At 35.6% G+C, this 144179-nt stretch overlaps 1 protein-coding gene across 2 annotated transcripts; it reads right to left on the bottom strand.

Annotated features, from left to right (window-relative positions):
* Positions 1-55870: 55870 nt before the first annotated feature.
* On the bottom strand, positions 55871-125057 carry LOC120624085 (LIM domain only protein 3-like). Of its 2 annotated transcripts, none has more exons than XM_039890423.1 (7): positions 124701-125057; positions 82613-82700; positions 66471-66702; positions 63543-63668; positions 62811-62952; positions 58684-58875; positions 55871-57440 (listed from the first exon to the last, which is right to left on the bottom strand). In XM_039890423.1, exons 2-6 carry the CDS (start codon positions 82656-82658, stop codon positions 58714-58716), a joined length of 708 nt encoding a protein of 235 aa, XP_039746357.1. In that variant the 5' UTR covers positions 82659-82700; positions 124701-125057; the 3' UTR covers positions 55871-57440; positions 58684-58713. The 2 variants fall into 2 exon arrangements, with proteins under 2 accessions (XP_039746357.1, XP_039746358.1); XM_039890424.1 differs by having other exon boundaries at positions 62826-62952.
* Between the last annotated feature and the right edge of the window lie 19122 nt (positions 125058-144179).

The following is a 144179-nucleotide window of genomic DNA, read 5'->3' as shown; positions in this document are numbered from 1 at the left end:
GTAAACGATACGTTGTGATACACCGAAGTATATTGTAACTAGGTGATGCCGTGCTTCATGTCTGTTTATTAACAGGTTTTAAGAATCCCACAGGAACTCTTTACTTTCCCTATAAAATATTCAAACCCAAAATTAATTTCTACTTACGCAATAAAAAACAAAGATAAGTTAAATGAGTTATCAAAGCAAATACACTTTATTGTACACCGTATACGTACAAAGCAATAAAAACAACACAATTGAAAGAAATAAAATAAAGGTACAATAGGCGGCCTTATCGCTATCATTATCCTTATCCATCCATGCATAGGTAGCAAATCCTATGTTTTTAATCATGCAGATAATTTTTCCCAGCAGTTTTTTCCGAGATGAATATTAATCTATTTCCATCTTCAGCAGCGTATGTAGGAATCACTTATTTATTTTATTTGATAATGAGTAGGCGGTATCTTTTCATTGTCCTAATACGATACGAATGTATTATATGGGAAAAGTTAGTTAAAAAAGGGTCCTTATGAAGTATCACTATCGGTTCGGTTTACAGATTTATTTTTTAATAAGGTACTCGAATTTTTCTGTGTTCATAGAAAAGTAAATTGTTTATAAATAATTTGGACCCTTACTGACTTTAAATCGCATTACATGGATGTGTGTGCGTATGAACGTGTATATGAATTATTGTTGTAATTAACAATAATAATGAAGTTTTTGAATTAGTAATTATTGTAGTTTTTCTAGGAGTTACCTTGGGTTGTAAGCTACAGTGGGGAGCCCATATCGAGAGTCGACACACTAGCGGGTAAGCTCAGCTCAGCTGCTTATCTCATAGCAATCTGCTGAGTTTCTTGCCGGCTCTCTCGGTGGAATCTGCCTTCCGAACCGGTGGTAGAGTCACCACAAACAGACTGACGTGACGTTTCAAGAGTGCTTATAAACTAGGCCTAGGTGCTTAAAATAAATTAATTATGATTTTTTTTTTGAATATTGTTTTAATATATTTTTGCTGTTACTATAGTAATCGGTGACCCCAAATAAAATATACTAATGTAAACAGTGGATTTTACACAGTTATTTCTCTAAAAGTAATAATCTCAGGATTCTAAGGAAGATGTGGCAAAAAAAGTTTTACTTATAATACACCTTGCCTCTATGCAGATATATATTAATTATAATGAGTCATATGAATAGGCATATGACTCATTATCCATATCCCTACTAATATTATAAATGTCAATGTAAGTTTGTTTGTTACGCTTTCACGCAAAAACTACTTAACCGATCCTCATGAAACTTTGTACACATATTCTTGGAAGTGTTAGAAGTAATATAGGATACTCTTTATCCCGACATTAAGCTCGGTTCCGTTGGAGGACGATTTTACACCATAACTCCGACAAATTTAAACCTATTTAAATATTTTATTTTGTACTATAGAGGTTTTTATATGTGTTTAATTTTGTCCAAACTGAAGTTGGAGATAGAGGAAAGAACTCCTCAGCGGACAGCAGCAAACCCCTCATTTATGGGTTAGCCACACTGAATACATCAATTTTTTTTAGATCAACAACTTAATTTAATGCCACATCAAAAAACAAAATCAAACGCAGGCGTAGTCGCGGGCAACAGCTAGTAATTAATAAAATAAACATTCTTCTGAACTGTTATACAACTAATATATAATTATAACAAACCGGCTAAGTGTAAGATCCGCTTGCGCATTAAGGATTCCGTACCAAGTGCAATATGAAACACCACCTAGTTATAACATAATTAAGATCGAACAAAAAACACCGTGTGGACTTTCTTTTAATTTCAACTTTTTTTTATTTTTGGATATTACTTTTGGTAATAGCGGCAACATAGTTTTGTGTATCTAATAACAATAAACAATACAAGTTAAGTAATATGGTCCTTTTAGCACCTTTTGGTTACGGAACCCTAAAAACCGTAAAACTGTTACTGGTAAGTGGTTACTATAAGCTGACCCAAGTGTTTCTAATGTGTTATTTGCTCAAGTTTATGTGGATGAGAAGACATGTAATTATCTTAAGAATTTATATTACAGCGTGCACATACAAAGATATAATGAAAATAGGCTTGAACTAGCGCCTTAATAACATAAGTTTGTCGTGTGGCTCCTGTGTTTAAATTCCAGCGGACGTTGAGACACCATCTTCAAGTAATTACACCAAATAACTACCCCTACTAGCATAATGCACGCCCCCACATTGTTCAGGGCATGGGTAGTAACAGCTTATTTTTGGAATGTGAGTAAACAAAAATGCGCTTCAAATTAATTCTTTTTGCTCATAGATTTATCACTAAGTAGGTGTTTGCTTCTTTTTGATTTTTTTAAATAATAATAATCTCTTTATATCAGGTTAAGCCCATAGTAATACATTTAAAATAACAATATTAGAGAAAAGAAAAATAAATAATTAACAATATACAATGTCTAATTAAAATTAAAATTACAGTATTAATATTTTTAAATCCCTCAGGAACTCTTTGTTTCACGGGATGAATAAAATATATAAATATATAATTAATACATTTATTACGACAATACACACACCGCCATCTAGCCTCAAAGTAAGCGTAGCTTGGGTAACTAAACGATAGTAACATATTAAATCTATGTGTACTAAAATGACTGATTTTTTTTTTAATGAATAAAATACACAGATACTTATTATATACAAAAAAAGTTATCCTATAGCCGTCTCCAGGAAGCTACTATATCTTTGCAAAATTTTACAAAGTAGGTATGTTTAAACGGACCACCATGCATAGGTTATAAAAAATTTAAATACCGAAGGTAAGTTTTAACAGCTGTTCCGGTTCGGTTTATATACTATCCGATGTTCATCTCCAGGATGCAAGCTACAAGTGTGCCAATTTTCATCATGATCGGTTCAGTGTTTTACTCGAGCATAGGTAAAAAACTAATAAAGTTCGGGGGGGGTGTAGCCTCTTCAAAACAAGTTTCCCGAAATTTAGGGGGACAAAATCAGTTTGTTGGAATGTGGGATTCCTACGCACTAAAACTTACTCGGTGACCACCTTCAGCGCAAGTTTGTAGGCTTCGGGATCTCCTAGGAACCACCCTTTGAGCACGCAACAGAAAAACGCTGCCCAGAACTCGTTTGCTTCGCTGTTAGGCCCAGTAGTTTGTGTCACAAAAAACTGCCGTCTTCCCGGGGCCACATGCAATATGAAAAAGTGAACGGTCAAAGCCCCCCCACTCTGACCGCTCGCGACCCCAAAGTCCTTTCGCCTGGGACTCTTATCACCTGCCCAACGCATGTTTTACTGATATGCCTCCACTCTTGTAGGGGAGAGGGTTAAAAAGCTTACACTGAACACAACAGCCTTAAGTCTGTGTTTTTTCCCCCTTTCCTTTGCCTAGGTTGCCTAGCAGAGATCGCTTTTTAGCGATAAGGCCTGCCCATTGTACCTGTGTTTTATTGTGTTGTTTTTGTATATAATTTAATTTCTGTTAGGTGTACAACAAAGTGTTTTTTCATTTTTTTTTCATTTCATATTCATTTCATTTTATTTTCATTTTCATTTCATTCATCTCATTTCATTTCACAGCAAAAAATTCTAAATCTTAGGTTAATAGGCTATTTTAAACTTTAATATAGGTACTGATAACTAGCTGTATTTTCGCTACCTACATCTCTTAGGTTTTAGCGAATCCTACCACGTGGGTTTTGGTTTTTAAAAACTTATCGTTTTCATTTTCAGGGGTATAAAGTATGCTTCAGTGGTCTCCAGGACTATTTCAACATACTTTTAACCCCTCTTTAGTGGAAGATCCCAATCGAGTGATATTACAACAAAATAGTCTTTTCTTTTCATTCGACTTTAAGTTACCCCTTGACGTTCTTACCTAGTGGTGGGGATGAAGTCTAAGCAGGTAGCGGGCCAGGGCCGAAGCCTCCTACCAGACAGACAAATAGACTAACGTACTTATATATTTTTTTTTAATTTACCATATCTCAAGTAATTAGTATCTACTGGTACGGGAGCTAGCAACGTTTGAAAAGTAAGAATTTTAGGTCAGCTGATTTTGTGATAGAGTTTGGGCTATCTGGCTGGCGGTAGCGTTTGCGTTCATTAGTGCGCATCCTACCTGTTCAGGTAAAATCCTGGATTTTAAAAAAACATTTTAGAAGGCGTAATTTTTAATTTTTGTTTTTAAATAAATCTACCTGACATACTTTTTTTATTGCCAGACATTTTTGACAATGCTAACATAAGTTAAAAATGGTTCCAATGTTCGATTCATTTATTTTCAAGTCTAAAAAAGTAAGATGACAATGTCTGGCAAATTTATTTTAAGTTTTTCTTATCTTTAAATAACATAATAAATATTAAAATTACAGACATTATAAAATACTTTGAAATTTTTATAAAAAAAAATAAAAAATCACGTATGGCACATAGTTAGCGTTGTCAAAAATGTCTGATGCGCCACTAATGGACGCAACCGCTACCGCCAGCTAGATAGCTCGGACTCTAACCGAGAGTGCAAGAAGGACGACAAACTCGTATCACAAAATCAGCTGACCTAAAATTTTTTCTCGAAAGCGTTAAACGGACATAGCACATAGCTCTTAAACTATAAACACAAGCTCGAAACTCAAACTCCCAAATTTTCTCCCAAGTATCCTATCAAAAGAGCTGAGTATGCATGTCTCTACTCTTGTACTGCGAGTATTTAGTTTCAAAATCAGCAGCATAAAAGATAAATTGTTCATATTATTCCAAATCAGTTTAAGAATGAGGCGTTCTTCTATCAGTGCAATCTCTTCCTATTTCTGCACTCCTGGTATAACAATTCGCAAAAACTTATAAAAATGGCGTTTCTGCGATTGTTCAAGGGTCCCACCCTTGCTAAAATAAAAAAGCTGTAGCTAATAGGGGTTATTGTATCGGCAAGCCAAAGAGGGCTGCTTACAGTAAGACTGTGCGATTTCAAGCGAGCCTGGAGACATTTATAGAAACACAAGCTCGAAACTCAAACTCCCATATTTTCTGCCAAGTATTCTATCAAAAGAGTTGAGTAGGCATGTCTCTACTATTCTACTGCGAGTATTTAATTTCAAATCAGCAGCATAAAAGATGAATTGTTCATATTATTCCAAATCAGTTTAAGAATGAGGCTTTCTTCTATCAGAGCAATCTCTTCCTATTTTTGCACTCCTGGTATAAAGATTCGCAAAAACTTATAAAAATGGCATTTCTGCGATTGTTCAAGGGGGGACCCTTGCTAAAATAAAAAAGCTGTAGCTAACAGGGGTTATTGTATCGGCAAGCCAAAGAGGGCTGCTTTCAGTAAGACTGCACGATTTCAAGTCAGCCTGCAGAAATTTTTATAAACACAAGCTCGAAACTCAAACTCCCAAATTTTCTGCCAAGTATCCTATCAAAAGAGCTGAGTAGGCATGTCTCTACTCTTCTACTGCGAGTATTTAATTTCAAATCAGCAGCATAAAAGATGAATTGATCATATTATTCCAAATCAGTTTAAGAATGAGGCTTTCTTCTATCAGAGCAATCTCTTCCTATTTCTGCACTCCTGGTATAAAGATTCGCAAAAACTTATAAAAAAGGCATTTCTGCGATTGTTCAAGGGGGGACCCTTGCTAAAATAAAAAAGCTGTAGCTAACAGGGGTTATTGTATCGGCAAGCCAAAGAGGGCTGCTTTCAGTAAGACTGCACGATTTCAAGTCAGCCTGCAGACATTTTTAGAAACACAATCTCGAAACTCAAACTCCCATATTTTCTGCCAAGTATTCTATCAAAAGAGCTGAGTAGGCATGTCTCTACTATTCTACTGCGAGTATTTAGTTTCAAAATCAGCAGCATAAAAGATAAATTGATCATATTATTCCAAATCAGTTTAAGAATGAGGCTTTCTTCTATCAGAGCAATCTCTTCCTATTTCTGCACTCCTGGTATAAAGGTTCGCAAAAACTTACAAAAATGGCATTTCTGCGATTGTTCAAGGGGGGACCCTTGCTAAAATAAAAAAGCTGTAGCTAACAGGGGTTATTGTATCGGCAAGCCAAAGAGGGCTGCTTACAGTAAGACTGCGCGATTTCAAGCGAGCCTGCAGACATTTATAGAAACACAAGCTCGAAACTCAAACTCCCAACTTTTCTGCCAAGTATCTTATCAAAAGAGCTAAATAGGCATGTCTCTACTCTTCTACTGCGAGTATTTAATTTCAACTTAGCAGCATAAAAGATGAATTGTTCATATTATTCCAAATCAGTTTAAAAATGAGGCTTTCTTCTATCAGAGCAATCTCTTCCTATTTCTGCACTCCTGGTATAAAGATTCGCAAAAACTTATAAAAATGGCATTTCTGCGATTGTTCAAGGGGGGACCCTTGCTAAAATAAAAAAGCTGTAGCTAACAGGGGTTATTGTATCGGCAAGCCAAAGAGGGCTGCTTTCAGTAAGACTGCACGATTTCAAGTCAGCCTGCAGACATTTTTAGAAACACAATCTCGAAACTCAAACTCCCATATTTTCTGCCAAGTATTCTATCAAAAGAGCTGAGTAGGCATGTCTCTACTATTCTACTGCGAGTATTTAATTTCAAATCAGCAGCATAAAAGATGAATTGTTCATATTATTCCAAATCAGTTTAAAAATGAGGCTTTCTTCTATCAGAGCAATCTCTTCCTATTTCTGCACTCCTGGTATAAAGATTCGCAAAAACTTATAAAAATGGCATTTCTGCGATTGTTCAAGGGGGGACCCTTGCTAAAATAAAAAAGCTGTAGCTAACAGGGGTTATTGTATCGGCAAGCCAAAGAGGGCTGCTTTCAGTAAGACTACACGATTTCAAGTCAGCCTGCAGAAATTTTATAAACACAAGCTCAAAACTCAAACTCCCAAATTTTCTGCCAAGTATCCTATCAAAAGAGCTGAGTAGGCATGTCTCTACTATTCTACTGCGAGTATTTAATTTCAAATCAGCAGCATAAAAGATGAATTGTTCATATTATTCCAAATCAGTTTAAAAATGAGGCTTTCTTCTATCAGAGCAATCTCTTCCTATTTCTGCACTCCTGGTATAAAGATTCGCAAAAACTTATAAAAATGGCATTTCTGCGATTGTTCAAGGGGGGACCCTTGCTAAAATAAAAATGCTGTAGCTAACAGGGGTTATTGTATCGGCAAGCCAAAGAGGGCTGCTTACAGTAAGAATGCGCGATTTCAAGCGAGCCCGCAGACATTTTTAGAAACACAAGCTCGAAACTCAAACTCCCAAATTTTCTGCCAAGTATCCTATCAAAAGAGCTGAGTAGGCATGTCTCTACTCTTCTACTGCGAGTATTTAGTTTCAAAATCAGCAGCATAAAAGATAAATTGATCATATTATTCCAAATCAGTTTAAGAATGAGGCTTTCTTCTATCAGAGCAATCTCTTCCTATTTCTGCACTCCTGGTATAAAGGTTCGCAAAAACTTACAAAAATGGCATTTCTGCGATTGTTCAAGGGGGGACCCTTGCTAAAATAAAAAAGCTGTAGCTAACAGGGGTTATTGTATCGGCAAGCCAAAGAGGGCTGCTTACAGTAAGACTGCGCGATTTCAAGCGAGCCTGCAGACATTTATAGAAACACAAGCTCGAAACTCAAACTCCCAAATTTTCTGCCAAGTATCTTATCAAAAGAGCTAAATAGGCATGTCTCTACTCTTCTACTGCGAGTATTTAATTTCAAATCAGCAGCATAAAAGATGAATTGATCATATTATTCCAAATCAGTTTAAGAATGAGGCTTTCTTCTATCAGAGCAATCTCTTCCTATTTCTGCACTCCTGGTATAAAGATTCGCAAAAACTTATAAAAATGGCATTTCTGCGATTGTTCAAGGGGGGACCCTTGCTAAAATAAAAAAGCTGTAGCTAACAGGGGTTATTGTATCGGCAAGCCAAAGAGGGCTGCTTTCAGTAAGACTGCACGATTTCAAGTCAGCCTGCAGACATTATTAGAAACACAAGCTCGAAACTCAAACTCCCATATTTTCTGCCAAGTATTCTATCAAAAGAGCTGAGTAGGCATGTCTCTACTATTCTACTGCGAGTATTTAATTTCAAATCAGCAGCATAAAAGATGAATTGTTCATATTATTCCAAATCAGTTTAAAAATGAGGCTTTCTTCTATCAGAGCAATCTCTTCCTATTTCTGCACTCCTGGTATAAAGATTCGCAAAAACTTATAAAAATGGCATTTCTGCGATTGTTCAAGGGGGACCCTTGCTAAAATAAAAAAGCTGTAGCTAACAGGGGTTATTGTATCGGCAAGCCAAAGAGGGCTGCTTTCAGTAAGACTGCACGATTTCAAGTCAGCCTGCAGACATTTTTAGAAACACAAGCTCGAAACTCAAACTCCCATATTTTCTGCCAAGTATTCTATCAAAAGAGCTGAGTAGGCATGTCTCTACTATTCTACTGCGAGTATTTAATTTCAAATCAGCAGCATAAAAGATGAATTGTTCATATTATTCCAAATCAGTTAAAAATGAGGCTTTCGTCTATCAGAGCAATCTCTTCCTATTTCTGCACTCCTGGTATAAAGGTTCGCAAAAACTTACAAAAATGGCATTTCTGCGATTGTTCAAGGGGGGACCCTTGCTAAAATAAAAAAGCTGTAGCTAACAGGGGTTATTGTATCGGCAAGCCAAAGAGGGCTGCTTTCAGTAAGACTGCACGATTTCAAGTCAGCCTGCAGAAATTTTATAAACACAAGCTCAAAACTCAAACTCCCAAATTTTCTGCCAAGTATCCTATCAAAAGAGCTGAGTAGGCATGTCTCTACTATTCTACTGCGAGTATTTAATTTCAAATCAGCAGCATAAAAGATGAATTGTTCATATTATTCCAAATCAGTTTAAAAATGAGGCTTTCTTCTATCAGAGCAATCTCTTCCTATTTCTGCACTCCTGGTATAAAGATTCGCAAAAACTTATAAAAATGGCATTTCTGCGATTGTTCAAGGGGGGACCCTTGCTAAAATAAAAAAGCTGTAGCTAACAGGGGTTATTGTATCGGCAAGCCAAAGAGGGCTGCTTTCAGTAAGACTACACGATTTCAAGTCAGCCTGCAGAAATTTTATAAACACAAGCTCAAAACTCAAACTCCCAAATTTTCTGCCAAGTATCCTATCAAAAGAGCTGAGTAGGCATGTCTCTACTATTCAACTGCGAGTATTTAATTTCAAATCAGCAGCATTAAAGATGAATTGTTCATATTATTCCAAATCAGTTTAAAAATGAGGCTTTCTTCTATCAGAGCAATCTCTTCCTATTTCTGCACTCCTGGTATAAAGATTCGCAAAAACTTATAAAAATGGCATTTCTGCGATTGTTCAAGGGGGGACCCTTGCTAAAATAAAAATGCTGTAGCTAACAGGGGTTATTGTATCGGCAAGCCAAAGAGGGCTGCTTACAGTAAGAATGCGCGATTTCAAGCGAGCCCGCAGACATTTTTAGAAACACAAGCTCGAAACTCAAACTCCCAAATTTTCTGCCAAGTATCCTATCAAAAGAGCTGAGTAGGCATGTCTCTACTCTTCTACTGCGAGTATTTAGTTTCAAAATCAGCAGCATAAAAGATGAATTGATCATATTATTCCAAATCAGTTTAAGAATGAGGCTTTCTTCTATCAGAGCAATCTCTTCCTATTTCTGCACTCCTGGTATTAAGGTTCGCAAAAACTTACAAAAATGGCATTTCTGCGATTGTTCAAGGGGGGACCCTTGCTAAAATAAAAAAGCTGTAGCTAACAGGGGTTATTGTATCGGCAAGCCAAAGAGGGCTGCTTACAGTAAGACTGCGCGATTTCAAGCGAGCCTGCAGACATTTATAGAAACACAAGCTCGAAACTCAAACTCCCAAATTTTCTGCCAAGTATCTTATCAAAAGAGCTAAATAGGCATGTCTCTACTCTTCTACTGCGAGTATTTAATTTCAAATCAGCAGCATAAAAGATGAATTGATCATATTATTCCAAATCAGTTTAAGAATGAGGCTTTCTTCTATCAGAGCAATCTCTTCCTATTTCTGCACTCCTGGTATAAAGATTCGCAAAAACTTATAAAAATGGCATTTCTGCGATTGTTCAAGGGGGGACCCTTGCTAAAATAAAAAAGCTGTAGCTAACAGGGGTTATTGTATCGGCAAGCCAAAGAGGGCTGCTTTCAGTAAGACTGCACGATTTCAAGTCAGCCTGCAGACATTTTTAGAAACACAAGTTCGAAACTCAAACTCCCATATTTTCTGACAAGTATTCTATCAAAAGAGCTGAGTAGGCATGTCTCTACTATTCTACTGCGAGTATTTAATTTCAAATCAGCAGCATAAAAGATGAATTGTTCATATTATTCCAAATCAGTTTAAAAATGAGGCTTTCTTCTATCAGAGCAATCTCTTCCTATTTCTGCACTCCTGGTATAAAGGTTCGCAAAAACTTACAAAAATGGCATTTCTGCGATTGTTCAAGGGGGGACCCTTGCTAAAATAAAAAAGCTGTAGCTAACAGGGGTTATTGTATCGGCAAGCCAAAGAGGGCTGCTTTCAGTAAGCCTGCACGATTTCAAGTCAGCCTGCAGAAATTTTATAAACACAAGCTCAAAACTCAAACTCCCAAATTTTCTGCCAAGTATCCTATCAAAAGAGCTGAGTAGGCATGTCTCTACTATTCTACTGCGAGTATTTAATTTCAAATCAGCAGCATAAAAGATGAATTGTTCATATTATTCCAAATCAGTTTAAAAATGAGGCTTTCTTCTATCAGAGCAATCTCTTCCTATTTCTGCACTCCTGGTATAAAGATTCGCAAAAACTTATAAAAATGGCATTTCTGCGATTGTTCAAGGGGGGACCCTTGCTAAAATAAAAATGCTGTAGCTAACAGGGGTTATTGTATCGGCAAGCCAAAGAGGGCTGCTTACAGTAAGAATGCGCGATTTCAAGCGAGCCCGCAGACATTTTTAGAAACACAAGCTCGAAACTCAAACTCCCAAATTTTCTGCCAAGTATCCTATCAAAAGAGCTGAGTAGGCATGTCTCTACTCTTCTACTGCGAGTATTTAGTTTCCAAATCAGCAGCATAAAAGATAAATTGTTCATATTATTCCAAATCAGTTTAAGAATGAGGCTTTCTTCTATCAGAGCAATCTCTTCCTATTTCTGCACTCCTGGTATAAAGATTCGCAAAAACTTATAAAAATGGCATTTCTGCGATTGTTCAAGGGGGGACCCTTGCTAAAATAAAAAAGCTGTAGCTAACAGGGGTTATTGTATCGGCAAGCCAAAGAGGGCTGCTTTCAGTAAGACTGCACGATTTCAAGTCAGCCTGCAGAAATTTTATAAACACAAGCTCAAAACTCAAACTCCCAAATTTTCTGCCAAGTATCCTATCAAAAGAGCTGAGTAGGCATGTCTCTACTATTCTACTGCGAGTATTTAATTTCAAATCAGCAGCATAAAAGATGAATTGTTCATATTATTCCAAATCAGTTTAAAAATGAGGCTTTCTTCTATCAGAGCAATCTCTTCCTATTTCTGCACTCCTGGTATAAAGATTCGCAAAAACTTATAAAAATGGCATTTCTGCGATTGTTCAAGGGGGGACCCTTGCTAAAATAAAAATGCTGTAGCTAACAGGGGTTATTGTATCGGCAAGCCAAAGAGGGCTGCTTACAGTAAGAATGCGCGATTTCAAGCGAGCCCGCAGACATTTTTAGAAACACAAGCTCGAAACTCAAACTCCCAAATTTTCTGCCAAGTATCCTATCAAAAGAGCTGAGTAGGCATGTCTCTACTCTTCTACTGCGAGTATTTAGTTTCCAAATCAGCAGCATAAAAGATGAATTGTTCATATTATTCCAAATCAGTTTAAAAATGAGGCTTTCTTCTATCAGAGCAATCTCTTCCTATTTCTGCACTCCTGGTATAAAGATTCGCAAAAACTTATAAAAATGGCATTTCTGCGATTGTTCAAGGGGGGACCCTTGCTAAAATAAAAATGCTGTAGCTAACAGGGGTTATTGTATCGGCAAGCCAAAGAGGGCTGCTTACAGTAAGAATGCGCGATTTCAAGCGAGCCCGCAGACATTTTTAGAAACACAAGCTCGAAACTCAAACTCCCAAATTTTCTGCCAAGTATCCTATCAAAAGAGCTGAGTAGGCATGTCTCTACTCTTCTACTGCGAGTATTTAGTTTCCAAATCAGCAGCATAAAAGATAAATTGTTCATATTATTCCAAATCAGTTTAAGAATGAGGCTTTCGTCTATCAGAGCAATCTCTTCCTATTTCTGCACTCCTGGTATAAAGATTCGCAAAAACTTATAAAAATGGCATTTCTGCGATTGTTCAAGGGGGGACCCTTGCTAAAATAAAAAAGCTGTAGCTAACAGGGGTTATTGTATCGGCAAGCCAAAGAGGGCTGCTTTCAGTAAGACTACACGATTTCAAGTCAGCCTGCAGAAATTTTATAAACACAAGCTCAAAACTCAAACTCCCAAACTTTCTGCCAAGTATCCTATCAAAAGAGCTGAGTAGGCATGTCTCTACTATTCTACTGCGAGTATTTAATTTCAAATCAGCAGCATAAAAGATGAATTGTTCATATTATTCCAAATCAGTTTAAAAATGAGGCTTTCTTCTATCAGAGCAATCTCTTCCTATTTCTGCACTCCTGGTATAAAGATTCGCAAAAACTTATAAAAATGGCATTTCTGCGATTGTTCAAGGGGGGACCCTTGCTAAAATAAAAATGCTGTAGCTAACAGGGGTTATTGTATCGGCAAGCCAAAGAGGGCTGCTTTCAGTAAGACTACACGATTTCAAGTCAGCCTGCAGAAATTTTATAAACACAAGCTCAAAACTCAAACTCCCAAACTTTCTGCCAAGTATCCTATCAAAAGAGCTGAGTAGGCATGTCTCTACTCTTCTACTGCGAGTGTTTAGTTTCAAAATCAGCAGCATAAAAGATGAATTGATCATATTATTCCAAATCAGTTTAAGAATGAGGCTTTCTTCTATCAGAGCAATCTCTTCCTATTTCTGCACTCCTGGTATAAAGGTTCGCAAAAACTTACAAAAATGGCATTTCTGCGATTGTTCAAGGGGGGACCCTTGCTAAAATAAAAAAGCTGTAGCTAACAGGGGTTATTGTATCGGCAAGCCAAAGAGGGCTGCTTTCAGTAAGACTGCACGATTTCAAGTCAGCCTGCAGACATTTTTAGAAACACAAGCTCGAAACTCAAACTCCCATATTTTCTGCCAAGTATTCTATCAAAAGAGCTGAGTAGGCATGTCTCTACTATTCTACTGCGAGTATTTAATTTCAAATCAGCAGCATAAAAGATGAATTGTTCATATTATTCCAAATCAGTTTAAGAATGAGGCTTTCTTCTATCAGAGCAATCTCTTCCTATTTCTGCACTCCTGGTATAAAGATTCGCAAAAACTTATAAAAATGGCATTTCTGCGATTGTTCAAGGGGGGACCCTTGCTAAAATAAAAAAGCTGTAGCTAACAGGGGTTATTGTATCGGCAAGCCAAAGAGGGCTGCTTTCAGTAAGACTACACGATTTCAAGTCAGCCTGCAGAAATTTTATAAACACAAGCTCAAAACTCAAACTCCCAAATTTTCTGCCAAGTATCCTATCAAAAGAGCTGAGTAGGCATGTCTCTACTATTCTACTGCGAGTATTTAATTTCAAATCAGCAGCATAAAAGATGAATTGTTCATATTATTCCAAATCAGTTTAAGAATGAGGCGTTCTTCTATCAGTGCAATCTCTTCCTATTTCTGCACTCCTGGTATAACAATTCGCAAAAACTTATAAAAATGGCGTTTCTGCGATTGTTCAAGGGTCCCACCCTTGCTAAAATAAAAAAGCTGTAGCTAATAGGGGTTATTGTATCGGCAAGCCAAAGAGGGCTGCTTACAGTAAGACTGTGCGATTTCAAGCGAGCCTGGAGACATTTATAGAAACACAAGCTCGAAACTCAAACTCCCATATTTTCTGCCAAGTATTCTATCAAAAGAGTTGAGTAGGCATGTCTCTACTATTCTACTGCGAGTATTTAATTTCAAATCAGCAGCATAAAAGATGAATTGTTCATATTATTCCAAATCAGTTTAAGAATGAGGCTTTCTTCTATCAGAGCAATCTCTTCCTATTTTTGCACTCCTGGTATAAAGATTCGCAAAAACTTATAAAAATGGCATTTCTGCGATTGTTCAAGGGGGGACCCTTGCTAAAATAAAAAAGCTGTAGCTAACAGGGGTTATTGTATCGGCAAGCCAAAGAGGGCTGCTTTCAGTAAGACTGCACGATTTCAAGTCAGCCTGCAGAAATTTTTATAAACACAAGCTCGAAACTCAAACTCCCAAATTTTCTGCCAAGTATCCTATCAAAAGAGCTGAGTAGGCATGTCTCTACTCTTCTACTGCGAGTATTTAATTTCAAATCAGCAGCATAAAAGATGAATTGATCATATTATTCCAAATCAGTTTAAGAATGAGGCTTTCTTCTATCAGAGCAATCTCTTCCTATTTCTGCACTCCTGGTATAAAGATTCGCAAAAACTTATAAAAAAGGCATTTCTGCGATTGTTCAAGGGGGGACCCTTGCTAAAATAAAAAAGCTGTAGCTAACAGGGGTTATTGTATCGGCAAGCCAAAGAGGGCTGCTTTCAGTAAGACTGCACGATTTCAAGTCAGCCTGCAGACATTTTTAGAAACACAATCTCGAAACTCAAACTCCCATATTTTCTGCCAAGTATTCTATCAAAAGAGCTGAGTAGGCATGTCTCTACTATTCTACTGCGAGTATTTAGTTTCAAAATCAGCAGCATAAAAGATAAATTGATCATATTATTCCAAATCAGTTTAAGAATGAGGCTTTCTTCTATCAGAGCAATCTCTTCCTATTTCTGCACTCCTGGTATAAAGGTTCGCAAAAACTTACAAAAATGGCATTTCTGCGATTGTTCAAGGGGGGACCCTTGCTAAAATAAAAAAGCTGTAGCTAACAGGGGTTATTGTATCGGCAAGCCAAAGAGGGCTGCTTACAGTAAGACTGCGCGATTTCAAGCGAGCCTGCAGACATTTATAGAAACACAAGCTCGAAACTCAAACTCCCAACTTTTCTGCCAAGTATCTTATCAAAAGAGCTAAATAGGCATGTCTCTACTCTTCTACTGCGAGTATTTAATTTCAACTTAGCAGCATAAAAGATGAATTGTTCATATTATTCCAAATCAGTTTAAAAATGAGGCTTTCTTCTATCAGAGCAATCTCTTCCTATTTCTGCACTCCTGGTATAAAGATTCGCAAAAACTTATAAAAATGGCATTTCTGCGATTGTTCAAGGGGGGACCCTTGCTAAAATAAAAAAGCTGTAGCTAACAGGGGTTATTGTATCGGCAAGCCAAAGAGGGCTGCTTTCAGTAAGACTGCACGATTTCAAGTCAGCCTGCAGACATTTTTAGAAACACAATCTCGAAACTCAAACTCCCATATTTTCTGCCAAGTATTCTATCAAAAGAGCTGAGTAGGCATGTCTCTACTATTCTACTGCGAGTATTTAATTTCAAATCAGCAGCATAAAAGATGAATTGTTCATATTATTCCAAATCAGTTTAAAAATGAGGCTTTCTTCTATCAGAGCAATCTCTTCCTATTTCTGCACTCCTGGTATAAAGATTCGCAAAAACTTATAAAAATGGCATTTCTGCGATTGTTCAAGGGGGGACCCTTGCTAAAATAAAAAAGCTGTAGCTAACAGGGGTTATTGTATCGGCAAGCCAAAGAGGGCTGCTTTCAGTAAGACTACACGATTTCAAGTCAGCCTGCAGAAATTTTATAAACACAAGCTCAAAACTCAAACTCCCAAATTTTCTGCCAAGTATCCTATCAAAAGAGCTGAGTAGGCATGTCTCTACTATTCTACTGCGAGTATTTAATTTCAAATCAGCAGCATAAAAGATGAATTGTTCATATTATTCCAAATCAGTTTAAAAATGAGGCTTTCTTCTATCAGAGCAATCTCTTCCTATTTCTGCACTCCTGGTATAAAGATTCGCAAAAACTTATAAAAATGGCATTTCTGCGATTGTTCAAGGGGGGACCCTTGCTAAAATAAAAATGCTGTAGCTAACAGGGGTTATTGTATCGGCAAGCCAAAGAGGGCTGCTTACAGTAAGAATGCGCGATTTCAAGCGAGCCCGCAGACATTTTTAGAAACACAAGCTCGAAACTCAAACTCCCAAATTTTCTGCCAAGTATCCTATCAAAAGAGCTGAGTAGGCATGTCTCTACTCTTCTACTGCGAGTATTTAGTTTCAAAATCAGCAGCATAAAAGATAAATTGATCATATTATTCCAAATCAGTTTAAGAATGAGGCTTTCTTCTATCAGAGCAATCTCTTCCTATTTCTGCACTCCTGGTATAAAGGTTCGCAAAAACTTACAAAAATGGCATTTCTGCGATTGTTCAAGGGGGGACCCTTGCTAAAATAAAAAAGCTGTAGCTAACAGGGGTTATTGTATCGGCAAGCCAAAGAGGGCTGCTTACAGTAAGACTGCGCGATTTCAAGCGAGCCTGCAGACATTTATAGAAACACAAGCTCGAAACTCAAACTCCCAAATTTTCTGCCAAGTATCTTATCAAAAGAGCTAAATAGGCATGTCTCTACTCTTCTACTGCGAGTATTTAATTTCAAATCAGCAGCATAAAAGATGAATTGATCATATTATTCCAAATCAGTTTAAGAATGAGGCTTTCTTCTATCAGAGCAATCTCTTCCTATTTCTGCACTCCTGGTATAAAGATTCGCAAAAACTTATAAAAATGGCATTTCTGCGATTGTTCAAGGGGGGACCCTTGCTAAAATAAAAAAGCTGTAGCTAACAGGGGTTATTGTATCGGCAAGCCAAAGAGGGCTGCTTTCAGTAAGACTGCACGATTTCAAGTCAGCCTGCAGACATTATTAGAAACACAAGCTCGAAACTCAAACTCCCATATTTTCTGCCAAGTATTCTATCAAAAGAGCTGAGTAGGCATGTCTCTACTATTCTACTGCGAGTATTTAATTTCAAATCAGCAGCATAAAAGATGAATTGTTCATATTATTCCAAATCAGTTTAAAAATGAGGCTTTCTTCTATCAGAGCAATCTCTTCCTATTTCTGCACTCCTGGTATAAAGATTCGCAAAAACTTATAAAAATGGCATTTCTGCGATTGTTCAAGGGGGACCCTTGCTAAAATAAAAAAGCTGTAGCTAACAGGGGTTATTGTATCGGCAAGCCAAAGAGGGCTGCTTTCAGTAAGACTGCACGATTTCAAGTCAGCCTGCAGACATTTTTAGAAACACAAGCTCGAAACTCAAACTCCCATATTTTCTGCCAAGTATTCTATCAAAAGAGCTGAGTAGGCATGTCTCTACTATTCTACTGCGAGTATTTAATTTCAAATCAGCAGCATAAAAGATGAATTGTTCATATTATTCCAAATCAGTTAAAAATGAGGCTTTCGTCTATCAGAGCAATCTCTTCCTATTTCTGCACTCCTGGTATAAAGGTTCGCAAAAACTTACAAAAATGGCATTTCTGCGATTGTTCAAGGGGGGACCCTTGCTAAAATAAAAAAGCTGTAGCTAACAGGGGTTATTGTATCGGCAAGCCAAAGAGGGCTGCTTTCAGTAAGACTGCACGATTTCAAGTCAGCCTGCAGAAATTTTATAAACACAAGCTCAAAACTCAAACTCCCAAATTTTCTGCCAAGTATCCTATCAAAAGAGCTGAGTAGGCATGTCTCTACTATTCTACTGCGAGTATTTAATTTCAAATCAGCAGCATAAAAGATGAATTGTTCATATTATTCCAAATCAGTTTAAAAATGAGGCTTTCTTCTATCAGAGCAATCTCTTCCTATTTCTGCACTCCTGGTATAAAGATTCGCAAAAACTTATAAAAATGGCATTTCTGCGATTGTTCAAGGGGGGACCCTTGCTAAAATAAAAAAGCTGTAGCTAACAGGGGTTATTGTATCGGCAAGCCAAAGAGGGCTGCTTTCAGTAAGACTACACGATTTCAAGTCAGCCTGCAGAAATTTTATAAACACAAGCTCAAAACTCAAACTCCCAAATTTTCTGCCAAGTATCCTATCAAAAGAGCTGAGTAGGCATGTCTCTACTATTCAACTGCGAGTATTTAATTTCAAATCAGCAGCATTAAAGATGAATTGTTCATATTATTCCAAATCAGTTTAAAAATGAGGCTTTCTTCTATCAGAGCAATCTCTTCCTATTTCTGCACTCCTGGTATAAAGATTCGCAAAAACTTATAAAAATGGCATTTCTGCGATTGTTCAAGGGGGGACCCTTGCTAAAATAAAAATGCTGTAGCTAACAGGGGTTATTGTATCGGCAAGCCAAAGAGGGCTGCTTACAGTAAGAATGCGCGATTTCAAGCGAGCCCGCAGACATTTTTAGAAACACAAGCTCGAAACTCAAACTCCCAAATTTTCTGCCAAGTATCCTATCAAAAGAGCTGAGTAGGCATGTCTCTACTCTTCTACTGCGAGTATTTAGTTTCAAAATCAGCAGCATAAAAGATAAATTGATCATATTATTCCAAATCAGTTTAAGAATGAGGCTTTCTTCTATCAGAGCAATCTCTTCCTATTTCTGCACTCCTGGTATTAAGGTTCGCAAAAACTTACAAAAATGGCATTTCTGCGATTGTTCAAGGGGGGACCCTTGCTAAAATAAAAAAGCTGTAGCTAACAGGGGTTATTGTATCGGCAAGCCAAAGAGGGCTGCTTACAGTAAGACTGCGCGATTTCAAGCGAGCCTGCAGACATTTATAGAAACACAAGCTCGAAACTCAAACTCCCAAATTTTCTGCCAAGTATCTTATCAAAAGAGCTAAATAGGCATGTCTCTACTCTTCTACTGCGAGTATTTAATTTCAAATCAGCAGCATAAAAGATGAATTGATCATATTATTCCAAATCAGTTTAAGAATGAGGCTTTCTTCTATCAGAGCAATCTCTTCCTATTTCTGCACTCCTGGTATAAAGATTCGCAAAAACTTATAAAAATGGCATTTCTGCGATTGTTCAAGGGGGGACCCTTGCTAAAATAAAAAAGCTGTAGCTAACAGGGGTTATTGTATCGGCAAGCCAAAGAGGGCTGCTTTCAGTAAGACTGCACGATTTCAAGTCAGCCTGCAGACATTTTTAGAAACACAAGTTCGAAACTCAAACTCCCATATTTTCTGACAAGTATTCTATCAAAAGAGCTGAGTAGGCATGTCTCTACTATTCTACTGCGAGTATTTAATTTCAAATCAGCAGCATAAAAGATGAATTGTTCATATTATTCCAAATCAGTTTAAAAATGAGGCTTTCTTCTATCAGAGCAATCTCTTCCTATTTCTGCACTCCTGGTATAAAGGTTCGCAAAAACTTACAAAAATGGCATTTCTGCGATTGTTCAAGGGGGGACCCTTGCTAAAATAAAAAAGCTGTAGCTAACAGGGGTTATTGTATCGGCAAGCCAAAGAGGGCTGCTTTCAGTAAGCCTGCACGATTTCAAGTCAGCCTGCAGAAATTTTATAAACACAAGCTCAAAACTCAAACTCCCAAATTTTCTGCCAAGTATCCTATCAAAAGAGCTGAGTAGGCATGTCTCTACTATTCAACTGCGAGTATTTAATTTCAAATCAGCAGCATTAAAGATGAATTGTTCATATTATTCCAAATCAGTTTAAAAATGAGGCTTTCTTCTATCAGAGCAATCTCTTCCTATTTCTGCACTCCTGGTATAAAGATTCGCAAAAACTTATAAAAATGGCATTTCTGCGATTGTTCAAGGGGGGACCCTTGCTAAAATAAAAATGCTGTAGCTAACAGGGGTTATTGTATCGGCAAGCCAAAGAGGGCTGCTTACAGTAAGAATGCGCGATTTCAAGCGAGCCCGCAGACATTTTTAGAAACACAAGCTCGAAACTCAAACTCCCAAATTTTCTGCCAAGTATCCTATCAAAAGAGCTGAGTAGGCATGTCTCTACTCTTCTACTGCGAGTATTTAGTTTCCAAATCAGCAGCATAAAAGATAAATTGTTCATATTATTCCAAATCAGTTTAAGAATGAGGCTTTCTTCTATCAGAGCAATCTCTTCCTATTTCTGCACTCCTGGTATAAAGATTCGCAAAAACTTATAAAAATGGCATTTCTGCGATTGTTCAAGGGGGGACCCTTGCTAAAATAAAAAAGCTGTAGCTAACAGGGGTTATTGTATCGGCAAGCCAAAGAGGGCTGCTTTCAGTAAGACTGCACGATTTCAAGTCAGCCTGCAGAAATTTTATAAACACAAGCTCAAAACTCAAACTCCCAAACTTTCTGCCAAGTATCCTATCAAAAGAGCTGAGTAGGCATGTCTCTACTATTCTACTGCGAGTATTTAATTTCAAATCAGCAGCATAAAAGATGAATTGTTCATATTATTCCAAATCAGTTTAAAAATGAGGCTTTCTTCTATCAGAGCAATCTCTTCCTATTTCTGCACTCCTGGTATAAAGATTCGCAAAAACTTATAAAAATGGCATTTCTGCGATTGTTCAAGGGGGGACCCTTGCTAAAATAAAAATGCTGTAGCTAACAGGGGTTATTGTATCGGCAAGCCAAAGAGGGCTGCTTACAGTAAGAATGCGCGATTTCAAGCGAGCCCGCAGACATTTTTAGAAACACAAGCTCGAAACTCAAACTCCCAAATTTTCTGCCAAGTATCCTATCAAAAGAGCTGAGTAGGCATGTCTCTACTCTTCTACTGCGAGTATTTAGTTTCCAAATCAGCAGCATAAAAGATGAATTGTTCATATTATTCCAAATCAGTTTAAGAATGAGGCTTTCTTCTATCAGAGCAATCTCTTCCTATTTCTGCACTCCTGGTATAAAGATTCGCAAAAACTTATAAAAATGGCATTTCTGCGATTGTTCAAGGGGGGACCCTTGCTAAAATAAAAATGCTGTAGCTAACAGGGGTTATTGTATCGGCAAGCCAAAGAGGGCTGCTTACAGTAAGAATGCGCGATTTCAAGCGAGCCCGCAGACATTTTTAGAAACACAAGCTCGAAACTCAAACTCCCAAATTTTCTGCCAAGTATCCTATCAAAAGAGCTGAGTAGGCATGTCTCTACTCTTCTACTGCGAGTATTTAGTTTCCAAATCAGCAGCATAAAAGATAAATTGTTCATATTATTCCAAATCAGTTTAAGAATGAGGCTTTCGTCTATCAGAGCAATCTCTTCCTATTTCTGCACTCCTGGTATAAAGATTCGCAAAAACTTATAAAAATGGCATTTCTGCGATTGTTCAAGGGGGGACCCTTGCTAAAATAAAAAAGCTGTAGCTAACAGGGGTTATTGTATCGGCAAGCCAAAGAGGGCTGCTTTCAGTAAGACTGCACGATTTCAAGTCAGCCTGCAGAAATTTTATAAACACAAGCTCAAAACTCAAACTCCCAAACTTTCTGCCAAGTATCCTATCAAAAGAGCTGAGTAGGCATGTCTCTACTATTCTACTGCGAGTATTTAATTTCAAATCAGCAGCATAAAAGATGAATTGTTCATATTATTCCAAATCAGTTTAAAAATGAGGCTTTCTTCTATCAGAGCAATCTCTTCCTATTTCTGCACTCCTGGTATAAAGATTCGCAAAAACTTATAAAAATGGCATTTCTGCGATTGTTCAAGGGGGGACCCTTGCTAAAATAAAAATGCTGTAGCTAACAGGGGTTATTGTATCGGCAAGCCAAAGAGGGCTGCTTTCAGTAAGACTACACGATTTCAAGTCAGCCTGCAGAAATTTTATAAACACAAGCTCAAAACTCAAACTCCCAAACTTTCTGCCAAGTATCCTATCAAAAGAGCTGAGTAGGCATGTCTCTACTCTTCTACTGCGAGTGTTTAGTTTCAAAATCAGCAGCATAAAAGATGAATTGATCATATTATTCCAAATCAGTTTAAGAATGAGGCTTTCTTCTATCAGAGCAATCTCTTCCTATTTCTGCACTCCTGGTATAAAGGTTCGCAAAAACTTACAAAAATGGCATTTCTGCGATTGTTCAAGGGGGGACCCTTGCTAAAATAAAAAAGCTGTAGCTAACAGGGGTTATTGTATCGGCAAGCCAAAGAGGGCTGCTTTCAGTAAGACTGCACGATTTCAAGTCAGCCTGCAGACATTTTTAGAAACACAAGCTCGAAACTCAAACTCCCATATTTTCTGCCAAGTATTCTATCAAAAGAGCTGAGTAGGCATGTCTCTACTATTCTACTGCGAGTATTTAATTTCAAATCAGCAGCATAAAAGATGAATTGTTCATATTATTCCAAATCAGTTTAAGAATGAGGCTTTCTTCTATCAGAGCAATCTCTTCCTATTTCTGCACTCCTGGTATAAAGATTCGCAAAAACTTATAAAAATGGCATTTCTGCGATTGTTCAAGGGGGGACCCTTGCTAAAATAAAAAAGCTGTAGCTAACAGGGGTTATTGTATCGGCAAGCCAAAGAGGGCTGCTTTCAGTAAGACTACACGATTTCAAGTCAGCCTGCAGAAATTTTATAAACACAAGCTCAAAACTCAAACTCCCAAATTTTCTGCCAAGTATCCTATCAAAAGAGCTGAGTAGGCATGTCTCTACTATTCAACTGCGAGTATTTAATTTCAAATCAGCAGCATTAAAGATGAATTGTTCATATTATTCCAAATCAGTTTAAAAATGAGGCTTTCTTCTATCAGAGCAATCTCTTCCTATTTCTGCACTCCTGGTATAAAGATTCGCAAAAACTTATAAAAATGGCATTTCTGCGATTGTTCAAGGGGGGACCCTTGCTAAAATAAAAAAGCTGTAGCTAACAGGGGTTATTGTATCGGCAAGCCAAAGAGGGCTGCTTACAGTAAGAATGCGCGATTTCAAGCGAGCCCGCAGACATTTTTAGAAACACAAGCTCGAAACTCAAACTCCCAAATTTTCTGCCAAGTATCCTATCAAAAGAGCTGAGTAGGCATGTCTCTACTCTTCTACTGCGAGTATTTAGTTTCAAAATCAGCAGCATAAAAGATAAATTGATCATATTATTCCAAATCAGTTTAAGAATGAGGCTTTCTTCTATCAGAGCAATCTCTTCCTATTTCTGCACTCCTGGTATTAAGGTTCGCAAAAACTTACAAAAATGGCATTTCTGCGATTGTTCAAGGGGGGACCCTTGCTAAAATAAAAAAGCTGTAGCTAACAGGGGTTATTGTATCGGCAAGCCAAAGAGGGCTGCTTACAGTAAGACTGCGCGATTTCAAGCGAGCCTGCAGACATTTATAGAAACACAAGCTCGAAACTCAAACTCCCAAATTTTCTGCCAAGTATCTTATCAAAAGAGCTAAATAGGCATGTCTCTACTCTTCTACTGCGAGTATTTAATTTCAAATCAGCAGCATAAAAGATGAATTGATCATATTATTCCAAATCAGTTTAAGAATGAGGCTTTCTTCTATCAGAGCAATCTCTTCCTATTTCTGCACTCCTGGTATAAAGATTCGCAAAAACTTATAAAAATGGCATTTCTGCGATTGTTCAAGGGGGGACCCTTGCTAAAATAAAAAAGCTGTAGCTAACAGGGGTTATTGTATCGGCAAGCCAAAGAGGGCTGCTTTCAGTAAGACTGCACGATTTCAAGTCAGCCTGCAGACATTTTTAGAAACACAAGTTCGAAACTCAAACTCCCATATTTTCTGACAAGTATTCTATCAAAAGAGCTGAGTAGGCATGTCTCTACTATTCTACTGCGAGTATTTAATTTCAAATCAGCAGCATAAAAGATGAATTGTTCATATTATTCCAAATCAGTTTAAAAATGAGGCTTTCTTCTATCAGAGCAATCTCTTCCTATTTCTGCACTCCTGGTATAAAGGTTCGCAAAAACTTACAAAAATGGCATTTCTGCGATTGTTCAAGGGGGGACCCTTGCTAAAATAAAAAAGCTGTAGCTAACAGGGGTTATTGTATCGGCAAGCCAAAGAGGGCTGCTTTCAGTAAGCCTGCACGATTTCAAGTCAGCCTGCAGAAATTTTATAAACACAAGCTCAAAACTCAAACTCCCAAATTTTCTGCCAAGTATCCTATCAAAAGAGCTGAGTAGGCATGTCTCTACTATTCTACTGCGAGTATTTAATTTCAAATCAGCAGCATAAAAGATGAATTGTTCATATTATTCCAAATCAGTTTAAAAATGAGGCTTTCTTCTATCAGAGCAATCTCTTCCTATTTCTGCACTCCTGGTATAAAGATTCGCAAAAACTTATAAAAATGGCATTTCTGCGATTGTTCAAGGGGGGACCCTTGCTAAAATAAAAATGCTGTAGCTAACAGGGGTTATTGTATCGGCAAGCCAAAGAGGGCTGCTTACAGTAAGAATGCGCGATTTCAAGCGAGCCCGCAGACATTTTTAGAAACACAAGCTCGAAACTCAAACTCCCAAATTTTCTGCCAAGTATCCTATCAAAAGAGCTGAGTAGGCATGTCTCTACTCTTCTACTGCGAGTATTTAGTTTCCAAATCAGCAGCATAAAAGATAAATTGTTCATATTATTCCAAATCAGTTTAAGAATGAGGCTTTCTTCTATCAGAGCAATCTCTTCCTATTTCTGCACTCCTGGTATAAAGATTCGCAAAAACTTATAAAAATGGCATTTCTGCGATTGTTCAAGGGGGGACCCTTGCTAAAATAAAAAAGCTGTAGCTAACAGGGGTTATTGTATCGGCAAGCCAAAGAGGGCTGCTTTCAGTAAGACTACACGATTTCAAGTCAGCCTGCAGAAATTTTATAAACACAAGCTCAAAACTCAAACTCCCAAACTTTCTGCCAAGTATCCTATCAAAAGAGCTGAGTAGGCATGTCTCTACTATTCTACTGCGAGTATTTAATTTCAAATCAGCAGCATAAAAGATGAATTGTTCATATTATTCCAAATCAGTTTAAAAATGAGGCTTTCTTCTATCAGAGCAATCTCTTCCTATTTCTGCACTCCTGGTATAAAGATTCGCAAAAACTTATAAAAATGGCATTTCTGCGATTGTTCAAGGGGGGACCCTTGCTAAAATAAAAATGCTGTAGCTAACAGGGGTTATTGTATCGGCAAGCCAAAGAGGGCTGCTTACAGTAAGAATGCGCGATTTCAAGCGAGCCCGCAGACATTTTTAGAAACACAAGCTCGAAACTCAAACTCCCAAATTTTCTGCCAAGTATCCTATCAAAAGAGCTGAGTAGGCATGTCTCTACTCTTCTACTGCGAGTATTTAGTTTCCAAATCAGCAGCATAAAAGATGAATTGTTCATATTATTCCAAATCAGTTTAAAAATGAGGCTTTCTTCTATCAGAGCAATCTCTTCCTATTTCTGCACTCCTGGTATAAAGATTCGCAAAAACTTATAAAAATGGCATTTCTGCGATTGTTCAAGGGGGGACCCTTGCTAAAATAAAAATGCTGTAGCTAACAGGGGTTATTGTATCGGCAAGCCAAAGAGGGCTGCTTACAGTAAGAATGCGCGATTTCAAGCGAGCCCGCAGACATTTTTAGAAACACAAGCTCGAAACTCAAACTCCCAAATTTTCTGCCAAGTATCCTATCAAAAGAGCTGAGTAGGCATGTCTCTACTCTTCTACTGCGAGTATTTAGTTTCCAAATCAGCAGCATAAAAGATGAATTGTTCATATTATTCCAAATCAGTTTAAAAATGAGGCTTTCTTCTATCAGAGCAATCTCTTCCTATTTCTGCACTCCTGGTATAAAGATTCGCAAAAACTTATAAAAATGGCATTTCTGCGATTGTTCAAGGGGGGACCCTTGCTAAAATAAAAATGCTGTAGCTAACAGGGGTTATTGTATCGGCAAGCCAAAGAGGGCTGCTTACAGTAAGAATGCGCGATTTCAAGCGAGCCCGCAGACATTTTTAGAAACACAAGCTCGAAACTCAAACTCCCAAATTTTCTGCCAAGTATCCTATCAAAAGAGCTGAGTAGGCATGTCTCTACTCTTCTACTGCGAGTATTTAGTTTCCAAATCAGCAGCATAAAAGATAAATTGTTCATATTATTCCAAATCAGTTTAAGAATGAGGCTTTCTTCTATCAGAGCAATCTCTTCCTATTTCTGCACTCCTGGTATAAAGATTCGCAAAAACTTATAAAAATGGCATTTCTGCGATTGTTCAAGGGGGGACCCTTGCTAAAATAAAAAAGCTGTAGCTAACAGGGGTTATTGTATCGGCAAGCCAAAGAGGGCTGCTTTCAGTAAGACTGCACGATTTCAAGTCAGCCTGCAGAAATTTTATAAACACAAGCTCAAAACTCAAACTCCCAAACTTTCTGCCAAGTATCCTATCAAAAGAGCTGAGTAGGCATGTCTCTACTATTCTACTGCGAGTATTTAATTTCAAATCAGCAGCATAAAAGATGAATTGTTCATATTATTCCAAATCAGTTTAAAAATGAGGCTTTCTTCTATCAGAGCAATCTCTTCCTATTTCTGCACTCCTGGTATAAAGATTCGCAAAAACTTATAAAAATGGCATTTCTGCGATTGTTCAAGGGGGGACCCTTGCTAAAATAAAAATGCTGTAGCTAACAGGGGTTATTGTATCGGCAAGCCAAAGAGGGCTGCTTTCAGTAAGACTACACGATTTCAAGTCAGCCTGCAGAAATTTTATAAACACAAGCTCAAAACTCAAACTCCCAAACTTTCTGCCAAGTATCCTATCAAAAGAGCTGAGTAGGCATGTCTCTACTCTTCTACTGCGAGTGTTTAGTTTCAAAATCAGCAGCATAAAAGATGAATTGATCATATTATTCCAAATCAGTTTAAGAATGAGGCTTTCTTCTATCAGAGCAATCTCTTCCTATTTCTGCACTCCTGGTATAAAGGTTCGCAAAAACTTACAAAAATGGCATTTCTGCGATTGTTCAAGGGGGGACCCTTGCTAAAATAAAAAAGCTGTAGCTAACAGGGGTTATTGTATCGGCAAGCCAAAGAGGGCTGCTTTCAGTAAGACTGCACGATTTCAAGTCAGCCTGCAGACATTTTTAGAAACACAAGCTCGAAACTCAAACTCCCATATTTTCTGCCAAGTATTCTATCAAAAGAGCTGAGTAGGCATGTCTCTACTATTCTACTGCGAGTATTTAATTTCAAATCAGCAGCATAAAAGATGAATTGTTCATATTATTCCAAATCAGTTTAAGAATGAGGCTTTCTTCTATCAGAGCAATCTCTTCCTATTTCTGCACTCCTGGTATAAAGATTCGCAAAAACTTATAAAAATGGCATTTCTGCGATTGTTCAAGGGGGGACCCTTGCTAAAATAAAAAAGCTGTAGCTAACAGGGGTTATTGTATCGGCAAGCCAAAGAGGGCTGCTTTCAGTAAGACTACACGATTTCAAGTCAGCCTGCAGAAATTTTATAAACACAAGCTCAAAACTCAAACTCCCAAATTTTCTGCCAAGTATCCTATCAAAAGAGCTGAGTAGGCATGTCTCTACTATTCAACTGCGAGTATTTAATTTCAAATCAGCAGCATTAAAGATGAATTGTTCATATTATTCCAAATCAGTTTAAAAATGAGGCTTTCTTCTATCAGAGCAATCTCTTCCTATTTCTGCACTCCTGGTATAAAGATTCGCAAAAACTTATAAAAATGGCATTTCTGCGATTGTTCAAGGGGGGACCCTTGCTAAAATAAAAATGCTGTAGCTAACAGGGGTTATTGTATCGGCAAGCCAAAGAGGGCTGCTTACAGTAAGAATGCGCGATTTCAAGCGAGCCCGCAGACATTTTTAGAAACACAAGCTCGAAACTCAAACTCCCAAATTTTCTGCCAAGTATCCTATCAAAAGAGCTGAGTAGGCATGTCTCTACTCTTCTACTGCGAGTATTTAGTTTCAAAATCAGCAGCATAAAAGATAAATTGATCATATTATTCCAAATCAGTTTAAGAATGAGGCTTTCTTCTATCAGAGCAATCTCTTCCTATTTCTGCACTCCTGGTATTAAGGTTCGCAAAAACTTACAAAAATGGCATTTCTGCGATTGTTCAAGGGGGGACCCTTGCTAAAATAAAAAAGCTGTAGCTAACAGGGGTTATTGTATCGGCAAGCCAAAGAGGGCTGCTTACAGTAAGACTGCGCGATTTCAAGCGAGCCTGCAGACATTTATAGAAACACAAGCTCGAAACTCAAACTCCCAAATTTTCTGCCAAGTATCTTATCAAAAGAGCTAAATAGGCATGTCTCTACTCTTCTACTGCGAGTATTTAATTTCAAATCAGCAGCATAAAAGATGAATTGATCATATTATTCCAAATCAGTTTAAAAATGAGGCTTTCTTCTATCAGAGCAATCTCTTCCTATTTCTGCACTCCTGGTATAAAGATTCGCAAAAACTTATAAAAATGGCATTTCTGCGATTGTTCAAGGGGGGACCCTTGCTAAAATAAAAAAGCTGTAGCTAACAGGGGTTATTGTATCGGCAAGCCAAAGAGGGCTGCTTTCAGTAAGACTGCACGATTTCAAGTCAGCCTGCAGACATTTTTAGAAACACAAGTTCGAAACTCAAACTCCCATATTTTCTGACAAGTATTCTATCAAAAGAGCTGAGTAGGCATGTCTCTACTATTCTACTGCGAGTATTTAATTTCAAATCAGCAGCATAAAAGATGAATTGTTCATATTATTCCAAATCAGTTTAAAAATGAGGCTTTCTTCTATCAGAGCAATCTCTTCCTATTTCTGCACTCCTGGTATAAAGGTTCGCAAAAACTTACAAAAATGGCATTTCTGCGATTGTTCAAGGGGGGACCCTTGCTAAAATAAAAAAGCTGTAGCTAACAGGGGTTATTGTATCGGCAAGCCAAAGAGGGCTGCTTTCAGTAAGCCTGCACGATTTCAAGTCAGCCTGCAGAAATTTTATAAACACAAGCTCAAAACTCAAACTCCCAAATTTTCTGCCAAGTATCCTATCAAAAGAGCTGAGTAGGCATGTCTCTACTATTCTACTGCGAGTATTTAATTTTAAATCAGCAGCATAAAAGATGAATTGTTCATATTATTCCAAATCAGTTTAAAAATGAGGCTTTCTTCTATCAGAGCAATCTCTTCCTATTTCTGCACTCCTGGTATAAAGATTCGCAAAAACTTATAAAAATGGCATTTCTGCGATTGTTCAAGGGGGGACCCTTGCTAAAATAAAAATGCTGTAGCTAACAGGGGTTATTGTATCGGCAAGCCAAAGAGGGCTGCTTACAGTAAGAATGCGCGATTTCAAGCGAGCCCGCAGACATTTTTAGAAACACAAGCTCGAAACTCAAACTCCCAAATTTTCTGCCAAGTATCCTATCAAAAGAGCTGAGTAGGCATGTCTCTACTCTTCTACTGCGAGTATTTAGTTTCCAAATCAGCAGCATAAAAGATAAATTGTTCATATTATTCCAAATCAGTTTAAGAATGAGGCTTTCTTCTATCAGAGCAATCTCTTCCTATTTCTGCACTCCTGGTATAAAGATTCGCAAAAACTTATAAAAATGGCATTTCTGCGATTGTTCAAGGGGGGACCCTTGCTAAAATAAAAAAGCTGTAGCTAACAGGGGTTATTGTATCGGCAAGCCAAAGAGGGCTGCTTTCAGTAAGACTGCACGATTTCAAGTCAGCCTGCAGAAATTTTATAAACACAAGCTCAAAACTCAAACTCCCAAACTTTCTGCCAAGTATCCTATCAAAAGAGCTGAGTAGGCATGTCTCTACTATTCTACTGCGAGTATTTAATTTCAAATCAGCAGCATAAAAGATGAATTGTTCATATTATTCCAAATCAGTTTAAAAATGAGGCTTTCTTCTATCAGAGCAATCTCTTCCTATTTCTGCACTCCTGGTATAAAGATTCGCAAAAACTTATAAAAATGGCATTTCTGCGATTGTTCAAGGGGGGACCCTTGCTAAAATAAAAATGCTGTAGCTAACAGGGGTTATTGTATCGGCAAGCCAAAGAGGGCTGCTTACAGTAAGAATGCGCGATTTCAAGCGAGCCCGCAGACATTTTTAGAAACACAAGCTCGAAACTCAAACTCCCAAATTTTCTGCCAAGTATCCTATCAAAAGAGCTGAGTAGGCATGTCTCTACTCTTCTACTGCGAGTATTTAGTTTCCAAATCAGCAGCATAAAAGATGAATTGTTCATATTATTCCAAATCAGTTTAAAAATGAGGCTTTCTTCTATCAGAGCAATCTCTTCCTATTTCTGCACTCCTGGTATAAAGATTCGCAAAAACTTATAAAAATGGCATTTCTGCGATTGTTCAAGGGGGGACCCTTGCTAAAATAAAAATGCTGTAGCTAACAGGGGTTATTGTATCGGCAAGCCAAAGAGGGCTGCTTACAGTAAGAATGCGCGATTTCAAGCGAGCCCGCAGACATTTTTAGAAACACAAGCTCGAAACTCAAACTCCCAAATTTTCTGCCAAGTATCCTATCAAAAGAGCTGAGTAGGCATGTCTCTACTCTTCTACTGCGAGTATTTAGTTTCCAAATCAGCAGCATAAAAGATAAATTGTTCATATTATTCCAAATCAGTTTAAGAATGAGGCTTTCGTCTATCAGAGCAATCTCTTCCTATTTCTGCACTCCTGGTATAAAGATTCGCAAAAACTTATAAAAATGGCATTTCTGCGATTGTTCAAGGGGGGACCCTTGCTAAAATAAAAAAGCTGTAGCTAACAGGGGTTATTGTATCGGCAAGCCAAAGAGGGCTGCTTTCAGTAAGACTGCACGATTTCAAGTCAGCCTGCAGAAATTTTATAAACACAAGCTCAAAACTCAAACTCCCAAACTTTCTGCCAAGTATCCTATCAAAAGAGCTGAGTAGGCATGTCTCTACTATTCTACTGCGAGTATTTAATTTCAAATCAGCAGCATAAAAGATGAATTGTTCATATTATTCCAAATCAGTTTAAAAATGAGGCTTTCTTCTATCAGAGCAATCTCTTCCTATTTCTGCACTCCTGGTATAAAGATTCGCAAAAACTTATAAAAATGGCATTTCTGCGATTGTTCAAGGGGGGACCCTTGCTAAAATAAAAATGCTGTAGCTAACAGGGGTTATTGTATCGGCAAGCCAAAGAGGGCTGCTTTCAGTAAGACTGCACGATTTCAAGTCAGCCTGCAGAAATTTTATAAACACAAGCTCAAAACTCAAACTCCCAAACTTTCTGCCAAGTATCCTATCAAAAGAGCTGAGTAGGCATGTCTCTACTCTTCTACTGCGAGTGTTTAGTTTCAAAATCAGCAGCATAAAAGATGAATTGATCATATTATTCCAAATCAGTTTAAGAATGAGGCTTTCTTCTATCAGAGCAATCTCTTCCTATTTCTGCACTCCTGGTATAAAGGTTCGCAAAAACTTACAAAAATGGCATTTCTGCGATTGTTCAAGGGGGGACCCTTGCTAAAATAAAAAAGCTGTAGCTAACAGGGGTTATTGTATCGGCAAGCCAAAGAGGGCTGCTTTCAGTAAGACTGCACGATTTCAAGTCAGCCTGCAGACATTTTTAGAAACACAAGCTCGAAACTCAAACTCCCATATTTTCTGCCAAGTATTCTATCAAAAGAGCTGAGTAGGCATGTCTCTACTATTCTACTGCGAGTATTTAATTTCAAATCAGCAGCATAAAAGATGAATTGTTCATATTATTCCAAATCAGTTTAAGAATGAGGCTTTCTTCTATCAGAGCAATCTCTTCCTATTTCTGCACTCCTGGTATAAAGATTCGCAAAAACTTATAAAAATGGCATTTCTGCGATTGTTCAAGGGGGGACCCTTGCTAAAATAAAAAAGCTGTAGCTAACAGGGGTTATTGTATCGGCAAGCCAAAGAGGGCTGCTTTCAGTAAGACTGCACGATTTCAAGTCAGCCTGCAGACATTTTTAGAAACACAAGCTCGAAACTCAAACTCCCATATTTGCTGCCAAGTATTCTATCAAAAGAGCTGAGTAGGCATGTCTCTACTATTCTACTGCGAGTATTTAATTTCAAATCAGCAGCATAAAAGATGAATTGTTCATATTATTCCAAATCAGTTTAAAAATGAGGCTTTCTTCTATCAGAGCAATCTCTTCCTATTTCTGCACTCCTGGTATAAAGATTCGCAAAAACTTATAAAAATGGCATTTCTGCGATTGTTCAAGGGGGGACCCTTGCTAAAATAAAAAAGCTGTAGCTAACAGAGGTTATTGTATCGGCAAGCCAAAGAGGGCTGCTTTCAGTAAGACTGCACGATTTCAAGCCAGCCTGCAGAAATTTTTATAAACACAAGCTCTAAACTCAAACTTCCAAATTTTCTGCCAAGTATCCTATCAAAAGAGCTGAGTAGGCATGTCTCTACTCTTCTACTGCGAGTATTTAGTTTCAAAATCAGCAGCATAAAAGATGAATTGTTCATATTATTTCAAATCAGTTTAAGAATGAGGCTTTCTTCTATCAGAGCAATCTCTTCCTATTTCTGCACTCCTGGTATAAAGATTCGCAAAAACTTATAAATATGGCATTTCTGCGATTGTTCAAAGGGGGACCTTTGCTAAAATAAAAAAGCTGTAGCTAACAGGGGTTATTGTATCGGCAAGCCAAAGAGGGCTGCTTTCAGTAAGACTGCACGATTTCAAGCCAGCCTGCAGAAATTTTTATAAACACAAGCTCTAAACTCAAACTTCCAAATTTTCTGCCAAGTATCCTATCAAAAGAGCTGAGTAGGCATGTCTCTACTCTTCTACTGCGAGTATTTAGTTTCAAAATCAGCAGCATAAAAGATGAATTGATCATATTATTCCAAATCAGTTTAAGAATGAGGCTTTCTTCTATCAGAGCAATCTCTTCCTATTTCTGCACTCCTGGTATAAAGATTCGCAAAAACTTATGAAAATGGCATTTCTGCGATTGTTCAAGGGGGACCCTTGCTAAAATAAAAAAGCTGTAGCTAACAGGGGTTATTGTATCGGCAAGCCAAAGAGGGCTGCTTTCAGTAAGACTGCACGATTTCAAGTCAGCCTGCAGACATTTTTAGAAACACAAGTTCGAAACTCAAACTCCCATATTTTCTGACAAGTATTCTATCAAAAGAGCTGAGTAGGCATGTCTCTACTATTCTACTGCGAGTATTTAATTTCAAATCAGCAGCATAAAAGATGAATTGTTCATATTATTCCAAATCAGTTTAAAAATGAGGCTTTCTTCTATCAGAGCAATCTCTTCCTATTTCTGCACTCCTGGTATAAAGGTTCGCAAAAACTTACAAAAATGGCATTTCTGCGATTGTTCAAGGGGGGACCCTTGCTAAAATAAAAAAGCTGTAGCTAACAGGGGTTATTGTATCGGCAAGCCAAAGAGGGCTGCTTTCAGTAAGCCTGCACGATTTCAAGTCAGCCTGCAGAAATTTTATAAACACAAGCTCAAAACTCAAACTCCCAAATTTTCTGCCAAGTATCCTATCAAAAGAGCTGAGTAGGCATGTCTCTACTATTCTACTGCGAGTATTTAATTTCAAATCAGCAGCATAAAAGATGAATTGTTCATATTATTCCAAATCAGTTTAAAAATGAGGCTTTCTTCTATCAGAGCAATCTCTTCCTATTTCTGCACTCCTGGTATAAAGATTCGCAAAAACTTATAAAAATGGCATTTCTGCGATTGTTCAAGGGGGGACCCTTGCTAAAATAAAAATGCTGTAGCTAACAGGGGTTATTGTATCGGCAAGCCAAAGAGGGCTGCTTACAGTAAGAATGCGCGATTTCAAGCGAGCCCGCAGACATTTTTAGAAACACAAGCTCGAAACTCAAACTCCCAAATTTTCTGCCAAGTATCCTATCAAAAGAGCTGAGTAGGCATGTCTCTACTCTTCTACTGCGAGTATTTAGTTTCCAAATCAGCAGCATAAAAGATAAATTGTTCATATTATTCCAAATCAGTTTAAGAATGAGGCTTTCTTCTATCAGAGCAATCTCTTCCTATTTCTGCACTCCTGGTATAAAGATTCGCAAAAACTTATAAAAATGGCATTTCTGCGATTGTTCAAGGGGGGACCCTTGCTAAAATAAAAAAGCTGTAGCTAACAGGGGTTATTGTATCGGCAAGCCAAAGAGGGCTGCTTTCAGTAAGACTGCACGATTTCAAGTCAGCCTGCAGAAATTTTATAAACACAAGCTCAAAACTCAAACTCCCAAACTTTCTGCCAAGTATCCTATCAAAAGAGCTGAGTAGGCATGTCTCTACTATTCTACTGCGAGTATTTAATTTCAAATCAGCAGCATAAAAGATGAATTGTTCATATTATTCCAAATCAGTTTAAAAATGAGGCTTTCTTCTATCAGAGCAATCTCTTCCTATTTCTGCACTCCTGGTATAAAGATTCGCAAAAACTTATAAAAATGGCATTTCTGCGATTGTTCAAGGGGGGACCCTTGCTAAAATAAAAATGCTGTAGCTAACAGGGGTTATTGTATCGGCAAGCCAAAGAGGGCTGCTTACAGTAAGAATGCGCGATTTCAAGCGAGCCCGCAGACATTTTTAGAAACACAAGCTCGAAACTCAAACTCCCAAATTTTCTGCCAAGTATCCTATCAAAAGAGCTGAGTAGGCATGTCTCTACTCTTCTACTGCGAGTATTTAGTTTCCAAATCAGCAGCATAAAAGATAAATTGTTCATATTATTCCAAATCAGTTTAAGAATGAGGCTTTCTTCTATCAGAGCAATCTCTTCCTATTTCTGCACTCCTGGTATAAAGATTCGCAAAAACTTATAAAAATGGCATTTCTGCGATTGTTCAAGGGGGGACCCTTGCTAAAATAAAAAAGCTGTAGCTAACAGGGGTTATTGTATCGGCAAGCCAAAGAGGGCTGCTTTCAGTAAGACTGCACGATTTCAAGTCAGCCTGCAGACATTTTTAGAAACACAAGCTCGAAACTCAAACTCCCATATTTTCTGCCAAGTATTCTATCAAAAGAGCTGAGTAGGCATGTCTCTACTATTCTACTGCGAGTATTTAATTTCAAATCAGCAGCATAAAAGATGAATTGTTCATATTATTCCAAATCAGTTTAAAAATGAGGCTTTCTTCTATCAGAGCAATCTCTTCCTATTTCTGCACTCCTGGTATAAAGATTCGCAAAAACTTATAAAAATGGCATTTCTGCGATTGTTCAAGGGGGGACCCTTGCTAAAATAAAAAAGCTGTAGCTAACAGGGGTTATTGTATCGGCAAGCCAAAGAGGGCTGCTTTCAGTAAGACTACACGATTTCAAGTCAGCCTGCAGAAATTTTATAAACACAAGCTCAAAACTCAAACACCCAAACTTTCTGCCAAGTATCCTATCAAAAGAGCTGAGTAGGCATGTCTCTACTCTTCTACTGCGAGTGTTTAGTTTCAAAATCAGCAGCATAAAAGATGAATTGATCATATTATTCCTAATCAGTTTAAGAATGAGGCTTTCTTCTATCACAGCAATCTCTTCCTATTTCTGCACTCCTGGTATAAAGATTCGCAAAAACTTACAAAAATGGCATTTCTGCGATTGTTCAAGGGGGGACCCTTGCTAAAATAAAAAAGCTGTAGCTAACAGGGGTTATTGTATCGGCAAGCCAAAGAGGGCTGCTTTCAGTAAGACTGCACGATTTCAAGTCAGCCTGCAGACATTTTTAGAAACACAAGCTCGAAACTCAAACTCCCATATTTTCTGCCAAGTATTCTATCAAAAGAGCTGAGTAGGCATGTCTCTACTATTCTACTGCGAGTATTTAATTTCAAATCAGCAGCATAAAAGATGAATTGTTCATATTATTCCAAATCAGTTTAAGAATGAGGCTTTCTTCTATCAGAGCAATCTCTTCCTATTTCTGCACTCCTGGTATAAAGATTCGCAAAAACTTATAAAAATGGCATTTCCGCGATTGTTCAAGGGGGGACCCTTGCTAAAATAAAAAAGCTGTAGCTAACAGGGGTTATTGCATCGGCAAGCCAAAGAGGGCTGCTTTCAGTAAGACTGCACGATTTCAAGCCAGCCTGCAGAAATTTTTATAAACACAAGCTCTAAACTCAAACTTCCAAATTTTCTGCCAAGTATCCTATCAAAAGAGCTGAGTAGGCATGTCTCTACTCTTCTACTGCGAGTATTTAGTTTCAAAATCAGCAGCATAAAAGATGAATTGATCATATTATTCCAAATCAGTTTAAGAATGAGGCTTTTTTCTATCAGAGCAATCTCTTCCTATTTCTGCACTCCTGGTATAAAGATTCGCAAAAACTTATAAAAATGGCATTTCCGCGATTGTTCAAGGGGGGACCCTTGCTAAAATAAAAAAGCTGTAGCTAACAGGGGTTATTGCATCGGCAAGCCAAAGAGGGCTGCTTTCAGTAAGACTGCACGATTTCAAGTCAGCCTGCAGACATTTTTAGAAACACAAGCTCGAAACTCAAACTCCTATATTTTCTGCCAAGTATTCTATCAAAAGAGCTGAGTAGGCATGTTTCTACTATTCTACTGCGAGTATTTAATTTCAAATCAGCAGCATAAAAGATGAATTGTTCATATTATTCCAAATCAGTTTAAAAATGAGGCTTTCTTCTATCAGAGCAATCTCTTCCTATTTCTGCACTCCTGGTATAAAGATTCGCAAAAACTTATAAATATGGCATTTCTGCGATTGTTCAAGGGGACCTTTGCTAAAATAAAAAAGCTGTAGCTAACAGGGCTTATTGTATCGGCAAGCCAAAGAGGGCTGCTTTCAGTAAGACTGCACGATTTCAAGCCAGCCTGCAGAAATTTTTATAAACACAAGCTCGAAACTCAAACTCCCAAATTTTCTGCCAAGTATCCTATCAAAAGAGTTGTGTAGGCATGCCTTTACTCTTCTACTGCGAGTATTTAATTTCAAATCAGCAGCATAAAAGATGAATTGTTCATATTATTCCAAATCAGTTTAAGAATGAGGCTTTCTTCTATCAGAGCAATCTCTTCCTATTTCTGCACTCCTGGTATAACGATTCGCAAAAACTTATAAAAATGGCATTTCTGCGATTGTTCAAGGGGGGACCTTGCTAAAATAAAAAAGCTGTAGCTAACAGGGGTTATTGTATCGGCAAGCCAAAGAGGGCTGCTTTCAGTAAGACTGCACGATTTCAAGCCAGCCTGCAGACATACAGGCTATATGTCATCGTGAGACTCTAATATATTCACGCTTTTTACACTCTTGTTTGAAGACAAGTCACAGTAAGAAATAAAACATTAATTAAAATGCACCGTTTCAAAATAAATTTCAATAATAATTAAGTCCTTAAATTACATTATATTAAATTCTTTCTATGTACTTAATTTATCAAAAGCAATAAAATGCTACGGATTGATACGTAAAGATAAGTAGATACTATCAAAGATATAATAATGGTTACTCATTTAAGTTAATAAAGGACGGATTGGGTCCAATTTCCCAGGAGGCAAAATGAAATAATTCCATTTTTTCCGGTGTTTCACCACAGTGAATGGTCACCAATTTCGCAATTTACCGCGTCACAAATTTAAAATTTCGTGGAAATCACCTGAATATTTGGTTAAAAGATTCGGTAAGTGTTTCCCAATTGATAGTTCAGCAAAATCTTATGCAATTTATTGCGGGATTAAACTTACTAATGCGAAGAAATGATATTAATTATGACTAGAATGATAAGAAGATATTGCTGATTTAAAAATAAACAAACATTCAGTACATGATTCTATGATATTTGAGTCTTTTTTACTTCAATTTAGTATATATATTTATTTATGTAGGTTTATTTTATTTCTTAACGTTGTGCACCATCCACTGTCCCATATACTGACAGCTTTTTCGCTTAGGTTGACTGTAAGTGATATCAAGTTATAATAAGGCCGCCTTTGCACCCTAACACTTTTGTCTTTGTTTTCCCGATTATTTCTTTGTGTTTTGTTGCAATAAAGTTATTCTGAGTACCTACAAGCGTTGGAATCTTTCATTGGTTTTTTGTTTTTCTGAAACATGTTTAGGTACAACATGAAACCATCGTCATAAAAGTTTAAAGTGTATCTCAAGTCGATCGTACCTAAAAAAACAATAATTAAGATTATGAACAACCACTAGCAATGTAAATTTAAACTTTAAAGCGCGTGTGATCAGCTGTACCTATTAATGTTAAACTAGTCATAACGCTATTACCTACAGTACCTACAAATCATATTGCTATGATTCGCTTTAGACCAGGAGGCCACTACCGAAGGCTGGCGAGCGGCATATCGCTAGGGCCAGGCGCAGAGAAATCACCTGAATATTTGGTTAAAAGATTCGGTAAGTGTTTCCCAATTGATAGTTCAGCAAAATCTTATGCAATTTATTGCGGGATTAAACTTACTAATGCGAAGAAATGATATTAATTATGACTAGAATGATAAGAAGATATTGCTGATTTAAAAATAAACAAACATTCAGTACATGATTCTATGATATTTGAGTCTTTTTTACTTCAATTTAGTATATATATTTATTTATGTAGGTTTATTTTATTTCTTAACGTTGTGCACCATCCACTGTCCCATATACTGACAGCTTTTTCGCTTAGGTTGACTGTAAGTGATATCAAGTTATAATAAGGCCGCCTTTGCACCCTAACACTTTTGTCTTTGTTTTCCCGATTATTTCTTTGTGTTTTGTTGCAATAAAGTTATTCTGAGTACCTACAAGCGTTGGAATCTTTCATTGGTTTTTTGTTTTTCTGAAACATGTTTAGGTACAACATGAAACCATCGTCATAAAAGTTTAAAGTGTATCTCAAGTCGATCGTACCTAAAAAAACAATAATTAAGATTATGAACAACCACTAGCAATGTAAATTTAAACTTTAAAGCGCGTGTGATCAGCTGTACCTATTAATGTTAAACTAGTCATAACGCTATTACCTACAGTACCTACAAATCATATTGCTATGATTCGCTTTAGACCAGGAGGCCACTACCGAAGGCTGGCGAGCGGCATATCGCTAGGGCCAGGCGCACAGAATACCAAGGTAACTCAGATTAATTTTCTGTGCCAGGCGTTGTTGCTATTTACAAATGATCCCAATTTTTTCTACAGCTTAGTTCTTTTTCGTGGCTTTGTGCTCGTCGCTCGGTTGGTGATGAATGTGAATAGTTTCCCGATTTTATGCGTATTCAGTCAGTGCAACTTATGCATCCTAGAAACAACAGCTTGTACGCCATGGAAGGGCGGTTTGGGTTATGCAATATTCATGACTTATTATATACTAGCTGACCCGCTGCACCAAATCGGTTATTAGAGGTTTAATATCTTAAACAAACCTAGAAATGAATTACAGTGCTACCTACCAGGTCCAGTTTTATATCCAAACTAGTGTTGCCCAAATGCAAGAACAAGACGAGACTTAGCCAGTCTTGGTCTTGGTCTTGCGCCAATACACCTGGTCTTGGTCTTGGTCTTGGTCTTGCGCTCCCAGTCTTGGTCTTGGTCTTGGTCTTGCAGCAAGAGTCTTGCAAGTCTTGCAATTACCTATTAGTCTATTACTATTTATTAAAGTTTACTTTAAATCTTAGAAAAACGTATTAGAATTGGAACATTGTGAGCTTGAATTAACATAGCCATAGTAAAGATCAAGCAGATTAATAAATAACTGAAGATTTGATAAGAAATTCGAAAAATCAACTGACCTATATGTCGTTTTCCATGGAAGTAACTGTTTCTTAATAAACATTTATGATTTATAAGCTTACATTTGCTAAAACATGTAAAAAAACAAATTAATTACAATAACTTGACTGTATTTTAAAGAACAATACTTATCTGTCTAGAAAGAGATTGAACCCTCAACTTATAAGAAATTTAATAAAAGAGTTTTACGATTTATCATTTATTTGAATAAAAAATAAAATACAATACAAATCAACAGCTTTATCATTAGGTTATGATACTTTATATCAATTCTTTTGACCAAGAATTAATACAAAGTAACCATCTGGCTGACTCATCACTTAACCTATTTCTATGTTTTCTAATTACTAATGATGCTTTAGAAAATAACCTCTCAGCAGGTACTGAAGTTGCAGGTATTGAGAGAAAATCACGGGCCATTTTCGATAAAATCGGATACTCTGTCTCATGCGTCCTCCACCAATCTAAAATCACCAATCTGAAACTTATTTATTCTTTGGAACACCTGTAGGTACTCTTAAAATTCGAAATTATTTTGCATGAATAGTGTCAAATGTTATGATTTCGGCGCGGCGGCAACGATTGTTTTAGATTTCAAAAGAAGCCGCCGGCGCGTGTATCATAACCATGTACTTCCGAAAAGCGGCAAATTTCTTTGAGAAGTAAGTACAAAACCTTTGATGCCGCATTATCAAAGTGCCGATGGTTAAAACATAACTATGCATGCACTCAGTTTGATTTTAATAGATATTTTTTTATTCGCTATGTTTATGGTATTAGTCGTAATGCGCATAGGTCCAGTTTTTCATATTCTTTGATATAGTTTTTTGCGTCTCATAGAATTCCTAAGCGTACCTACCTACCTATACACCGAACTGTTACACCTAACTACTCCGTGAAATAGCGCTAAGTCCTAGCTGCAAGACGCAAGAGTCTTGCAGGCTATGTCTTGTTCTTGCTCAAGTCTTGCACGGTCAGTCTTGGTCTTGGTCTTGCTAAAAATACGCGGTCTTGTTCTTGGTCTTGGTCTTGCAAAAACGCAAGAACAAGACCAAGACTGCAAGACCAAGACTGAATTTGGGCAACACTAATCCAAACCATGTTTTTCGCGGCCGGGCCGGACAGCCCGCTGTGTTTTTCTTGGTTTTCGCGTTTATACCCGTCGCAACTTCTAAAAGATAGGTTCAATATCTTTCGATTGTAAGACTCTTTAAATGACAAATTATAAAAAAGCAGTTATTGTGACTTAACCTTAACAGTTCGACATATAGCCTCGCGGATTCTTTTTAAGATAATCATGTCATAAATCATTTTCGCGCCGTACGCCAGCCATAGCCAAGTAACAAAAAACATAGTTAAACCTTCCGCATGAGTCATTTTTTTCATTAGTGAAAACGGTATGAAAATGTCGCACCCAGGCAGACAGACAGACGCGTCGGGGGACTTTGTTTTATGATATAAAGAAGATAGAAAAACTTTATTAAAATTACACAGACAGACAGACAGACAGACAGACAGACAGACGGTCGGGCTCAGGCAGGCAGGCAGGCAGGCATCTTTAGCATGCATGTAGATGCTAAATTTCATTAAAATCCGTTCCGCCGTTTTTGCGGGATTGATTAACAAACATCCACACTTACACTTATAATATCATATATATATATATATATATATATATATATATATATATATATATTATATATATTAATAATATATAATATAAATATAATAATACGATTACGCATGGATAGGTAAGTATGTTATCACTTGCGAATACGTACCTACATGAAGTTCAAGCACTTACATAGCTTCGAGTCTTATCCATCGGAAGTGAACGAGACCCAATCTGAAGACCCAGAAGTAACTCTCTGGCACATTAAACACATAGCACGGTGATTTATATTAGTAGTTTAGTTATTGAGTAGGAACGCCGATTCAGTAACGGTGCGCATGTAGATCGCGGCGCGATGTTATTGCATTTTTCGCGACACATTGCGTACTCAAATAACTTACAAAAATTTGCTAACCTATTATTTCCGCGGTAAATGATATTTATTTGTTGCTTTTGTGTGTAGCTTTTTCTTATAGTTTTCGTTAACTTACGTATGATGTTGTGATCTAGTCACACCGTTTTTAGCATCTTGTTGACGGAACCCTAAATGTGAGCAACATGATATTTTTAATTTTATTATTAAATTTAAATACCAGCTAGTTTCTCTACCTACCTTATGAATTTGGTTTCCGTCATTCTTGCGTTATTAATTTTTCACTTGATACTTTGATAGTCATCTTATGGCCACATAGCACACGTTCATCAAAATTAATGAGATGTAACTTAATATTATTCAAAAGCAAAATCACCTGCAGCAAAATATTTTAATAACGTTGACGTTCTAATAACGTTGAAAATCAATTAATAGAAATCTAACACACTTATTGAAAATGATTTATCAGAAATTTAAAAAAATGCGTTTGTAAAATGGTTAGTGAGTTTTTATTTTTTTCTATCAATGAGCAATCATTTATTAGATATTTGCTACTTTCATAAATCTATCTTATTAAACCAAATACAATTCTAGTAATTTATAACACGTTTTTTACTTTAATTAATAATAAAAACTTATATTTCATTTATTACATTAATCTTCTGAAGCTAATTAATTAAATTACCATTCTAAATATTAACCGTGTTTTTCATACCCATTTAAAGTTTATGACCTAACAGCGTTAACACGTAATCCCCGTAGTGGAGTAGCTCATGAAATCCCGCTAATGGATGAAGCGAGGCAATGCTTTAAAAATATCCATCTAATCTCGGAGTCGATTTGGCTAAAACATTCCCGATCCATGCCCGCGCAGAAACGGGAAATGGGACGTCTCGCCCACTTATGATGAGCCCAGTGCCACTATTTCACATACTGTAACTTAATCGACAATCATTTAATATTGTATTATTTCAATTTATTTCAAGTGGTTGAAACACGACTTCGTTCGTGTACACGATCTAAAAACTATTCTTTCCTTTTTAAACTTTTATAAGCTTTTCAACATAATATACCCCATGCCACCGCCTCACGTTGCCCGCCTGTTATTAATTAATATTTCTCAGCTCCTAAGGCATTGACGTTTTAGCAATGAACATGATACATTTATTAAATACGACCTAATTAACAAGGATTGTACTACTTTGAGTTAATTTTTTTTAAAAAGCATTGTAATATCAAAGTATTGGTTAAATGGAATTTGAAAATATGGATCTTTTATTGGAATAGTGAATAATCGTTTGTCAAATAAGTATAATGAACGTTAACTATCTTAAATGATTATAACGAAACAAATTATTTAATCAAAGCTAACTTAAACATCTTTTATGAAGATGTGAAATAGTTTTGCTTTGCAATAAATTATAAATATGATTTCTATACTAATTTTAGTTAAATAAGTTAGAAATATGACTTAATAAGAACTAAGAAGAAGGTGGTTATACCTTATTCTTAGTTCTTATTAGGTAATATTTCATGAGGGTTGTAATATAATAAACTAACATAATTAGTGCTCTTAAATTGATACAAAAGAAATTTTAGGATAGACATACTTAGGATTAGGCAGTATATTTTCAGAAATAACTAACCATTCATCGGTGCAACCGGCCCTGAGGAGGGAGGTAGATGGTATTTATTCAGCATTAGAAAGCAGGCACTCTCTGTTGATGCGGCACTGACATATCCGTTAATGTCTTTTCCATTTCCCGCCACTATACGCCATCCCAACCCCCCTCTAGGCTGTCGGCTTGACCGAAATGTTACTTATGAACGACTATGCTACTTTTCATATTGCCTCCATTAAACGTAACAGAGTGACAATTTATTTTGGAAATTCTGAGTTTAGGATGCACTGATATATATATATATATATATATATATATAAACATATATATATAAGTAAACAAGCCGATAAGTACTCAGCAGTTGCTTTATATATATATACATATATATATATATATATATGTATATATATATATATATATGTATATATATATATATATATGTATATATATATATATATATGTATATAAGAAAAATGATTGTAAATGTTGAAGTTGAAAAAGCAACTGCTGAGTTCTCATCGGCTTGTTCTCTGTAGAATCTGTTTCCGAACCGGTGGTAAAGTCACTAAAAACAGACATAATTGATGTTTCGAAATTGCTTATAAAGTAGGCTTAATTAAAATAAATAAATTAGGAATTTTATGCATGTATGCATGTAAGCAAAGTATTTTGTATCATTGTATAAAAAAATCGATACTGAAAACCCACTGTAAAATTAAGCATTACCGTGTGAAATAAGTTTACAATTTTAACCTATGAGTAAAAACTTGATTAATATTTTTTCCACAATTTTTGTCACTTAAATCCATCTGCACGTGAAGGTAAAATCAGATAGTTAGATTGAGATCTCTATGTGTAGTTGACTAGTCAAATTCAATACACAAAGCTTTAGTCTATAATTATACTATCCCATTAGAATGTAATATTTTTAAAACTTGTTACAAATCTATGAAACTAGTAGATACTAAAACATTTTTTTAAAAATCAACTTAAAAATAAAAGCCCAGATTGTGTGAACAGAAAGTGAAAAGTTGTGTTCAAAAAGTAATTAAAACTAATTCGTAAAAAGAGAATTGGGAGGGTGTTCCCCCCGTTGCATAGCCCTCAGTGGTTGCCCGTTGCCCTTTTGATTGCGCATTATTCGCGTGTTTATACAGTTAGATCGCTTCCTAGATTGTTGCTATTGTGATAGCGTTTTTTGTTGGCGGTTTTGAAGGGCGCTTTAATTAAAAATGCTTGTTTAGACTGAAAGGCTTTCTCTGTTTCTATTTGAACAGCGGAAAGCTATTTTTATTCTAAGTAACACCTTCAGTTGTCGGACCTTTTTCTTTTTTGATTTAGCTTATACAAATGATTATTTTATTGAGCGTCATTGTAATAAACGTTATATTTATATTACATATAAAGAATAATTGTAGTACCTAGATTTACGTTTACTTTCCGGATATGTTATATTAAATAATGTCGTATAAGCAAATCAACACTGAGAAATCAGTTCAGTAAAAATTAACACCTGCAGCGAACGGGTTACATTCAAAATTAATTCAATTATTTTCTCGAATCCCGAAGAATAAAATAAAAATTAAATATTCAAATTAAAAGTGATGACCCTCTTCTAGACATAAATAAATAAACTAAAGAGAGACACGGGCTTTTAATGATATTAAAATATGATATTACTTTAAATTACACCTAGCTGAATAATATTATCATCTCGTCTCCTACATCGTCGTTCATTTATTTCTCCTTCGTATTTATAAATTACTCATGGCTCAAGTATCCGATTATATAACACGCAAAATTTCAATTACAACTTGTAATTAGTTTTTCGAGAGTTTTTCTTTTACTCGGGGGGAGTGTGGGGGTGTCAGTGAGCGAGATAGCTTATCATGTATCCCACTCTTGCATGCAGCTGCGACGCGCTTTGAGTAATGTCCATGCCACTTATTTGATTATTTTTATGCAATCTGCGCAGGAAAATGAAGGATTTATTTACTGCATACCCACCCACTGTTAATTAATTTCGCAAAGTCGGAGCTGGTTATTATAAACGTAGCATATTAGCTTTCTGAATATCATTTCCTTTAATAAGGCGAAATGCTTTTTTAAGTCGCATAAACGACTCTCTACCCACTTACGTGATATTTTATTTATAACTGATAGGTACTTTTTAACGACCACGTGTAAAAAGATATTGATACGAAATACTCGCCTTACCTACATAGTAGGTATTCTTATTTCTGACTTCTTATACAATATCTTATTTTTCTGAAATGTGGGATGAGACGTAAGATAATAACACTCTTTGTCACGGTGTACATTAACTATTTATGTTAGTCTATTGAGTGGGGATATTGTTCGGTGACCCTTCCTTGGATTGGCAGTCGAGGTTGCCCGCTAATGCACGGAAGCCGAGCCATGCGAATTAATGGCAAGAATAATGGCGATCCCATTATGGATTGCCGCCAACATACTTTAGCCATGAAAAGAACCGAAAGTTACATTTGCGATACTCTGAATACTGAGAGCTTGGACGCCTCCACCCAGCCGGGGGCGGCACATGAAAGGCTATGGAGTCAATTTTATTCATTTTCAACGTTGAAGAGTTTTTTGGCGTTATAAATATAAGTACCTACCACATTTAATAATTAATGCAGCATGTAGGCTGAAGGTATATATTTTTTTTAACTCTTGATATAGTCTATTTTTTCTTCCCATCTTATAATCTTTTCATTAGTTTTTCGGGTAAATATTCAAAAATGATAAAAATATACATTCTACATGAAGAAATTTATTTTTGTGACTGGTTCGTGTTCCATTTTTGAAACATATTTTACACTAAAAAGTCATAAATTTTTTTTTTAAGACTCTTTAATAAAAAGGGTTTGCATATTTTATTTTTTTTGATTAATATTATGCCAAGATATTAAAAATATAAAGATGTTATTAATAAAACTTGAAATTATAATTACTTAAGAATATAAAAATATTTAATCTCTATTTGCTTGTATTTACATCTCATACAAGCGACCTTTTTTAATCTTTTATGGTTTTTTTTTAAGTAAACTGATAATAGTTGGGCACAGCTAGAAAGCAATTTATGAACAGAGCCCGAAAATTTTTCTCTTTTAAAAACGCTTATTGTTATTTGGATCTTAAATTGAACGAACTAGCATTTACGAGTTTTTTTTTTTTTATACTACGACAATTCACACATAGCCATCTAGCCCCAAAGTAAGCTCAGCTTGGGTTATAGGTACTGGGTATACTTTTAAGAATAGTATACAAAAATACCTAAAATATACAGATAAACACTCAGACACTGAAAAACATTCATGTTCATCACAGAAACCAGAACTAACTAATAACTATCTATCTTAAAATTTGGTGTGTATTAACAGAACCATTTTTCCAGTTGTGGGAATTGAACCCACGGCCTTAGACTCAGAAAGCAGGGTCGCTGCTTATTGTGCCAGTCGGCCGTCGATTAACTTTGAAATGTAGTGTACAATATTTTACTAATCTAAACTAGAATCCTGCTTCGTTGGATGCTCCATAGTTTTTGTCATTCCTTTGTCACAATTTTCTATGTAAAAGTTTGAATGAAACTCTTTAAAACTGCTTTTAAGAAAATTAAAGCATTAATAGCGACAAGTCTAACAGAGGTCTTAGGTAGTGTATGTCTTTAAGGCTGAGAAGGCGGTGGTCTCATCTTAGTAAAATTGTGATTTGTCGATCGGAATCGCAATTTTCTCAGTCTATTGTAGCCCGAGTGATTTAAACCGATTTTTATTGACGCAACATTTGGTATTTTTAGAGTTCTAAGCCTTATAATGGAAAACGGAACAGCTCTTTAACTTTGCAGTACCTATGTGTTGAAGCTCTTTATTATAGTAACGAATTAAGGTACTTTTCAATTAAACAACTTTTAGTCAACTACTACAGTAAATGGTAAACTTTTCATTTTTTGTAAAACGTAATATGGGAGTACTAAAGGCATGGACCTCTTGTTACAGAAGAAAGGGCTTTGAGAGCATAGACCAACCACGCTGCTACAAAACGGGTTGGTGGGTTTTGACGATTATTATCACGTTAGTTATAACAACCGGGATCGACAGCTACGTTGCTCTCCGACGCACGAGGGTGGATCGCCGTGTTCTTCATACCAGGCAGGTTTTAAGAATTTAAGAAAAACAAGGGATACCAAACTATTTTTCGGTCAACCAGAAAATCAAATCGAGGACTTTGAAATCCGTAGTTATGCCACAAGATCAATGGCGTAGTTCAGTTATAACTAGGAAAAGTGGGTTTTCATACTAAATGTTCCATTAACTGCAATCATAACCTATATTGGAGGTCCTACGATCTTGTGATTTTGCATGAAGGTAACTTTGGCGCATGTGAAAACAAGAAAGAATCAACGATATCAATTAATCTCGTGTTGAACGCTGCGTTTACTAATTACTTAATACTTAATTTTTATTCGATCGCGTGAAAGTAAACTACAATGTGTATGGATTCAAAAGACCGCCATCTAGTTGCAATACTGTGAAAAAAAGCCGACACTAGGCAACCTGAAATTGATTCTATAAATGAGGGGTAGAAATTTTAATGTTTCCACCCCTCTAAATCAATAAATTTTCTATGAAACTTCAATGCAATTTCAATATTTTTTTCTAATATTCTACAAATAAGGTAGGTATGGCATTTAACGCCCAATGTGGAATAACGCCCGAATGCTAAAAATTGGGGATACTGCCGCACGAGTTACGTTACACGCCACGCACACATAGAATAAAACAATAGGAACGCACAGACGCAAAGCTACGGGGCTCACGCCACCAAATGCTCAGTTGCGAACTTTACCTCATGGACGCCGGCAGTGCACGCTGTTATTATAAAAAATACTCTGACAAATTCGTAAGTTTTAGTATATTTTCTATAATTAACATTTCTAATTTTGTGATTAGCGTTTATTTTAGATACCTTTTTTTCATATTTCATTGACGATTTGATTAATTTTTTTTAATTATGTGTGAAAATATGAGTTTTAGGTAGAAGGTACTATTCGGGTAGTAACGCCCCGTAAAGTGAGGTTTGGGCGTGAATAGCCTGTATGGGCGCTATTATCCTTATGTGGGCGCATTTATACAAGGCGTAAATTTCTGTGTATCATAATGATTTGCTTTTTACAGATCGGTGAAATGAATCCATCTCATTCCACACGTAAGAGAAGAGGGGAGTCTTGGTCGGAAGATACTATGAAAGATTACTGATCTCATTCATGTTTAATGTTGTACCCAATTCAGGGCGTTAATTGACGCGCTAGTCTGGGACGTCATTAGCCATCTACGTTTAATAGCGCCCAATAAGCATTTCATAATTATCTATATTTTAATTAAAAATCCTTTAGATGTTGATGTTCTATACCTATAACACAAGTTAGAAGTGAGATATTTTTGTCAAAGATGAATATGAAGAAAGTACGTGATGTGTTGGACGTGTTACAAAATTTGAATATTGTAGTATTTGTTGTTCATATAATGATAATTATAGTGCTATCTAAAAAAGACAATATAATATACTTTTAGGTTTTGTACGGCTCTAAGTCGAAATATTTATGTTTATTAAGATAATACGTAAATTAATATATGGGCGTTACTAAAAACTGTATGTTCAATAACGTCCATGACAGGGTATTCAAAATGTCTTTGTTTGCATTATCTTAGATGACTGAAAGCACTTATGTGTTATTTTTCTGTGTTCTTTATTTGTCAATAAAACTATTTTTCAAAACAGTTTTTAAATTCAATCATTTCATTAAATAATATATCAATTTGGAATTAAGTGGGCGTTAATTGCCTAGGATACCTTAATCTTAGAATGGACCTTAGTTAAGTACGAGTACATAAGCACTTTAAAATTAAAGAGCTTTTTGAGGCGACTAATTCTGCAGCGTAAGTTGGCGCATAAACGGTCGAGTGAACGCGTTTCTTATTAGGCAAGATAGATATAAATACTTTGTGTCAAAAGTTACAGAGCTTACAAAAATCTGTAAAAAAGTTTACGACAGTCGACATCTATAAATAAAGGTTAAGCACACATATTCATAAAAAAAACAACAAGATAACTAGATTAAAAACTGATTTGAATCTGTCGGGACTAATTTAGAAAGGTAAGTAGGTACATGTTCTTAACGTAATAAAAAATTGCTTATCGTCAAGGGAATGTATGAATATACAAGTTTTCTTAAACATAAAACAATTCATTAAAAATAAATAAATAAAAATATATTTGCCTAATAGCCCGTATATTGAAGAGGGTTTTATGCAATATCTATCTTTAATATTTATTCTTAGATTCCGTTACAACCCTTCACACTGTAGGAACAGCTTGTTTAAAAAAAAAACAAGCTGTTTCTTTTTTTTAGCAGCACCTCTTATATACTCTGAAATTCACACCTTACGCACGTTTCGTAGGAGACTTTGACTGTACAATGTACACCGAACGATTGTAAAGTTTATTGTTAAATCAACGTCAAACGATTTCGATTGCGACTACAGTATCTCCACGTGGCACGCTCCCGCCTGTAGCGTCCCGTACGTTCCCGGGCCCCAGGCTCGAAGGTTAGCGCTCCACTAATTGGCACTTTGTTCGATCCTTAGATACATAATGATGCGAGTTCGTTTATTTAAATGATTCAACGTAAAGTTCTTTGCTGTTTCATCCAAAATGATGTATGGAATATAAAATGTCAACACACTCCTATTATAAAGAACCGTGTTAAGGGTAATAGCAAACACGATACTTGTAACGTAAGCGATTTGCGATTTTGCGGATTCTCTTTTTTTGATTGTTTATTTCGTTACATAGCTGTATTGATAATCGTTCGTTTTTAACAATTACTTTGATATTGCGTTTGATCACAACTAATATCAGATCTCTGAATCGCACTCATTGCTGCATTTTTTTTTATTTATTATTTTATTTCAGACAACTAATAGGCTGATATAAAAGCACATACAATACTATACAATATATGAACAGTCGCTATAAAACTGCGATGAAACGGCATCTACTTACTTCTGCATCGGCGCGGCGGTAGAAGAGCCGTAACTTAGTGGTCAAAGCGCTCGGACCGCGTTTCCTAAAGAGTAGCAGGATGTAATTTTAAACAACAATATAACCTTAACATCAACTAGAAATCAATAATAAAAATAACTTGATCTAACACGTGATTTCTTTGTCGCGACTAAAGGTATGTACATCGGTACTCAGGCCAAAATTTCGCAATTTGGTTTATATCTTTCCACCAAGCCAGAACTGTAAGCACGAAGGAACTAAAATAATCAACTGCACTTCTACCATGCGAGTGCCCTCGCACCTGTACCCACACCCAGACGTTTCTTGTACGTTCCGTTTACCAGCCTTCAATGTATCTGGATTCATTAAATTGCTTCTACTAGCGTACGAAAGTGAGTGGGATTTAGCATTCAGTCGTTTAATCCAGCGACTTATTAGTCTCGAATGGAGCTTGTATGTGTGTATGGATTTGAGTTTTCGGTCGCGTCAGCGAACTTTTAAAAAGCAACTAAATCGTCTTTGCTAAATGTACCTGGTGTGATATAGCCTTTAGTCGTTTTACTATGAACATGAAAAACTGAATGTCGTTGTTTATTTAACACTTTTATGACAATGTTGCAGCTTTTTATTATGTATGTCCTTTGCAACGAAGTCGATGTAAGCCAAAGGCAAGATGCTTGGGCCGTGTGAAAGAGGATACCGGATACGCGTATAAATTTAGTAGGTAATGAGTGGATAGCTGAGAGATATTTCTGGAGAAAGAAGACATTTTGTCGCGATTAAGGCCAACAAAAACTTTTGCCTATAATCAGATAGATATTGCAGAGTCTAGAGTAGCCAAAAAATATAGCGTGTATAGGCAAAGAATATTTATTGCCTTGTAATAATCAAATCAGAAAGATTAGTATATCAAAAATACAGTTCTATCTGAATCCAGTATCACATCTAAGCAAGGTATTATAGGTATACTTAGTAAAGTTACATTGCTATGGCAGGCATATGTATTTATGGACTCATTCATAAATAACCATCAGACAATCTGAATAAGGTGGACGCAGGGTGGTTTGAGAGACAAAGGCTCTAGAGAGATTATATTCTTTGCCCAATAATAATTATAACGTAAGTAGGTGCTATCCGTCGGTTTCGCTATCAGATGTTCATATCTTTGGAGCTTGGTACATTGCATTTACGTTACATCAGTGGTTTGAAAAGCAAGTTAATCTGTTAGAACTGGTATTTTTACATGGTTATCCTTTTCAAATAATCGTTATCTCGAGTCTGTGGCCTAAGGCACCTAACATACAATGAAACTGGGCCTAATTTTTGATGAAAAGGATGTATCAAGAGCTTCATCAAGAGCCTATAATAACCCACTGCCGTTTTAAAGGCCTCTCCTAACAGAAGGGTTTGCCCATAATCACCACGCTGGGCAGATCGCAGTAGATGGTACTATTACCGAAGAGGACGTTACTGCCAGTCTCCGTTATATTCCCTTAGTCGCCTCGTACGAAACCCGAGGGAAGAAGAGGGGTGGTTACAACTCTATTTATGTTGTCACTACACGACAAACCGCAGTATATCACAGCAGTTTTTTTTTTATTCCACTACAAGTTAGCCCTTGATTACAATCTCACCTGTTGGTAAGTGATGATGCAGTCTAAGATGGTAGCGGGCTAACCTGTTAGAGAGTATGGTAGTCATAACCCTAATTGGTTTTTGCGACATCGCACCGGAACACTAAATCGCTTAGCGGCACGTCTTTGTCGGTATTAGTCAAGCTGATGATGTTATAATAAAATGTACATAATATACCATCAAGTAGATATACACTGGCGCTCGCTCGAAAGTCGATTAGACTGCTCATTAACCAAGAAACTAATTAATATAACATTTTCAATATAACTCCAGTACAAGATTCCTCATGGCGCGGAGAAAAATCAGAAATTTAATTAAAAAAGTTTAAGTGGGTTTTCACGGACGAGCGTGCGCTTCGCGGATCTCAATAACTCAAGCAAATTCTCTTCTTTCTGTAAGTTAATTCTTTTGGGGTCAGTTTTAATTACCTGCTTAGAACAATATTCAAACGCTATCTCCACATTGCTCGGTTAATGTCACACGAAAATTACATCTAGTTCTAGCTAATAAAGTTAATTAACCAGTTTTATAAATTTAAAATGCATATAATAGAAATTTTCGGAACCGACAGGATTTGAACCTGCGCATCTCTGGCAATCGCGGCTTGAGTTTTAACCAAGTAAGCTACGGCTCTCCTACCGCCGATGCCGAAATGCCCTTTATAGGAGTCTTATAGCGACTGTAGACTGTTGTAAATTTATAAAATAGATAACTCCTACAAGTGTAGGTAAAGGCACTTATAAATAAGTTAACCAGTTTTCATAGTCTTGTACTTCTTCTTAAAGTATTGTATAAGATATTCTTGAAATGCTATATGGTTGCAGTGTTTATACGGCAGATCAGAATACAGTTGTCACCACCCCTCCTTTTCCCGCGGGTGTCGTACGAGGCGACTAAGGAAATATATCGGAGAACGGCCAGCATCCTTCTCTACTCTACTATACTACTATCTACTGCGATCACCAACCGTGCGATGCGCCATGCCTCCTTGTGCGCAAACCTTTAGTGCGCCGGCGGCGCGGTGTCGTCGCTCAAATACAGAGAAATACGCACACATTTTTGTGAGCTCATTAAAATTACATTACTGCTCTTATTTAAACAGCAAACAACTAAACGACGCTCGTTAATGCGTCTCGTCGTCGAGAATTTTATGGACATTCCCAAAGAGCGCGGTACACATAGTGTGAGAGCGGGTTTTTTATTATTTCTACAATTCGAGCATATACTCGTTAAACTCGCTGGCATCTATTTTTAAAGTAATTTAAACATCGATAAAATGTAAACTTCTCAACAAAGTAATCGTCAACACAGTGTTTTATTACAGTTATTTTGCGGGCATTTAATGCTAAATGGCTGTGCGGAAATACGGTGCTTATCATGTATTTGCAAGCTTTTATTCTGTTTTAAAATAAGAATGCCAATGTTTTATTACATTAAACATACGGCCTGAGTGCTATGACATCTAAATATCGGTGGCGGTTATTTATAACATTATCATCGTAACAACTACTGGATTTTTTCTAATTATAATATTATTGCTAGGGATTTCCAAATTTCGCGTCTATCTAATTTAATTCTTAAAAGACAGCAAATTTTTGACCCTATTCTAAAAAGACAGCATCAGAATGACATAATAAAATAATTATGTATAAGTATGCGACTATCTCTTTTACTAATAATAAACCGATGAACCAACCTTATTATAAAGAATGAAACACACATGTTTGTTTGAGTTCTGAAATGTACCTATTCAGAAAGCATCGGGTCAAACATCACATGCCTTACCTACTTTTTTTGGGTTATGGAGTATTCAGAGCGGCATTGTTAAGGTATTTTATTTTAAACAATGTTGAAAAGCAAAAACTCACGTACTAATTAGTGACCAACTAACTTCAGGGCGAATACTGAGAGCCTTTTAGAGTGCTCTCCTTTCATATTTATTTAAGGAGAATTATCGCCAAACCCAAATACAGGGTTGGTTACTCAAGTTTTTATGTACAGTTAAATTTCTAAAAAAGTATTCAAGTCAATTTGATCGCTTATCGTAGTTAAACCTTTGGTGTATCCCAATAGATATCCGCATATTAAGAAACGTTGATTATCAGCAAATTTGCAAAGAGTAGACTGATAACGAATGCTTACCTGTCAAAGGTCCACTAAAATCGATCACTTGTTCCGAATACTAGCCCAAACAAACTGTTAGATTTCGTCTGATGCATAATACACATACATACACACACATACATACATACATACAATACACAAGTTACATATTCTATATATGTTACAAATATACATATGACCTAAACTCACCTACTTTCTACCTAATCGAGAATATGTGCTTAGAATATTATTTATTGTCTGTACTAAATACTGGTTGGCTTTTGTGTTTCAACAAATATATAAGTACATAAGACACTTTAAACGACTTATTATTGAAATATTTCATTGGCATGTGATTTTCATAAAATTGTTAATTGAGTCAGGCAGGCTTATCTCCTTGTTTCTCACGATGAGCGCGCAGTGCGTTTTGTTTAACAAACTGATGTATTTTTAAGTGATTCAAAAGATTATTGTTGGGTGAGGTCTCTTGCCAATTAGCACAGCGCACAGCCCGGAGTACTTTAAAATACCCAAATATCTTAAGCGTACGTGATAATCCTTTAAGTGCTTTCCATACATAAATTGAATCGTTTGTTTGGTCGGCATTCATTTCTTTAAAAGTTAAGTAGACAGGTAGTTAGGTATGTTGAAAGAGTAAATTTTTTTTAAGAAACCGATTTTTGAACAAAGTAGTTGCTGCAGTTGGTTTTGTAAATATTAAAAATATTTTTAGTTTATCATCATCATCATCATAATTGTACGACAGAATTTATAATTTGGTAGCGGGCTAACCTGTCAGGGGTATGGCAGTTATTTAAAAGCCCATGCTCCTAATCGGTTTATATGCGGTATCCGTGTATGCACTAACCGAGCCGATGATATAAAATATATAATAAAGATAAAAAACTTAAGGAGTAAGAGTTATAAAAAGCCTACCCTTAAGTTTTTATAATTCGTTATGGAGATTTTCTTCATTTTACATTATCTGCATACCCTGTGCATACTCTCTATACACACCACTGCTGGTCATAGAAGTACAGGCAGACAGATGCACAGACATAGGAGTCTTAATAATAAAGTTCTGTTTACCCTTTTTCTGTAAGCAGGGAAAACGTAACAAAATTAGAAAGCTCTTTATCAAGAGATTATTTTTAATATTTTATTATTTAATATTTCAAAATATAAATATATTTTAAGCATCGCTTATGCAAAGACGTCGCGTCGCACCTGTAGGCGATTACTACTAACGCATCAGGTACATCCTGTAATGTGTGAGTGTGTGTGTGTACGTCCTGTGTGATTGATCATTGTGTGTGTGTACGTCCTGTGTGATTGCTGATTGGCTGCCGGAGGACACAATTTTTAACGCTGATGCGTACACAGGTATTTGTAGGCCTTGGTACGGCCTCAGCTCTATGCTTTTGCATCTAACTTAGGTGCAGTTTAAAATGAAACACAAGCTAAGTCATTAAATAAATATATTTATTTACACAATAACGGTAAAATGAAAAATAACTCTGTCGATGTTTGAGATTTTTATTTGTTGTTTCTATGATACAACGTGTTAGAAGAAAACATTCTATCCTAGAAAATAATTCTAATTAACGACAGTTCGAATTTATACATAAATACATCTTTTAATCGTAATTTATATTTTACAAAATGTTTATTTAATATTAAAAACATTAAGCATATAGCTAAACCTTTGAATTATCTCCCACATATTATTATTTAAACAACGTAGCCAAACATCAGGAACCACGTAATATTAATTTCACAAATTGGTAGGTATATGCGATCAACAATCAACATACACCGAAGCTATGGCAAAGTAAGAAAAAATACAATTTACAAAATATCTTAATATAAATTTATTAATACAGAGGTACTTAACTATCAACCATTGCACCACTTTAAAGTACCAAAAAATGGTATCACTAAATAATCTATACAAGTATCTGTGAAGACTAATAAGAAAAACCTCCGAACGAAAAGATATCTATCTTTGGTACAAAATAACATTAACATAGGTACTTATTTAACCAATTTATAAAATGGAAAAAAAATAATAAAAAATATCCACAAAGTTCATACCTTGTATGATAACAATATTTAGGTACACTAAAGTACAAACAATTTTATAACAATGAGATCGATTCTATCAAATAATATTTCCAGCTATAGACCTGACTCGTTGTATGAAATTTTTAATGTACACGTGCTATTATTACAATGTGAAAATTAACTAAATTATGAAATACTTATTTAGGTACATAATTCGAAGTTTCTAACTATTGTAGTCTATGAGTAATATTGTTTTACGTACTAGATATGAAGTGACATCGCGAAGCTCATTGTTGCGCTTTGTTGTTCACTAGGCTGCAAGTTACAAGTGTTTTTGCAAGTATCTAACGCTTCGTTTGGCTTTGCCTTAATAAATTCGAATACACGCATTTTTCTATGCAAGTGACCAAAGATTTCGTCAGTCTTGAATGATGACTGCTCTAGTGCATAAGACATTATTACTCAATGATTGCAGATTAGGTAAATATAGTCGAGGCGGCTAAACTGGCTAAGCGCGAGACGTAAGTTGTATGATACAAAGTGCCAGCGCGAGGCGAGAAGGTTAGCGTCCTTATCCAGGCGACGCGACGCGGCGCTATCTTAACATGTAGACTCAAATCGTATACATAATGGAAATATCGTGTTCTGACAACGTTATCGCGACTCATCCCGGACATTTTGTAAAGTGGCCTCATCCATGGCGCGCCTTCTAGCCTAATGTACTCCTGCGGCGCTTTTAAAGTGTCTTCGAAACACTTAGATGTAATACCTACTGCACTTAGTCGGTTTTGCATAAACTCATTTTGTAATCGCTTAACGTTTTAATAGTCTTTGAAAATTTTCACCTTTCATTTATTAAAATCGCACTGATCAAATTGTTTTTACACTTTTAGATATTAAAAAAAAATATATAAAGTGGAACTTTCTGGTGTCGTATAGAAAGGGATGTCAAACTTGAAGAATACGCAGTTATGTCTAGGTGATTTATTGATGTTGAATAATGTTCTCTTGTTGGGGGTTATCCGATACGCAAACAGCTTTAACCTTTGTACCGTTCCGCCATGGCTCAGTGAGGTTTCACCTATGTACAAACAGAAATATAATTATTGGATATCAGCAGGCATACATTTTGCACGATTTAATTATAAACAATGAACACGAAGCTTTATTTGCTATAACCCGCGAAAACCAGGCAAATCTGCACTGCAATATATTTTTTTTCTTTATTCTTACACAACAACCAAACCACACGGATCTTCCAAAAATCATTCTCTACACACGTTTTTCTCCGACACCATCTTTTAAGGATTTTGACTTTACAATAAATTATTGGTATGAAAGCCTTGCTTGTGGAATACAGCTAATTGTGTTTAATGTTCATTTTTGAAAAATTTGTGATATATAAGAAATGTATACAAATAAATTTCTCAACAGTTTATGCTGTAGAAGTAACCAAGGTTTTCAGGTGTTTCCCGTCGTCTAGCGAAGCCACCATGAGAGACATGCCGTGATGGTTTTTAGTTTTTTAGATTGGGGCTATTTTATTTAAAGGAATGATGTAAGAAGTAAACTATAGTTCAATAAACAGCAGCATTAATAACAAAATACCAGAAACATTGATGAAGGTTTATATATTGAAATACTATTTAGTATTTATTCGATAGGGTTAACCCAAGGGAAATTCTTGTTTCATTTTATTAATATTTAAGAATTATAAGGAAAGTTCGTTTGAGTCAAGTTGTTAACAACCCACCCCTCAACAAGCTCGATCACGCTATTCATTTCTTAACGCATATTTTACCGGCAATGACGTAAATAGTACCTACGTACGATGTCGTTTCCGTAACCAACTTTGTACTTTGGCTTAAGTATTTACAAATGTTTGCTACTAAATTTCTACCACCCACCAATTAGTTTATTTATTATTAAACGTTGACGTATCACTTAATCTTTGAATACTCTTATTGGTGGACTGGTGCCTATTGAGTGAGTTCGGGTGCCTTGAGTGACTGAAAATACACTTATTTAGGATTCGAAAGATGTTTTTGTCTGTCTCCATGATGCAATCTATCTCTGTACTAAATTGCGTTAAGATTGATCAGCGGTTGAGCCAAACAAAGGTACCATATACTACAAAATGACAGTAAGAATCTTAAAGGGAACCTTTTTATTTTGTACAGTATAAAGAGTATCCTATATCCGTCTCCGGGATGCGACCTAGCCGTGCCAAGTTTCATTAAGATCAGTGTAGCTATTGTGCCCAATTTAGGTAACACTTAAACAAACCAACTGAAATTTATAATATAATTGTGGATTATACCAACCGAGGCATGTAGTCGGCGAGGCATCATCGGTCATCGCGCAGCATCGCACACATCTGGGTCGGGTGGGCTGCCGTAGCCGCTAGACGCGTCGTCTGCGCCGGCGCATCCACCATTGTCTTTGTCTACTAGAGGTCCCACGGGTCCCGCGGCCACACAGCCACTCGCTCCACCCACATAACCACTGCTCGGCGACTGCAAGAAACAACCCACTTTGATCTACGTGTTCCTTTATCTTAAAGTTTGACATAATAGAATAACCGCTTCCCTATTCAGTTACTTTAAAGTAAACCAACAAGTCAGTGACGTTTTAGAAGAACTGCTGCCCGATTCAGTAACTTTAAAGTGAACCAACCGGTCAGCAACTGAACAACCCTCCATGATCTGAGTGTTCTTTATCTCTCCGTGTTCTTTAAATCATCAAGATTGACATTTTAGCAGAACCCGATTTATTTATTTAATAATAATGACCAGAGACTGCGAGAAACAACCCTGCATGTCCTTGTGTTTTTTATATCATAATGATTGATATGTTAAAAGAACTGCGTTGAGTAATTTTAAATCGAAGTCCAGCGACTTCAAGAAACAACTTTGCATGAACTCCGTGTTATTCATATAATAAAGATTGATATTGTAGAACTGCTGCCTGATTCAGCGAAGTTCACATCACGGCAACTAAACGGCCGTTCAATTGTGGGTACTGTGTTTGATCAATCACAACTCTGGTTTAAATGCGCATGCGTCCTATAGGCTATAGTATGTTAGGTCTCGCGCAAGACGCAAACTTGAACTCTAAAACGGAAAAAGGCCGGACGCCGCGATTTAGTCTTGCCTTAAGTTAATTGCCAATTCGTTGTCTTCCTCTTAGTGATTGCCAACATTGTATGAAACTAAAGACTGTCAGAGAAGCTATAAATGAAATAGGGAAGATCAGTCGTTAAAGCAAATTACCTGTTACTATTTTTGACAAATCACAAGATACTGCGATGCGAGCTTTCCTTAATAAGTTAATGAACATATTATGGTGATTTTCAGTTCAATAAAAACCATTCATTCAGACCTTTTACAATGTAACCCTCGACCTTTATAGTAGATACACATACAAAAAAAAAATTCCATTATAAGACACGGTGCTTTTAACGATTTAAACCATTTGCCAATTTGTAAAACTGGCAAGTCATTAGTAGAACAAAGGAACCTTATAATTTAAAGAGGCTTTTCAGAACTTATCCAGTTTTCTAGCAACCAATATTCATGAATGTACCTAACATTAAGAAACATCCCAAAACAATTGCGAGCGACGCGCTGCGCATAAGTTTCTATTAGTATTCATTTACTGTAGCAACAAATTATTCTAATATGTTCTGAAGCTGTTCCAAAATAGCATTTAAAATATTTCAATTCATTTTGCTACACTAGGCTAGTTTAGCGAATTACACCGCAAGAAATGACGCCTGCACTCTAATCAGCACATACATTTATGAGCATCGCCATTATTGAAAAGGAAAACTCGAACGGTAATTCGATTTCAATGTTAGCAATTCTCCTGTCAAGCGCCCAACAGTAGACCGTGAGCGCAATCAAAAAGTCGATTAGAAATGTCGTGCGGCTGAATGGGTTCCCTCCACTCGCGCGACTCATAAAATGAAATAGATTCCCCCACATTCGCATTCCGACAAGCGTTCGTACGAGAAAGATTAATGATCACAAAAGAAACATAATAAAGTGGAGATGGAATCTTCCACTAACAGTGTCCTTGTGGGAGTTATTTACTCCTCCGGAGCCTATACTTTTTCACGTGCCTTTATTTAGGGGCATGCGAAAAAAGCTCTTTACATACAAGTTATATTATCTATGGGCGAGATGGATCCTATTATGAGAACAAGGCAATTTAGTCTTGCTTGTAAAAGGCAAATATGCGTACATAATAACCGAGTCCGTAATAAATCGATAAGTGTACGTAAAATGGCGTAAACAGACGTTTTTTCCGTTCTTGGATGTAATAACAGTGCATAAGCCTTTTGAAATTGTACACGGTAACTTTTTGTTCGTTTGCGGGCCAGTTAATATAGGAACATCCAATGCCTGCTCTTCACTAACTATTAAATGTAAAATTTCAGTAAAGTAGTATTAAATAAAATAATTTTTAAATCGGTGTGATAAGATACAGCGATTGCGAGAGACGTGCAACGTATACTGTCGATATCTAATACAGTTCAGGTAATTTACAGTATCGAAAAAATATTAATATTAGGTTAGGTTATGTTCATCGTCTTTCTAATTTTATAATTGTAAAAGTTTTGATGTTTGGATATTTGTAGGGGTACCTTCACACCACAATGACACCACCCATTAGGTTGAAATTTGGAATGATTATACCGTATACCGAGTTTATAGTGAGGTTTTTTCCTCAAAAAAAAAACGGTTCCCACATGAGCATATACGACATAACTTCATAGGTACATATTCGCACTAGATCTATTGTTGCTCACTAATAATAAGCTGTTTATTTATGGGGTAAATTCCAATAATGAGATACCAAAATTTAATATTTCGGTTTACCAAAACCATAAACTTGCATGAATATCTCGCACACACGGTCAATGTAGACATAAACAGTAAAAGCCTCCAAAAGTAAGACGTCTAGAAGCTTAGTTAGATTCGCAATATCACTAATTAAATGCAATAGCACAATTGCGGTTAAAGACGTATATTTAAAACTTATTTTTATTTTGAAACGACAAACAACGGCACGTACAAAGCAATCATAAGTTGTTAAAAAAAAACTTGGCGAAAGATCCTCTACAGAATAATACTGTCGAAATGTTTAGAGTCGCCTACTCAATGGAGCAACCCACTCAAAATAAATCTAGCTTTAAAGCATATACGAACAAAGGACGTTTTTTATTCCTCTCAGGACTCAATTCCAAACTCCGAGAAGACGAAGTCGCCGTGTAGGTACACTCCAGTAAAATTAAGATTAGAGTTTGCGGTTGGTATCGCTCCACGTCACGACAAAGGCTCTAATTGATTGTACGTGGCGGTCTGTCTGCAGGCCACGTGGTGAGAACCGGCAACGTGATACCAACATTGATCAAAGATAAAATATTAACGTAATTAGAGACCGCGACATCGCCAGCCGCTCATTAGCGTAGTAAATGTTCCTTGGAAATTATATTAATAATTCTTAACTTGTAAGGAATACTAGTGTTCCTTTAATGTTTAAATTGGTAGGTCTATATGGTCTATGACTAGAACATAGATCTACTATTAACTACTACTAGACGTAATATCTGTTAGGTACACAATATTCATCCCCGAAATGCTTCTATACTTTTATAAATCATTTACATTGCACGACCAATTCACTAAGAACAGGTATGTGGTACCTGTATATTACATAAGTTACGACTCAATTTTAATACAGTAAAAATATGATGCAAAGCGTAAATTTTTAATAATGCCTCCATTCTTACGTGGTTTTGCACAATTTTCTCTGCCATTTTTGATGCAGATGACTATTAAGTCTTAGTTGATCATAGGTTAAACTAAATAAGAAGACATACAGCGTGGTGACGGCTGATCAGAATATAGTCAGCACCACTTCTCTTCCCACAGGTTTCGAACGTGGCGACTAAGGGGAAATAACAGAGAAAGGGATACTGCGATAACTAACCCGTCGGTCCAGCTGGGTGATTAGGGGGCAAATCCTCGACTTGATAGAGGTTTTAGTGCATCAGTGGACTGCTTTAGGCTATTGTTGAGTTGTACCAGTGAGACTAACTTGATTCTTAGTTAATATATTACTATTTTGTAGTGATTTGTATTTAGACATATTTGTAAACCTATTCCAAAATAAAAAGAAGAGAATAACCGATCCTTGTTTTTTTAGAGATGTTAATCGATATTTTCGTGAAATCGGAGACGATTTCGTTAAGTCATTTTTTTAAGGGTATCAATCATTTCCCATAAATGATTACTCTTCAAAACATCATAAAGATCAGAAGATGTTAGACAGGATATAAAAATGTTAACAGCGACAAACTTCCAATCAGTTGAATAGTTTCGTAATATTGTTCATATTATTTAGTCGGTTTGCTTTTGTTATGAGTCCTATTATTATAATATACCTGTAATCCACTAACTTGTCGTCTGATGTGCGCTAGGCCACTGGGGTTGGCTGCCATGCTGGCAAAAACCAGCCTCTCCTCGTAATCATACTCGCAAAGTATCTTGTTGTCGCAGAGATAGAATCTGTCGCCCACACAGAACCTGCACAGATTTATACACCGCATGTTATACAGCAGCTGGTCATTAAACTGGAATAAGATTATAGAATTATTTATTGCAACTATATTTAATATCCGATTTACATAATCTATTACGGATGATAGTTGGTATTTTCAAGGAATAGAAGCACCTACGCAACGTCCGTTATAACTGCCCGTTAACAGGGACTTTTTAGGTGGCATAAGCCGGCCGCATCTGGATACAAATGTTATCGTCAGATCAGATATATATAAATTAAGCTATATATCATCTCAGGACTATCTACACCTATGCCTAAACAGCATTAAGAGAAAACTATAACTTTCCCTAAATTTTCCGTTAAACAAAAACATTTGAATATACTTTGTAACAATCCAAAATATACATAATATTAAGTAAATTTTTTGTGTATTTGTATTAAATGCTTATAAAATATAGCTTATGAGAAAGCTATTATTTAATTTTAACTTTAACTGTCTCGAATAAAGTATGTGAAATAGTAGATTGATCTGCCTATAAATTTTATATGAAGATACGCGCGGCTAGGACCACCTTAAGTTCTAACTTCTAATTAGTTGGAAATAGGAGTTCACCTGTGATTGCACTGTTGACAAGCAAAGCATTCCAAGTGGTAAACAAAACTCTTCGCTCGCATCACCATTTCGAAGGCGGGAATGACTTTGTTGCACGCCACACAGTTGCCCGTTGCGCCAAATAACCTGTTAACGATAAAGACCTTCTGATTATAAGTATAATCAAATTCCGTTTACTTTTTATTTATTACAAGTTCAACCATATGAATTTCACAGGAGTGACATTACCGAGAGAGTAGCGTCTCTCTTGATACCGCCACGCGATGTTGGTATTGTTTATTTAAAAATTTTGCTGGAAGTACCCATATTATAATACAATTTTTTTAATAGGAAACAGGCAGTCGACGTTTATACCTATAAAATCTTTAAAACCCTGGTTTAATTATTAAGATCTTTTATTTAATAAATAGGTGTAGTCGGTGGCTATCCAATCCACTAAACTAAAACGTAAAGTCATTGTTTAATGTAACTTTAGCTATTTCTATGTAGATCAATACTTTTTTATAAAAAGGTGATGAAAGTACGTGACCGTAAACAGACAAGACTTGCACCAATTAAAAATATACAAATTCCCAAACTAAGAGCGAGCGGGAGACGAAAGCAATACCTCCCACTTAACAAGCCCTGCTCTAGAAAGGTTAAATTTGCTAATATCATGCTTACACGTTGCAATTTGACCTGGGTACAGTTACGAGTATTTTTATCACATGTAAAATAAAACGCGAAGTGACGCATGTCAAGTAATTTTAGATTCAAAACATTTATTACACTGACTATTATTGGAATTTAATGTAAACGCCACTGCTCGCTGATAAATATCCTTGTATGGATTACAAATGGCATCAGAAATTCAATACGAATCCTCGGTCCATAGAATGTGTAATCTTTTGAATACCGGAGCGGTGTCAGGTTAAGATAGATAGAACTAGTAAAAAGTTATGATCCTATGATTATAATTCTTTGTATTTTGTAAGAAAGTCATGATTATTTGGCTTAAGATCGAGACATCTGGCCGGATTATATTTCAGAATGCAATGTTGTTGCTGTTTGCAATAATTATTTTTATGCAATCTTTTTTGTTACAACATTTAATGCATTTCAGGAGTCGTTGGATTCATTATTAAATAAATGGCATACATTTATTTGTTTTTTACTTAAACTCAAAGGAAATTTCAGTACAAAGGTAATTTAGTCATTACATAAATTTAAAACAACGATAAATATACTCTTAACACTTCATTAAGTAAACACTATTTAATGAAGTGTTTATTTTGTGTGTACTTAAAATTTTGAGTAAATTTTACTAAATGGTTTTAAACCATTTATTCAGAAATATGGTTAAGGACAATGAACAACATTTTTTTTTTCACAGTGAAGAACAATTTTTCTAAACTTGCAATGCATTGCATGTAAACAATAGTTATATTACTTTTTAGTGTAAAGTGGTTTTGGAAGAGAAAAAAAAAGTTGCATAAAATTAAAATAGATGAGTGAATAAGGCCAAGTTATCGTTTTAAATTCATGTTCTTATTACTTTTTGGTATGTGTTAAAAAAAGTAATGAAAAGTACGTTCTGTAGAAAACAAGGCACAAGTAAGTTGTTTCTTGGGCGAAATTAATAAGTTAGTCAAAAAGTTGCATTATTTTTTTATTATAAACCATAGCCACCGATCCGCAACCGTTAACACAATACTAGTTTGCGTATAACGACACAATCGCTTAACGAATTATGAATGAATTTTTCTTATGTTAACAACAGCGGTATTAAAATCGAATTACAGTCAACGTCACGAACCTCTTACGAATTCCATTTAAAGTGTTTTTTTGCGATTACTACCTACCTACCTTTGATCAATGATCCAAGGGTTGGTTTTTGGTCATCTTTCGTTTTCATTTATTTTTTGTAATGAATAAAAAACGATTGGTAATTGGATAATATCTATCCCACGATCCATTTATGTCAGCCTCTGTGCAGGAAGTGCTAACTACATAATCTAAAACTGGAATCTGGCTTCATTGAAATTCATTAAGCTACTTATTTTATTTATAAATATTAGTTTGGCTTCTGGTGTAATTCTAGTTGAATTCTCACCATGTCTATCGGTTACCTCTTTCTAATTTATTTGCATACAGTTCAACCTGTTCCTTAAATGGCCAATAATATTATTATCTTGGAATTCATTTCACCTAAGTGTGTGTGACTAAGAACTATAATTTCCAAAGCATCTTTTGTTTATACATAAATATAATAGACGTATGTGTAAATAAAAACTGCCCCATTAATCTAGTGGTAACAATGTGTGAATACGGACGATAAGGCCTTCAGTTTGACTCCTGGATTGGGCCGAGAATTCTTGGCTTTTCTGTTTCAGCATAAGTTCGGAGTTACGAAATAGACCTAGATATATCCTCTTTCGTTCGTCGGTGAGCACGATATGTCCTCCGTTTCGGTTATAATCATTAGCAAGTAACTATAATAGCAACCGGGTTATAACCCGGCCGATTGGCGCAGTGGGCAACGACCCTGCTTTCTGAGTCAAAGGCCGTGGGTTCGATTCCCACAACTGGAAAATGTTTGTGTGATGAACAGGAATGTTTTTCAGTGTCTGGGTGTTTATATGTATTTTATCAGTATTAATGTATATTATTTATTGAATAAATATTCATCAGTCATAGCTTAGTACCCATAACACAAGCTACGCTTACTTTGGGGTTAGATGGCGGTGTGTGTATTGTCGTAGTATATTTATTTATTTATTAAAAAAAAAAAAACCCATATTTGAAAAGAAAGAAAGAAGAAGAAGCTCTCAATCTGAGAGGAGGCTTGTGGACCAGCAGTGGGAATTTTATAGGCAAGAATGATGAAGATGATGATAAGGAAATTGATTACGTTCAAACTTTAATACCTGTAGATATAAGAACACATACCTAAGATAGTCTCTTTTACAAAGCATTAGGTCTGCTTTGTAATACAACTTGGAGCCAACTTCTCCTAGCCGGCAGTCGCAGCATCCGCATTTAAGACAGTCTTCGTGCCAGAAGCGTTCCATCGCCTTGAGCAGGAACCGCTCCGTGATGACTTTCCCACACTGCGCGCAGAGCCGCGTGCTGCCAGGGTTGGCGACACCGCCGCTAAGCGCATATTTATCTTCTTGTTGACCTTTGAACAAAACGAGCAATAAGTATCTGATTTATTGAACAATTAACGAACGAATCGTCTTTAAACGAATGACTAATCTTTAGGCGTCGTGTTAATTGAAAAGTACTCTTTACAACAAAGCAGATGAGTCCAAACTAAAGTGTCTCCGCATTTGTCACTAGGGAGTTCCAGCGCCCACCTCTGACCCCCTTTATTAGACTTAACATCATGTGTAATCAAAGTTTATGAAAGCTATAGAACTATTGTATTACTGCGTATGGACCTGCCCATACACAGTAATATAATATTGAGTGTCCATACTTGATCAAATGAGAAATGAGGACCATAAAACAACTAGAGCTCAACGAGTCGCGAAGCTTAAGCACATATCTTGAAAAACCGAGGACGTTGGGGTCCCAAGGTGCAGTAATGGCGACCCCACACACACAATGGATAATGCGGCGTTGGTGATAACGCACGATGGGAACAGACGACATGAAAGGCCTCTGAAAGGCTCCCAGCAACTCGCATGATGTAAATAAAAAACAAGCGGCGCAGGACCGTTAATTTTGGAACACTCTCCCCAGCAATGAGCGTCCATCGGTTGAAGTGATGATGATAATGCACAAGATAATTAATGAAGCAAAATATTACCGATTCATTGGTGCTAAACGTTAAAAGAGCACCAAGCGGGATTACGAGATAACCTTGTACGGGTTACTTGACAGGAACATTAAACTGAAGACAAGTGATCCCTTATTTGTCAGTAGGTTACACTTTTGCTTAAAGTAACTTAAATTAAGCAAACTACGATGTAGTTGTATCGAGGTCCGTGATGTGGGTCAAATTAGTGTAAAGTATTGTTGGCAGAACCTATTCATTTATATCGATGTATACGTCCTTATGATGCAAACCAATTAATAAGGATAAACTAACATAAATCCAATAAAGGTCCCGCGTTCACCTCTGACCTACCACTAAGGATCCGCATCTATGAAAATATAACCCTCTATTCTGATAAATCATAAACATCTGTATTCTGAGAATAATTGAAGTCAACGAATTTTGAATATTGGTTTAATATTTTATTGGGTAACGTATCCGAAAGGTGACAGTGTGGTGGCGACAGATCAGAATACTGTTGTCACCATCGTACCTTTTGCGCACCAGCGCACTCTTTGTAACTACTACCATCAACTGCGATCACCAACCCGTCTGCCCAGCGTGCAGCGTGGAGAAAGGACGAACCCTTCTCGTGTGTAGTCCAGCAGTGGACTAAACATCTTCTTAGTTGTATTTTATTAATAATTACTAATATTTATTAATAGTTAGGAAATAGGGTATAACAGCACTATATTTAAAATAATACCGATGATTATATAATATATTTAAAACAAATAGTTTATATACCCATTAAAAATATATTAATAGTGTTTCGTAAATGTTTGTGTGACAAACATTAATGTTTTTTACTGACTGGGTGTTTATATTTATGTATATTATTCATGAAAATATTCATCAGCTATTTTAGTACGCATAACATAAGTTACTTTGGGGCTAGGTGGCGATGTGTGTATTGTCGTATTATAATTATATATAGAACTAGCGTACCCAGCCCGCTTCGGCCTATACGGAACATACCCACACACTTTCTCTTTTATATATATAGATAATGACTAATGAATGAATAAATAGGTTCCTTATCTCAAAAATATATTATCTATTGCTGGGATGTAAGTTTGACAAGTTCGATTGGAAGGAAAAGAAAGTTGCGGGTCTATTCTTAAACTCTATCTCTTCGCATTGGAGAAAGGCTACCTGTGCTCAGCATTGAGACGTGAACACGCTGAGGAAGATACAAAATGAATGAGATATTCAATATAGGAAAATAATAAGCCTTTAAAAATTTAAATATAGCTACAATAGAGTTTTAATAATTAATGCGCTTATACAAGAATTAATCCCATGCCAACGTGGGCGGCGCTCCCCGCGGCTTGCTAATTGCGCCTTGCAACGCCCGGGGCCGTACGTCATCTTTATTATTTTATTATTAACGAGCGCCCATTAATATAGTCCAATTAACTTTATTGTCACGACGTCGGCTCCAATGAGCGGGATGCGAGATGTATCGGTACGATGCGATGCGCAAGTGATCGATCGCGATGAGTTATGTCCACCTAGTTACCCCTTCAATTGGATCCTTGATTGGTTTGACGTACACCATTATTATGTGAGCGGCGTACCGTCATAATGAAACTGATTGCCTCCTAACGACCTATTTACTTTACTATGTTTTGTTACTGTAGCACGTTTTGTTAATAAAACGCATGTAGCCTACATACGAAACATTTATTGAATATTATACTGATTTCGTTTTTATCCGCTTCTTAATAATTCTTGTTCAAACTTAATAGAATCGTAAAATTATGCGATTGCATACGATTCAGCTATTTCAATGCAAGACTGCATTAATCAGTTAGCTAAAAAATTTTAATTACGAAGATACCGAGTAATTATTAGTTACACACATATCCATACATAAACAGAAAAGCGGGGACTCTGAGACACAGTTTTGCTTCAGGATTCTCAATATCTTCTATTGTAAACTGAAGAATATTTTAGCAATAATTTTTATTTTCATTTTCATCACATTCCTTGTATATTTAACAGATTACAGTATTTTTTATATGATGAGTGTGCCAACTAATTTCGTGTTTAACTACAGGATATGACGTCAACGTCCCACTACTGGGCATAGACCACATAGTAGAGAGGCGGTCATTCGACAGCTCACTTTAAACTTACTGCGAATAATTATGGAAGATCGGAAGTTAACTATTGCAAATGTGAGCAGCAATCATTTTCATCGTTTGAACTTATTGATGAAGATGAATGAAAGGAATCGCTTGATTAATTGATGCAATGTTCGTGCTCTACATTATGCGTGATATTGATTGAATACTTACCTAATTAGTTTAATTCACGGAAAAAGTAATATAATTAAACATTATAAAAACCATGAAGAATTCTAACTTCCACAACAGCATAACATAATAAATAACCTGTAAACTAGAGTTCGAATCAAATACACGATGTTGGTATTGTTTGATAATTGGCCCTGTAGTTTTCAGATTAATAGTAAAAACAATAATATATAAATTACGGCTTCCCATTTTAGCCAATATCAATATGATGATAATTCGTACGTAAAGCAAAAAACAACATTCCAATCGGTCCATCCGTTGACAGACGGAAAAAGCGTTCAAACTTAAAACATCCCATCATTTTGCGTCGGGGGTAAAAAAGAAAACTGATTTTATACTTAGAACGCATGCTCCATAAATTTAATTGCGCCATAATGAGAGCATGTTGCAAAGTAGCACTTTTTTATGTGAAATGTGCGTGCGCGCATCGTAATGACGTCATTGTCATAACTGCACGTCACGGTCACGTCAGGCGGAATTAATTGGAGCAATTACATGGGAGAAAACAATCGAGCCAGCTAGTTGATGAATGCCATAATGAATCGGGTATTACCGACCATTATCTGTCGGTGTGTAGCGAAACAGAATGTATTGTGTGCTCACGTTCCTCGGCTAGCTAAATTAATCATTGCGCTGTTGTTTTGAGCTAATTAACCATTAACAAGGTATTGCAATTAAAGTAATACGATTTTGGTGTTGCGACTCGCTATTAGGTATAGCCAATTAATTGAATGTTTTTTCGATGAAAGTTATTTCCTTGTTTGTGTCACTAATATACACAGAGTGATTCTGTGATTTGTAGGTGGGGATTTTTTCTACACTTTGATTACGATTTGTTATATAATTTTTTCTTCTTTCTATAGTTTTTCTTCAGTTCGGTCACGATGATCAATCCTCAAGTGCACATGTTATGCACAAAAACAGACCGGTGCACTCTTATAATCTGATGGAAGGGCAGCTTCGACACGACCGGAAAGTGATCAGGTCCAGGATAGACCGTTTAACGTGCAGTTTGAGGCAAAGGGATGAACCATCGTCTATTTTCAAACTCTGTGATAGTACTAAGAATTTCTGGATAGAAAAAACCAATACTATTCTTTGACCTGACCCGAAACTACAAGTATAGAGAATTGAAACAACTTTTGCATACTTTGGCGTTCATGTCGCGTTTATGATTTGTTATTGACGTTAACCATAGCACCAAATCAAACTGATATTGTACCTTATATGAAATAACAGTTATAAGAAAAAAAATATAAAAGCAATATACTAAACTTGAATAGTATTCCCGTTTTCAGTGGAACTTTTTCTGGAGCAGTGTTTGACTAAAGAAAGCAATAAGCAGGCAGAAAAACAACTTATGATCCGACTCGGGATTCTAACACAGGGTCTTGTAGTCCGTAGTCGAACTTACAAGGTGAGAGCTCATCGAGGCGTTTTGTTTTGTAAATTACGTTTAAGTGTTTTTATTTATAACGAAGTGGTTCTATACTCATAATTATTTGACACTGGAATATATTAAAAGATTTACAGTTCAATTATAATATTATTCTGGGGCGTTTTTTATAGAAATACTAGCGGACCCCAGCGCCATCTGTCGGACTGTTTTGTGAATGTAAACCATTCACGGTGCCACCCAAATGCATACCAAAAAAATCATTCAAATCGGTCCAGCCGTTTAGGAATAAAGTATAAAGATTATACTGCTGAAGTATCGGAAAGCTGATAGATGAAAAACTTTTCATAAGAAACCCAATATGCTAAACAGAAAGTTGCAAATAATTTTTATGCAAAAAAACTGATTGGTGTATTCACAGGCTTACAAGATATTCCGTATCTTACTGAGGAATGCCTCGTGGAGCGCTTGTTATGCACTTATGCCCATTTTAGGCCGAGCATCATGTTAATGTTGTAATTACGGGCGTGTTCTAGCTGGCGATTACAGGAAAAAATGGATGGATGCCCTTATTTATACAGTCCATATTTTATTTACATTGTAGACGAAAGAATGTTTATAATAGCGCAAACGCAACTTTTATTTTTAAATTTCAGTAGCTGTTCCCCGCGGTTTTACGTGCAGTAACAATGTATCGTAACCAAACGTAATAAAGCTTTGACCTAACTTAGACGAAAACTACCCTCCCGCATCGCAGACGCGATCGCGCGATATTTTTTTTAAATTATCTCCTACACTATGTAACCAAATTAGATAACATTATAAAGGGAACGGTTTATCTACATATGGATGTCTTAATAAAGAAAATATTGTTGCTAAGAATTAATATGCCTAAAATACCGGTTGAAAATCATCTTTTATAATGCTTGATTGATGATTTAAAACAGTGACTTATTTATATAAAATAATATTTAGTATTTTATTATGACGTACAATTTAGTCAGCGCATGCGGTTTTTATTCATTGCTTGCTTTACAAATATCATTATTTCAGCCTCAAATCTTATTATTACAAAAAATATATATATATAGCCTAAGACCTAAGTGTTACTCTCTAAAAATGCAGCTTTTTTGCTTTTTACCTATGTAATTCTCCGACATCTATCTGAAACAATATGTTAATACATTGCTTTGTTGCTGCGTGAAAATGGGACAAACTAATAATCATACTTTCGCATTTATAATATTATTAAAGTTAACATGAGAGCATTATTCATAAATAAATAACCAGTAACGTAACAGTTCAAACAGTTTTAATGAATGTCAAGGAACCGTATTAATATCTCCGCGCGAGACACTGACCAGTTCTATAGGTGTGGTTTGTTATGCTTATGTCTTAATAAAAACCTAATAAGCAAAGTATAAATCAAATGAAATTACCATAAATGTCTATTGGTAAATGAGTCGCTTTGCATTATTTAAATTTTGCTCTTATAGACTAAGTATAACAAAATGAAGGTACATATGCTATAATTGTCATAAATAACCAAACCACAACCAAAATACAACCAAAAAGTTGTTTCTAGTCACCTGTAGTTTAACAAAACCGACCTCTTACAAAAACCTATACTTAAATCACGGTACGAAACCTTCAATTTAATTTAATTTATATACCTTAAACTATTAAAGGTTCTGTCCTGTCTAACAACCTAAAGTCGGAGCTGCTGAACGTGGAAATATGAAATTTTGGGAGAATAGTTTCAGCATCCTGGGGTGTGCCTTTTTTGAGCAGAAAATCTTCGCCAATGGTTTAACGTGAGAAAAGTCACTGTTCGGAGCAGCTGTTTATAAAGTTCAGTTAGCTCTAATGGTTGCCAATGATAGGAGATGGGAGTAAAACAGGATTATTTCATAACGTGCACGCAGAATGACTTTTTATTTTATTTGCGAGTTTTCTCTTGACAGCAACCTCACCTGGTGATAAATATAAATATACTACGACAATACACACATCGCCACCTAGCCCCAAAGTAAGCGTAGCTTGTGTTATGGGTACTAAGATGACTGATGAATATTTTTATGAATTATATATACATAAATAATTAGAAAATACATATAAACACCCAGACACTGAAAAACATTTATACTTATCACACAAACATTTTCCAGTTGTGGGAATCGTACCCACGGCCTTAGACTCAGAAAGCAGGGTCGCTGCCCACTGCGCCAGTCGGCCGTCAAAAGTGTTGATGCAGTCTAAGATGGTAGCGGGCTAACATGTTATATTAAACTCATACTCCTAATCGGTTTCTACGCGATATCGTACCGGAAAGCTAAATCGCTTAGCGGCACGTCTTTGTCGGTAGGTTGGTAATTAGCCAGGTCAGAAGCAGAACCAGACTAGAAGAACTTAAATACACTCGCCGCTGCGCCAGGGACGTCGTCAAAACAAACACGACGCGCGAAGGTGTGAAATGTTTCGTGTAAAGAGACACTGCGTGCTTAACGCCGGAACTTGGTCAGATGCACCGCTGTGCGTCTTGATTGTCCGATTTAATAAGCGAATAGAGCCATAGAACGTGTAATAGTGCGTGTCTCCGTTTCGTACAACATTCCTTGTATTCAATTAAATACCGGGTTATTGTAATGAACCCGTATCACGACTGCATCATTCCGTGCAATTTACAATCGTTCACTGCGTTTTGCAATTAACGTAGCCTTCCTGTACGCCGCGCTGTAACGTGATGAATAGTCAACGTGTTACGTGGGTACAGTGAGATGTTATCACTCCTGTTGACCCGCCATATGGTCATAATCTCATCGATGCATAAAAGCACTGCCGGTCATAAAAAGTACCCTATTTATATTTTTTAAATTTAAAATTTAAAATAATATTAAAACTCAGAGTATATGCTGCAGACCGCACGGCAGAAGTGATAACTTTATGGACAATCGCAATCAATTTATATCGTATTAGTAGTATCTGGCTCTTATTAGTAGAAGAAAAGAGAAACAAGTGAGAAATTTAATTATTTATTTAATAAATTCTATTTTCAATTAAATTATTTATTTCCGTTATCGTATGCTACAAAGGATACAAAGTGTGTTATTTCTATGTATGCATGTATGTATATAAAACATGAAGTTAATTACCTATCCAAACGAATCTCTCTTTATAATAACAATAACGGTATTTTTTTTATATTATTTAACGTTTATAATGTTTTTTCAATATTTAATATGTAAACCAAATAACTATTAGTGCGTACCAATATATTAAATTAACAAAGACAAATATTAGGTGTAAATTGATAATAGTAAACACAGGGATACAGCAGCGAAGAGCAGTTGATCGAGCCTTCCACATCAGAGCGTGACGGTTCAGCATAATTTACTACCTAAGGAAAAATCTGTGTGCGATCCGCAGAAGTTCTCAGTTTAATAAATATATGAAATATAATAAAGTAAACGTAGCTTGTGTTATGGGTACTAAGATAACTCACGAAAATTTTGTTTTTTTTAATAATATACATAAATATTTATAATATCACACAAACATTTTACAGTTGTTGAATCGAACCTACACTCTAGGCCTCAGAAAGCAAGGTCACTGCCCACTGCATCGAAAGAGCATCGTTGACGTCTTTATTTCCTAATTACTAAATCAAAAAGACAAAGCTTTTGTTAATATCAGAAGCAATAAAGGTATTTATTTTGAAAGTAAATCATTAACATAATACTCTAAAATGTGCATGGCAAACAAAGTATCCAATTTGAATGTATTAAATTCAAATGTTTATATTATTAGCTGTATAACACCTCTGGGTAGATAACAGGCGTCACATTTTAGCACAACATAACTAACCACTTTTGCCCCCGCTTTCACCGCGGCTTTAAATTAAAAAGAAACAAAAGTCTACCTCAATGAACGGGCTATCCATAGCAAAAATATTGTTTCAAATCAGACTTGTAATACAAAAACAACTTTTCAATATTAGAAAGTTCAATGTGTATGCATAACTTTTTCAGTAAAATTTCTTCTAGGTAGGTACTTGTGTTTTTCTAATGTAAGAGTTACGTCACGATGTTTACGAAAATTATTTACCACAATTTTATAAGCTTCAGTATTCACGCATGTGGTGTGCATGATTCAAACAGTTTGGTAATCTTCGAACAGCAGTCAGGGTTAACAGGTCCTTTTTGACGGTCAGTGTTGTAATGCAAACATCTCACTGACTTGGATATTTGAATTTCAGCTGCGTTATTTTCTAATTTTTTGATTGTACGAAATTGCCTAAATCGAGTTAACAGGAGAAAACGCTAAAACAATAACAATCAAATCAAGACAAAAGGTTAACTAAAAAGACGTAGTTATGTTATTATGTAGGCTGAAATGAATATGTTATAATAAGACCAAACCAATGGGCCACCTGATGGTACGCGGAATCCCCTATAAACAGAGCAACATTTCGCAGGGCATGCAAGAAACAAGCTCCACAGATTTCAGCCCTGTGTCTGTTTATCTGAGGCGCAAGTAGGTGTTAAGCCTCATGTGTCTGCAATTACAAGTCATAATCGATACAATTTAAAATCTTCAGGTCGCAGATTGAATTTAGTAGTTCTATCCTTTTTCTTCTCTTGCCTGAAGATAAGGATAACTATTTACTTTTTTATTTGATCTGTAGGTTTTGGATTACTTTGATTTTATTAATTGACTTCTGGTATGATATCCGCCAGTAGTTGACAAGGTGTAATAGAATAAATCTTACGAAAATAAGCTTAACAATGCGATTGAAAAATTTTGTTAATTTCTTAAAGTGCATGTTTTAAAAGGTCTTTTTTATTAATAGCTAACCCTTGTCTACTTTGTGCATTTTAACCTATGTGATAGTTTCCGTATATAAATAGAAAATTAAAACATGAATTTCCTTTTTCTTCATTAGTAAAAATACAATTTCAAAAATGGTTTATCAATTTAAAAAATGTAATGCAGTAATAAAGAAAATAATTTATAGCCCCAAAAATACCGTAACCGTATATAGTGATTGATATTCACTACTGAATATTATGGCCTCCTGCCAAACAACTGTCTGATTATATCCAATATTTGAAAGAGGCTTATAATCGACGTTAGTGTTCACAGACAAAGCAGCGGACATCGACTAGCAATGCAATAAAACGGATTTACAGACACAATTAGTGCGGTTGCAGCTATTCCGAATGCTTTATGGTTTATTTAGTTTCACTTGTCGGTCAGTCATTAAACAATGGGGCTGATTGCGTTGTTGCGATATCCATTATGCGGGCGTAATTAGATTTAACCAAATGCGGGCCCGCCTCATAATGAATGTAACAAATTTGGTAAAGTGCGACTCGGATTCCTGTGAGAAAGGGTTCTTCATTCGTGAAATTCGACAAAATACTTTATTCAGCCTTTTTTATGCTACACTTACTCTACACTTTGTTAAGCCTGATGGCGATTTGTATTCATAAAGCGCGATCGCTTCGTGACCTGTCATCAAATCACCACCAGAAAGTACATGATAAGCAGTTTATAGTCAATTGAGTCTTATTACAAGACTAAAGTTAACATGTCAATTCACCCCCACTGAACAAAGACTATACAACTTACATACATATATAACTTACTAATTTATTCTTCTTCTTTCTTCTTAATTTATTAGGAGTACTAATCCCATTTAAAGCCTACCACCAAACTAGACCAGATACAGTTAATCACCATTTCATTTCGAATTCTACACTGGATGAGTTTTCATGACTACTTTTAAATGTGGCATGAAGTACAATTATTTTAGATGTCATGCGAAATTACAAATATACCTATTCACAGTGGCTTGCATAGAGGGTATGCACAGGGTATGCAGATGATATTAAATGAAGAAATTCTCCACGAAATCTTATAAAAAAACTTAAGGATAGGCATTGTAAGAGTTTTTATAACTCTTACAATGCCTACCCTTAAGTATATATAATTCGTACTGCAGATTTTCTTCGTTTTATATCATCTGCATACCCTGTGCCCTCTATGCACGCCACTGCCTATTTATAACTATCAAAAATGACAAATAGATATATCCAAATACAACCAAAACCAATATTACATAAACAATTATAAGGCAAACCGCAAAACAATAACTCATGGAATTGCTATGGAACCCTAAAAACATAACAAGCCCGCTCTGAATATCATTATTATTTTACTTTCTAAAAACAATGTTCAAATTGTATGTACATAAATTGTCCGTAATGAAGATGTAGTTTTAATTAGGTAATATTATCGTATAATTAACTCACTGCATTTCAATTTGTGCTCGCAATTTTTTTGCAAAGCAAAGCAATTTTGAAACAAGTTGCAATTAAAACTGTATATTTTCATTTGGTAAGGTAAGTAAAATTACGCAGTCGAGGCTTGATATAATTTAGCGGATACAAGTATTAAAATAATTATCCTGTCGACTGTTTTGCCTCAATGCCTGTTGCAATATGAAATCGGTAATCCAGTATGGTAAAAGCACTAACTCTCGTAAAATTTATTTAATTCGCATCGACAAATAATAACATGATGCGGAACGACACGTGACAATCGAAGCGCGCGGTACGCCAGGCCAAGTTCCGGCATAAAGCATGCTTTAATATTTACAACAAAGTAACTATCTATTAACAAGAAACATCTGCCGCTATATTTGTTTACCTTCTTACTTAGTAGATTACGACTTAAAGTCAAGGCCATGCAGAGCGAAATATATTTCTTAAACAAGACATTATTGGGAGGTGCTAAGCACGCTTTATTTTTTTATTGCGATAAAATGTTCACTTATGTGACAAATAAAAAATAAATATTAAAAAAGGCACCAGCGCAAAATTATCAAAATTGGTCTAGCCATTCAGGAGGATAATAATTACGAACACACTAGAACAGGATATTTATGTCGATTCCTTGGATTTAGGATTGAAAGTCATGTCATACTTAAAATATCATGTTTAGTGAACAGCTTTAATCTTTATTATAATTCTAACTAGGCAATAGTTCAAAAGACCGTATAAGCGTCCGTCCCTTTCCTCGCCCTTCCAAACCCAGGATCGTTAACATTTCCGTTATTAAAAAAGTACGAGACTTTGTCATCAGAGAAGTTAGTTTTTTTAATTAAAATTATGAAATTGATATTGCCTTTACGCTGGAGCTGGCTTCCCGACACAACCTTGTGAAAGTTTAAATTAATTTTTGAATTAAGCCTAATGGCAGTGGTAAGCGATTTCTAAAGAAAGAGTTTTCTGTTTGAGCAATTAAAATTCCAATTATTTTATAGCAGAAAACCGTATCTTAATTGCTTTCCATTGCTGGTATTAAAAGATAATTTATTTTTCCAAGGAAACACGGCTATTTATTTATGATGTAATTATTAAGCAGCCACTGTAACCGCAAACAATTATTTTGTTTCCTTATTTGTATGTTACTAGTTTTGTAGTTCAATTAATTTAAGTTTTTTTTCCATTAATACCAATGAAATTAATAAACAGGTTGCTTTTTTATTTTTATTATTGTTGCGTGTAAATATTATTTTCAATTTGTTCCGAGGGTGCTTATAAGTTGTACAAAGTAGACACCATTTTAATCGGAACGTATCTTTTTAGTATTCGGCTCCCGCTTCGCCCGTCCAATACCTATTTTCTTATTACAAATGTTATCTGCCGTATTTCATATAGATAGTCAACATTTTTGTAGGTAATATGTTCTTCACGAGTGTCTTCTCAAATGCAAGCATATTGTTTTTAAAGAAGATTTAAACAGGTATACTTTTTTGATTGCGACCATAGGATTATGACTGATGTAAAAATGTATTTTCAGTTTTTTTTCACATACATAGATACAGTAAGAATTTTCGTTAAAAACTTCAAAGGCATCCTCAGTAGTAGACTAAAGAAAGAAGACTAATTTTTAAACTTATGTTACTCTTAACTAAAAATAATGCAAAAAATTAATTAGGTATACACGATTCATAAGTTCTATCGATTATTTGAATAAATTGATAATGTCTTGACTGTGACATTGATGAGCTGAAATAAGACTATGAAACGTTTTAGTCAACACAATCAACGTCATACATTATTTTCTCCGGGAATAGCTACGAGGGCAAGTTAAGCCTGACATAAGTGGGCAATAAACTTCAGCCAATTTGGAGATTCGCATCTGGAGGCTCTTATTAAAGCCCGAAAGTTAGTCCTTTTCATCCATCACTCGTAATACGTATGTGAGTTATTGTATGAAAAATTGAAGAATAAATTGAGTCGCTGCAGCAGCGGCGAGACATAAATCCCAACTGAGCCCTCAATATTGTTTTAAAGGGGAAGTGGCCATAAATTTTATCAGGGCCGAGCCGCGGGCGCCGCGCTGCCTCCGTTACCCGCTTCGCCGCACCGCCGCATCGCCGCACCACCAAACTGCGCCGCACACGAACCTAGCCAACTGTCTCCGCAATTTTCCGCACTTGCTTGTGCATTCGACGCTCATGTAATTTCGTGGCGTTATTGCTACAAAAATTGAAGTCTTTCTCCCGGATAACTCGTGCGGGTAACGTTAAAGTCCATAACGCAGAGCAATTAAGCCTCACTGTAAAGTTGGCTGCTTCTATTTTAAATGTATTCTTGAAACAAATTGGAAAAAGCCCCCTTCGATGTTTCTATGAGAATATCATACATTTTTGGTCAGCTTTTAAAGAAAATTTTGTTCTATGAATCTTCGCTATAAATACCTGTTGGATGGAAGCTTGGTACATACCTACTAAATATTAAACTTGACGTTCATTATACACTGGTAAGTTGTTAAGTTTATTTATTACAATAAAAGCCTTGATGGTCTAGCGGTAAAATTGCCATGAGGTTTTCCTGTTAAGAATTAGTACCAGCCTGAAATTTGATTTTAGAAGAGTTCTGGACCCAGCGGTGTTTTTAATTTACCTACTGAGGTTAATGATGATGTTTTTATCAACTAATCTGAAAAGTCCCTTCTAATAAATGTCAGAAATTTTATTATTGGCTTCTAACCACAAGTTAGTTTTAGAAAAAAAGAGTTGTTTATTGAATTATTAAAATAACTAGCGATTTGCAAACACATAAGTTAAAAAACCAAGGTATCTAAAGCGAGATTCGATATTTTGTTATGCCCTCAACTCGCTAATACCCAATGTCAATATTCTTAAAATATTATAATACCACGTTAAGATATTCGATTTTCCATCTCGTCGATTTGCTTAATAGCTGTAATAACGCAAAACACGATTTTGATTATGATAAGGGTTCCATAAAGTACGCGTTCGAAGTGGGGTTGCCGGTTAAAAGAGAGTTATTGGAATAAGAAGATGGCGTAAAACAGATTCATTTTGAAAATAGGAAGAATGAGAAATGTAATTGGATCACATTAAAGTGTCATGAACGAAACCAAACCGCTCCGCTGAACCTATTTGATTTGAATTAAAATTTTAGTCATTCTAAGGTCGAGTCTACATAGGCAGTGATTTGCGATGCGACTGGAGGTATACAAATTCAAAACAAGTTCTGCATCCAGTCTAATAAACTGATTGTTATTATCGTTAATAAATAGCAGACTTAGACATAGCGAAACGTGGATCGGTAAAACTAAGTATTAAGTTATAACAAACAAGACTCCGCAACACAACTAACCGCAACAATATGTAACAAATACACAAATTATTAAGTAAAAATTAAATTTATTGAATACACCATCAACATGAAATTTTACTCGATCACGAGAAATCTGTAGATTCGGTGAAGCTCATAACTCTTGATATTTAATCTTAAAAAAGCCACAAATACTCTCCATACTAGGTTCTATACGCAAGCTTCGATCCGAAACTGAAGCATCCTCAGGAAATGTACAAAGAACAAACAATCTTTATATAAATCATAAATGATAGCAAATAAATGCTTATTGTGTTGTGTATTTAGATGAATTTCGTAGTAATTTTAAACCACAGGAAGCGAGGATAATTCGTTTCAATTCCGCGGTTGGATTGAATTTTGTTGCCGTTGTTGCACGTTGTCTCCATCACTATAAAATCATTTATCCCTTTTTATATTTGGCGCAGTGTCTCATAAACATGAAGTAATTGTTTCCTACTTAAGTTACAAGTCGCAGTTGTTTGTCGCAACTTACTTCGCGGCCTTTATGCAGCCTCAGCCTTAAGCCCGAGGGTTTGGACCCCTGGGGAGAAAATTGGACCATTGTCTTTAGTTTGTCGGTTTAAATGTTAATTTGAACATAATAAAAGGCCATCCTCTCCTAATAGATTTAAGTAGCTATAAGGTGATTGTTTTACTGTTTCGTTTGCTTAAACTAACAGAGTACTTACTTACCCATCATGTGAGAAAAAAAGAGTTCATTACTCATATTAAATAACATTTTTTTGTGTTACATGTATTTTTTAGTACTTTGTTGCGTAGTTTAAATGTTTGATAGACGTGAACACGAATATAATTGCTATGACATCAGATACGTCAAGTTTTTTTATAAAGAGGTATGAACATTCATGTCACAAAATTAATTTAAAACATACATACGTTCAATCCAATGCGAAACAATTTTCTTTCTTTATTATACTGAAAAATAAAGCATTTTTCTTTAATAAAAGCATTTAAATAGGTAATCTGGTCCCTCCTCACGATAAGTGGAATGACTAAACTTTCTATAATTTACGTCCATTTTCCTAAGTTAATTGAGTATAAGACAAAAAACCTGTATTTTGCGGTTATGTTTAGTAAAAATATCAGATTCCCGATAGAAACTGTCTAAGAAGAAAACGTAAAACTCATTTTGTTTATTACGAAAATATACCTATTTATGTATGTAGGGGCCGGAACACGAAAAATTTAAATTGCAGTTATTGTTAGGAGGCAGGTGTAGCGCTACAGTTGCAAAGAAAAACAGCTTTAAAATCTATAGTACCCCTCTTTCTACGTCGGTTAGTAATATTACGCTTATGTTCAGAAGATAAGGTGGTATGGTGGGCCACAATAAAAAATCGCTTATTTTTATCAATACGATCTGGATGTCGGACATTTCGCATAAATGTGATATGCAATATCGCTGGTCCCCTTTTTAATATCGCGACGGACGTTGCCGGGCGGGTTTATGGCACAACCCTTCCCGTTTTATTCACGACCTGTTTTGTCCTAATATTATAAAAAATTACGTCAGCGAAATGGGAATCACTCCAATAGTACTTTTTGTGTATTGTGTCTGTTTTAAGAAAGTTTTCACTATTGGTTATTGCTTACAGCTATAATGTGATTAAATCTCATTCGTACGGTACTAGAATATATTTATCTTACTGTAAATGTAATAAACATCAAGTTATTGATAAACTTATAATTGATAAACTTGAATAAGGTCATGATTTGGTAAAAGTGGTTGTTTTCAGCTGCCCCCTATTAATATGTACGTTATAATATCCAGCCTTTATTTATCTAGAGTAAGCTTTTAACAGTATTAAAATGAGGCTCATTTGATTACTCACTGTTGGTGTTGTCGGTTTTGTGCATGGCCGGCGGATCACGAATCATATTGAGTTCGTCACTCGGACATCACACGGTGTTAAGTATATCCTGCAACAATGGGGAAGAGGATTAGTTAATGGTTCCATCAGGCAAGCCTATTTGGATTGATTAGAAAATACGGACGTGTTTTCAAATTGATTCAAATAGGCTTTTCTGGTATGATGGCACTCAGGGCTGTTACCGTGATTTTCGAATTTGTCTATTTAATTGCCTATCTAACACTTTTCATCATTACCATGTTTAGCCTATAAATTATCCTAAGCTGGGCATGTGCCCACTTGTGGATCATTAAAGAGAAGAATGTATGAAAACACTTTTATTGTAAAGCACAGTAAATAAGGATACATAGAGCATACAATTTGGCGGCCTTATCGCTACATATCGATCTTTTCCAGGCAACCAAAGAATTTTTGTTATAGGTGCTACCTTGCACCTATAGCAAATATTCTTTGTAAATATGATGGTGCGTGATAAATATTTTAATTTTATTTAATATATTATATATAATATTATTATTATATCCAGCTGTATTAGAACCTATTGGTTTGGCGCGGAGCGATGGCAAGAGACCTGATGGTATTACGCTCATACCTTGGAGGCTTGGAAGGTCACTTCCAGCGCCGAGCAGGCCAAGAGGCGTAAATATGAAAACCTGGATAGCAGCTTCATTTTTGTGCCTTTTGGAGTAGAGACTTTGAGACCGTGGGGTCCGGATGCAAAAGCCCTTTTCAAAGAATTATCGAAAAGGGTTATCGAGTCTACCGGTGATCCTAGAGCGGGCAGATACCTTGGCCAACGAATTAGTTTGGCAATGCTGCCAGCATCTTAGGAACTGCCTCGCTGCGGTGATTTCGAGGACGTTTTAGATTTTATTTAGTTATAAATAGTTTATTTTAGGTTATATTTATACTTACAACATTAAATTTTTAATTCAAGTCTCATACAGATATATAATATATATATTTATAAATATATCATGGATTTCCGCAAAGTAACGCCTGCTTCTATCCAATATTTAAAATACCATACCTTGTGGCATGAATCATAGACTGGTACCTAAGGTTATGAGTTGCCTAGTGCAGATCGTTTGGTGTAAGGTAAGGACTTAATTAACTTAATTTTATTATAACTTACTTAACAGTGTAAAATATATACACTGGCCATATATATTATACACTGGCCATATCTAAAATATTTCTTTTGAAACAATACACTTAATTGAAGCAAATCTAACTAACATGTCAATGCCTTAAAAGATATATGCAATGCAGTTGACAATTTTAATTTTATATGTCTCCTGCAATGATTAAAAGGCCTTTTTATTTGAACGTGTTCGTCTTAAAAGGAAATACGAAAACTATATATCGCTGGGAACGTCGGACTCAAGCAGCACGCGTCTCGCAGTGAAACCTCATTAGAATAAACGATATCCTCTTCTTACGTCCACTCCGTGCGAGGCCTTATTACTCCGACAAAATGCCGTCAAACGGCAACACTCACTCTCACAAACATAAACGAATTTACACCTTTATCCAAAGCAATAGGACTTTATTTACAACGCTCTCAACCATTTATGGAACCAACAATAACTTTAGTTCCTTACGCATAAGACATAGGGTCCAATATACGATACGTGGAAAAGAACAAACGCACTATTAGAAGTAACTCCCTTAAAGGTTGAGATTGTCCGTGCAAGTTGTAAATTGAACCTCGAAGGAGGTACTAATATCTCTTGTTATATGAATATACTTTATGTTTAACATTTATATATTAAGGCCATATAAGTGATTTAATTAACAGAGTTTAACAGACAGCGTGTTAACTCACACAAAAACAATTATTTAATATGTATTTAAAACGATAAAATTAATCATTATAAATAAGAGATAAATTATTATATTTACAGTTATGATCATAGAGGAGTGGTTACATTACATATTTATAAGGTCATTTTGAATGACTCTAATATTCTTCAATATTCTTCTATTCAAGTTCATTCCATATCCATTTGCTTCTTTCATTAAGGGTTGCCTGGCGAAAGCTTAAAGCAATAAGACCACCTTTGCGCATATTTAATTTTGTTATTTTTGTAATTCCAATATTTATTATTTGTATCTCTTATCTGTGTGCAATAAATAATTTATCTATCTACCTATACTCAGATTTGCTGTGTAATATTTTATTGATTCTTGTAGCCAATTGAAATAATTTAAAAATATTTTTTTAATTTTGGAAATGAAATTAAAAAAACATGTAAATTATTTCAATTGGCTACAAGTACCTATTTTCAAAACCGTCACTTTTCATGATGATATATTTACATACGAAATTGCTGAATATGTTATACTAATCTAACGGGTGACTACCGATACCGATGAGCTCTACAAAATACATTTTTTTTAAAGCTATCAGGTTGGCGGAAAATAGTAGACAGCTGCGAATGCACTGTCAGACGAAAACATTTATTTCAGTGTCTGTTACTGGTTTAGGCCACGGACTAAACTTAGGAACCATAAGGCATACTATGGACATAACTAAATTAAGGTGCACTAAAATAAAACAGATATTAAAATTAAAACTCTAGAAAAGAAGCTAATAACTTTTGATTTAGCATTATAACTTTTAAAACAAATTGATGAATTAAAAATATGTTACCTACATTTTAATAAATTTAATCAAGTTATTTTATTCACAAATTATTTATCAAAGTACTAATGATATTGAACGACGGGAATGTGAATTTCAATAGTTCATAAATCTTAAATTTAATTAGAATGAGTATACGCACAGGAAGTACTCTCAACTTGCAGATGACGCGTGATACACGCTTTTAAGATAATACTCTTCAAACTATATAAAGTCGTGGCTCGTAGATCTTTGCGGACGGCAACAAATAAAAATGGCGACGTATCTTTAAATAATATAAAATCAATACATACAGCTAGAATCATCGAATCGGACGTGCTGTGGTCATGCAATTCTACCCACAGATTTTTACTGTTGCGTTATATGCGCACTTGTGTCCATTAAAATAGTATAACTATCTGCTTATTGGTGCCAAAACCGCGCGCTTTAGAAACACTCCTCGGGTGTTTGTAGGAAATTGGAAGTATGTGTAGACCATTTAACACTGAACGCCTTTGAGTTATCAAACTATAATATAAGGCATAAGGCAGTGATCAAGAAATAAAATTGTATCTAACATAAGGTCACGACTAGACATTTTAGTTTAGATGCTGTCTTATTACATCTTTTCAGTACTGTTTTACCAGATATTGTCATAACCAAAGCGGATTGTTCGGTTTATGAATATATATTGTCAAATAAAACACGTGCGAAATTTCGGCAAACGGGTATCAAATTTAAGCGGATTGAACAAACTTTTACAGCCGCATCGAAATTCCCATCAGCACCTGTTACAAAGGCGGCTATCAAATTACTGCGACATATCCGCGGCGGAGCGAGCGCGCCTCCATCCATAAATACGGTATTCGTTATGCATTTCTCATATTCATGAATCCGTTTTATTGGCCCCAATAAAATATGAACCTCTCAGAATGGATACGAAAGAGCGGGCAAATCTAATATGGATTGCTTGCGCCGGATTCGGTCCGATTGGGAGGGGAAAGGCAGCTGAGCCACGAGGAGACTTTCTGCTAGTCCAGCGTATAAGCGGGATGCACTTCGACACGTTCCCGGTTAAAATAACTTAGGAGTTAGGAGTAGAATGTACCTAATTATTGGTTGGATTTCCTAATCCTAAGGTTGCCTGGAGATCGCTACTAAGCGATAAGGCCGCCCTTTTAATCCTACTTTTTAAGTTTCTTCTTGTGGAGTCTATTGTTTTTTTTCTATTCGTGGTGTACAAATAAAGTATATAAATAATAAAATAAAATAATTATTACCATACATATATATATACTTGGTAGCGATTTGCACATTCCACGATATTTTGCCACTTGTTTCTTAAAACTCCCTGGGATTCGCTTCTTGTAATTCAACTAGTTGAGGCTCTATTATCACTTATTCCCATTTATTGACATAGATCTGTCTTTAAATAAAGAATTTTTGATTTGATTTATTCCTTTTGCTTGGCCATTCGTTAAACTATGTCGATTTGTCTGGTTCTGCAAATCCTTCATATCTGATTGATCGCACAGACAAACTTCAAGCGTAGTTATTTCCATTGTTAATCTTTATGTATTTTTCTACAATTTCTATAGGCTTTGTAGCATCGTGGAGACACGAAATAAATACCACGTCATCTTAGCCGTTATACAATCAGTCATAGTAAGTCCCCACAATAATCTGTCGACACCGACAAAGGAGTAATTGTCTCCCCGCGTTGCTCGTCGCATAATGCGAATTTAAAGGCCACTGTCACACTAAACCAGGCAAAAAACATCGGCAAGTGTGAATCGTACTCGCGCACTGAGATTCCGTTGCTTCAAGCGAATATATAAAAATACTCTTTGATTAAATAATATATGTTTAACCTCTTCGACAACTCCAAACCGTATAAATAACTAAATTTGTTTGAACAGATTGATTTCAGATTTTTAAAAAATGTGCTAGTTAGAGAATTTTGTTAATTTATCCTGTAGTCCATTTTATTACCCTCTTTAAACTGTAACCCCTTTACTATTAATGTTTCTAAAAAAGAACAACCTATTCAATGTGCAAATGATGTCCACTCATAGGAACTCCTGTAGGTATATGTACTTTCAGTTTAAACAACGTTATTTTAAAATAATTTGAATCTCTTTTCATTTGCAATAAAATAGTAATATCATTATTTACAACTATTCGAAATTTCTAGTTGATAGCAGTTATTAAATAAAATGAAATTAGACAGACGTAGTCGCAACATAGGGTTCGTTTCCAACATTTCGGTAACGGAACCCCAAAAAAATCGGTCCTTCGCCGACGTGTCAAAAATTCAGTAGAGTGCCGGGATAAGTGGAATGGATAGCGGCGACGGAGGCCCGAATAAAATATTCTATGTCAAATCATACGTCACCGGCTCCCGACTTGTTCTCACAGAGAGTGCTTTGCGGAAGTCTCTTATTTATTCGCTTTAGTGTCAGAGGCACCGCTCTTTTGTGCCCTTACCGATTTACAAGCGGCCATGCGGGTACTTTATAACGTACCAGTGCGTGATTCGTGTGTTGATTGTGTTATTCGTTGGGGCCCGTTTGGAGCGTGTTTTCATATTCTCGAGTGCTGGTTTTACGAGAGTTAGTAAGATTACGGAAACGTTTATGAGTTTTACGTTTCATGTAAGTTTTTGAAGGCCGGTTGGTGCTGTGGACAGCGACCCTGCTTTCTGAGTCGAAGACTGCGGGTTCGATTACCACAACTGGAAAATATATGTATGATGAACATGAATATTTTGCAGTGTCTGGGTGTATGTATGTTATAAGTGTTTATGTATATTATTCTTGAAAATATTCATCAGTTATCTCAGAACCCATAGCAGAAGCTACGCTTGCTTTGGGGATAGATAGCGATGTGCCTATTGTCGTAATAATCATAATCTTTTAATTATAATCATTTATTAGCAAAAACGAATTTTGCGTATTATATTTTTTATTCATTTATTTATTTCAACGGAGTTATCCCTATTTTAAGGAAGTTGCGAGCCCCTGGTTCAATACAGAAATTTTGTATTCCTAACATCGAATCAGATACCTCATACTTATAAGGCCACAATGCACGCAAATATGCTAGAGAGTCGTCAACAAATAATAGCCAGAGGCTTTTGGCAAAATTCGGCAGTGCGGCGGAAGTCCATTTGTGCACTAAAGCGTCGGAAGAGGAGAGCTAGTTGTGACTATTAGTGTGTATCTCCATTATGATTGCGTTATCAACGCGATCAATTAAGCGACATTATGTTAAAATTCACCCCAGCCATCAATTACGCAGCAACCGTGGGGAAACGCTACGCTAGACTATATGGACATTACCTTCGCACGAATTTTATAAACGTACTTTTATAGTTTATGTCATAGACAAAATTGATCAAACTCTATTTAGCTTGATAAACCTAGAGTACAGGACTTAAAAGAAATGTAAAATAAAAAGTGGCTAAAATCTAAGCTAGTACCTACTCTACATTTGGTACATACCTCACAATATTGGAAAAACTGTGTATAGCGCTTTTAAAAAAGTTCGTTATATATTTACGGTATATTTTAAAGTAGTTGTATTACAGGTGAAAAGACTGAGAACCGATGTTACTACTTTCTAAAAAGCGTTACAAGATATATAGACTATATAACTATAATAGCGTTGCAACTGTAACTGTTCACAACTTATAAATAAGCTAGCTCTTTTAACTTTAAACTATTCTGTCAGACGGAAACAAACCCCCAGTCCGGTAATTAAAAACACAAACAATTTGATCCATTCACGCAAAGCTAATCTGGAAACACTCCCTGACTCGGCACTGATCGAATTCATTATTCACCGGCAGAGAGCAATTAAACCTCCACTAATCAATCTCAAACTTCAGCCAGAGCTGAACTCTAATCAAGAAAACTCTTATACCGTGAAAGCTTTTCGAACAAAATTTAACTTAATTAAAAATGTAAATTAAATTCCTAGGCGCTTCCACAAGCATCACGTCGTCGGCCGCGCGGAGTGCTCGGGGCTTTTGATTGCAGCTAAAAGGTTTGGGATTAGTGCGCGAAAGAGCTTTCAGTGCATTTGTAGAGCTTTTAAGTGGGAAGCTTTCGCTTAAGACACTTACATACAATGTAAATTTTATGTACCGCCTCGGGAATGTGTGGCATCGATATAGAAATGGATTGTGCTATTTATAAGCTGGCAACGAGATTCTGTATTTTACTGACTGAACTTTTATAACACGAGTTTTATTATGATTGAGTGTTTCAAGGAACTTATTGGGCAGCTGATTTATTACAGAACACCTAATAACTAAAGCGGAAGAAGCTACTCGTACCGAAATATTTTGTTGAAAGTAAAAAGGCAATTGTGATGTGATGTTATGCTATGGGTATTTCCATAACATGGCAAAAGCTATCCATGCCACTGCCTTCACATGTATCATCAGAGTATTCATTTCGCTTTCAGCTAATGATAAGTTAGGATATAGTCTCAGATAGAAGTTCTTACTATCGGAAACCCACAATTTCTTGCTTCCTAAATTTTTACACATTACCGTACCGGAACGCTAAGTGAACTACGTACGTGATACGAGTAAGTCAGGCCAGGTTATGTGTACCTAACGGAAGACTGACGGGGAGCTCACAAACTAGTATGATCGGTTACCTAGTGTTCTATGTTATGAAACACCCTTTAGCAGTTCATTCCAACCCCTTCCCACACTTCAAGTCTATATTTTACACGCAAACAAACAACTCAACCAGTTTTATAAAACCAACCGTGTTATTGTTACGGAATCGATTTTTGAGTAAGAAGATATATGAAAATAATGAGATGTCAATTAGTGTCTGTTAGAGCAGAAAAGAGTGATGTTTGTAGCCGGGCGAAAGGGGTGTGGGCGGGAGGCTGGGTCCGACCGGGCAAGGAAGTTCGGTGTCCGGAAATAAACCACCCGTAAAATTGTCAATTCCGAGAGCTTCAGCGCTTGGACCCGACAATTTTGAATAGCCCGGTCCACGCGCCCCGCAGTCTTACTTGTTACTCTGTATTTAGGAGTCTGTTTTTTGCACGAGGATGGAGATAATAAAAAAAATTAAGCCTTTCGGTGAGAACCTACGGTATATGGACGTCCACTTTTGGGCATAAGTATAATTTGGGTTCCGTGTTTTAAAGCATAACCCCACCAAGCTGGTCTAATGAGGTGCGATTTGAGTCATTACTCAATATAACTATAGCTCTGACTTCAAAATGGGATACACATATCTTGGGCGAACTATGCCGGATCCTTGCTGTTATATTAAAATCTAAATAACGACAAAAGACGAGAAATGTATTTTTTGGCGTAAAATTATGACACCTTTATGTTTGGCATGACATAGCTCAACGTGTCGCGAAGCTGAAGTGGCGATGGGCGGGGCACATAGCTCGGAGAAACGATGGATGTTGGAATCCCAAGGTTCTGGAATGACAGCCCCACACTGGTGAGCGTAGCGTTGGTCAACCCCTGACGAGGTGGACAGACGACATCAAGCGCGTCGCATGGACCCGCTGGGAGTGAGCGGCACAAAACCGTGGAATTTGGAACTCCCTTCGATTTCCCTAACCTAACCTAACCTAACCTATATCCAGCAGTGGACGTCTATCGGTTGACATGATGATGAAGTTAAAATCATGTGTCATCCTCATCTGTCACTTTATAAGGTACGGGTCGCGTAGCGTAGGTACTACGCGCGTGTCTTCTATCTTCAAAAGGTTTGTTGGTTTTTGAGTTTGTATGGAAAAATAAATATCTTGTTTTGATTTAATATTTTTAAAGGCTGATTCTTTATGAAATTTACTTATGCATCCTTCAATATTATTTCATAATTCTGTTACACATTGTGTATAGAGTAAAACTCAAAATAACCTTTGTTCGAATAAGTGTTTTTTCCCACGAAATGAAATCGTATAAAGCTATTGAAACCTTTTTAAAAAACACATTATCCTTGTATCTAGTTAATAAACTGTTATAAAAATATGTAACGAGCTTTAGTACCGTTATAAAACAGTGTTACTTACGATATGTACTCGAGTATGATCAACACCAGAATCGCACGTCAGCAAAATACGCATGCCATCTGGGTGTGGGCCAAAACAATCACTGTTATTCACTACTTAGTCGTACTATGCTACACCGCAGTTATGGCAATATCAATACAATATTCATATTTTAGGTATATTTATTTTTCATTAATATTGATGGCATCAATTAAATAAGACAACTTAATTAAAACTAAAAAGCTCCACTTAATATAATAAGTTTATAAAAAGTGAAGTGTTTCGAGGAATTTTATCATTTTTTATTTATTTGAATATATATGAATATTCGTTTGTGAATAACTAATTACCGTACATTTACCGTTCTCAGCTGTAAAGATTTAGATGAAAGTTTTTGTGTGCGTCTCCGGATGGTTTCATATTCGTAACTGGACCCGATAGACGTTAACTTTAATAATTTATTGAGGAATTTGAAAATCATTTGCACTATGTAGGACTATGTAGCACTTTTTTCGCTAATAATCCTTAAAGATCCTAATACATTGCAGAACCTCAACGCAATCAGTAAATAATTTCGGTAGGTAAGTTTATAAAAAATATGAGTAGACGTCTGGCAAATGCTTTTTTTGGTGTAGAATTATACGTTTCTTCATTATAATTTTAATTAAAGTTTAAATACAACATATAACAACTGGCCACGTCCTCTCGCTACCGCGTTGCAGGTAGCACAGTTTCTTCATCACCGTCTCAATTTTGAAACAAATCAGTAGCCCTTAATAATGAATGAGCTTGGCTGAGCGGTTAAACTTCCTACTTTGTTAAAACATAAGATACGAGTACGTTGTAAAAGATAAATTTTAATAAATAGTAGAATTATAAGAAACGTTAATAACAAAAAGCTCATGGTGGAATTTTATGACCCGTAGCTTTAAACTGGCAAATGAAAACATAATATTTGGCTCGACGATAAAAGTCGTAGTGAGAAGTATCGGTTAGAAAATAGCAAGAATTTGATTTTGCGGTTAAACTCTTGAGTCGTTACGCTTGTTTGAAATTTGACGCGCACTTAGGATCCGATGACTTGCCAATAAATAAGTGGCACACATGTTCAGCGCCTATAAATAATGTAAGTTAAAAGATGCCTACAATCAATAACGTGAAACCAAAGAAATTAATAAGAATCTTCCGGCAAATTCAGCTAAAAATTCTTAAAGAATAGAATATGGTAGTATATTATTTTTTTAATTTATAAAGAACCATAAGTCATAAACAAACTGCGATTTCAGCACCCTAGGGAAACTGTAAAAACACTAGGTACAGTGCACCCACAATGCAAATGCTTTTTGCTGATACCACATAAAAAAAGCCAAGTGGCAATATAGAAGTTGTGGTTTTAAAATTAATCTTGCGATAAAACGATAGCGTATAGATTAATTCCTTGAATTTAATAGCAGTGCGTCCTAGCACTTAGGACAGGTAATCGATCATAAAAAGCAGCGTGCAGAAAGGTTCTTATCGTTCCGCACTCACCCGGTCATAATCAGAACAGCAAACATCTGCGGTCCGGTGCTCGGACTGCACACTTGCACCTCGGAACCCTCGCGATTTGAACTGAGATCATCGCAACACTCATCCGTGAAATTGATTCTCGAGAACGAAAAGACGAAAAGATAAATAAAAAGGAAATAGGAAAACACAAGCTAAGATTTGGCGTGAAATTGTTTTTCAGCGGCCCGCCCACCGCCGACGTCTAGGGCGCCCGGCGCGGGAATTTCCCAATTACAGAGTGTAAATGTATTTACTTGATTATGTTGGCAATGCGTTTAACTGTTACGTAAATACTTAGAATGTAGAGACTTTAATACGAAAACTCTTGATATACTTTAAGCTCTTTTATGAACTATTGTTATTGTCACTTGAATGAAGTTCTTTCAAACGTTGGCAGGTGAACCCTGTTTATTTGATCGCAAACGCTGCAAATAGAGTACAAAGTAAAAACTCTCGTATAATATAGCTACCCACCATTTTATATTTTTAATATATTTTTCATTTAGGACTCAAACTTTAAACATTCATTATTCAACTAAAAGTTAAAGCATCAAAGAAATTGAAAATACGCTGAGCCTAGTTTTAGTTTTATTGGCAACAATGGCAGCGAGATTCAGCAGTTATAGGTGAAGGAAGCACTTAGGCACTCAAGCACTCAACGCAGAGAACACGTAGCTATGTATCCACTGGATGTTATATACATTATAAACATGGTTTTTAATATTAACATGAGCAATTTTCAGAATCAGATAGTCCGAATTGGTATCTTAAAACACTGTGACATCTCATCCACTACGTGATCCATTTGGCGGAGTAAGAAGCAATCTCATTCAATACCGGCCTCCCTCTCCACCCGCAGCGCTAGTAGGGTTGGCAACGTAGTAACTTAATACGATATTTATATTTTTATTTCAAATCTTTAAATGTAACACTATGATCTTGGACCTAAGAGCGAGAAAGAAGAGGGAATCGTATGAGAGATTAACAGGCAATAATGGAATTTATAAATAAAATAAATTGAAAAATACACTTTATAGTAAACCGCATAACAAAGACTATACAGCAAAAATATAAAAAGCTACCAGGTAACCCAGCGGAGGACAAGAGGGTTAGGGTGTACACAAAGTACACTTGTGTGTAACAACAACAACTCTGTTGTGTGTGTAATGCGTGCTTTTACGTACGAATTAAGCCGCGAGCGCGGTGTGGCAGACGTGATATACTGTAGTTTTCTGTTATTGTTACTGTTATTGTTATATTCATGGACAGGTGTATGATAAATTACTATTAGATTAAAATCTTGCCGCGCCTAGTATAACGGAAGTTTAAGTTGTATTTACGTTAACTGGAACTTAAACTTAAGTTAAAAACAAATTAAACGATTGGTACTTCATACGCGATCGAGACAGCCTTTCGTTTAATTTCAAATTAGGTAACATTCTAAATCGCCCCTTATACACTCCTCCACAAGTTCCTTATCGTACCATTAACACATTTGACGAAATAAATAAATATATAAAAGCCATACTTTGTGCACGCTCGCGTATCACGATACGCAATAAAACTTTACATTTCTCTTAACGACTTCCCCGTAGTTATCGTGTGATGCGAAATGGGGCATAATATTGGATTTCTTATTGTTTAGATTAAGTTATAGCGATAGAATTCATGGGGACTATTCTTGTTAGGTACATTTTAAGCAACCAGATTTTGACCTTAAATTAAAAACTGTGTCTTCAAGTGTAATTTTTAAGCATATGTTCTATTATTAAAGAAGACGTGTTTTAGCTCCGATCTTCAACTAAACTGTCTGTGCTTTATTATGATTGTTAACTTTTTTTAAACCAGCATTCAATTATTAGGCTTTGGGTGCTACGTCCATCGACAAGTTTTTAAAACCGAAATAAAAATCGAACTCAACTTTGGTTAGGAATTAGAAAAAATACCAAGTTTTATCTATACCTGGGTCGATCTGCCAAGTTTCACCTCAAGTTATAAGATCAATTCAATAGTACCGTAATCGTGTATTCTCATCATAACCACATTTCTATAAATTTTCAGGGATTCGTTATTGTAAATATTAATTATTATAAATAAAGAACCGAAAGGTATATAAGAGCCAATCTGGCATAACAGTTTCTATAACATTACGGTGGACAACCCTTACTCAGTAGCCAGTATCGCTTTCCCCGATTGTATTAGATTCAGCTGCCCTTTTCATCTACATGTCGTTCTTACCTCCCCAGGGCTGGCTAGAGGATACACCGTGACTGATAGACTGGAAGAAACAGTCATCTCGATATGCATTAATGTCATTCTACTAAAACGAAGCTTTTGAGGCAAACTAAAACGGAGCTTATTCGAAAGAGATTTTTAATTACAGGTAGGTATGTAAGTATGTATGATTTGCCTATTGTTACGCATATAAATTTATTGGGGAAATAAAATTGATCCATTTCTAATCGATTGCTTATGCGTTCGAAGTCAGATTTGAACTTAATTTTAATTCCTTATAATCTTAATACATAAATGTTAACAATTTCCAATTTACCAAGTTAGTGAACATTATTTAATATTTGTAGAATTTTCTTATTGATTTTATATTTCTGCTAATTGATTTAACCATACCTTAAGCAATTAACGTTATTTAAATTTAAATGTTGCATAATATTTACGAGATTAATCAATGTGTAATTAAGGTTAGGTTCGTTTTCAACCAACATAGGATTATAGTAAAAGCCACTGGCAACGAGAACGGTACATAACATAACGTTATAAGTTGTCAAGTCGAAAAGCTATGAATATGATTATCCACGGCGTTCCAAAGGCCATCATCCAATAACGCTAGTAGGTACGTACCAAAGGTATCAAATCTTTTTCGTCCGTAGTGAAATTGAATATTTATCCGGGTAGTATCTCTATTCCGGAACAATTTTTATGTAGGGAGAACACAATCTTGAGATATTCGGAAGTAGGGTTTCTCAGTGTGTTATGTTCTGCGGGAAAGTCCTGGTCATTATCGTTAGTTTATATATATCCCATAGATATATAGGCCAGCTTGTTTACAGGAGAGAGGAATTAAGAAATATATCCACCTAGCAGTTCTATTACGAGCTGGCGGGCTTTATTGATTATTATGGTGGCAAACTACAATTTTCCGGCCGAATTTTTATTAAAACATGTTGACAGAATTGCCTAACATTTTGGGACCGTCCTAGTAATCGAACGCCTATAAGGACTTCGCGATACATAACCGAACATGCTGACTACTAAGGCAACGAATTTTTTAATTTTTTTAAATTTGTCGTATGCCTAAGAGTGTTTTAATTGCAGGTAATAATCATAACCTTAAAACACTATGATCTTTTTTTAAATCCTTCAACGCGAAACTCCATAGACCTATGTATGCCAGCGAGGACTTTTCCTTGCCAGCATACATAGCATACAATAATTTACACAATCTAATGGGTAAAAGCCGATCGTAAAAGAAAGAACCAAAGTTAACATTGAGGCTCAATAAGTTGCGAAGTTGAAGTGGCAATGCACGGGTGGACTTATAGTATCAAAAGAGTTGTTTGACCAAAGTAACACAAAACCTAGGTGAGTGGGAAAGCAAGTAACCTATGTCCAGCAGTGTACGTCCAACCATGATTTCTAAATCCTTGTCCTAGTATTTATATACTAGCATGTGGCAACACTATTTGAGAGGGCCACTCTACAAAGATATTGGCAAATATCTCGTCTACATTACCTTTATTGCTTCGCGAAATCGCGTGCGCGACTTGATCCTATCTTGGATTATTTACGTATTATTCAATATTCGTATATGTAATCCGAACTAATCATTTATCAATATTTTTCTAATCTTACGTTGTAATCTTGTGTACCTAATTTGATTAAATTATGTTAGGTTCTAGTAATCATAACAAGATTACTATGGGTGGAAACGGAAATAGCATAAACAAAATATATGATGATTTTCTTACTTAAATAATACATACTTTAGTAAACAATACCGCCGTTTTCATCGTCTCATGACTGCCCCTCTGCTGGAACTGGTCTATTTGTCTTATAAGACAGTCATATTCAATTCAATTTCAAATTCAAATTCAATTTTTTTTCATGTATTTTAAAGTTAGGCGGATCTTCGTATTTACCAATTTTTTTCACTCATTCGAATCACGTACATTTCGTGTGTTACCTTATTACATTAGCATTTTCCACCGATGTTAAAATATATAAGCATGGTACGCAGAAAGACATAATTTAAATACTTAAATGTAAAAGAAGCGGAAATAACAAAGCATTAAAGCCACTTATAACTAAGTTAATGGTTTATATGGCAAGCAATATACTACGGCTTGAGTGCCTAAGGAAATATTTTGCACAAATTAGCTCTACAATGCGCTGTAAATTATTTACTGCATATAACTCGTTACCGTATAAAGGCACCTTTATAATTAAGGGGCATAATGGTTTTGGCATAATGGTGATTATATTATCCACGAAGTCTCGTGACCGGCTTTAACATTAATCTTATCGATCTGCAGCTAAACTTTGCCGACCTTATAACATCTAACATGAGAATAAACGCAATTCAAATGAACTTTCCGATTATAGACACTTATTAAATGGCATTTGTTAACACATCTATGTTCTCACGCGAATTAAGCTAAGCTCGTTTACTACTACTGACACGGAGGCAATTCTGTACCACGTGGAGTCACACCAGTAGAGTCAAATAAATCTATTTTTTTGTCCACCGATAAACAATATTCCCGCCGGAGTCTAATTTAATCATTTAAATCACTATCAATTTTATCTAAGTAGACAATAATTATACAAAATCTAGCAGAATAAGTTTAGCAAAGGTAAACCAAATTTGGTTTATCGTTATCTTTTGAGTCCTTAAAATATTGAATATAACGTATAATAAATAACATGTATTCCCTTACTTAAAATGTACGATCTTCTTTTATCTTTTAAACTTTAGAAATCGGAATCACAATTCGTGAGTAAATTGTTTCACGACACTTCAAACGACTGACATCACATCTAGTAGCTATATTATCGATCTAAGTACAAGCATCGCTAATTATATACATAAGAGAGAAACATGTCATGACATATTATTATGACCAATTAAAATTTGTGGTAGAAACCCCGCATAATTTCCTGCATCGTTATTCCTTCGTCCATTTTAGAAATATGTAATTGGCGAGACGCCATGTAAGCGACTGTTCGACTCGCTTAATTGCTATGAGTTTAGCAATGAAGGAGTTTAATTAGCGAATAGAAGCAGTGCTGATTACTGTTGTTATTTTGGTATTAAGCACAATAGTCACTGTTAACGTTCGTGCGTAATTAGAGTTACTGTAACCCTTAGTACAAAATTTGCTAGTTCGCAATCGGGGAGTTGTTTTCGAGGACGGAAATACTTGTACATCGGAGTAACATAAAATTTTGAGAAGTCCAACCTTCTCATAGTTGCTGCTTTTTTTACTCAGCCAACCTTAGCGCCACTCTCAAGAGGCCTTAAAATACCCTTCACGACCCTGACGATCAGAGAACTACTGACAAATCAGGACACAAAGTCCCTGACTTCTGATGTCATCCAGACGTGGGCTTACACCACAGACTCGGAGGCGTGCGGACTACCCAACGTCACTCGTAGCCTAGCCGAGGTCCAGCCTCATATGAGGAGCCCTCAAGCTGACGATCCCTTCGCTGCTTTGAGCGCTAGGTTTCGAACTAATCGTGGCAGAGCATCATTCCGGCGCTCGCCAACAAGCCCGCGTTACGCTGTTGAAATAATTAGGGTTAATTAGCTACACACTATTCGAAAAAAAACCTTAGTTGCACTGCATAAGTAAATACGTAATCCTTTAGCTCGTGTTTTTGACTGAACGTTTGTAAAACAAAAATTAAAAGTACATAATTTGCGACTCTAAAACTAATGATATTAGGTCCATATTACTTCGACGATAACTTTGGCCAATCGAATTGAAACCAATACGGTCGACTCTTAATTACTTATATTCCATTGTGAACCGTGTGAGTTATACACAGGATGCGTGCGTGATTTTTTTTTATTCAAGCAATCGCAAGTTTTTGAGCTTTCAAGAGCTATCATGCAAAAGACTCGGTAGTGATGAGTGGTCTCTTTACATTATCAATATAACACAATGATTTTCGATCGATCGTCATTCGCTTCCACTAGACACACCATAGAAAAAGTTAGGAACGAGGCTTAAATGAACAGGTCAAAATAATATTCTACTATACACAGAGCTGCTATGTTCTCTTTTTATCATCCTTCTCATCATCCTCACCCTTTTAATATCCCACTACTGCTCTCAGGATCTCGTAGAATACAGGAATTTCAAGTTTGCACAACGCTTCACCAATGTGGGTTGGCCGGATTTAACAAAAACCAGGAAATCCAGGAATGAATGTAGTCAAAAATAATTTCCTAACTCTAGACAGGTACACAGAATTTCTTCATAAAAAATTGAATACCGAACAATTTTTAGTCGGATATGCAAACTACTAGTGGTTCATATAATTAAACAATATATATTTGCTTGCATTTATGTACAAATCCCTACGCTTACATACTTAGACTGTCTATAATCTATCTACTATAATCGAAAACATTGTCCTGTAATTCAATTTATTCAAAGTTTCATACATACATTACGGATCCTGTCAAAGGAAAATACAGATTGTGTCAAGTATATTATAAACTAAGCGATATTGAACACAATGTTCGATAGTTATCATATTAAGTTACGACTAGTAATTTGTTGTATTAAAAGGGTTGGAGCGGAAGACGCATAAATTCGACGAGCTAGCGGCTGACACCTGTGATTGCATTTACAATGCTAATTCACAGCACAATATCACGTCAACAGGCGGCGTCTCTCGTTTCACACGCGTTCGCGTGAAATACGCAAAACTCGAATACTACCACGCGTTCCAGTACACCCGGACTTGTCCCTGTTAAACGCACCTTGTCCTAGCTAAAAATAAGCTTCTTCCGTTTGCATAGTCCAAGCAAATTCATATTTTCCAGTATCACAATACATAAATTGATTCTTTTTTGATTAAGTTGATACATTGCACCGCTATGTTCATTGCACCGATCTTAATGAAATTTTGTACAGAGTAAGTTAAATGGCCGTAATAGACATAAGTAGGTACACGTGGAAACTGTTCCCGAAGGATTGTGTATTAAAATTGTGCCGTCTTGTTTCCATCAACCTGAGGCGTAGGTTTCTGTGTCTGTATGTGTCTGGCAACCACGCCGTTCAGCCCGGAACACAGCAACGCTGCTTAGCGGCATAAATAAACATTACGGTAGTACTTCCCCGGACGAGCTCTGTCACAAAGAGCTATGCTACTATTAAGACTACTTGTACTACTACTCTGCGGTACTACCATAGAAGCCGAAAAGACGGGCTTGCGTTACAATAAATATCTCTTTTTATTTTGTTCGACTATTTCGAAATGCAATTCACAACATAATTAACACTTGATAGCAATGAGAATATAAACACATTGTTTTAACTTTTGCTCAATAACGTGGTAAAAGTAATAAATAATAACGTAGACAAAGAGTGAACTCTTTGTCTACGTTACTGCAAGCACTATGTTACTCTGGCAAGTAGACTCTGTGGTAGCAACCAGCCGAACTCGATAAAATGACACTAAGCGCCACGAAAAGTCTCGCTCACACCGATAGGCTTATAAGGGCCTTTATTTTACTGCTTTCACTCATAGGAATTTCAATGTATTTACCAGAGACAATATAGATTACTTAATAATTAAGTATTGAGATAAAATACCAGATTGTGAGTTGAAGTTAGTGAAGATGACCAGCAAGCGAATTTAAACAACTTCTTAGCCACAGATTAAAAAATATTGATTAGTTACTAGTTACGAGTTAATTATTGTGTTTTTAGTTGAAAAGTGTATTTCACTGGTTCGTTTTCTTATAAATTAAATTAAATTTGTTAAATATCACCCAAATTGTGTGAAAATTGCTTCTGTGGCGAAATTCGGAAAATTCAAACATTAATGGGCGAACAAAAGGTAAACAATTTAAATTCCTTGAAATAAAAATATCTCTTTACTTCACCGAAACCTACACCAGACTTGTGTATTTCTCATCCTAAACCCATAAAAGACAGTCTAATGGATCTGTAGAACTATGTTTGATGCACCCATTCTAACAAATTGTTTGTTGGTTATTGCATTTTTTTTTTATCGTGTTATTACTACACGCACTCAAGTCTTTTAAATACACCTACAACTTTAATTGGTTTTCCTTGAATTATAACCGTGTTTAGTGTACTAGACTTTAGAAAATGTTTTAAGTTAATACAGATTTACCGTTCTCAACCTAAAAGCTGCCACTATAAATAAATAATCAGCCACAAACTACGCACAGAAGAAAACGCATTAGCGAAGTATTTATTTTAAATAGTTTTTTAATTATAACCTTACGCAAACAAGGAATCGAATAAAAAAACATGATTATTGGTTATAGTTCTAAATCAAATAAGATTAGTCAATCAGTTAATAAATATTGTATAGTTTATTCAAATTTCTTGCAATCAATTTTTATTTAGAGATGTTTGATTAATTTTGAGGTTACTAAGATATGCGTGAATGTTAATTACGTTATTTTTAATATATATACATCGTTCTTATTAATAATGTGAAATATTTGATATAATTGAAGTATTTATATTACTTTTAATAAAATAATAAAAACGGTGGAGTGCGTCGTTACATGTCCAGATAAGCTGTTGGATATAAGCGGCCGCAATCCATTATCGAGCAGTTAATTGATAATTACTTTCTTCCATTACTGAACGAAAAACGCGGTGATTAACTCAGAATCGCTTTAACGATCACAATGGGTCGGCGTTCAATTAAAAACCCTTGTCGAATGACGACTAGGGATGGGAGTTGCCGTTAAAAAAACATCGATTTTCTATACACCTTATTTGCACAGCAAATGCTTTAGAACTACTATCCAGCTAATTTAGAAAAAAATGACGTTGACGTATCACGTCATAACACGAAAATCATAAAAAAGGCATTATACATGGTACTTTGGATAATTCCCAGGGAGCCTGATCTCTGTGCTGTCTGTGTGTCTCAACTCGACGATGGAACAACCAAATATTAAAGAATCAAAAATAAAGTTAGCTAAATACTGTACTTTTACTTCGTTCAACAAATTGCAGAATATTTGAATAAAACTTTATTGAAATAACTTTCATGCACGAAAGACCGACCGATTTTTGATAAATCGATTTTAAATCACCATCCCTAATACGACTTCACAGAGAAACGGAATCGAGGCTGACTCAATCTCGTATACATGGAATAAGGAATGGCTCGCGTGCGGAAAGTTTTTAATTAAATATTCACCCGTTTTGTAATTAAGACGCGATTCAATTGAGCACAATGGAGTTCCGTGAGCTTTCCGATGAAATCGAAGCTTTACGTTTCGATAAGTTACCGCGATAAATGATGTGATTGTGTGACTTGAACTTTTGAGTATGTTAATTAAGTTGTTAAGAAAAGATAATTTTATATCTTAGAAAAGGAAGCCGTCGCCACGGTCCCAGTAATTATTACTAACTTGTAGTCGTTAAAAGCCTCCTAACCTGCATAAGAGTAGCGGGGTGGATCTATGTTCTAAATCCTCACTTCTATTAGAGGGGGCCTGTGCCAAACAGTGGGACAATAAGTTGAGCCTGACGATATTATTGTTCTCTTTATAGTGTTCAACTATGTTCATTTTTTAAAGAAAAATTTGAAAATTTGAATTAGTCAATTTAATACGGACATAGTTAGTTGACTTGTGTGTGTGTTTGTGTACACATTAATCCACTCCCATAAAATTTAGCATTTATATTACTGAGAATATGAAATGGTATATTATAGCATGATTTATGGTCATATATATTCTCTTTTATATATTTAGATGTTTTTATGCTTTGATGTTTTATCCTTGCTTGCTTTTATCTATGTTAAAGTATGAAGAAAATATTCATAACCTTTCGCCATGCTACACCTTTCCACTATTTGTCACGCAAAGATTACAATTACCACTTACACGTTTGCATCGCTTAAGAGCTTACATAATATAAAAATAACTTACCACGGTCAGAAAGGTTAAAATGGTTAATGTTCAGATTTATTACATTACATTTACATAAATCGATCCTTGATTTTTGCTGCGCAATCTCACAAGCTAAGTATACCTAGCCATTAAGTAAGAAATGTAGTTGAATCATCTGTCACTTAGCTAATGGGTTATCTTAACTCCCACAGTCATTTGCATGCGCTTGCGCATACCTAAGCTAACAATTATCGACAAACAACATGTGCTTATGATGCATCCTTGTTTACAAAAATACCATATTATCCGACTTTGCAAAAGGTATAGCATATGTTAGATACGGAAAGTTAAAAAGACTTTAAAAATATTTTTTTGACCTATCATCGGTTTTTCAGGAATATTTACAAAATATCGTTGGCTTAATATACTTCTTGGTATGTTTGTTGAAACTTCAGAAAGCAGATTCTATTGAAAAAGATCCGGTAGGCAAGCAAAGCAGTTTTTAATAATAAACAATTTTTAATATTTTGTATTTCGAATAAAGTGTCATTAGTTCATCTTGTGCAGTTTAATAAGAAATATACAGTAGTTTTTTCTATATATCTTTGCCATTAAGTTCGGTAAAAAAGAACAAAACTTGTATTAGTTTAATAAAACGTTAAAGCGGTTCAATATATGTCTTAGTTATCTCTAAGTGATCCCAAAATGGTCCCGCAGTAATCTCCTAGACATTTAATTTCGCCGTTTTAAATGAATCGCTGAGCTCATATCCCATCCCGAAATCCGCCACGATTGGCTCGTTTCGCCGTTCGTATAAATTCTGAAGGAAAATCATCTGCAGAATTCCAATAGCAGAGTGCTGATGTCCAAATTCATGATATATCGATGCGGGTCGTCTCCACGCTGTTTATTAGGTATTTCATAACGCGAATTTGACTCATTCTTTATCCGTGTTGCCGTGATAAATTGCGATGGTTTATTAATTAAATATGCAAAGTGACTTGCTTGATGCTACTATTTATACCAACAAAAAGCCCTATAGGATAGAACTAAAGAGCAATTACCTCAACGTCCTAAACTGGCCACACGAGGTTTTGATCCAAAGAGCTCATGGCGTAACTAAATCAGAGGCACAACTATATACCTACCTGCATGTATGTAATATATTTCCACTTCATATACCGTTGTATCAATAGTCGTAGTAATTTCGTTGGGCCAAATAATATGTGTTAAAAATATGTAGTTGTGCTAACAACTTGGGCACCACGATCTTGCTAATACACCCAAATACAAACTAAAAGTATAATACTTGGCTTGCTTTTAACGGACACGTGAGAATTATTTAAGTGCCACGCCACATATTTAAGACAAATATATAGGAAACTAATTTCATTTGTGTCAAGTTCGGTTGATCCTACACCGATACACTTCTCGAGGGTTTTAAATCCGAACAAAATCGATAGGTTGCTAATGAGGGTAACTTTATAGGGTTTTACATTTTCTCTTAGCATGTTTTATTTGCTGTGTGTGCGTGTGTACAATCAGTTATCTATAACCACGGCGCGGTGTCCGAGCTTTCATCGTATTATTTTAAAAGCGTGTTTTTGCGGAGAAAATATTGTTCTGAATAAACTTTGATTCAATACCCCAATACCTAAATAGCAATAGTTCAATAATTCACCAAACTGTCTAAAATAAACTTTTGTTTTTTAAATTTTGTGCAAAACCGCGTATTTTCATGTAAGACCTACATAAATATACTACATACTTGCTGCTAGTATTTTATCAAGTTATATTAATAGATTCGTTACGACCACTTAAAATATTTATCTATAATTATAATTTATGAAGATATACCTAATAACGAGGGGATCGCGCCATTCCCGATTCGGCCCGCGGATCGGACTCGAAGCTCACTTGTTCCATAAACAGGCTTCCGTATTTTTCAATCAGAGAGCTGTCAAAGCATTCTGACACCCTCATCCTATTGGCTCGCACTCGCCGAGCACCGAAATTGGTTTTCTACATTCAATCCATACAAAGTTTAATGTTATTCGTTTGCGATATCACCGGGATGCCGCCGATGTTTACCGACGCGCCAAATCATATTGGATTTGCAAACTTTTGTTTGCGGACTTTATTTCATTTCACTGTTAGTTCAGGCCGAGGGAATATAATTTTAGATATACTGAGGCTCAGCTTGAAATAAGACGTCGCTGTTTGCAGTTTATTGAAAATAAATTGTGTATCGGATTACAAGTGGCGCAAACTCCAACGTGTATAGGATTGCTGCGAGTAGGTCTAAGTTGCAAATTAACTCGTCCGGATATCAGAGCGAGCAGAACAACAGCGTCAGTAGCGAAGGCTGGAGTGTGGCTGCGAGCGTTTATAAATTGAAGGGCTGGTACCTGCGGCTTAATACACCGCTGTTTCCGGTTCATTTCCGGACGGCGCGCGCTATGCCGGATATTGCTTTTAAGGTTGCGCCGCACGCCAACGCTTCGAAATACTCGCATCATCCGCTCTTGCTTCGCAAATCGCTCGCCTCTCGCTGTGAGGTTCGATTCACATAGACGCGGCTCAAAGCGCACTGAAGCGGCAAACTAAAATTTTACAGCAAATTGATATTTATCTCCATAACGTAACGTCTATTTTCTACCGAAATGAAAAAAGAAGCATTTACAGATTATTTGTTTATATCAATAGAAGAATAATTGATTGTCATACAATACATTCCCGAAAATCGTTAGATAGAGTCAATCAGGCAGTTAAAAAGTTAGAGAGATAAATTTTAAATTATTGCTTCGAAGCGTTTCAAATCTCCGTCAATGAAAACTTCATTTCCCCTTCAGCATCACTATGAATATTTAGACGCATTGCCTTTAGCCATTTACATTCTTATTATAAACTTATTACTATGCACAAACTATGATCAAAAAAGGATTATAGTGCTAATCAGGAATTGATTGACGTAATCGATAAAAAAGCTTGGGTGTAAATTATTGCTCTAGCCAGGTTGCTCATCTAATAATCTAAAATGACATTGTGAGATGGTGATAAAAAAAAAACATACGGGTAGGTTTGTTGTGGGCTTCTTCTTAGACCAGGACGCGTTTGGAACCCTCGTAGCTTTAGTTTTAAGTTTACGAATGTGGTTATCGCCATCATCTCACTACCGTGTAATTCTTATGTACGCATCAAAAGTGCCACCTATAGGCCTACTTGAATAAAGATATTTTTGACTTTGACTTTGACTTTGAAGTTAGGACATTTTGGTACATGGCGTTGCCATACGCCAACGGGTTTTAGTTCCATATTATGATACTATTAAATCGATACACGATTACTTTCTTAGAAAGTTGAAGGTAGTCTTATGTTTTGAGTGACAAATCCAATTTTATTCTCCACTGCCCCGCCCCCGCCCGCCCCGCGGACCGATCAGGCCTTATCCAAATTGGATCTTGAATAATAAAGAATCGGGGCGATTGGATTTTATTCCTTAAATTCAATTAGCACACGAGGGTCGTGTGTGACTGCAGACGAAAGATAGAGGCGCATTATCGTATTAAAAGGGATCTGAAGGTTTTATTTTGGGGGAGGGCCTACCCCTAACATGATATTATACTAACTTATATTAATCTCGGTAGCACTGTTTGTTTTAATTTCCCGGTCTGTCGGTTATTTATTGAATTTTCGTCGTACATATAATTATGGCATGAAGGAGTGCTACCAATGGAGCATCGAAATATGGTCAGATTTGTAGGAAAACTTCTTGGATTACCGTTAAATTAATTCAATAATAAAAGATATATTTCTAATTTTTTGAAATTCGAAATTAGAAATAATTAAAAGAAAACATGATTTTAAAAATAACCTTAACTCTAGAATCAGGGATTCTAGAGTTAAGGTTATTTTTAAAATTTAATTCTACCCTTTATAAAAAATCGCCCTTTATAAAAACACAGGGTTAGCCCTGGGCCCAAGGGACCCCAAAGGCGATAAAAAGGAGTAAGTAAGTAAAGGAGTAAAAAACTTAAGACCATCACGGTCTTCATATTTGAACTCTTGACATGTACGTCGCGAGTAGTCGCATCCCTCAGTTACGGAGGAAATCCCCAGAATAATATGGTATGCCGCGAAATCTAAGATTTTGTGTTAATGCGTGAGGTAAATGTATAAATCCTTAGGTACTTAATTGAAAGTGGTTACGAGAGGACAAGTGGGTGAAAACGGAATTGAGGTCACACGACATTTATATAAAACTACCAAAACATTATTAACTATGGCCTTTAACAAAAATTCAAAGCAGTTTGACATTAAGAGCTTTCAAAATCGACTAATAACCCTAAATTATCGTTAACTGCGACCTTTAATTAAAGTTAACATTCAAAAGATTAAACGTACTACAACTGCTTCATAACATTTTAAGCGTCACGTAAAAATTATATCTTTGAAATAAAACGTATACCTACAAAGGTTACCGAGAAGTCTCGAATGTGGAAATAAGTAAAAGGTAACAAGGAAAGTATGTGAAAGGAAATCTCAGACCTTCTTTACAGGTTTCTCTGCAGAAGTAATAATTGTTGTCCTAAGCCATAATATACTTTTAAAACATTTATAATGTTCTACTTTAGAGAAGTGACAAGGGAACCTCTACCTACCCGCCAATTGTAACCAGGTGTCTATCTCATGATTCTAAGTCAAACAAATATTAAAGAGTTATACAAAAAAGCATCAATAAAATACAAAGTCTTGCAAAAGTAATCACATACTGTCAGTAATACAACTGTCTTGTTCCACGCTGATTGCAAACACTACGCATTAAAAAAACCCACTCTATTCATATGAGTGAAGAGAACACCATAATATCATCGACCTACGCCCCATTAGCGTGATATTATAATAAATTGCTGTATTATCGCTGCTGTGTTTGACATAAACATCGAAACCTACTTAATATAATGGAAACGATATAAATGCACCAGCGACCAGAATCAGCTCACGATAAGACAGGTTTCGTGTCCACGATTCGTTTTAACATAATTGTCTCTTAATTTATAAACATTTTCTAAACTATTAATATTAATATTTAGTCCGGTTATACGGTTAGTAATGTGGAAGTTGTCAAATTTATTTCCAATTAGATCTGAAATTTTTTGTGAATGTATAATAATGTAATCTGGCCGAATACCAAAAAATACTGAAGTCTGCCAAGCACGATAAAGCATTAGCCTGTAGGGCGCTAACTAACTACAGTTGCAAGTGTCCCAATAGAATATAGAGACTTGATCCAGTTTAGAAAAAGTCGTTCTCTAAATTGACACCAAGTCACTTTGGCGTTGCGGTCCGACGCCAATTACGACTGGGGTTTATACAAATGCCATTCTTGTACCAGGTTAGCTTACAACTACATCAAATGAGATACAAAACCAAGTACCTACCAAAGAAATGTTGACTTCAAAGGTAATTGGATATACTCGTACCAATGCATAAGTGTAAAAGCACATTTATTAGATCACAATTTCTATGCAATTTTTTTTTTTTTTAATAAATAAATAAATATACTACGACAATACACACATCGCCACCTAGCCCCAAAGTAAGCGTAGCTTGTGTTATGGGTACTAAGATGACTGATGAATATTTTTATGAATTATATATACATAAATACTTAGAAAATACATATTATAAACACCCAGACACTGAAAAACACTTAATGCTCATCACACAAACATTTTCCAGTTGTGGGAATCGAACCCACGGCCTTGGACTCAGAAAGCAGGTTCGCTGCCCACTGCGCCAGTCGGCCGTCAATTATGATATGTATTTCATAATGAATTTAAGCTTGCTTGCAAATTACTTGGCTCCACTTTCATATCAAACAAAAAAAAGCGAATGCTGAGTTTGTTTGTTTTATCTCGGTTGAATCTTCCTCTTTAACAGGTAGTAGAGACATAAAAAAGACAAACTTGACGGTTCAAAAGTGCTTATAAAGTTGATCAATATAGACTTAAATAAATTGTGAACGGAATTTAAATAATACTCGTAAATTCACACTTTGTATGTAACTAATGTTTAACTTTTATTCATCTTTTATCCACACCCGCTCATACTTTTTAATTAGATATCCAGGAATATTACGAAACTCCGACGCTAATTGAATCCGCACGCTATATCGCTATTGTGAGCAGTAAAAGGTTTTTTAAGCTTTACAAATCACATGGGAATCATTAAAAACAGAAACAACACATATAGCATACGTTATTACCGATGTGAAACATGTGTGAACCTATTTAGGGATGTACGAATTAACGGCAAATGTTACAACGTATGATAGGCTGCCCACACACAGTCAATAATTATTATTTATAATATTATTATAATTTTTTATATAACTAATGACAATATTTTGACCTGTTTTTGTTCTGAATTATCTGAAATACAATATAATGAAATACCAAGAACTCCAAGAATCGCAAATTTAATAATACGATTTCTAAAATCAGTTATTTAGGTAGTTGATTTTTAAAACTAGACTAGTAAATTCTGATATTTTTCTTCGCAGCCCCCATTTTAGGTATACCGACACTCTTAAAATATTATAGCCATTAATATTTAATAAGCAAACATAAAAGAGCACAAGCGACCGTATTATTTCAACTCTTTCTTCTGTCTTAATAGAACCGGAACGTGAAACAACATGTAAATACAAAATTTCATCTAAATAGAGCCGTTTCTGATATGATACACACGTATCACGCAAAAAGCAAAATAAATAGGTATGCACAATTAGCTTCAATTTGTGGGTATATTCAAAGATAACAATCGTTCTGTTTGCCTCTGTATTGACTACTATAAAACGAGTAATTTTATTTTCATTCTTTGGCAACATTTAAAGTAAATTTAGTATCAATTAAGGGTAATGAATGTGACATTCAAAAGATTGAAATTCAACTCACAAATTCTTTACCAATGCAAAGCTTTTAACGTGAGAGATATTTATGGAATTAACAACTCTTTTACAATAAAATATGCTGTTCTTTAAATTTTTATTAACTCTACAATAAGTGGATGATTAAAAATTAAAGGTATTTGATTACAGTTGCCGTGATATAACTTATATCATGCACAAACAATCATTTAAAAATACCTAAATAATAGTTATGCATAATTATTTTAAAATCGCTATTATTGATCGTTGTTGATATTTTACAAATAGTTTTGGTACAATAATAAGACTCAGGATAGAATTTGAACATCTAAAGTCACACTAAAAACTGATTTGTTTTTGCCCAATTGTGTTTGCTTACAATGATTTGGTTCTAGGAAACGTGATCCAGAACAGTTTTTAACCAAAGTAGTTTGATTATTAACCGACTCTTCTGCTAAGTTAAATTTTTTAATCATTTTAGGATTATCAAAATAATATAAAGATCGGATTATATTAAGTTTTCATTAATATATAATGTCTCTAGAAGACTCCGTATATATATTCGCAAATTCCGGGATAAGAGTAAGTTGTATTGATTTTAAAAAGTGCCAAACTTTATCAGTTCTGTGTATAGTATGGTAAACCTGCTAGGTAGATTCTTATCGCTAGAAGACAAAATGTCCCGGCGGACCCTGGGTGATGCAAAAGATTCTATTAAAGTGAATTGCTGTTGAGCAAGCTATATAGGTTACAAGCCCAAATTGATCTAACAAATAGTGTTTATAACTCGTACATGAACTCCATAATAAGCAAAATGCCTGTAGTTTTTTCAGTCAATCAACTACGAACTGATCTTATTGAATTAGTCTGTGAATAATTCGGTTTTTAAAAAAACCCGCGACTACCAAGTTTGCCGGGATGAAAATAATCCTATATCCATTCCAGGGTGCAAGCTGTGTGAAGACTTGTTTAGCTGTGAAACCTTGGGTAGTTTTTTAATTCTCCGGGAACTTTATCCTGTTGTTTTTTCGGGATACAAAGCACCCACTGCCCATCTCCAGGAAGCGAACCATATATGTGCCTTATTTAATTAGGATAAATGCAGTATCTAGTTGATAAGTAAGAAGAAAATAAACGAACATACACACGTTTAATATTGAAAGAATAATATCGAACGAATATGTATAACATGTATAATATATCTAGAATTAATAGATCAAAAAAATATTTTGTATGTAGTATAGTATGTTAATTAAATATGTAATCAAGCGAAAATAAACATTACCTACTAAGAATACAAACAGCTCATGTTTGTTTGAGGCCATTAAAGGTCAACGAAGCAATCGTGATGTTACAATGGAAATAAAATGTAGGTATGGATTTGTTATTTAAATGCGAAAGTTAATATGTTAATGGCATAGGTAGCCACTTTACATGTGACCTATAAATTATAGCACAAATAGACAAGCTATTATTATACAAAGAAATAAAATATGTACCTACCGATTTGATATATAAACTAAATACTATAAAGTAAATATTATTTAGTTTATAATTTTTATCGCAAATGTTCTTCGATTTTAATTATCGCGTTTATATCATAAAGGTGAAAGTTTGTACGTAAGTGTGTAACTACTGAATCGATTAACAGAAATTTGGAATGGAAATACGTACATTATACGTGTACATGAATAAGTCTGTACACGTTATTGTAATAAAAAAAATACGTGAATATAAGATCACCACGGTTGATGCCACGAGGCGCAGCTATAGTAACACTATAATTAATTCAAATAATGGAAGACTAGGTATTCCATTTCTGCAATAAATTAAATTAAGTAACCTCAATGGACCATTATTTGCTAAAAACTGCTCATCTACATAATATTATCATTATCTATATTAAAAGCGGTTAAATTAAATAAATATACTTAATTTTCCAAGCCTAAGTTTTACTTAGCGCAAATTATATAATTTATCTTCTAAGGAGATTGGAGATCAAGTTGTATGAATAATAACATACGGATTGGCGTGAAACAAATTGTATAAAGTTGTGTGCAGTACTTTTACAAAACCAACATGTATGTTATTACAGAGAAAATTAAGCTTATTTGCTTCAACCGGTGACTTTATACACATTCATTGTAAGCACTATTTTTGTTAGTTTTGGACGGAATAACTAAGTTTGTAAACTCACTCCTGAGTAGGCATTGAAGGCTATGTAATTAAAAATTTTATTATTTATTTTTATCTGCAAACACTGACTGTGCTTACTGTATTACCGAGTAAATATAGCAACAGTATAATTAAATCGTAAATTTTGGGTAAACCAGTTGTTTCTGTTGAAACATTTTAAGCTGGGACAAGGGCATGTAAAATTTTTATGTTTAAAGTTAATGAATGTGCAACAGAGATATGTAATTTTAAAATTGATTGAGTACATAGAAACGATCAGTGGAGGTGCGGAAATTAAATAGCCGCTCATATCCGGTCTGTGCCGCGTCAGGCTCAATTCTCGGCCCATTGCAAATCTACAAAATATTTATACTTTTTTCTAGATAAACCCCGAAGCAAAAACACCTCTCCTTTAATTGCCCCCAAATTGTTGATTATTGATCAATTCAATTAAAAGTATTATATTATTCACAAATATATTCATCAGTCATCTTAGTACCCATAACACAAGCTACGCTTACTTTGGGGCTAGACGACGATGTGTGTATTGTCGTAGTATATTTATCGATAATAAGCTGAAGAGATTTTTTATTTGTTTATTTGGTTGAACGCACTAATCTTAGGAACTATCGGTTTGATAGGAAAAAATATTTTAGTGTTGGATAGCCTATTTATCAAGAAAGGCTATAATTTATTTTGATAAGGGATATTCTTAAAAAAATTACAATAATGTAACGCAAAGTAGCAAAATGTTATCTATAAAGATCATTCATTACTTGATGTGCGCTTAGAAAATTATTGGTGATATATAAAAATCATGTACTACATGATTTAAGAAGGTACTTATTATAAAACCTATAAAAAACTCCGCGAGGAAGTATATTTAACAACCTGTTATAGTTGAGTCACAATAGCAGCTTTTGTGTTCTTACATTTTATTAGATCGACGGTAGAAACCAAAGTGGTTTAATTTGTATTGCAGTATAATTCGTATTCCAATAAATAATTTTAGTATCAAGGATATTTATTTATATAGCAGTGAAATACTGTTTAATCAATTCTAATCGGACATTTAATTTATAAGTTATAACGAGTTAAAAAGAAATTAAGGGCTACATAAGGGCTAAGCTAAGCAGTTATCCCATAGTACGTACATGGAACGCTTTAAAAACAAAAACAAACGCGAACGAAGCCACGGGCAACAGCTAGTTGTAAATAAAAATAATGTTTTTTTGAGAGTTTTCAGTTACTATTTCCTATAAGTTATTTGAAATAGGACATTAAGAGAGAGCGCGTTCTACCTTAATACTGTTCATTCATAAAGTATTATAAATTATTGTATCAAAGGAGTCGTTTAATCGCGTTTTTCCTTACCCCGAGAGTTGTCCCTCATGAAATGACAAACTTTCCGCACTGTGACCTCTGATATGAGTGGTGGTGGTATTCGATACAAAAAAAAGTATAAAAGGATAATTAGGAGATAAAAGAGCATAAAAAGAGGTGGGCGTTGCGACCGCAACGCAGTTTGAATTTTTTCCGTCACCATCGTCTAACAGGTTATCGATCCAATGTAATCTGATCATAAAGAACTGAATTTTATATTTTTGTATTTTTATATACTAAAAAAATATTAGTGGATTACCAACAAAGAAATAAAATAATCCAGTTTTCTACTATTTTATAAGGTGTTTGATTCATAACACGGTTGTAAAGTACCAATACATTTCAAAGCAATGGCTACAAGTTGTTTTGTCACATCGGCGCACGCGCAGAGAACGTGAGGTGACAATCAAAATACATTACGGGCAATCAATAATTCACAATCGAATACTGACACAGATAGAATGGATGTTTGTACAATTAAGCTCAACAAATGTACACGGCATTATTCTTAATTAATCGTTTTACTCGTAAGTGCGTATAATGAAAAGGAGTACGCTTATTTTGTCCGGTCAATGGATAACGTATTGTTTAGTTATATGAGAGCCAAAGAGTATGAACAAAGTTTTTGATATTTTAGCTGAGATTCGCACACAAGATATTTTCCTATGCAATTTTGCAGGAAGTTTCATTCATTTCATAAAGTAGGTTAAGGTTTTTCTTAAATTTATGTATTATTAAAACTTTATTCGCTGCTGTAAGCCGAGAGGCTGTCACTCGATTTTAATTTTAAGTTTGAAATTTAGGAATGTTGGAAACGTTTCATCCAACATAACTTAGACAAGTCTAAATTCATAAAGTTAAAAATATTTACTACATACTGATACAAAAAATATTTGACAAACCTCTAAAAAGACGGTTTCAAAAGATGTCGATTTAAATTTTTTTTTTTCACTTATCAGATTTTCTTACTTGAATCTAAGAAATCTTATTTAATATTTGAAGTAATCTTTAATCTGCCTTTAGGTAAAAATAACACAAATGCAAAAGCATTTCCATTCAAATAAGAAAAAATATTATACATTTAAAAAAACACAACCCAATTAAGGACCCTAAGTTATTTTTAATACTAATGAAATTATTAAATTTGGATTTCTTGGAATTAAATTGGAAGAAATGCAATTTAAAAATATAAAAATACATCCTAACAGCATAAGCCAATGATTTATTCAATGAAACTAAACATGATAGAGCCAGAGATAGAGAAAATAGTGTGATAAATAAAAGAAACAAAAATATCCAAATAAAAGATAAAAAGGTAGTAGTAGTATTGTATAGAGACTAGGACCCTATTATAAGTAATGACTATGGGCAACCATTTTAGAGAAAAGCGCTCCTGTTAGTGTTGGCGAGCCAATTAGAAGTGTTAGAGAGGTACATGGCTACAGCCGCGCCAGCGCTCCTCGACGCCCAATTAAACTCACACCCGTCGACAACCCGCACCGTGCCGGAACCAAGTACCCTGGCGTAATTGTGTAACTCACTTCTAAACAAACCTCGGCTTTTTATACCATAGATAACAATTGAATTATGTCAGACGCCACAAGAACTCCCCCTTCATTCTCTGTAGCTATTGAGTTGTTAATTAAATTCACACAACTCTACTATCGCTTGTCACGACTTACATTGTATCACGAGTGGATAGGGGCGATTTCGCGATGCGAGGGTCTCGATTCGAAACGTTGCTTGTTTAATTACAACAATAGTAGCCCCTAATGAGAGTTTGCGCTAATAAGCGCAACAGAATGTAATCAACATGCCTCGTCGCTCTAATGAGCCGAGTTCCTGGCAAAAACAAGCAATGTCGACATTTTACTGAAGATTAATTAGGCGTTCTGCCTATACGGAGACTTGATACTGGCCCCACCGGAAACCCCCTGTTTCTAACTTGTTTCTGATTAACATGTTCCTTAGGAACTCTTGATATTAATGATTCCACAGAAGTCGCTTTCCGCAGCGCTTAGCAGTTTTCACATTTTTTTTTAAAGATCTCATTTGCGTACGACAAAGGCGTAACTAGGAGCGGTCTTCTTTAAATTACTTCTATTGACGACAAAGTACAGGGACCTGTAAACGTCGTTAGCTTAAATAAGCACGTTTGATTACGTCGTAGCTAGCTACCCCATTAAAACTTAACGAGGGACAACCCCGGGGAAAATAACTAACCCAATTTCCCTTTGCCGGGAAATCATTAAAAGTCTTAAAAGGGTCTTTTCATATATTTTTTAGCCCGGAGCGTACGTGCAAATAAACACATTTTTACATACTCGAACAAACAATTCTCCTAACGAGGCGGGAGCGTAACGAGCGCGCGGCGGTGTCCAGTAGCCGGCGCCCCGTAGGCCCGGCCAATTTGTGACGGCTTTGTTTTGAAAAACAACTTGCACGAGCAACTTGACGAGCGATACCAGGCTATTTCACTAATTAACTACACGCATATTTATTAAGATAACAAAACTAAGATGGGTAAATTAAATTTAATATTTACACAAATTAGATGGTAAAAATACTAGACTATGTAAAATAGAAATAGTCCAAATAATCACTTCAGGCCCAAAACGTCTGGCCTTTATGGACAATATAGTTGTAGTTTTAATTTTTCTCATGCTGTCGTGCTAATATTTAGCCAATTAGATTGCAATGCTATAATCGCAATTATCTAAATCATTAATATCATCAACCTAATGAGGTACCCTTGCTGGGTACAGACCTCTCCTATCATAGGAACATAGACCCACCAGGCTACTCCATTGTCGACTTATAATAACTGGATCGGATGGCTTAACGTGCACCCTGAGGCGTAGTCCGAGTGAACTTCCTAAGTCCAGACTACTAATGAGATATTTTTGTCAGAAAACCCCAATTCAAAGGCATCCCCGAGTTATAAATTCACAGTTTTCTTTACAGATAAATAACACACGCATTTAACAATACCTTTTCATCGGTCTTATGAGTTTTAGCCAAGAGCAAAAAAGTGTCCGCAGATCAGAAATGATTGCGTTTGTCACATGGTATTGTCAATGACAAAGTTTGATGCGAGGATTATTCAGTTGCTGTAACATTCTAGATCTTCAATACATAGTGTACCTACTGTGTTTACATACACCTAGTAAGATATTACCTCAAAATAATTATTATTTAATTGCTGAAACAGGTAAGACGACTCTCGGGTGTTATATTCAGAGAGAAAAGTATTGTAGTTTTAATTGTATAGAGCAAAATTAAATTTTAACTTCGGATTTGTTAACAAACATGAATTATATAAGGTTTCGTATTGTTTCCCAATTATAATTGATTCTATTAAGCAAGCTTCGGCTATAATTGAAAGTAGACAGTTTCTGCGCAAGTGGGTAAGGTAATTACAAGATCCAATTTAGAATTGCCAACTCTACACTTTGCTGTTAGTTTGAAACAAAAGCTTAATTAATTAAGTCGAGAACAATTTAGTTGGGAGCCGTAATATTCCCAGCAATTACGCGAATTCGATGTGTTTTGTAGTGAACGGTAATTGCCGAGTGTCGTGTCGGATCAGATTTTGCCAACATCGATACATCTAGGGTTGCCTTTCATCATAAATTAATATTGCCATTGTAATAATATGTAATGTTACCAATATATTTATATCTCGTTTACAATATTAAGGTCACATAGTTATAAAGTAGGCTTTACGATGAAGTTATAAAAATCATAGGATGGAAATTATAAGTATTGTGAGGTACATAATCTGTTATAGTAATTAAATATTTCTCTACATATTTAATCGATTGGCACGTTCCGAAAATTTGTGATTATAATTATGTTGATTTTGAGTACATATCCATATATTTCTTAAGCAGTAGTAATTATAAACATTGCTATTCACACTTTATGTATACTAAATTACTTAATTTGTAATAGTGATAAATGACAACCCTAGCTGAGACCAACACTAATACGGCCCATACATTAATTATACGAACACAAACACGGCTAATTGGAAAATCTAATAATTAATTAAGAAGCTCGGAACTGTGTTGATTATGATTTTTAATTAAGCTATTTTAATTGGTTTATTGTTTAGTGCACTAATATTTTAATGAGGAAAAGTTACTTTTTGTAACTATTTTGCAACAAAGCAAACGCGACTTGAAGAGCTAAGTGTAGCTAGCTTAGCTTAGCTCACGTAGCTTTACTAGTGCACTTCAGAAATGATTTTAGCTTTTAGTAAAATATGACGTATGTTTCTATATTACCCCCAGCTAACAGAAATGTGTTAATAAAAAACCATTAAAGCTAAACTACGTATATGTCGAATGCTTTAAACTAACATAGCTCGGGAGCTTAGATCTTGAAAGACAACTCACTAAGGGTCAAAATAGACTGACAATCGAAAGCAACAATATGCGCAGTATGTCATATTGGTTGACAAAAGATGATTGACCTACAATGGTAAAATGATAATTTTCCTTCCATTGTAAACCAGGAGCGAGTGGTCGAGCTAAGCTTATTGTACCTGAGTTGATTTAACATATTATGTATGTTAACGGGCGATTGACGCAGTGGGCAGTAACCCTGCTTTCTTAGTCAATGTTGTGTGTTCGATCCCCACAACTGGTAAATGTTTGTGTGATGAACATGTATGTTTTTCAGTGTCTGGGTGTTTATTAGTATATTATAAATATTTATGTATACTATTCCTAAAAATTTTCATCAGTCATCTTAGTACCCATAACACAAGATACGCTTACTTTGGGGCTAGATGGCGATGTGTGTATTGTCGAAGTATATTTATTATTATTTATTATACTGGACGCTCAACGCGATGAGCTAAAGGCCAGACCTCCAGCGGCCGTATTATATAACTATATAGCCGGTGTGTTGACTTGTAGCGAATACAGCCGCACGTTTAGCACAAAATCAGGTTGTGCGAGTCTTCTTAGAGCTCACCAGCGACGCTCTCAGCTGGAATGCGAAACAGTCACTGTGACCGAATACGGTTAGAATTGATTGATTGATTGAAAGTTAACTATTACGTATGTTTCTAAATTTTCCCTTAGCTAATAGAAACAGTGCTTACAGCGAACAGCGCGTGTCGCCAGTGATGACTCTTGACTCTTTAACGTGTGGGCCCCATAAGAAGACTCATGCCCGCTTTTATTAACGACGAACAAGGCAATGCCTAATCAAAGAGGATTCCTAGATATACATTTACCGTTCACCTATCGATGTTCACTTAGCAACTCATATAACCTAACTTGTTTACTTGATTCTTGCCACAAGTTGCGGTGTTTTGTGTTTGTATTGTCTTAGTTTTCATTTTTCATTTAAGATTATTAAAAATAAACCAAATTTATATTTTAACTGGTTGGAAACGGGCATCAGATTACTGTAATGCTCCTTTTTAAGCAGTTAAAGCGGGTTACGAATTACGAGAGAATTGACGAGATCCATAGAAAAGTAGAGTTACCGAGATAGCTCAAGAAGTCGCGAAACTGAAGTGGCAATGGTTAGGGCAAATAGCTCGGAGAACCGATGGGCTTTAGGGTCCCAAGGGGCTGAAATGTCCACCCCGCACCATTAAACGCAGCGTTAGTCAACTTCTAACGAGGTCAACAGACGACATTCAGCGATTCGTTGGCCGCTGGGCAAAAGCGGCACAGGACTGTGCACTTTGAAACTCTCTACAGCAGTTTAAGTCCAGCAGTGGGCATCAATCAGTTCAAGTGATGAAGATGATGAAATATAAATAATCTAAAATAGAGAGGCAATAGAAATCTTGCAGAAGTATGAGATATTAGTTTACATAATGTTTATGGCCCATTGTTCTAGGTACCGGTATCTTCTTTTGCCAACTAGGTACTTTTCTTTTAATTAGTAGACAGGATTTAAATTGATAAAAGTGAGAATCACAAGATTCTGTTAAGAATAAAATATTCAAATGAATGCAATAATTAAAATCAAAGAACAGCTCGTGTTGTTTTAGCTTTATGTACGTTAATTAATTATTTAATTAAGATGAGTAGATTGCAAATTAACTTTAAGTCGAATGCAAGCCACTGACCACAAGTACGTATTATTGTTATGCATATAGGCTATTAAATTGTTTGATAATTGCGTTCATAGTTATGTGGCGGTGTCTAATTGGTAACCTAACCAGCTAAAATTGCGCTTTGAAACATCTTTCTAATTTTACCACGTTGTTATAATATTGCTCAAGCAGACTATCAAAGGCTTGAGAGCCTTTGATAGTCTGCTTGCTTGCTTGTCTGCTTTTTTTTTTGTTTTTACAATATGGAGGTGAGCACTTCTCGACCCTCTATCGCGCAATAGTTAATTCCTATTTCAACAATTTTTTGCTTTTCACTCTACTACCATACAGATTGAGACGTAACGGCACAAAATACACTAGTGTGTATTTCTGTCTTTAACCGTGAAGGAAAATATATTTAAGAAACCTGCATGCCTGAGAGTTTTCAATGATGTTCTCAAAGGCGTGTAAAGTTACCAATCAGCACTTGGCCAGCATGGGGGAATACGTCCTATATCCTTCTCATTCTGAGTTGCGATCCATGCCCTAAAGTATGCCGATAACTTGTTAATAATGTTGAGAATAACGATACTAAATGGTTGCGAAGACAAAAAAGTATTGAGGAGAGCACTCAATGTTAAGGAAACGAATTGATCCGCTGATATAAATATTTTATGTCTTTATTATAAATATCAGCTGATATGTTGAGAATATATTTTCCAATTATAATTTGATTGATAAAAACAATAATTGATAAATTTACTTGGTTAAATTCCAGGAAACCTCGTGTCTTCAGATTAAGATATGTACATTGGCAACGTAATGACCACGACCTATAGTTCAACACATTATGATTTAGTTGGAGCACATCGTTAATTAGAATTCAGAAGGTTTAATAAGCCCGTGTTAATTAATGGTTACATCATTATTTTTCAGAAAAACAGAACGGTCCTGTTTAATTACTCGCGTAATCTTGTTACTCAGATAGAATGTAGGTACCGCTCATATTACCGAGATAAAATTGTTATCGTTATAAATTATAAGTACATCATTAATTTTATGATAAGTGCAACTTTAATTAAATGCGTGGTTAAGCGGCGATAATTTTTTATTAAATAATATCTATCCGTTAAATTCAATGAACCGTTGCGTAAGCATTACTTAATTTAATAATTTTATTATAATTTTATTATTAAATATAAATTTAAATAGTAATGCTTACTAATTTGAAAAATATTTTGTGAATAATGAACTCTCTATAATTTGATTCGCGAATTTGAGCGAGCCAAACAATTTAGCAGGAAACTGCTTTTAGACGCAAGTAGACAAATAATTAATATATTAATATTGAAAATATGTAGTGTCTTAATCTTTATGACCGATATAGTAGAAGTACCTTTAGTATACTCATGACACCTTGGACCAATTTTAGAAAGCTTACTGAGAAATAAGTGATTATCTCAATAGATCGATAACGGCCCGCATTATAATACTTCTAAAGAAAATAATTAAGCGTACGAACAACTGAAAAATAGCTTCACTTAATTACAAATACCTAGTGCAAAATTTTCCGACACAATAAACTTTATTCCTATACAATTAATTTAGTCTATAGATTAATACGTGGAAGTTTCGTGACCCCATTAAGCAAGCCTTTGTCCTGTAATGGAAATAAATAGCTTGAATTTTAAGTGATTTCAGCTGTTCTCGAGTGCCTTTCCCCCTTCGCCAGGGGGTGCGACCAAACTTTAATTAAGACACAACAATTAAAATAACAAGCGGCGGGGTGCGGCGTCATTATGCAGAGCCGTGTGAGTGCATGCAACATCACTAATCTACTTCACTGTTTCTTTTTAATTCCCAACACAAGTAAATGATATTATAAGCGCGACTTGTTGTTGAGACTTTATAATTACTGACAAAGACTCGCTACAGAACACAGTCTACAGTCGCTATAAAACTGATGTAAAAGGCAATATACTAATTTCTTCATGGACTGTAGGAGAGCCGTAACTTAAGTGGCTAAAGCGCTCTGGCTGTGATTGCCAGTGAGTCACAGGTTGAAATCCTGTCGGTTCCGAAAATTTTATCTTTGCAAGCTATCTTTTGCAGGCAACCTTTGTAGAATAGACTTACAGCAAGAGAACGGGATAGTGCCAAGAGTGTTGTAATATATAAATATAAAATATACATAATATATTTAAATATATAACATACGTTATATATAAAAGTAGACTTTAATACATAATTTACAAACAATAAAAAGCTACAACTTCTAATGCCATCACTCAAAGAGTATGTAATTACGGATTTGTTATCATAATTTGTCAAGCTTTGTAAGGTTTTAAAATTTGGAATTGTTGTAAAAACTAGTTTGCAGCTGGAAAAAAAGATAAATATTTTAATTTTCATTGCCAAAACGGCAAAATGAGGTTCATAAGAGTTTCAAATAAAAGGTTTTAAAATAAAAATTTGTACATTCCAAAACATATGTTTTTATGAAACCGAAACAAATCGTGTGGATAGAGGTTGGTGTAAACAAGCATACTTTTTTTTAAAAACACCATTTACTCTTTTCAAATGCATTTCGGTGTTTCCAGTCGGTCGAGTAATAATTATTTTTTTAATCAAATAAATGTTTAAGCCACTTTCGAAGGTAGGTACGGAACCCGCAATGCGCAAGTCTGATTCGCACTTGGCAGGTTTATTTTTAGTGAAACACCTATCCGATCACCCGATAACGTGGCTACTACGCGATTTATACCAATTACTTATTACAAAAGTAAGTGATTCATAGAGTCAAGCCTTCTTATTCGTTAAGAAATTCTGGATTTTTAATTCGGTATTAAATTAAAAAGTGTATTTTTTGAATAATGATTCTTTTCAATAATAATGAATATTTTTGATATTTTCTTTCGTACCTAATTAATCATTTTATGCTCAATAAAATAGTTTGAATATTACACATCTGCCGAGTCCCCACGACGCGGTCTCTTTTTAGTTTTTTAACAGATATAATTAAATAACATGTGCAAAAGTTATGGCTAAGATGAAATAAGTACCAATTACGCTTATGAGAACTAAAACATTTTATTGCTTACTATTAGACATAACCGTGGCGGCTACTTTACAAAATAAGACATTTTGTAAAGTTTCAACCCACATTCAAGACGAGCTCTGGAATCGTCAGAGCTCTATTTGAGTTTTTTTATGACTACAAGATATTGACAGGCTTACAACAGTAACATATTAAAACCAATTTTCTTTTCTTCTTATTATATGAAACATAAGGACCGACGCGACAATATCATTTCAAATTTTGTTTTCTAATTATCTACCCTTGGTCATTTAATCTTTGAAGTGTGAACGATTTAAGCATCACTCATTCACTTGTTTTTCACGTAGGTAGATAAGTACGTATGTTTATCGGTTACGTCCAAAATTAATAAGTGTTATCGTAGGATGCCCTAAAGCTCCAATTACGCGTTGGTTGCAATTTCCGCGGAAAGAAGATTTATTTGTAGCCAATTGTTGCGAAAGCTAAAAGTTCTAAATAAAAATAAAGTGGGAGGTTCAAAGCTTAGTAGTACCTACATGATTTCATTGCTGTTATGTATAGAAATATAAATAAGGTAACTTTTTAAATGATATATATACCCACTTACTATGTGTACTCACATTAAGAGAATATTACTTTTGGTAGGTACCGAAGTACTTTAATGAAAGTAAGATAATATGTAATATTTATTAAAATTACTGACACAAATGCCAATTCTTAGCACTACCGGTTAATCACTGATATTTACTGACCAGGATTGATAATATTTTCTTTCCCATTTCAGAACATCTGTTGACGGTGAAATGTCTGTCTTTAAGACAAAAATTACTTAGAGCCAGAGATTATAAAAGTAGCTATGAACATAAAAATAAATCCTTATCTCATTCTCATACATTTCAGACAAGCGATTATTTTCGAAGAGGAATCATTACTGCTGATCCGTCTTTGCGAACTCTACCATTGCCCCTAGTGTAACTTTACGAACTTAACTTCGTAGTAAATTAAACCTGTTAAATTTGTATAGAGTTGTCAAAGTTTGACGTTTTGTTCTTCATAAAATAACACAGACTTACATGGATGGGGCGTTTATTTCTTTATTTACATGAAAGCATAATATACTAGAACTATAGAGCTAAATTATACTGCAATTTTAATTCGATATTGTATATTGTTAATTATTTCTTTTTCTTTTCTCTAATATTGTTATTTTAAATGTATTACCACGGGCTTTGCCTAAAATAAATAGATTATTGTTATTAAATTATTATGGATCGTTTCCTACCTTGTATCTAGATAATCCCTAACTTTTTAGAAGTTTGGTTAAAACCAACATGGTTTTAATTGCCTGCAGGTTTAACCGGTGGGCCATCTATATATATTAGGGCCAACAAGGTAAGAAGTTACCTTTTTGGTAACTTCTTACACCAAATGGTTCAGGCAAATCAACGGTTAAAAGCTATTGAAAAATACATAACAAATTTTATTCGTAGGTATATTATCATCTTTTTTCGATTAGTAAAATTCTAGATATGATAAAAAATAAAATAATAATAAATAATCATGTACACGTTGGTATTCGAGAAAATAAATAAAAAAAAAACTTAAACAACAAAACTTGGCCACATTAATACTTATTATACCTAATGCAGTATTGTTATATTTAAATTAAATTACTACTAAGGCTTATCTAAGTTTATTATTTAAAGTAGAGCCAAAGTACCTAGATGCATAAAAGCGCGGGCGGTAACTTTAGCTTACAAAAATGTTTTCGGTATTTGCTTTATCTAGTGTAGTTAAAAAAGCTCTTTCCAAATTCTAAGTAGTAAGTTAATATATCTATATTAATATATAATATATATATAAACAAAAACATCGAATTTTTTGCACTACATGACTCTACCACTATTCGTAAGGTTCGTTATGAAATAAAATATGAAATTATACTGATGCAATCTAATTTATGAGCTTCCTTACTACTTACCGTTGACAAGTGTAACATATTTTACAATGAAGAACCGATATACAATGTTTAATCATTTACGAGCTTATCACCGTCTGTAAACAGCTGATAACACACAACTTACCTTCTCAAACGCTGCACGCCAAAGTAAACACACTGAAATTGCTCTCCAAGAACGTGTCTTTAATCCACAACAACTATTCCACAGTTACAATAATGCCACTAAAACAAGATTCGCTTGTCCACTTAAATTGTCACTTTCAATGAGATTTACAAGTTTTCCGAAAAGTATGTAAACAAATAATAAAAGATTATTATTGTGAAGATACCAAGGATTTAGCACTCGACGTTTAAATAAGATTTATAACGCGACTCAAGATTATTATTTCAGAGCAGTAATAAAAGACTGGATTTTATTTTATCACAGCTCGTGTAAAGTTTGCGGCTCCGCAGAGATACAACTACACGTTCACTCACTGCGAGAGCTTACGGCGGAATGAGCCGAAGTGCGAAGCCGACCGCGGGGGAAAGCCGAAAGCAGGCGAGAGTCGGGCGACTCGCGGAGGGCGGGCGCCGGAATACGGGGTGGAATGGAACAACACTCTAATATAATGATGGGGTCAGAACACTTTAATGCTTTAATTTGAAAAGTACACTAGCAACAGCTTTTACGGCTTCCCGTAATAACGTGTACGGTTAATGCATTGTGCCTTTCGTTTTTTTCTTACAAAGACGTTGAGTAATCTGAAAATACTGGCAACTAGTTTCATTATTTTTCAATTGTGTACTATAGTGTAATATTGAGTCGCTAGTGAATGCCGGCCTAAATTCAATTTCGCCCCTTCCTCCATACCCCTTTTCGTAGAAAACCAATCTTCTTTACATTCCCTAGTCGACAAATTTATGCTCGTTCATACGTCCCCCCGATAGGTAGCTTGTGTGAAGTAGAAGCGATAGCTGGCAGACAGCATACATTATTGAGTATCGGTGGTGACTGACAACCGCAAAGAAACGGTAAGTGTATGTGTGTCCGGTCCGGGACGGTGTCCGGACCGTCGCTGCGGCTGAGAATTTAATTTCCCCGGGCGGGCCACCCTTGCCGCCATTGTCCGCTCAGTATTTCATTACGGCTCGAGCTTTTCTATTAATAAATCACTCTTCGCCTGCGCCGTTTAATTACGTCCCGGATCCGGCCAACGTCTGATTACACTTTCATCGAACATCTAATTGGGAGTGCAGTCGGGTCGGGAGGGAACGTGTGTATTCTTTGTTCGAGAGATATTACTCCCAGCCTATATTACCTCGATATGAAGCAATCTTGCTGAACTAAGTTCGCTTCGAACGAACTTTGATTAAAACCGACCGGCTGCAGCGTTAATGCGTCCATTACTTCATATAATAATCACGATTAATGGTTCCATTATGACTACCTATTTAAACTATACTGTATGAGAAATGGTTGTAGATAAAATATACTTTACCTACGCGTACCTAAGAATTGCCTACGCTTATTAATATTCTTTATCTAAGAGTAATGCTATAAGCAGTTTCATAAAACTAATGTACTGATATACTTGCGTAGTATTAGCGTATATTAGTAATAATGCCTTGTAGTGACGGCAGGGTCTCGTACGAGGCGACTAGAGGAATTTAACGGAGCACGGGCATCTACGCCCTGCTTGCTGCCATTTACAGCCATCACCAACAAGTCTGACACGCGCAATGATTATGGGCAACTTACTTCCATTTCAAGAGGCGTTTAGTCAAACAGTGGACCGTTATAGGCTACTGATTGGTGGACGTATTCACTAGACTAGAAAATATAATGTAATAAGTATACTTATTTGCTAATAATAGCAACTATGTAAAACGCAAATCGAATAGAAAAAGTCACTTTCCTTACAAAGTTATTGATATTTTAATACGGTTGCCGAACGCCAAATCCGGTAACCGGTCACCTAATCGTTATTCCATTTATAGTTACATGCGAGGTAATTAGTGTCTCGAAGTAATGCAGCGAATACGTGGCGACGAGTGCCCGCGGTTCGACGTAGTGGCTCAAGACCTTTTTTAATTTCCTGTAGCGGTAGTGGCGCGGGTGAGCCACCACAGCCTAAATAAATACAGCCTTGTCACTTTACAACTAGGTTTTACGTATTGAATGTTTTATATTGGATAGAAGCACGCGTTACTTTGCGGAAATCCATGATATGTTATGAAAATTAAGCTACATTGGCTACCTAGGTTTTACGTTTAAATAAGTTATCATCATTTATTTGCAATATTTGGTTTATAAAAAGTGTTGCTAAACTGTGAGTTGTAATACAATTGTATGATTCGATAAAATAGATATTTAAAATAGAGCCCCAACTCGGCTATTACAACTACGACAAATAATATATAATAAAATAAATTAATAAATAAAAAATAAATTAATAATAAAAAACACATACTTTAACTAATTAAATTTAACTAACTAATAAAATATATACAATTTTCGTGGTTACCTACACTAGAAAAGCCTATATCGTGGGTGTCTATTTTTGTTTAATAGTCTCTTGGTTACCGAAAGTTTTTACAGTTAATTATTTTAAACAAAAATCGGAAATCGGAAACATGTTGAATAAACTTTTATGACTATTAGCTATAATTATTATTTAATAATAAAAGAGGTTACTTTATTAATTTTGTCACTGAGCGTCTACTAATCTGAGACCCATTGCAATGCAGACTTGGGCCTCAGTAAAGTTAATCGCGAGTGAGTAATTCACCGTCGTGCGTCCCTAGGCTGTGTCTTAGCGCAGCGGCCACGCGGCACCGTCCCGCCCGCCCGTTTAACTTATTGCCACGGTTAACGAGAATACGCCGCTGTGTGCCGGCGAAATTGAAGGATTTACTTCGCGTCCCTCCTTTATTAAACGTATTGCACACTCGCCCGCTCCCTGTGTGCGTGCTACACTACACGCAGTATGCCGAAATTACATTTCACATGAGTCGTAATAACAAGGGCGGGCGTAAATCACGACCATTATTAGTTTCTCCCGTTACTCGTGCCGTTTGTCACTTATATTGATGAATGTAAAGACACCTAATAACCCAACGTCTTTTCATCACTGAAATCAACAGGCTTTCAGGTTCTATAACTCGTCTTCTTACACTTTCATCCCCTTTCCCTGAGTCGAGTTCTTTTAACATTCGATTACTCATAACTTTGATTAATATATTATATTGATGGAATAACTTTATTGCAACTCCATAAAACAATACCTACATAGTATCAAGATTGGGAACAGGTTTTATCATTTAAATTAAAGTTATAAGTGGAAAACCTAGTCGCTAGTGAATAAAATAAATTATTGGTCCCGCTGAAATGGATACCACTCTGCCATTGAACAATAACTATTCGACAACTCTATATAGACTATGCCTTTTTACAACTATGCAAGCTCATAAGTACGGTTACTAACTACGGTTTACTAACTCAAGCGTCGATATTCCAATGAAAATCATAAGAAATTTCAGTGTATCAAAAGTGGAGGGAAGACGCAAAGAACACTCGGGTCAAGAGTCAAGACGCAATATAACCGGACTTCCTGTAAGCTAAGCGTATCGCTTAAAGTTTCGCAATATACGCGCTCCGAGTCCGTCCTTTATTAAAAACTATTCTCACATTTTTAATTAAAACTTGTGTTCCCCACTAAAACTTTATTTAAGCAATAAAAGCGGCGCAATTAGCGGCGCTGTCCCCTCCGGCGACTTTACCTACTTTTTCTCCGCTTTAATGAGTGTTTTTTAATAAAGCCGGAGACTGCTGCAAGTTTATTAATTTAGTTTAACTCGTGTCACGGCACCGGCTCAGCACTTCTGCCCCAGCTCCGCACGCAATAACCATACTTTTTAATTTACACATTGCACTATTATAACTTCACCTTACATATTGTAAAAACGGTTTAATTAAACTTGTATATCGTAGCCAACATACGATCACCGTGGGTTATGAACTTGCGAGAAATGTAATTATAGTTTTGTACGTCAATGCAATCAACCTTATTGCCTTACTTGCATCAGGCTTAAATCTGTCGAGTTAAAGCCGAACCAGTTTTGTGATGACGAAAATGGAAATAGCAATTTTAAAATATTCCTTATACTTTTATGATTGGAGGTCGAATTTATATTATGATATATCTCTGCATAGTATCAAACAAATTCGCTTTTCGTGTCGGTCTGTTCATCCACTAACTAAGTACATCTGAACCATGCAACGGGACGCGGTTTTCATCACAGTTTTGATAATTTTTCACAGATTATTTAAGTAGAAAAAAAGAATACTATAATGCTACATGAAATTCATAATTCGTTTAAAGGAAATTAATTATCATTCTACAATAAACTACCTATTGACATATTGCAGATGTATCTTAAAAAGTTCAAAGATTGTATTAAACGTAAGTTTATAGAAAAGTCCTATTATAGTATAAAGGACTAAGTAATCGATAAAAAAGCTTGGGTGTGAATTATTGCTAACTTGTGTTATTGATGGTTGCTCTTCTAATAATTTTAAATGACAATGTGAGATAGTGATAACAAAAAAAACACCCAGCTAAGTTTGTTGTGAGCCTCTTCTTAGACCAGGACGCGTTTGGACCCCTCCTAGCTTTAGTTTTAACTTAACGAATATGGTTATCGCCATCATCTCATACCGTGTAATTCTCACGTAATGAATGCATCAAAAGTATGGCCTATGGGCCGGGCCTATGGGCCTACTTGAATAAAGATATTTTTGACTTTAACTTTGACTTTGAATATTTTAGTACCAAGTCGCAAAAAAAAAAACATACATGGTAGTAACTCCGCTCTTTTTTTCGAATTTATACCCGTGCGATACTGAGGGTTGCTAGTCTATTTATAAAAGGCTAATTGGAAAGTGGGTACTAAGGGTGTGGGATATTACAGTATTGATAAGAAGGCAAAACTTTTGTCAGACCAGTACTTTTACAGAAATAACTACAAATTTGTCGTAGAAATACGCCGTGACAACCATAAAATCAGCGCTTTGTGGTTCATGGATTATTATGCGACCGTAGAAAATGATAGTCGCAGCACAGAGTTTAATTGTTTTTTTCTCTTACTTGCCGCGTATAAAACCCGCGAGCAGATAAGGCGTGGCAACAACTGTATTCTGATATGCTATGGCACTATAATGTTTGTGAATCAATGTAGAGTTCTCAGGTTCTTAATTAGGATATTAGAAAGTAATGGATTATCCTGTGTTGATTTTATGTGAGATAATAGATACTTTTGTAGAATATTGTGTGGTACATAAATGTACCTACAACAGTTTATTGAAGCGTAAACACTGTTCTAGCACTCCAGCAACCATACTGGAAAGAGAAAAGAATGCTATTCAAAATCGAATGGCTTGGTTCCACATGAGCGCCAAATATAAATTCCTTTGTTTCGAGCTTATAAAATTAATGGTTTTGTTTCCCACTCGAGGTCTTTAATATGTTTGTTACATGTTAATAGAATTAAATAAGTTTTTAAAGGACATTTGCAAAAAAAAAATACCAGTAAAATGCAAACCTGTGCAAATTAAATGAAGAGTCAACATCGTCGTTTTAGTTGACTCATAAGGGTTAACCCTTTAACCAATTAAGTTCCTTCTACTTTTTGTGAAATGCTAGGGACACGCCCTCATATTATTATGTGGCATGTGTGAACATGTACTTACAAAGTACTATTAAGTCTTAAATGAGTGGGTTGCTGCTGTCTGCTGAAGAGTTCTATATTTCCAATGATATTCACCAGATCTTCATTTGATTTGGTCAGAACTAAGTGGAAAGTTATATCTTTTTATTGCATTTGATTAGGATTTTCTGTAGCTATAAGAGGCGGACTTATGCAGCAGTTCAAGCTTGGTGTCGTGCCGTGTTTGAGAAAAAAGTTGCTGACACACGGACGGGCACACAGCATCGGTGGTCGTATCGAACAATTCGGTTTTCCAGTACAAGATTCAGAACCCTAAAAAATACGCAAACATATAAGAATAACAAAATATATATTTGGAAAGGTACATACACGTCGGGTCCAAAGTGAGTATCATTGTCGAGCATCGAGCTGAACTAAAAGCTTGAATGACGTGCGCTGCAGCCCCCCTCCCCCGCCCACCGCTAAGTGTTCCGGCCATAATTACATTCCCGTGTCTAACAAATGGAGAATCGGTGTTGATTTGTGTTTAGAGTCCGCGATCCACGCCCGCGCCCGCAAGCGACGCCAATTCTACCCACATTTTGTTAATCGATATTTATTACAGTTTTATATTGTTCATTATAACATGGGACTATTTCTGAAAACTCAGAAATAGTTCAGCTGCTGTCGTAATATCGATATAATTTTTTTTTTTGGTTGAAAGAGGAACCTGGTTAGAGCAATAATTTACACCCAAGCTTCTTTATCGATTACGTAGTCCTTTATAGTATAATAGGACTTTTCTATAAGCTTACGTTTAATACAAACTTTGAACTTTTTAAGAGACATCCCCAAGATGTCAATTGGTAGTTTATTGTAGAATTGTATGCAATTTCCTTTAAACGAATTATGAATTTTATGTAACCTAGTATATTGCACTGAAAGTTTATTCTTACTTCGAATGTTTAAATTATAACAGTCATTTTTTTCTTAAATTTAGAAATGTTTTTATGAACGTACATAAAATTTTCAAATATGTACTGTCTAAACACTGTCATTATTTTAAAATCTTTAAATTTATCTCTCAATGACTCTTAAAGCTTTTCTACTACCAAAAAGCCCCACTACTAATAATTTTACTTGATACAGGTAATTTGACTTGACTTGACGACATTTCTGGTGCAGCGATGTGCAATGAATCATATGTCATACTGCATTAAATCTACATTCAATACTGTGTGACTTTATTGAATGTCATACAAAAATATATTTCAAGTAAAGGACCAAGCATATGGCTCACCTCATGCTAAGTAGAAAACCTTCGTCAATAAACAAAGCAACCTCATGTGACCGGAACTTGGTGGCAGAAATAAGCATGACGCTAGTATTTCCCCGGATACGCTCTGACACATAAAGCTACAATAGAACTAGACAAGTTATAGAGGTGAGCAGTTGTGTTGTTACTAATGTGAGGCTGCAGCCTTAGGTACCTTAATAGGTAAGTCATACTGCCAAGTCATTTACTGAAAAGTGTAGAGGTGTCTCACCAGTAGGACCCAATAAATGACAGCGTTTATTTATATATTGGATAGAAGCAGGCGTTACTTTGCGGAGCGTTTGTTTACCATTTCTCTCATCAACATACATACAGGGTTTAGACCAGGGTAGACATTAGGTAGACACGGCAGGTAATATAAAATTTAAAAAGGCAATGCTTTCAGCGACTCCTTAGTAAAAGAGGTCTGCCGCTGTATTTTCCAGCGACAGGTAGCCACTGCCCACTAGCCTCTCGAACCCCCTATTGCCACTTTAGCTTCGGAACTTGATCAGCATTATCCGAAATGGTAGTTTCTTCTACTAATTTGCAAGACAAAGCCTTAGTTTTAGCCATTGACAGTATAGATAGCCTGAGCTTTCTTGTCAGGCTCATATTTAATGATTTTATGTTATGCAGTTAAAGAAAAGTTGATTTTATATATTGTACTGTGGAAACAGTGTAACGATAGTATCAATACGTATGCTATTTATGTGAGCTAACTTTAGATGTTAAACGATGCACGCTAGTAAAAAGCTTGGTAAATTAGTTTAGCACACGGAGTTTTCCATTCCGAATTTGCTCTACTTGGAACATAATATGACATTTTTTAATTTTTTTACTACAAAGTAAAAATTAATTTTATTAATAAATCTACAGATTTATTAATTAAATTCCTTTTTTTGGCATGCCATAAAAACTATTAACTTCACGCAATTATTTGGCCTTCATTTTCATGAAAAAAAAAGCTCTAATGGATCGAATATCACTACAGTACAGTTAATAAAGTGTCTTTATTTACATGTCTAGTCATAACATTTTATCACAATATTTAAAAAAAACAAGAAACTTTAAACTTTACTATTTTGAACATGTATCGATTACGAAATATAAAGAATAGACTACACTTAAGAGTATCAATTATAAATGATTTAATATTGTTTCGCAGAATAAATTTTACTACATTAACGTTAAAACTCTACGTTTGAAGTTGCTCTTAGTTGACATAAGTAAGCTTTAATTTTACTACATTACTAAAAAACTCTACGTATCTGTACGTGTTAGATAAATATAACCAGATAACTTTTAATATCTGTTAAAAAAACATCTTTCTTTTAATTTGACGGCCTTCTGGTGCAGTGGGCAGCGACCCTGCTGTCTGAGTCCTAGGCCGTGGGTTCGATTCCCACAACTGCAAAATGTTTGTGTGGTATATTATAAGTATTTATGTGTATTATATTCATAAAAAAATTCAATAGCTATCTTAGTACCCATAACACAAGCTACGCTTACTTTGGGCTAGATGGCGATGTGTGTATTGTCGTAGTATATTTATTTAATTTATTTAAAATTTTAACGAGCTTGGATGGAACGACTTATGTTGCATTCAGATTGTTGCAATGTTGCCACTGAAGGGCTAGTTGTCGGTGTGATTACAGGCAAATGAGGCTTAACACCTACGCCAATAATTGATGGTCACAGGGCGGCATGTTGCAGGAAGTGCTCCTTTCATGCCCTGTAACCCTGTTCATAGGCGATGGGTTTTCCACTTACCATCCCTATCCCTACTAATATTATAAATGTCAATGTAAGTTTGTTTGTTACGCTTTCACGCAAAAACTACTTAACCGTTCCTCATGAAACTTTGTACACATATTCTTGGAACTGTTAGAAGTAATATAGAATACTTTTTATCCCGACATTAAGCTCGGCTCCATTGGGAGAGGGGATGAAAGTGTTTGACGATTTTAGTGTATAACCGATTTAAATAATTATTTTTGTACTATAGAGGTTATACTATGTGTATAATTTTGCCCAAACTTTGTGAAGAATGTGGAGTAGAGGACAGAACTCCTTAGCGGACAGAAGCAAACCCCTCATTATATCTTAGCGATACTGAATACTTGTTTTTTTTTTTAGAACAACAACTTTTTCTGCGTTTGATTTTGTTATTTGAATGCTACATCAAAAAACAAAATCAAACGAAGACGAAGTCGCGGGCAACAGCTAGTTATTACTATAAAAAAGCCCAAGTATTTAAAATATTTTCACAACATAGGTGTACATAGTTTGATAAGTCCATTACTTACATGTCTAAAGAAAACGCATATATGTGTTTTATGAGCTTGCTAAAAAGATGTTGTTTCGGCTGCAGCCAAGAAATTGTGACGTGTGAGTTTAATAAAAATTACAAATAACAACTTCACTTACGACGCCTTCGTAGATCGATGATCAGGACAGGCAATAACTTTATATAGCTGCTCCATATTTATCTATACTTACACGTAATAGGACACATCTTTAGATAGCAGTGAATATTTGCCACTAACAATTATCGTTTTTATAATTTTTAATGAGCATTGACGAAATAAATAAAAATACAAAAATGACACATTTTTGAATTTTGTATATAGTATATTTCATACAGTACTAGCGGACCCAGCCCGCTTTGCCGGGCTAGATTTTGCTTTAGTTTATTTAAACAATAAACTTACATCATTAAATTTTTAATTTAAGTCTCATAATATATTAAATCATTTATTTCTCTCCGTATTCATTCTCTTGTATTCTCTTCCCGAGCGGGTGAAGATCATTATCTACACCCATGTACACCCAACAATAGAAAATCATCATAGTAAATAAAAAGTATTTGACAGTTCAAAAATAGAAGTGCTCCGATTACTCGCTAGGTCAATTCGAAGATTCCCTAAAAGTTTAATTGAAATCGGTCCAGCCGTTTTGGAGCCTATACGGAACATACCCACACACTTTCTCTTTTATATATTAGAAGAAGATAGATAAAAGATATTACGTAGTTAATCTTTCTTTCCGTGTGATGACGACAGATTTGAATCCAATTTTTACCACCTCTATTCTACCCGCAGGTGTCGTACGAGGCGACTAAGGGAATGTAACGGGGAAAAGACAGCAGCTTCCTCTGTGCTACTACCACCTTCTATTGCGATCAACAAACAGTCTGCCATTAGTCCAGCAGTGGACTTTGTTAATGAACGAACTCGTTATTTTTAGACCTCTGGCTGAAACCTCTGTTAGTAACAAGCTCATGAAACATAAATACTGTTTATAAGGACACGTGCAAGAGTAGTTAACCTATGTGTTTATTTTGTATTAGATGACCAACCAACACGACGGTTAACCCATAATCATCACGATGGGCTGACTGGTTGGCGATCGCAGTATACGCTAGTAGACCAATAGTAGCACAGAAGACGCTGCTGCCCGTTCTCCGCTATATTCCCTTAGTCGTCTCGTACGACACTTGCGGGAAGAGTAGGGGTGACATCTGTATTCTGATCTACCGTCTCCAAACGGAAACGAGTTAGCTAAGACGTGAATAACATAAATTACAAATGGTGGCCTCACTTACGACGTTTATTATATCTATGACCAAGACAGACGATAACTTTATATTCCCGCTCTATACTTACATGTAATAGGTACTTGTTAAAGCGGACGTACATCCCTAGATAGCCGTGAATATTGGCCACTAACAATGTGCGTCTTTATAAGTTTTTAACGAGCTTGGACGGCATAAATTACAAGCGGCACTGGATCTCGTTAGCCCGCTAACGGCGTAATGGCGGGAGCTTAATGTAGCGAACGTTTTATTGTACCCACTTACTACGATGCAAGTCTTAAATTTATATACCTAGATAGGTACCCACACAATGTGACCAGTTTTAACTTAAAATTTACAACAATCGTGAGAATTTAAATTACAAGCAATTACGGTGTTCGCCATCTCAACCGCGAGACGTCCACATCTGGACATAGGTATTTCGTACGTTCTACAGTTTTGTGTCACTTGTGACACAAAACTTCAGTACGTACATAACATTAGTGCTACATAACATTAGTGGTCTTAAATGCTCTTAAAGTTTGCAATAGATATTGCGATTGAGAAGAATAAAAAATGAAGATAATATGTTACGTAAAAGAAAGCATATTCCCAAAGTAAAATTCTAAAATAGCCCATTCAAAGCCACTCAAAGGAGGATTCATATTAGACGGTGCCCAGTGCGTGCGGTGTCACAAAATATATCGAAACATGTAGCAGAGCGCAGCAAACTAGGTAAAGCAACTTTAAGCACAACAAGCACGTATTAAGTTGTCTTAAACCATATTATAAATATACTACGACAATACACACATCACCATCTAGCCCCAAAGTAAGCGTAGCTTGTGTTATGGGTACTAAGATAGCTGTTGAATATCTTGATGAATATAATACATATAAATACTTATAATATACAGATAAATACCCAGACACTGAAAAACAATCATGTTCATCACAAAAACATTTTCCAGTTGTGGGACTCGAACCCACGGCCTTGGACTCAGAAAGCAGGGTCGCTGCCCACTGCGCCAATCGGCCGTCATATTAAAATCGTATTCAAACCAGATGATACCTACTGTATTAACATCTGATTACTTTGTATCAAGTTCTATTGTAGTATCGCCGTCACTTTTATAATGGCTCTACTAATTAATGTTTGCGTGGGATACTTAAATCTATACTTTCAATGATCATCACCCATATATATGGTTCATATTTGACCAACTTCCGTGTTTTTTAAAAATGTAAACCATTTCTGAGAATATTCTTCATACAAAATATAAATTAACTACCAAGCAAACAAATGTGTTAAAAGTATACCTACATATTCATAATAATAATTAGTAATGAGCTGGAACCAAAACCTTGTCGATCGCACATACTTCTAATCCGGCTTCTCAGGCGCGACACGGCCGACGTCTAGCACGGTCAAATATGAAACATAAATCATCCTTAAAGATGTATGTCTTTACAAGTTTGTAACAAGCTGTAGCGGTTTAAATTACGTGCGGCACGGGGTCGCGTCTCGTTAGCTGGATGTCTGCGCAAATGTGGAGCTTTATGTAGCGAGTTCTGATGCGGAGTTTGTTGTAGCCACAACGTTGCAGTTTTTACGCGAATACAGAAGGGTTATGGTTTTATCAGTCTATGCTATGTGATAATCCGTGAGAAACGTACAACTGTCTCCATGGAACACTCTTTGTCGTTGTCCGTTCGTATTGGAATAGTGAACAACTAATAAAACTGATTATTTTAAAGTCACACGATAAGAAACTTACACCCGCAAGGGGCGTGTTGTCAGTAAGATTAGAAGCTTAGAAGATATCTATCAAGAAGAAGTCAGTTAGCTCAAAACTACAAAGTACTTTAAGTTAACGAGGAATTAGGTATTCAAATGTTATTAAATTTAATAAATACTTATAAACAATTAAAAGTCTTAAAAATATCAAGACTTAAATTCGTTAAAACGTTACTAAGCATAGCAAAAACCTAAAACTGGTTAATTGGTTATTCTATCGCTATGAAAATAAAGAAAGCAAAGTTATTATTGCATACGTCCTAGACCATAGACCAAGAGTAAAATTTTATATTTAGTTTAATATGTTCGTTACATTTTAGTGCAATTTCTTTTTTTTTATACATTTTGATCTTCCGAAATACGAGTACATGCAATTGCTTGATATTGGGCAATTTAATAATTTTTAAAAGTCAATATGTCCATAAATAAACCGCACCGTACAACCGTTTTGCCTGGCTTTGGCTTACTGAAGCAAATTAAGCTTAATGCCCATTTTACATCACTACATCCAATAATTGGTTTTGTTTCGCTTCGATTTTTAAATATACACTAACAAGTAAAAGTAAGAAGTGAAGGTTGTTTCCATTATAAGACTAGATAGGAAAAATGCAGTAGCCAAGTTATACGTCAATATTGGTCAGTAGCAATGTGCGTTTTTATAAGTTTTAACAAGCCCGAACGGTATAAATTACGAGCGGGCCTGGGCCTCGTTAACTCACTAATGGTGCTATGGCGGAAGCTTAATGTAGCGAGAGGTTTATGTGGCCACTTACGATAGTGGAAACTTTTCACGCGGTAACTTCGGCAATATTTGAATTATGTTTATTGGTCATGTGTATCATTGAAGAATTATGCACCTGAACGGTCATAGTTTAAATAGGTATGTTTATATAAGTTATATTAGTTAATAATGAAACTACTATAATATAAATGGTCAAATATAATAAGCATAAATACATTGTTAACGATTCTATAAGGAGATATTGCCAAGATCTTGTTTACGAACAGAAAATACTGGTATGTCTAGCTGCAGCACATAAAATTAGCTTTTTGTCGCTAGAACCTGATCCAATCCTATATAGGATTATACACGTAGATAGTTAGGAACCAGAAAGTTTATTATTTCAAGACAATCGATGAAGGTCACTTATTTTCAAAGTTCGACTTTTATAAAATTGCAACAGGTTAAAAGTTTAAAAGTTTTCCCACCCGAATTAGTTTTTCAAATCAAACTCAAAAAATAGCCACAATAAATCAAAAACCAATCTATATTCAAATCTTTCCAGTATGTGTTCCAGAACTGGACTTTTATAGGCTGGAGCCTATAACACAGCTGGACCTAAAGTTTCTCCTAACGGAAGCGGGCAAGGCGCGCCCATGATGACCACGCTTTACGGTCACCAACCAACCTGGGGTTGGGGATCGTAAAGAACTACAAACGTGAAGATTCGACAACTCTATACAAATTTGACACATTAACGTTACTTCAAAGATAAGTTTATTAACTTGTTAAGTTAGACTAGAGAGTCAGAAAACAGTAAGTTAAACTGCCCGCACACATGATTCGGCAATAGCACAGTCTACTAGCAGCTTTGCGAGGAACTTTCCGAACACAATATAAATAAAATCGTTTTGAGAATAACAATATAAATAAAATCTTTATTTTGGACTTGGGCCAAAGCATGTTACATCTTACTTAACCTATGTTAGTGCTTAACAATGAAATCACTAACCTAGATATAACTTAAAACATATGACATTCGTATGCACCCTGTCCCAGTACCTCCAGAGTGAGCTATCCACTATAAGCTATCCTATTTAAGCAGGAACAAAACACGCATTAAAAAAAAGTTGAAATCGGATCAGTTCAAACATCGTGATAGTGGAATTATATATTATAGATAAAATATGGCATAACAATTTTACATCGTAAAATGAGCATCAAAAAATTCATTCAACATCGGCCAAGGCCAACAAAAGTGATAATTCGAAGCACATCGAAATCAATATTCAAAACTGGTACCTGACTCACATTTGGCGAGACAAAATTAAGGAGATGAATTTTAATACAACCCACCGAAATTCAAGTATATGGTATCACAGTAGAAGGACGCATTGAGGGTTAAAAAATTATAAGAGATACGGTTAATGTGCGGCCAGGTTTATAGAGTTCAAGTTAGCAAAGTTGTTGGCATGACCATCTCCCGCTTCGGTATCAATAAGCGGTGACTTAATAGTTTAAGAGCTTATTATGTCACTCGTTTTCTTCTACTAATGGATTATTATATATACAAGCCACAGCTTCTGTTCAAAGAAAGAAAGAAACCATATATAATTAATACGTACTATACCACTACGTATATAATTAGTTCATAAGTGGGTATGTTTCTTTGCTCGTTACTGCACAGATTTAGATGAAACTTGGGTCATATATACATGTTTTTGCATGGAGCATATCACGCTTTTCAACCTAGAACCACGCCTAGAACGCCTAGAACGCCTTAAAAATCTGTATAAAAATCACGAGTTATTTAAAAAAAACCTAAGCAGTATTTTACGGCATAATTTCGCAAATATCGACTAGGGGATCGCCAAAGCGACGAGAAGTAGAGTTCTAGCATACTGACGTTGATGAAGCTATTATCATATAATCTTAATTCTTGACGGATTTCCAATTTAATTTTAAGAAATACTAATAATGGAAGGAAACAGTGCTCATACCAACGGCAACATTCCGCTTGAACTGTAATACCGAAACCATTAAGGGTGGTGGAAAGTTAATAAGTAATAGGTACCGTAATTGCCTGCCAGGGTCGTATTCAACTCCTCCCTTATTAAACTGCCAAGAAGTTGACAAGCAACATTAATATTAGCGTAGGCATTCGGCCAATAAAGAATTATAATGGGTAGGTAGGTACTTCAGTGCTATCTACTTCTTTCTCATGTAATCAATGGAGTTTGAATAGTAATAAAACTAATTCATCATCACATCAACCCATAACCGGCCCACTACAGAGTATGTGTCTGCTCACACAATGAGAAGGGGTTAAGGCCGTAGTCCACCACACTGGCCCAGTGCGGATTGGTGGACTTCACACAGAACTTTCAGGCATGCCGGTTTCCTCACGATGTTGTCTTTCACCGTTGAAGCAAGTGATATTTTAATTACTTAAAACGCACATAACTTAGGAAAGTTAGCGGTGCGTGCTGGGATACGAATTCGGCCCCCCGAAAGTGCGCTATCACCACTTCGAGACTTTTATACACTTTCGGCGCTCTGACTAACTTTACATTTCGTCGTGCGTTTTGGACATGTTTAAGGTGTCTTTGAAAGAGAGGCTGAAGCCTTAACCATTATGCTATCACCTCTTATAAGACTCCGATAATTTCAGAATTAAAGAACTTAGTTAGCAATTTTAAAAAGGCTAAAGACTTTTTTGTAGCGGTTTTCGGGGATTTTGTACGTTTAGCCCGCTATCATATTAGACTACAACATCACTCGCCACCAGTTACTAATTCAGTCAATGGTAAACTTGAACAGATTAAAAAAAAAGTTTTGATACATTATTAATTTAACGCAGTAATAACTCGTATCTACATGCGACCCTGGCTGGCCTCCAACAGGGGCGTCGCGACCGAATGAAGGTTGCCTACCTTGCAATTAGTGCTCCGCAATATTAATAAAGAAATCCCTTAATTCCTCTTTTAATCAGGAAATTCCCAACGTCCGCCCCAACGAGAAATCATTAACGCTACTCATAACACTTCTAATTTGCTTGCGATATATTTATATTTAATGGCGAGGCCATTTGAATTTGAATAGTGCAGAATGAGTTGTGAAATAATATTTAAGCACCTCGCAATTTGCATACAAATTTTTCATATAATCAACAAGCTTTTATGCTAAAAGTCTTGAGTGATCGTTCCGAAACGTTGATTAGGAACGCCAATTAAGATTACAAGCTTTTTATTCGGTTTCTAATCAAGTTCTAGTTATTAAGGATTAAGCGCGCGCGCCGACCTTCAAATTCTAAACACTTTTTGATAAGAAATAGTAAGCACTGATAACATCATGAGAACACTGATGAAGATATACCCTGATTAACTCAGTAATTAGGTAAATAATATATATATAGTTAGTTATATATTAAAATATACCTAGGTAGGTATTAATTATAGTCTTCGGTCTAGCCTAACATCATATTTTTGTGTTTAGTAGAGTTTTTTATTCGTTTTCGCAGCGATGTTTTTATATTTGATCGGCTCCCAAGCTAGTAGTAGCGTAATGGTGAATACCTTCTTCGAATAAGGCTGTCAATTGCAATAAAGATGGTGTTAAAGCTGTTAGCTCTACAGCTTAAAAGAAAACAGATAATATATCTCATAAGTATACAGATTAAAGAGTCCAGAATATACGTAAATAAAAATAAGGTTACGTTTCTGTAATATGATAAATTTCGTGTTTATGGAATTTTTATGGAATTTTGAAATCTATGTTTCAGAATTCCATAAAAATTAATTAATCTAAAAGTACTATGTATATTCGGTTACGCAATTCTTATAATAGCTGTCAACTAAAATTGTCTTTATTCTATAAACGAAACTTCTGATATCTGTAAAAACTAGTATTTATAAGATGTTTCTGTATAACTTTAATTTAAACTTTTAAAAATGGTTTGAAGTGCGTAAATTTAAAGGTTGCAGTAATCAATTTTGTTTCTTATCTGTCTCTTAAGTCATAATATTATAAACAATCTTTTAGTGTACATTTTGTTTTAATATTAATAAAAAAAGCTGCTAATAACAACTATTTCTTGGTCATATTCAAAATTAACTTTTCATTAGTTTCACCGATCAATCTCCTTCGTGCCTTCTTCATCTACAAGACATTGGCGAAGTACCTTGTGCCCAGTTGGCACAGACAAAAGCCATAAACAAGAATTGAATTGAATTGAATAAAAAAAGCTAACAAATAAATATCTCATTTTATTTTATGACTATCATTCCCACTGTTATTTTTTTTGCATTTACACTTTGGACTAAAAAGTTATGATAAGATTGTGTCCATTAAGCTGAAAATTAAGATTGTGTACAACTCAGAAAAAATAGAGTCGACGAGCGTCAGTAAAGAAATAAACACTAAATCTGTGCAAACTTCCGCTAAAATCTTTAAGAAAGCAAAGGCGCACCTATCCCATTTTAGTAGCGGGGAAGTAACAAATCAATATTTAGAGTGAGTGCTTTTTCGTGCAACGGAGAAGCTTTTATCTGGACAGCGGCCGGCAAACACTCCGACAGGGACATTCACTTTAACATAACGCGATTTGAACCACGTATCGCTTTTTGCATTTTACTGATTAAGGAATGCCTTTAGGATATTGGATTTTAGTTTATTCTTAAAGGATTTTATTTTACCAGATTGTTGATACCAAAAATAGAAGCAATGGGCAGTGGGTGCAGGATGGAATCCTAATAATGGGATACATAAAAAACTAACCTAACATCTAAGAGGTAGGTATAACAGTATACATATTTTTTTATTCATAAAATAATTTAACAGAAAAATCCAATACCTATCACGTTTTAACCCGACCCGGAATTCGAACGAAGGACCTCGTGATCCGCAGTTAAACAAACTGAGCTAACCACTAGACCAACGAGGCCGTTGGTCTCCTCCTTCTATAAAAATATTAAATGCAACTCTTTTGCACATTCCAGCAATCATTTATTTAGATTTTCATTCAGTACTGAGTTATTATTTCCAATTTGAATAAAAGTCACTTATAAATTAAAATGATTATGCGAAACGTGATTCCAGAATTAAATTGTCATAATTACGAACCGGTTTGCGAAATTAAATTGGAAAGGACAGTTCGATATTAAGACCACTTTGAAGCACTTAATATTCTTAAAGCACGATATTGCTTTACCGACGGAATTAATTCGAAAGCAAATTTGAGCTGGCAATTAAAAAAAAACTATTTTACATTCACGCACCGGAAAAACATTTAATTAAGTCGGTCGATGAGGTTTAACCGGTACGGACTTAGTGGAACTAAACCACAAGCGTTAATTATTATCTGCGAGAGTGCTCTTTGTTTAGTTGCCAACTCTAAATTAGTTTTCGAAATGGATCATTCGCACCCCCGCTCGCTCCGTACTCCTCGCCCCTCACACCCCCTACCGCCCCGTTCCCGGTAATTGGAACGTTCCAAGATGACACCACTTCGCCTCTAATCAGTTAACAAGATACCCACTACACACTATTGTTTTTCTTTCGTTTCCCTTTATTATTTATTTAGTATCACTTTGTTGGTACGGGACTATTATAAATTATTGTACTGGCTGATGTATGAGTAACTAGCTCTTGTCCACAACCTCGCCCGCTATCCTAAAACACTTTCTCAGATTCACTAGACAATTGGCAAAAATAATCAACATAATTTTACTCGCCGTATTCAAGGATACGGACTATGTATTTTAAAGCTTTCTGTGCTCACTTGGAACTTGGAAATTTGATGGTATAAAAAGCCTAAATAGCCTTCTTCAGAAAGAGATGTTTTCATGGTTAATTTCAGCAAGATCGGTTCGGTGATTGATAATCTAAAAACTAACAGACACAGTTTTGCATTTATATAAAGTTTGGTTAAAATCTGTTATAAGATTAAGAATATAAATACTTAGTACGGTGGTAATACTCATCCTTATATTTACCCAGACGTGGGGCATAATATTGCTAAGAGGATAAAGATCGCGTTATAATGTAGCCGGTATCGATAAAGGATAACTAGTTAGTATTTATACTACTAAAATCTGTGTAAAGGAATATTTTGAAATTAAACTAAAAATACTGACCAGCACTGACCAGTATCTGCGTGGGATTTTCTTATCTATATTTTAATTGGAAATAAGTGTTATAATCTCATTATGCAAACTTAAAACTTGCTCAAACTAAAATCCACAACTTTACAATAATTTAAATAATAAATTTAATTTATTTCATGATTGAACACGGTGTTGACGACTGACTAATGTTTAACCTACGATTAGAGAGTCTAGCGGACCAACAGCTGTTTACATATCTATAAAATTTTGGGTCACAATGACGCAACTATGTGGATAAAATATATAAATTAAAAAGACTAGCTGAGTCCGCGGTTTCAACCACGTTACATTTAAATAGTTACTACCAATTTAACATTCGTTAACAAACGTGCTCTTTAAA

The sequence above is a fragment of the Pararge aegeria genome, chromosome 5, assembly GCF_905163445.1.
Source record: "Pararge aegeria chromosome 5, ilParAegt1.1, whole genome shotgun sequence".
NCBI classification, from domain to species: domain Eukaryota; kingdom Metazoa; phylum Arthropoda; class Insecta; order Lepidoptera; family Nymphalidae; genus Pararge; species Pararge aegeria.
Note: the sequence above shows the minus strand (reverse complement) of the source record. Positions and strands in the feature narration are given on the sequence as shown.

Excerpts from the sequence above, each read along its gene's own strand:
- LOC120624085 (XM_039890423.1), bottom strand. The coding sequence starts at position 82,658 with ATGATTCGTGATCCGCCGGCCATGCACAAAACCGACAACACCAACA. Across the intron at positions 66,703-82,612 it reads CAAAACCGACAACACCAACA|GTCAACAAGAAGATAAATAT; the intron begins GTGAGTAATCAA and ends TTTTGTTCAAAG. Across the intron at positions 62,953-63,542 it reads TGTCAACAGTGCAATCACAG|GTTCTGTGTGGGCGACAGAT; the intron begins GTGAACTCCTAT and ends AAATCTGTGCAG.